General features: G+C 43.9%; 3 protein-coding genes across 4 annotated transcripts; all 3 read left to right on the forward strand.

Annotated features, from left to right (window-relative positions):
* The first annotated feature begins 12,445 nt into the window (after positions 1-12,445).
* Positions 12,446-48,610, forward strand: LOC144600043 (thioredoxin domain-containing protein 15-like). 2 transcript variants are annotated; one of them, XM_078411397.1, is made up of 7 exons: positions 12,446-12,806; positions 21,991-22,030; positions 25,829-26,254; positions 36,748-37,262; positions 42,220-42,383; positions 44,544-44,674; positions 48,245-48,610. In XM_078411397.1, the coding sequence occupies exons 2-7, from the start codon at positions 22,018-22,020 to the stop codon at positions 48,439-48,441; spliced, it is 1,446 nt and encodes a 481-aa protein (XP_078267523.1). In that variant the 5' UTR covers positions 12,446-12,806; positions 21,991-22,017; the 3' UTR covers positions 48,442-48,610. The 2 variants fall into 2 exon arrangements, with proteins under 2 accessions (XP_078267523.1, XP_078267522.1); XM_078411396.1 differs by lacking the exons at positions 12,446-12,806; positions 21,991-22,030; positions 25,829-26,254 and adding an exon at positions 34,611-34,760.
* Positions 48,611-51,995: 3,385 nt separating this feature from the next.
* Positions 51,996-99,300, forward strand: LOC144599819 (pterin-4-alpha-carbinolamine dehydratase 2-like). Its single transcript, XM_078411069.1, has 4 exons — positions 51,996-52,433; positions 62,199-62,330; positions 96,042-96,122; positions 97,742-99,300. Exons 1-4 carry the CDS (start codon positions 52,332-52,334, stop codon positions 97,838-97,840), a joined length of 414 nt encoding a protein of 137 aa, XP_078267195.1. The 5' UTR covers positions 51,996-52,331; the 3' UTR covers positions 97,841-99,300.
* Positions 99,301-102,623: 3,323 nt separating this feature from the next.
* LOC144599820 (cation channel sperm-associated protein 3-like) lies at positions 102,624-121,181 on the forward strand. Its single transcript, XM_078411070.1, is given in 8 exon segments — positions 102,624-102,712; positions 104,495-104,645; positions 107,614-107,844; positions 109,513-109,695; positions 117,697-117,843; positions 117,845-118,042; positions 119,097-119,254; positions 121,026-121,181. Coding segments are annotated over 8 exon segments (1,260 nt in total). The 3' UTR covers positions 121,129-121,181.
* The last annotated feature ends 22,998 nt before the right edge of the window (positions 121,182-144,179 follow it).

Consider the following 144,179-nt stretch of genomic DNA (forward strand, 5'->3'; position numbering starts at 1 on the left):
ATCTTCCCGGTGATTGAATCTGGTGATGAAGCAAGATCTTGGCCTTGAAAACCAGGAGGAGTGTTTTTCACAACACTTTTGGGGTATAATGGAGGCCTTGCTGAGAGAAAATAGTGCAATTGGTGCGCAATAGTGAGGATATACCAGAGTGCAATAAAAATTCCATCTTCACGTGAAGCTCATAGAGTAAAGAGTGTACATGGTAATAAATGCAACGATGAGTGCAAAGCAGCAGAATGGTGCAAATATTGGAGTGCAGTCTAATTACGCGCAATGGTGGAAAAATAGAACGAGATAGAGTTAAGAATAAGAGCAGACACAAAATGCTGGAGTAACTCAGCGGGTCAGGCAGCAACTCTGCTGAAAATGGAAGAGGTGACAGTTCGGGTTGGAACCCTTCTTCAGACTGAAACATCAAGTAGGCCCAATGAGTAAGAGTACCTCTGGGAATGGTGTGTGGAAGAGCTGATTTGGTTCAGAAGTCCGAGAGCAGTGGGGAAGAAGCTGCTCTTAAGTCCGGAAGATGGAAGAGAGAAACGAGAATGGCCATCCTTATCACAACCTCTAGCCTTCCTGATGCAACACACCATGAACGTGGGAGTATGTGGATGGAAGGAAGGAAGGAAGAAGCTTGTGATGGACTGTGTTATTACTTTTAATTATTGCTCAGTGCTTTAATGCTAACTAATTTCAATTATGTCCATTATTTATACAAATTAAAAGATGTAAAGTGCTTTTAAATAAACAAGTTATTTTGAAAAGAGTCATTGAAGCCAGCCAGTTTTAACAGGAATAGAGGCTCCAACTCCAGCTTGCTGTCTGTCCATTCCCGACAGGGCATTTTGAGAACAGAGACTTAATACAACACCTGAGGTCTGCTCATCATTGACATCTTGCTACCTGACTCCCAGGGGTGGAGAGATGGATTGCCAGGTAAGTGCAGACTGGGTATGAGCAGGCTGAATCCTGGCCAATATGTCTCCTTTTTTTAATGCAGCCTATTCTAAATGTAGCATCATCAATGATTGTAGACAGACAAAATGCTGGAGTAACTCAGCCTGCAGGCAGCATCTCTGGAGAAAAGGAACGGGTGACGTTTCGGGTCAGGACCCTTCAGACTTGAGAGTCGGGAAAGGGAAACGAGAAATTTAGAAGATACACAGAACAAATGAATGAAAGACATGCAAAAAGCAACAATGATCAAGGAAAGGTGGAGCCCACACTGGTCCATTGTTGGCTGTGGGGTAGGTGATAACGGATTATACAGATCGTGAAATTCGACTGAAAAATGGCCCAATGATTGAGATGGGTTTGATTTCTTGTTAAACCCTCTTAATACGAAAACTTAGAATCACATGTGCCTTCTGTTTTACAGCTTAATTACTTGGAACTTCTGCTTTCAAGAATTCCTGAATTATTGTCCTGCAGTTCATTCACAGCTAGTAGCACCAAATTACTGTATAGTGGAGGCAAGCAAGTTCATTTCATTGAGTTAGCACTACAGACTAAGATAAATTTATAGGCATTTTGTCTCTTATCATATCCTATATCCCAGGAGGAAGTCCTTGTGTAATATCAGGAGACGGCATAGTGGTGCAGTTGTAGAGTTGCAGCGCCTGGCACCCGGGTTCGATCCTGACTACAGGTGTAGTCTGCACTGAATTTGTACACTCGCCCTGTGATCGCGTGGGTTTTCTCTGGGTGCTCCCGTTTCCTCCCGTATTCCAAAGACGTACAGGTTTGTAGATTAATTGGCTTCGGTAAAAATTGTATATTGTCCCTTGTGTTTAGGATAGGGCTGGCGTACGGGGTGATCGCTGGTCGGTGCAGACTAGGTGGGTCGTAGGGCCTGGATCCACGCTGTATCTCGAGAGTCTAAAGTCTAAATTACTTTATCATCTGGCATATACAGGTTTAAACCAGAGCTAATTTTTAGAGAGATGTTTACATACAAATAATACAAGGGGCTAATGGGAAACTGAAACAACAGGAGTGCCAGCACTGTTTCTGCCACTTGGTTTGTCACACCCAATCAGTAATATGTCTTCCCATCAGCTAGACAGCCCTATTAATTTTCTGAGTCATGTAAATACACTCTAAACAAACTAGTTCTGTTCTATGATACTGAAAACCTGAAACAAAATGTTCTGGAACTTTAATTATTACTATACTTGTTTTGTTGCAGCAAGATGAGTTCTTGTATTTCTGAATGGTAACACTCCATAATTTCAAGAAGAGTGGTTTTCAACTAGACTGAATGCTCCCAACCTCTGTCACTAAGATGACAATAACACAGAATGGGAACATGGTGGGTCCATAACCCAGAGGTCGATAGAATTGGAGCAGATTGGACTTGTGTAAACATACAGTCTGGTCTGTCCTGATGAAGCAATGCCTAGGACAATGAAAATAGATTGGAACAATTGCAACTGAGACCTTTCAGTGTAAAAACGTTGGGATTATTATGAACATTTACAAAATACTGGTTAGAGTGTTGCATCCAGTTCTGGTAGCTACACTTTATGAAGAATAGATTTGATAGGAGTGGTTACTGACATGAAGGATTTCAGCTACAAAATTACATTGTGTTTATTTTGGAGATACAGCGTAGAAACAGACACTTCAGCCCACCGAGTCCACGCCGACCAATGATTGCCTATACGCTCTAGTCCCATGTTATCCACCGAGTCCACGCCGACCAATGATTGCCCATATGCAAGTCCCATGTTATCCCAGCTTTGCATCCTACACACTTGAGGCAATTTACAGAAGACAATTAACCTACAAACTTGCATGTCTTTGGAATGTGGGAGGAAACGAGAGCACCCAGAGAAAACCCATGTGGTCACGGGGAGAACGTACAAACTTCGTAGAGGCAGCACTCGTGGTCAGGATCAAACCCGGTTCTCTGGCACTGAAAGGCAGCAACACTACCGCTGTGCCACCTTGGGTATTGTTTTGGACCATGATATCAGACTGGACAAACCCCTATTAATGGTAAGTTCATGATTTAAGCAAGTTTCCTCTTTGAAGGGTATCAGGGGTTATTGGGAGAAGGCAGGAGAATGGTGTGGAGAGGGAAAGATAGATCAGCCATGATTGAATGGCGGAGCAGACTTGATGGGCCGAATGGCCTAATTCTGCTCCTATAGCTAATGATCTTGAAGCAATGGAGAATGTGTAATGTGTTCATTTAAAAGGTGTAGCATTTGTTTAGAATAGCAAAAACGATTTACTTGGTAGAATTAAAATAAGTAAGAATTGTGCCTATCCAGGTGCAATCAGATTGTAATGAGGCACACTGGATTCTAAGACGTCTGAAGGACATATTCAATGACCAGATACAATGAATGGAAGTTCTTGAATGTACCATTGGAAACATCAAAAAAACAAATGAAGCTCACGAGTAATTTTGCTGAATTGCTTTTTCAAATTAGCTATGTTTTGAGTTATTATTCCAGAGCAGATGGAATAAATGTACAGTAATTAAACAAATGAGTGCTGACTGGATTGTGTTTAAGGTTAGTTTATTTTCAACAGTGAGTGAATGTGTGTTTGTTGGATTCCAGGACATGCATAGAATAATGAAGCCATGAAAACATTAGTAGCATAACTGACCAGTTGAATAAATACATTCAATTTGCTTGGAATAATTTCCCTGAGAAATCAAATAAATATTGCACCCTGAATAATTAATTATTTTCCTTGCCAGACTGAATAAATTTCTGATCCAGGAAAAATATAAATCTGTGCCTGAGTTGGAAGGATAATTATACAACTTATTATTTTTAATGAATACAAAGATAAATGATAAATGAGTGATTGTACACAAAATATAACATTTCTGGGCACCACGGTGGCGCAGCGATAGAGTTGCTGCCTTACTCTATCCACAGACCCGGGTTCGATCCTGTCTTTGGGTGCTGTCAGTACGGAGTTTGTACATTCTCCCAGTGACTTCTTGGGTTTTCTCTGGGTTTTCTCCTTCCATAATCCAAAGACTTACAGGTTTGTAGGTTAGTTGGGTTCGGTAAAAGTTGTAAATTGTCCCCATTGTGTACGATCGTGCTAGTGTATGGGGTGATCACTGATCGGCGCGGGCCGAAGGGCCTGTTTCCGCACTGTATCTCGTATAAAAGTCTTCTGAGTTTACATGTTATATATTCTACTAATACATTTAAGTAACCCTGTCATCATCATTTGCGGAGAAATGCGGATCCTGCCTGTATATTTAGCCGTGACCTCTATCGTGTACTCTGGAACGTTGCCATGAAACCAGTCAATATGCTCTCTATCGCACACCTTCAGAAGTTTAAAAGAGTATTAATCGACATACTCAATATCCTCAATATTCTAAGGAAGTAGAGGCATTGATGGACTTTCATTATGATTGTATCAATATGGTGGGCCCAGAGATATTCACATCCAGGAACTTGAAGTTATTGACTCTTTCCACCACCATCAATGAATCTCTCCACCACGTATCAACGAAGACAGGTTTGTCGATCCTCTGCCTTCCTCTTCTCGAGTCAACAATCAACTCCTTGGTCTCACTGACTTTATACTTTAACAATACAGCTTAGAAATGGGCCTTTCGGCCTACTGAGTCCGCGCCGACCAGCGATCATCCTCCACACACTAGCACTTTCCTACACACTAGGGACAATTTAATTTTTTTTACTGAAACCAATTAATCTACAAACCTGTATGTCTTTGGAGCGCCTGGAGAAAACTAACGTGGTTGCAGGGAGAACATACAGCATCCGTAGTGAGGATTGAATGCAGGTGGCTGGTGCTGTAAGACAGCAACTCTATTGCTGTGCCACTGCAGCCCTAAATTAATTGAAAGCAAGGTTGTTGTTCTGGCACCATTCAATCAGACCATTGATCTCCCTCCTATACTCTTACACATCATTATCTGTAATTCATCCAATAACGGTGGTGTCATCAGCGAATTGAAGGATGGAGTTGGAACTGTGTCTGGCCACACAGTCATGGGTATAGAGTGAGTAGAGCAGGGGACTGAGATGCTCCATCTGTTACGTCCCTTTGTTGTTGGCACATTTTCCAATCTCATGTTCATCACATTCAGAGGTTTGTGCCTGTACTCGCTGGAGTTTAGGATGAGGGGGGACCTCATTGAAACTTACCAAATAGTGAAAGGCCTGGAGAGAGTGAATGTGGAGAGGATGTTTCCACAAGTGGTAGAGTCTAGGTCCAGAGGACATAGACTCAGAATAAAAGGACATACCGTTAGAAACGAGATGAGGACTTTCTTTAGTCAGAGGGTGGTGAATCTGTGGAATTCATTGCCCCAGACGGCTGTGGAGGCCAAGTCAATGGATATTTTTAAGGTGGAGATTGATAGATTTTTGATTAGTATGGGGTAAAGACAGGAGAATGGGGTTGAGAGTGAAAGATAGGTCAGCCATGATTGAATGGCGGATTGATGGGCCAAATGGCCTAATTCTACTCCTATTCCTTATGACCTTCTCCAGGAGCTCTGGTTTCCTTCCACACTCCAAATACGCACAGGCTTGTAGGCTAATTGGCTTGGTAAAATTGTAAATTGTCCCTGGTGTGTGTTGGACAGTGTTAGTGTGTGGGTGCAGTGGTAGAGATGCTGCCTTACAGCGCCAGAGACCCGGGTTCGATCCTGACTACAGGTTCTTGTCTGTACGGAGTTTGTACGTTCTCCCCGTGACTGCGTGGGTTTTCTCCGAGAACTTCACTTTCCTACCTCATTCCAAGGACGCACAGGTTTGTCAATTAATTGGCTTCGTATAAAATCTAAAAATTGTCCCAATGTAGAACAGTGTTAATGTGCAGGGTTCATGGGTCGGTGTGGACTCAGGGGACCGAAGAGCCTGTTTCCGTGCTGTATCGCTAAACTAAACTCAACTCAGATATTTTCATTGCATTGTGTAAGCAAGACTGATAATATCTCAGTTACTGTTGTGATGTTTCTTGGCTGTTTTACTTGTAGAAACTCACTGGCCAAGTGGAATTAACGTGATTTATGTCTGTTATTTAAGGATAACAAATTTATATTCCCAAAGTTTCATTGTAAAGCTAGCTCTCATTTTCGTGGACAGTTTCATCAGAATCAAGCAACTTGTCCTCACCCTACACGGTTAAGAAAAATGCTAGGAAAATATGTAATTTAAAATCTAGGTGGCACGGCGACACAGTGGTAGAGTTGCTGCCTTACAGCGTCAGAGACTCGGGTTCAATCTTGACTATGGGTGTTGTCTGTATGGAGTTTGTACGTTCTCCCTGTGACCACGTGGTTTTTCTCCGGGTGCTCCGGTTGCCTCCTACACTCCAAAGACGTACAAGTTTGTCTTTGGTTTAAAAAAATTGTGAATTGTCCCGTGTGTGTGTGTGTGTGGGATAGTGCTAGTGTACGGAGATTGCTGGTCGGCGCGGAGTCAGTGGGCCAAAGGGCCTGTTTCTGTGCTATATCTCTAAACTAAACTAACCTAAATCTGCATTAACTGTTCACATGCCGTTATACCATAATGTTGTTTAAAGCTCTTTTTTCATGTGAAGTTAATAACTACATTATTGCTTCATTGGCCTGCACTTACAAACAAAATAGCAGTAAATCTTGATATATGAGAGGTAATTGCCTTGAGCATTTTTTTGTAGAGAATTTGGGTATAAATCTGTGTCCTGTTGCTTCATGCTTCTGAATTTTCTACAGGAATTTGTTCATAAGTGATAGAAGCAGCTTTAGGCCATTCGGCCCATCAAGTCCACGCCGTCATTCTATCATGGCTGATGTATCTCTCCCTCTCAAACCCATTCTCCTGCCTTCTCACCATAACCATTGACACCCGCTAATCAAGAATCTATCTATCTCAGCTTTAAAAATATCCATTGAGAATATGCCGCAGGTTGACCATTCATGAAGGATTTCCAATCTCAGTGGAGTCTGAGCCCACTGTGTATATCTGTTCTTCATCTACCCAATCAATAATCTATAGTGCATTACTGATTTTTCTGTTTTAATTTTATAACTGCTGCATTAATTGCCTGGATTCCCCTACCTCTGTAATTAGTGTGACTCATTGCTTCACTATTCATGCACAGTTTTTTAAACTTATTCACCACGAGTCCTTTACAGCAGCTATTTTCTTATGCATTTTGCAGGTTATTCAATCAACTTACTGCCTGCACTCCAAAGACCTACTGTAGGTACATACGTACCAAGTCTGCGTCGACCAGCGATCGCCGCACAGTAACACTGTCCAACACACACCAGGGACAATTTACAATTTTACCAAGCCGATTAGCCTACAAACCTGTGTGTATTTGGAGTGGAAGGAAACCAGAGCTCCTGGAGAAGGTCACAAGGAATAGGAGTAGAATTAGGTAATTCAGCGCATCAAGTCTACGCCACCATTCAATCATGGCTGATCTATCTCTCCCTCCTCACCCCATCCTCCTGCCTTCTCCCCATAACCTCTGACTTCTGTACTAATCAAGAATCTATCTCTGCCTTAAATACAGGTATATCCACTGAGAGTCTGGGACCAGAAGCCACAGCCTCAGAATTAAAGAACGTACCTTTAGAAGGGAGATGAGGAAGAATTTCTTTAGTCAGAGGGTGGTGAATTTGTGGAATTCATTGCCACAGACGGCCGTGGAGGTCTTACTCCTGCTTTTTGTGTCTATCCAAGTCAAAGGATATTTTTAAGACGGAGATAGATAGATTCTTGATCAGTGCGGGTGTCAGGGGTTATGGGATGAAGGCAGGAGAATGGAGTTAGGAGGGAGAGATAAATCAGCCGTGATTGAATGGCAGAGTAGACTTGATGGGCCGAATAGCCTAATTCTGCTCCCTGAAATGTGATAATCATAAGGACAGTTGAAAAGATTCATGAGCAGAAAGTAAGTTAATTTTTAGGACAAAGAGGTTTAATAGAGTTTTGGATGCATGCTCAAAATTATTAAGTGCTTTAAGGAATCAAGTAAAAGAAGTTTGGCCGCATTGGTAAGTGAGTAAGTAATTCACAGACATACATCTAAATATTTTTAAAATACAAGCAGCAATTAGGAAAAGATTCATACACAGTGCCAGCAGGACACCTAAAAGGAGAGAAAGCAGAATCTATAAGAGCTTTTAGAAGGATAAATATTTGAAAAGAAATATAATAAACTGAAAAGAGAAAGGGAATTAGGACTAAGAAGAATATATATATATAAGAAAATAACTCCAGATGCTGGTACAAATCGAAGGTATTTATTTACAAAATCCTGGAGTAACTCAGCAGGTCAGGCAGCAACTCAGCAGGTCAGGCAGAGACCGACTGAAGAAGGGTCTCGACCCGAAACGTCACCCATTCCTTCTCTCCCGAGATGCTGCCTGACCTGCTGAGTTACTCCAGCATTTTGTGCATAAATACCTAGGACTAAGAAGACATCACTTTCAAAAATCAAAATGGAAGTTACATGGGCCAAATGCTAAAGTTCTAAGAAACTAGACGGTTATAACCTTTTTCCAAAGGTGGAAATGTCAAGAGTGTTTTATGGTTATATGTTCCAAAACGGAACAATAAAATTCTTAATTACAGCAGCACAACAGATATGTAAACAGAGTACTCTGTAAAACCCATAATAAACCACAAAAATGTTCAGAATATATAAAAGAAACAAACAGGCAAATAAATAGACAATAGTAATGCAAAGTAAAAAAAAATGTTCGCAAGTCTATAATAGTTCGGAGCCTATTTGGAGGTTGTAGTGTTTAATAGCCTGATGGTTGTAGGGAAGAAGCTGCTCCTGAAACTGGGCGTTACAGTTTTCATAGAAAATAGGTGCAGGAGGAGGCCATTTAGCCCTTCGAGCCAGCACCGCCATTCATTGTGATCATGGCTGATCAGCCACAATCAGTAACCTGTGCCTACCTTCGTCCCATATCACATGATTCCACTAGCCCCTAGAGCTCTATCTAACTCTTTTAAATTCATCCAGTGAATTGGCCTCCACTGCCCTCGATGGCAGAAAATTCCGCAAATTCACAACTCCTTCAGGCCCCTTCCTGTACCTCCTTCCCGATTAATCATCTTCCAATCATCAAGATGTTTTCCAAAGAGGACCAATGCAAAGCATTCAGGAGAACTTAACTCCCCTTCCCATACAGACCTTTCTGGCCTGGGTCTCCTCCACTCCCAGATTGAGGCCACACACAAACTTCAGGAACTGCACCTCATATTTCGCTTGGGTGTCTCACAACCCAGCGGCATGAATGTTGAATTCTCTAACTGTAGGTAACGTCTACATGCATCCCCTCTGCTGCCCCTCCCCCTCCCCCCCCCCCCCCCCCAACTCCTCTCCCCTTTCTGTTGTCCTGGTCTTTTCCTGTTTTCCATTCCCCAGAAAATAGTCTGAAGAACGGTCCCGACCCAAAACGTCACGTTCATTTTCTCCAAAGACCCTTCCATTCATGTTGAGTCACTCCAGCATTTTGTGTCTATCTTAAATGAAACTAATCATGTTCAACGCTGACGTCATGACCGTGTGGGTTTCCTCTGGGTTTCCTCCCACTTACCAAAGACGTGCGGGTTTGTTCTGTACTGTTCTGTTCTACAATCTACATAAGGATATTTTTCTGGCCTCTGCCTTGGGCAATTTTCAGCACAGTTATACAGTATTTCAGTTTCTGTATGTTAAATTAGCAAATAAAACGTTATTTTGTTGGTGTTCACGCCATGACTTGTTCTCAAATAAGGCTTGATTTTGAGTGAGTAACATCACAATAGAAGAGTAACTGCTACTTGGACAAAGCTCCTCAAACTCCTAATCTGAGGAAAGACATTCTTGCCATAGAGGGAGTACAGAGAAGGTTCACCAGATTGATTCCTGGGATGGCAGGACTTTAATATGAAGAAAGACTGGATAGACTCGGTTTGTACTCGCTGGAATTTAGAAGATTGAGGGGGGATCTTATAGAAACTTACAAAATTCTTAAGGGGTTGGACAGGCTAGATGCAGGAAGATTGTTCCCGATGTTGGGGAAGTCCAGAACAAGGGGTCACAGTTTAAGGATAAGGGGGAAGTCTTTTAGGACCGAGATGAGAAAGTTTTTTTTCACACAGAGTGGTGAATCTGTGGAATTCTCTGCCGCAGAAGGTAGTTGAGGCCAGTTCATTGGCTATATTTAAGAGGGAGTTAGATGTGGCCCTTGTGGCTAAAGGGATCAGGGGGTATGGAGAGAAGACAGGTACAGTATACTGAGTTGGATGATCAGCCATGATCATATTGAATGGCGGTGCAGGCTCGAAGGGCCGAATGGCCTACTCCTGCACCTACTTTATATGTTTCTTCACCAGGGTCTCCATGGTTTGATAGTTTTAGAGGTACAGCATGGAAACAGGCCCTTCGGCCCACCGAGTCCACGCCAACCATTGATCACCTATTCACACTAGCTCTCTGTTATCCCACTTTCTCATCCACTCCCTACACAGTAGGGGCAATTTGCAGAGGACCAATTAATCTACAAACCCGCATGTCTTTTGTACGTGGGAGGAAACCCACATGGTCACAGGTAGCATGTACAAGCTCTGCACAGATGGCACCCGAAGTCAGGATTGAACCCCGGTCTCTGGTGCTGTGAAGCAACAACTCTACCAGGTGCACCACTGTGCCCTCCTGTAGTTTTACTTGTGAGATTCAGGCCTGTCAGGAAGATGAACATTTTTACCAGGGCCACGGGGAAAAAAAATTGCACGTGTAACATCAAAATATACTCATCTCGAAGAGTACAGCACACGTTGTATCATGAATATGATTGTGCCTTTTATTATTGTGAACAAACATTGGAAAATGGCAGTGTTGAAATATCACATCAAGGTGACCAATGATGTCAAAACCCATGTTAAGTGGGATCCCACCAGTGCTCATATCTTCCCATCTCCGCCCCTTTTTGCTTTCTGCAGAGACCGTTTTCCCCGCTACCCCCTGGTTCACTCATCCTTTCCCACCCAAACAACCCCCTCCCCTGATACTTTCCCCTGCAACTGCAGGAGGTGCAACACCTGTCCCTAAACCTCCTCCTTCGACTCTGTCCAGGGACCCTGTTAGTCCTTTCAGGTGAAGCAGAGGTTCACTTGCATCTCCTCCAACCTCATCTACTTTATCCATTGTTTTCGGTGTGGACTCAAGAGCAGACTGGGCGATCATTTCGCTGAACACTTATGTTCAGTCCGCCTTGGTCTACACGATCTCCTAGTTTCCAAACACTTTAAATCCCCTTCCCATTCCCATACTGGCCCTTCTGCCCTGGGCCTCCTCCACTGTCAGAGTGAAGCCTAATGCAAATTGGAGGAACAGCACCTCACATTTCGCTTGGACAGCTTACGATCCGGAGGTATGTTTTCTCCAATTTTAAGTAACCCCTGCATTCCCTCTCTCCCTCACCCTAGTCACCCGACTAGTTCCATTGTTCACATCCTTGTATCCATTCATTCTCACCTCTTGCCCAGCGAACCATGGGCCATTATGGGCTCCACTGTTCCTTGGTTATCGGTTCCTGGCCCTGATTTGTTCTGGCCTTTTCCTACCTCCAGTTCCCTCCCCTCTACTTTCAACCTGGGGAAGGAACCCGACCCGAAACGTCACCCATCCTTTTTCTCCAGAGATGCTGTCTGACCCACTGAGTTACTCCAGCACTTTGTGTCCATCCAACGTTAAACATGACGATTTCATGATAAAGTAAGCATTCTCATTTTCTCTCTTGAAGATCAGTTTCATTAGCTTGAAAACCAGAAATATTTTTTACCAACCGCATTCGCTCAGTCCCCAAACCAAGAAGAAAGCTGCACTTTGTGTCTTTGTTTTGTTGCAAAGCTACATTTTTTCCCTCTCTAGTTCCTTGTGTCTATTTAAAGCTGGAATATTTTAAGAAGTAATTTGGACATTTTTGCTTCCCTGCCTTTATGCACACACTGTGTAGCATAAAAAAATAAAACGCAATAGAGTATTTTAAAAAAAAAATAGTGTGCATGGATTTCGCACATGTCAAGTAATGGATGAAATTCTTTGTATTTCTTCTGGTTTTTTTTGTTTATTTTGTTTTTTAATTGATGTCTTTTAACATGTACGAAATAAAATAAAATGAAATGGATACATAAATGTAACAATTTATCATTGTGTGGGTTTTTTTTTTTGTTGGGTTAATTTAAAAAAAAAAACCCCCAGTGAGAATAAAAGGGTAGTTGTTGGGATAATGAATGGGAGCAGCATTTGCTTGTGTCTGCATTGAATTGGCTTTTGGTGAAGGGAAGGAATAGGGGGGCATTAAATTTTAATTGTTTGTTTGTTCTGCTGGTCCTTTATTCCCGGGCGGAAGTGCGCTTGCGCTGCACGTATTTCCGTGTTGTGACTTTCGTTGCTTTGATAAAGGTTGCAAAGGGATCGCGGCAGAGAGAGAGAGAGAGAGGAGAAGGAGAAGGAGCAGCCGGAGTAGCAGCGTCCACAGCAGCAGCACAGCAGCACAGCAGCAAGCGCGTCCTACCCTACCCTGCCCTGCCCCGCACCGCACCGCCCTGCCTTTTGTTTCCAAGGCAGGGTTCTGTGCTCTGTTGTTTTTTTCCCCTTCTGTGTCGATGTGGGGAGGAATATTGAAGTGAAGGGGAAAGCCCAGAGCCGGAATGGCATGTTCTTCCTTCGCACTCGGCTGCTGCTGTTAGCTTTTTAACCCTTGAGGGTGCTCAGGACGTTGTCCCGGCCGGCCGGCCAGCCTGCCTGCACCAGCAACTGGATGCAGCAGCCAGCTCAGCCCAGCCCTGTCCTGGGGTAAGGTCAGTGTTTTGTACACAGACAGACACACACACACACACACACACACCTCTCACCTCTCACACACACAGACACACACACACACACAGAAACAGACACACACACACACAGAAACAGACACACACAGAAACACAAACATACACCTCTCACACACACACACACAGAAACAGACACACACACACACAGAAACAGACACACAGACACACACAGAAACACAAACATACACCTCTCACACACACACACAGAAACAGGCAGACACACGCACAGAAACAGGCACACACACACACAGACGCACACACACAGACACACACACACAGACACACACACACACACATACAGAGACACACACACACACACACACACACACAGACAAACACACACAGAAACAGACAAACACACACCTCTCACAGACACACTCACACAGACACACACACAGACACACACACACACAGAAACAGACACACACACACCTCACACACACACACCTCTCACACACACAGACACACACCGAGACACGTATATCCCACACAAATATGTATATACACACACGAACACACACACACATTTGTGTGTGTGTATATATATACATTTGTGTGTATATATATATATTTTTTTGTGTGGATATTTTGTGTGTGGATATATATATATATATATATATATAAACACATCTATATAAATATATATATATATATACACACACACACAAATAAAGGAATAGCTTTGCAAGCCCTGTGATTTTGTGGATTGCATAGTGTTTAATAAAGACCTTGTCTATTTTAGGAAGATTTAACACCAGTTGCGAAAATATTAGTAAATTCTCTTGTAAGTTGATGTTGAGAGTCTTGTTTTTGTTTAATATAACTGGCACGGGTAAGGTAGATAATTTTTTCAGGTGTTCGAATCAGATCACTTTAGTACTTCTGATTTTTGTGCCTTTCCCATCTGAACATTTTTGTTTTCGCAAGAATTGATTGATGATTGATACATCGTCTTCGTAAAACTGAACTCTTTTACTATTAATGTGTTCCGTATTTAAGTTAGACTGAGATTACTTATCTCTGTGGAACATTTACAGAATGAATAATCATGGTGTATTTTTTGTTTAGATGAGAGGCCCCTTCTCAATCCCAGTTAAGTTGCTTCATCTTCCTAACTGACCAAATGGCTAAAAATATATACTTCTTGAATCGCTGTGATGACATTTAAAAATAGAGTTCCCCTTCACTCCATTTTCCTTGTGAACAAAGGACATTTTACCAACAGTTATCTTATTTGCAATAATTATAAATATGGGGGGAAAAATCATTGCTTGCTTACTTGTTGTGGGAAGTATATGGAAGTATAGTCATACAAAAGGGAACAGATCCTTCGGCCCAACTTGTCCATGCCGACCAAGATGTTCCATCTAAGTTAATCCCATCTGCCCACATTTGGCCCATATCCTCCAAAACCTTTCCTCTCCATGTGCCCGTCCAAGTGTCTTTTAAATGTTGTTATAGTTTCTGCCTCAACTACCTCCTCTAGCAGCTCGTTCAATACACCCACCACTAACTCTCTGAGTGAAAAAGCTACCCCTCGGGTTCCTATTAAATCTTGCCTCTCTCACCTTAAACATATGCCCTCTGGTTCTTGAATTCCTCTACCCTAAGTAGAAGACAGTGCATTCATAAGAGACTGTTAAATAATCAACATTTCTTTTTGTCGATTAACTAAACGTAAAGGGATATTTTGTCGTGGCATAAGTTTGTGTTTGTATCATAGAATACCTATGAACCTGTAGATTTTTTTTCCACACGTATGTAAGATTGAAGTAATTCCATGGGAGTGTCACATTGTGGACTCTAAACAAACAGTATCCCTTGATTTACTGTGGCATTGGTCATGATTAGGTACCTACAAATATACTAGTATAATGTTTTTCTTTCAAAAATAAACTTTATTCAGAATGAAAAAATATATATAGAACAAAACATGTACTAATACAGCTTGCTCTCAACTACTGAATGGCTGTTTAAACTCCTGTTGCTGACACTAAAGCCATCTTCTCCAAGCCTATGAATGATTTTTTTTTAAACACAGTGTTGGAGTAAGTCAGCGGGTCAGGCAGCATCTCTGGAGGACTGGATAGGTGACGTTTTGGGTCAGGACCCTTCTTCATACTGTTTATGGAGAGAGGAGAACCTCTTCAAAGTAGGCGTACCTTGAGGAGATTTTGCAGTGGAGCAGTCACAGAGTGATACAGTGTGGAAACAGACCCTTCAGCCCAACTTGCCCACACTGCCCTATTGTCCCAGCGACTCTAGTCCCACCTGCCTGCGTTTGGTCCACATCACTTCAACCTTGTCTTATCCATGTACCTGTCTAACTGTTTCTTAAAATGTTTGGGGTAGTCCCAGCCTCAACTATCTCCTCCGGCAGCTTGTTCCATACACCCACCACCTTTTGGGTGAAAATGTTACCCCTCAGGTTCCCATTAAATCTTTTCTCCTTCACCTTGAACCTACGTCCTCTGGTCCTCGATTCCGCTTTTCTGGGCAAGAGATTATGTCCATCTACCCGATTTATTCCTCTCATGATTTTATATTTCGGCACGGTGGCGCAGCGGTAGAGTTGCTGCCTTACAGCGCTTGCAGTGCCGGAGATCCGGGTTCGATCCTGACTACGGGTGCTGTCTGTACGGAGTTTGTACGTTCTCCCTGTGCCCTGCGTGGGTTTCCTCTCACATTCTAAAGACATACTGGTTTGTAGGTTAATTGGCTTGGTAAATGTACAAATTGTCCCTAGTGAGTGTAGGATAATGTTGATGTGCGGGGATTGCTGGTCAGCACAGACCCGGTGGGTCGAAGGGCCTGTTTCCGCACTGTATCTCTAAACTAAACTAAACCTCTATAAGATCACCCCTCATCCTCCTGCGCTCCAAGGAATAGAGACCCAGCCTACTCAACCTCTCCCTATAGCTCAGACCCTCTAGTCCTGGCAACATCCTCGTAAAATGAAGTAACATCCTCGTAACAACCAGTCAAAATGTAGAGGATGTAGAGGAGTTCAGAGGGAAAGATAGATCAGCCACGATTGAATGGCAGAGTAGACTTGATGGGCCAAATGGCCTAGTTCTGCTACTCGAACGTATGCTGGAGTAACTCAACGGGTCAGGCAGCATCTCTGGAGGTCATGGATAGGTGATGTTTCGGGTCAGGACCCTTCTTTAGAATGAATGATGAACCCTGAGTATGCCGAATGCAAAGACAATGATCATACAGTGTACCATTTGCTGTACTAAGAATGTAATATAAGAGTCAGTAAATTTATGATAAATTTTAAATGGGCAGATTTATATCTATTTTTTATATTTGGGGTGCTATGCAGATGGAAGGAAATTATATCATCTCAAATTGATGTTGGATTGATGGGAACATGGAAGGTGTTTGGGAAATTATACATAGGATTAAGAAACAAATCCTAGCTTTGTTATCGTAAGTGCAAATTCCAACATCTCTACTTCTTCAGATACAGGCCTAGTGAGAGGAACCTTGTCCAGTGAAGTGATAACGTATACACATCAGAGAGATTTTGCCTTGGTTTTTGTTTAATGCTGACATTGGTACAGTTAGTCTTGAAACTCTTTGGGCATAAGAGGATAAAATGTAGTCCATTCGTTCTCCTGTGTAGGAAGGCACTGCAGATACTGTGTTACATCGAGGATAGACACCAAATGCTGGAGTAACTCAGCAGGTCGGGCAGCATCTCTCGAGAAAAGGAGTAGGTGACGTTTCAGGTCGAGGCCCTTCTGAAGACTGAGAGGGAAATTAGACGTAAGAATAAGTAAAAAAACAAATTAGAGCCGGCACCGATGACTCGGGAAAGGTGGAGCCCACAATGATCCATTGTTGGCTGTGGAAGAGGTGATTACAAGGGGATAGGAACAGTAAAACTAGCAGGATGAAAAGGGTGAGGAAGGGAGAGGGAAAACAAGGGTTACTTGAAATTAGAGAAATCAATATTCGTACTGTTGGATTGTAAGCTGCCGAAGCGAAATATGAGGTGCTGTTCCTCCAGTTTGTGTGTGGTCTCACTCTGACAGTTGTGGGGGCCCAGGACAGAAAGGTCAGTGTGGGAATGGGAAGGGGAGTTTAAGTTATCCCCAATGCTCTGCATCGGTCCCCTTTGGAAAGCATCTGACGATTGTGCTCAGCTGTGATGCCCGTCGGTTAATGTTTAAAGCAATCCCTGTTTAAGCCAGAAATGGAAAGCTTTCCACAGGGAAAATGAAGGAAGATGCACCTCGGGCAAGTATTCTTGCAGGCATCATACTCGAGCGTTTTTGGATGAAAGCAGAGTCTTAGTTTCCTGGTCTGACTGAAGCAGCATTTCTGTAAAAGGGAAATGTGTGGACATCCCACTTAAATGAAGACATGAGGAACTGCAGATGCTGGTTTACAACAAAAAAAAAACACAAAGTGCTGGAGTAACTCAGGAGATGAGGCAGCATCTCTGGAGTACGTAGATCGATGATGTTTCGGGTCGGGATCATTCTTCAGAACGTACATCTGTTCGACTCATCTGCCAATTAACCCCCCCCCCCCCCCCACCACCAGTATCCACATATCACTTGCTAAGGTTTGTTCTGCACCCATCCCTCTTCTCCAGCTATTTGCCCCCTGCTACTACCAGTAGTCTTCTTCTTTCGTGTCCGTCATCCATGTTTCAAATGTTGACATCGCTGTCATCGTCCTTCCTGAAAAGTACGCAAGCTTCCGGCGACAATCCGTGGGAGCCATCACTTGTTGCAATAGATGATGGTGATGGCAGAATTAGCTCAGGATACTTCCAGTTTCCAGCCCCGCGACATGGATGCTTGTGCTCTGGGGCCTGCTACTACCAGTGTGAGGATTGGTCTTGTTCTGAAACGTCGACTATCCACGTCCTCCATAGATGCTGGTTGGCTTACTAAGGATTTACTCCAGCACTTTATTTTATGCTCCACAGATGCTACCTGACCCGCCGAGTTACTCCAGCTCTTTGTGTTCTGCTCCACAGATGCTACCTGACTTGCCGAATTACTCCAGTACATTGTCACTTCACCCCACTTCAATGTTAGCTTCTGCAGTGCTGCTCCAGTCATAGTTACACAGTGCAGAAACAGGCCCTTTGGCCCAACGTGCCCATGCTGACCAACATGCCCCATCTACACTAGTCCCACCTGCCTGCGTTTGGCCCATATCCCTCTAAACCTCTCCTGCACCTGTCTAAATGGTTCTTAAATGTTGCAATAGTCCCAGCCTCAACTACCTCCTCTGGCAGCTCGATCCATGCACCCAGCACCCTTTGTGTAAGAAAAAAAGTTGCCCCTCAGGTCCTATCAAATCTTTCCCCCCACACCTTAAACTTGCATCCTCATGTTTTCGATTCCCCTACTCTGGGTAAAAGACTGTGCAGTTACCCAAACTATTCCTCCCATGATCTTATACTCGTCTGTAAGATGACCCCTCATCCTCCTGCGCTCCAAGGAATAATGTCCTAGCCTGCTCAACCTCTCCCTGTAGCTCAGGCCCTTGAGTCCTGGCAACATCCAGTTAAAAAAAACTCTTGTGCATTTACCCGATTTATTCCCCTCGCGATTTTGTACGCCTCGATAAGATCACACCTCATCCTCCTGCGCTCCAAGGAATAAAGTCCCAGCCTGCTCAACCTCTCACTAAGGCTCAGGCCCTCGAGTCCTGGCAACATCCAAATTTAAAAACTCTGCACTCAGCCGATCTATTCCTCTCTAGACCTTGTACATCTTTCGCTGCTTCGGTCTGCTCTGACAAAGTTGGCCATCGGCCACACAGTATCCCTGAGGCAGAGAGAGTGGTGTAGGTTGAGGTTGTTCCATCGGGGACTATAAACAGTGTCGCCAGCTGCAGAGATGAGAATCCGTGCACAGGCACTGAATGAACAAAGATGGCTTACTGCATGATCTCTCCATCTTTGGTGACTGTAAAATAAAATGTAGTCTTCCAACACTAGATGGTGCCAGGAGAAACAAAGAACACTACAAACAAGAATGATCTTCTCTATTTATGGTCCAAATGTACAGCCGAAGCCAGAATTGCTTGGAAACTTCCAGAATTTTAAAAAAAAATCAAAGGCTCATGACATGTAATAAATCAGAGGTTAGGATCTGTGTTCAATGTATACATTTACACCAGGGGTAAACAAGGCCAGACTGCAGAAAGAATGTCCATAATGTTACTGGAAACAAGGAACTGCAGAAGCTAGTTTTACAAAAGAAGGCACAGAGTGCTGGAGTAGCTCAGCGGGTCAGTCTGGCATCTGCAGAGAGAATGGACAGACGGCCTTTTGGAACGGGACCGTTCTCCAGACTGATTGTGTGGAGTACTGGGGAGGGAGATGGGGGCTGGACCAAGCCTGGCAAGTGAGAGGTGGAAGCAAGTGAGGGGGTGAAATGCGGTCTACATTGTTGGTCGCATTGACTAAACAGTAACACCATTTTGCGGGTTATTTGGCTCTCAAGTGTGAACCCATGAATTTAAGCGTATTGGAAATGGAATTTTCCACTCCTTTCATAATGCTGTTCACTGGAAATCTAAACCTTTTCTTAGGACACTGGATCCAGGTCTGACTGAAGGTTTCATTACTTCAGCATCCTATTTCACCCCCTTGTTAACTTTACACCCCATGTCATTGGTCTCCTTGACCATCTAGCACCTAGTGTTGAAGCCTTCACTTAATATTGTATAATCGATTTCAGAAGAATTATCACATATAGATAGATACTTTACAGTGTAAAACATAGAACAATACGGGCCCTTCAGCCCACAAAGCCTGTGCCGAACATGAGGTGCATGCACCCACCACCCTTTGTGTAAAAATAAAAGTTGCCGCTCGTGTTCCTATTAAATATTTTCCCCCCTCACTTATGCACTCTTGGTTCTTGATTCCCCTGCTCTGGATAAAAGATTGTGCATTTACCCTATCTATTCTTCTCATGATCTTGTACACCTCTATAAGATCACCTATGTTCATTGGTTTTCAATGAACTCGAATAATAAGAACTTCCACCTTTTCCAATTCAAAGTGTATCGTCACAGCGTCTGTTTTGTGTAAAAAGCCTCTCCTCAGGCTGGGGTCACTTCTGTCTGGGAAGAATTGATTCTTAGCCTCGTCATATATTCTGATTCATTTTATTTGTTTTTAAATACTTGTCCATTTTTGAAAACAAGCTACTTGCCAGCATTTCCATGGTAGTAATGGGGGTGTTGTTCACTGCGGTCACACCAAGGGCAATCTTAGCAACTTTGGGACTTCCAAGCATGTGTCGTTTAACATGGTGATTGACACAAAATGCCGGAGTAACTCAGCGGGACAGGCAGCATCTCTAGAGAGAAGGAATGGGTGACGTTTCGAATCAGGACCCTTCTTCACACTGAGAATCAGGGGAGAGGGAGACATAGGAATATAGAACGTCAAGGTATAAAAATTAGAGATCAAAGGGGACAGAGTCAAGGAACGTGTAGAATGGATCAATGGTAGACACAAAATGCTGGAGCAACTCAGCGGGTCAGGCGGCATCTCGGGAGAGAAGGAATGGGTGACGCTTCGGGTCGAGACCCTTCAGTCTGAAGAAGGGTCTCGACCTGAAGCATCACCCATTCCTTCTCTCCCGAGATGCTGCCTGACCTGCTGATTTGCTCCAGCATTTTGTGACTACCTTCGATTTTAACCAGCATCTGCAGTTTTTTTCGTACATAGAATGGATCAATGTTAGCTGAGGGGATGCCGACCATGAGGCACACAAAGTAAAATTTAATCAGGAAGGCAGTCAAACTAGTTGGAGAACTAGGGTGGGGGAGGGATGAAGAGAGAGGGAAAGCAAGGGTTACTTGAAGTTATAGAAGTCAATATTCATACCGAAGACGAATGGGTGACGTTTCGGGTCGAGTCCCTTACACAAACCACTGGGTTGTAAGTTGCCCAAGCGAAATATGAGGTGCTGTTCCTGCGTTTACATGGTGCTAGCTGTCAACAGTTCAGGCCTCCTCCGCACTGTCACACTCTCCTCCTGGGGAATCAAGAAATTACTTGAGTTGACTTGAAAGTAAGCTGTTTACAAACTAATCCCACTGAAAAATACACTGAAAATGTCACGCTTCCTTGCTTGAGCTCAAGTCAGGGTTTAAATGGCCTACTAAGCCACGATTAATGTTCTGTAGATTTTCTGCGTCTATCAGAACTTAAATGGATTTTAACTCCTAGATACTGTAGATATTTCAAAATATAATGGCAAAAATCTTAAACCTATGTATATTATAAGCTTTATTTCAGATTTTAGTTAAGTTTGGAGATATGGCCCTTCGGCCTACTGAGTCCGGACCGACTAGCGATCCCCGCACATTAACTATCCTACACACACCAGGGGCAAATTACAATTTTACCAAGCCAGTTAACCTAGAAACATGTACATCTTTGGAATGTGGGAGAAAACCCACGCAGGTCACAAGGAGAACATACAAACTCCATACAGACAGAACCCGTTGTCAGAATGGAACCCGGGTCTCTGGCGCTGTAGGCAGCAACTCTACTGCTGTGCCACCATGCCGTCCACATTTTCAGGCGATTTACAGAGATTCATAGAGTTGTACAGTAAGGAAAGAGGCCCTTTGGCTCAACTTGTTCTTGCCGACCAAGATCCCTACTTATAATCCCATATGCCTGTTTCAATAGTTCTCTATTGTCATGTATGCATAGCACAGTGAAATTCTTTTGCATTACCACAAATACAGTCTCCACAATTTATGTGCTGTTTTAATAAAAAGAAAAGGTAAAAAAATAGAAAACACAAATTGTCCAAAGTGTAAAGTCTAGTCCACTTGTTGGAACTCCTGTGTTTGTGCCCATATCCCTGTGAACTATTCCTGTCCATGTACCTGTCCAAATATCTTTTAAAAGTTGTACTTGTATCTACCTTGACTACCTCGTCTGGCAGCTTGTTCCATTTACCCATTTACTCATCGTCCTTTAGTGTGAAAAAACTAGCCCTTCATTAGCCCTGCGTATAATAAGTTAAATTTAAATGCGTACCATAAAGAGCTCTTCTTCATTGATAGGAAATGTATTCACATCATTGCTCTTTGTGCTTATTTGCAATTAATCATTTATAACAATTCTCTTTTTGTTCCCCAGGTAGTTTCTATTCGTGTGAGAGACGTTATGAATTACAGAGGTTTGTATACATTTATTATTCAGTAATTCTGGACTCTGGTCCCCTTAAGGAAAAAAGTTCAATTCAGCCTTCCAATCATTCAAAATGAGTGGTTTTTAAAAAAAAAGTGTTCTGATGCACATTTTAGTTTTTTTTAGTTTAAATTAGAGATAGTTTCGAGAGTGAGGGTGGAAACCGAAGATCTTGGAGAAAACCCACGGAGGTCACTGGGAGAACGTACAAACTCTATACAGACAGCACCCGTAGTCAGGATCGAACCCGGGACTCTGGCGCTGTAAGGCAGCAACTCTACCGCTGCGCCACCGTGCTGCTTAGAAGGAAAGCCGCTTAGCTTAGGAGGCAATCTGACCGTCTTAGTATGTCCTTCATCCAGATACCATCCTTGGGAATGTGCAAAACGACTATATTTTAGTTTAGAGATACAGTGCAGAAACAGGCCCTTTGGCCCACGATCCGTGCCGACCCGTGATCCCCATACACTAGCACTATCCTACACACTAAGGACAATTTATGTTTTTTACCTAAGCCAATTAACCTACAAACTTGTACATCTTTGGAGTATGGGAGGAAATTGGAGCACCCGGAGAAAAAACCCATGCGGTCACGGGAAGACCGTACAAACTCCGTACAGTGCTTACACAAGTCCTCCGCATTTTGCAAGCATGTGCCGTTCAATGAGGAGATCTGGCTGGTTCAGCCGATGGTGCTTTTGTAAGAAATTGAAACAAAAAAGTTCCTAGCTGCCTTTGAAGAAATTTGCGCTTAGTGACGCATCCTTGTTTAGGTTTATTATTGTCACATGTACCAAGGTACAGTGAAAAGCTTTATAAACAGATCAGATATACCACATAGATACAATGAGTTCAAATGCAAGTACAATAGATGGAGCAAAGGGGAAGATACAGAGTGCAGAATACAGTTCTTAGCATTTCGTAGTGCACTAGTTCCTTAGACAAAGTCCAATGTCCTCAATGGTGAATCGAACAGTGCTCTAGTTTATGGAAGGACTGTTGAGAAGGCTGATAATGGAAGGGAAGAAGCTGTCCCTGAGTCTGGTGAATCTGAGCAGGGGGAAGAAGGGGTGGGACAAGTCCTTGATCATGTTGGCTGCTTTTCCGAGGCAGCGTGAAGTGTAGGTGGAGTCAGTGGTGGGAAATCTGGCCTGTGTGATGGACTGGGCTACATCTACAACAGTGCAATTTCTTGCAGTGTCAAGCAGAGCTAATTCCCAAACCAATCTATGATGCAACTTGACAATATGCTATCTATGGTTAACTGCAGCGCCGGGGATTACTTCATTATACCATTTAAATACAAAATAAAGGAGGAGCATTCGGGATGGTTTTCAAAATCTTGGATCTAAATTTTGGGACAACACAGAGCCCAATGTTGTTGATTACCCTTCCAAAAGAAAACTACCCACCTGTTCATTAAGTACCCCCTACAAAACATTGTCTACTCACCATTCAATTTTATGGGTAAAGTATTTTCCAATGAACCTTTCCATATATTCTATCACTACTCCACTATCACTACTTTTAGAAGGATGAGAGGAGATCTTATCGAAACGTATAAGATTATTAAAGGGTTGGACACGTTAGAGGCAGGAAACATGTTCCCAATGTTGGGGGAGTCCAGAACAAGGGGCCACAGTTTAGGAATAAGGGGTAGGCCATTTAGAACTGAGATGAGGAAAACAAATTTCAGTCAGAGAGTTGTGAATCTGTGGAATTCTCTGCCTCAGAAGGCAGTGGAGGCCAATTCTCTGAATGCATTCAAGAGAGCTGGATAGAGCTCTTAAGGATAGCGGAGTCAGGGGGTATGGGGAGAAGGCAGGAACGGGGTACTGATTGAGAATGATCAGCCATGATCACATTGAATGGTGGTGCTGGCTCGAAGGGCCGAATGGCCTCCTGCACCTATTGTCTATTGTCTCCACTATTATTTAATAAAGCGATTAAACCTGCAATGTCATATTTTAAATTTTAGAGTCATTCGGCACGGAAACATGGGGAGAGAATCCAAAAATCAGAGGTGCAAAGGGACTTGGGAGTGCTGGTGCAGGATTCCCCAAAAAGTTAATTTGCAAGTTGAATGGGTCGTATGGAAGGCAAACGCAATGCTAGCATTTATTTCAAGAGGACTAGAATTGAAAAAACAGTGATGTAATGGTGAGGCTCTAAAAGGCACTGGTCAGGCCACATTTGGAGTATTGTGAGCAATTTTGGAGTATTGTGAGCAATTTTATCCTACATATCTGAGGGATGATGTGCTGGCTCTGGAGAGGGTCCAGAGGAGGTTTACAAGAATGATTCCAGGAATGAGTGAGTTAACATATGATGAGCTTTTGACAACACTGGGCCTGTCAATAGACAATAGGTGCAGGAGTAGGCCATTCGGCCCTTCGAGCCAGCACCACCATTCAATGTGATCATGGCTGATCATTCTCAATCAGTACCCCGTTCCTGCCTTCTCCCCATACCCCCTGACTCCGCTATCCTTAAGAGCTCCATCTAGCTCTCTCTTGAATGCATTCAGAGAATTGGCCTCCACTGCGTTCTGAGGCAGAGAATTCTGCAGAAACTTATCAAATAGTGAAAGGCCTGGATAGATTGGATGTGGGGAGGATGCCTGTGCCGGATCTCCAGAAGATTATTTTTTAATATCCTGACCTTTACCATTACATGCAGTATTTTCTTTCACGTGAATAACTTGTTATTGTCCCACAAACAATCGTATTAAATCTAGAAATGCTCCTAATGAACAAACATAAGGAGATTATTAGAGAATATAAACTCTTTTGTGTAAATATTATTAAATCAAGAAATCCGCCTGATTTTGGAAACTCCAAAACATTGAATTCTCCAAGCTCACCAAAACAAATCCCAATTTTCTCAAATGTAGATTTGAATTGATTTTGGAAGGTCAAAGCAAAATTATTTTCTGGAATTATACAAAATACTGGAGTAACTTAGCGGGTCAGGCAGCAAACCTGGAGAACATGGATAGGTGACATTTCGGGTCTGGGCCCATCTTCAGACTAAAGTCCTTCAGGCTGAAGAAGGGTCCCAACCCGAATCGTCACCTATCCATGTTCTCCAGAGATGCTGCCTGACCTGCTGAGTTACTCCAGCACTTTGTCCTTTTGTATAATCCAGCATCTACAGTTCCTGGTTTCTAAATTTCAAGGCCATGATCTATTGAGATATTTTTTCTTCTTTCTTACATCCATGGTTTGTGGATTTTCAAGCTCGTGCTTTAGTTGCAAGCAAATATTACCACCTGAAACTTTCTTTGGTAAACGAGTATGTGATAGAAGCAGAATGAGGTCATTCGGCCCATCAAGTCTACTCCACCATTCAATTACGGCTGATCTATCTCTCCTAACCGCATTCTCCTGCTTTCTCCCCATAACCCCTGACACCCGTACTAATCTATCTATCTGCCTTAAAAATATCCATTGAAGGCCTCCACAGCCTTCTGTGGCAATGAATTCTGCAGATTCACCACTGAAGAAATTCCTCCTCATCTCCTTTCTAAAGGCACTTCCTTTTATTCTGATGCTGTGCCCTCTGGTCCTAGACTCTCCCTCTAGTGGAAACATCCTCTCCACATCCACTCTATCCACGCCTTTCACGATTTGGTATTTTACACTTAGGTCCTCTCCACATCTGCAGATCCCTGTGTCTACCTCATTCCCTGGAATGATTATTTTTGGTAATTTGCATGTGCGTTTATTTGTTGGATTTCGCTATTGTTACAAATGACTTTAAAATACTTTTGTGGTCCTGCCTTCAGAAATTATGCATTCAGTGGGCTGCAGTAACACCAGCTGCTGTCAGTCTGAGAAGGAGGTTGCCCTGAGTGCTGACGATGTGAGCAGCGATGAACAGTTCAACTTGTGCTCTTCTCAACCGGACAAACTGTGCGGGAACAGCTTCAAGTCCATAAGCTGCGTGAAGCAGGAGTCGGTGGAGGAGCCGAATTCCCAAACGGGCGTCGGGAGAAACGCGGAGGCCCAGGACGACGTGAAACGGAGGAAAAACATTTTCCGAGCGGGGAAGAGGGGAAGGCCATCTGGGACGACAAAAGCTGCTGGCTACAGAACCAGTACGGGCCGACCTTTGGGAACAACAAAGGCAGCTGGGTTTAAGACCAGCCCGGGCAGGCCCTTGGGCACGACCAAGGCAGCAGGATATCGGGTCAGCCCTGGAAGGCCGCCAGGTACCATAAAAACTGTCTCCCACATCTCTGGTCTCGATTTCCCCTCGTGTAGCAGTATTGCTTTTAGCTATTCGATGGTCCGTAACAAAGCATTAAGTGGCCCTTCTGTAGCCACAAATAGAAACTTGGAGCTGAATCAGTAAAACACCAGCACTGTTTTTCTATAATCTGTTTGTTCCTTTAAAAAGTAGGGTAACTTTTTATACAAGATATTGATCTGCAAACCCGTACTATATGATCTTGTTAAACAGCATAGAGGTTGTGGAATCCTGGCCCAAAAATAAAAGGTCTTTGGAACATTACACCTGTTTGTTACAATATTTTGCATTTTGCTATTTGGCACTCTTGTTAGGGATCCTTTGACTGGACATGTGCCGTTTTCTATCATTTGAATTCTTTTAGCTACACTTTTTTTCCATTGGGAAATTTCAGAAAAGCATAGGGTGTTAATCTCCACAAACACTCGTCTTAAGGAAGTTAAGCCTGAAAGGAATAGTCAACCACTGCAGTCTTTGGCTACAAAGTGAAGCATCCGACTAAGGCCGTTGTGAAAATTGTCTACAGCAACACTTCATGGAAAAAGGACACAAAGTGCTGGAGTAACTCAGCGGGTCAAGCAGTGTCTCTGGAGAACATGGATAGGTGACGTTTCAGATCGAGACCCTTCAGAATTCTGGAGAGCATGGGTCAGTGACGTTTTGAATCGAGACCCTTCAGTCTGAAGCAGGGTCCCAACCCAAAATGTCACTTATCCATGGTCTCCAGAGATGTTGCCTGACCCGCTGATTACTCCAGCACGTTGTGTCTTTCTTGTACAGCCGCATCTGCAGTTCCTTGTGTCTACGCTTCATGGAAAATAACAATCTCCAGGTTTAGTTACTGTTCTTGAGGGTTGATTATCAAGATGGTCTAGAACTTTGTATGGCAATCTGTACTTTATAAAGCCTTCTGTTGGTAACCAAAATCTTTAATTTCCCATGAATACAAACTACCGCAAACGTCTCAACATTGTTCGCGAATTAAATCTTTTTAGGAGTCGCTCTCCCCTGCTCTCGAAGTTGGATATTACAAGATTTGATTCTCACATTTGTGAATAGAATATATTAAAATTAGTGTTAATAGTTGTTAATAGGATGTTAACAGAAGCCAGATGTATACTCTTAATTTCTGGAGATACAATGCAGTTGAATTTGGTAAATACCCAGTTAGTTAAATGGAGCAGCATGTGGTGATTGATTGAAGGAACAAAACCAGATTTTGCGATGGGTTAACACTGAGTGAGTGGTCTAAATCTGTATTCTGTTTCCTGGATGATTAGCAAGAAGGATGACCAGTTGAGAAGGGAGCACTGCAGTCCAATGCCTCGGCTGTGAAATGTTGTAAATGCCATAAAACAATTATAAAAGGGCAAACTAATATTTTTTAAAAGCATGGCCAGTGAAATAATTTCCATATTCTCCAGGGATGCTGCCTGACTCGCTGAGTAACTCCAGCATCTTTGGTACAAACCACCATCTGCAGCTCCTTGTCACTAGATTCTGAAAGCACCATATCTATTGAACAGACAGGGTGCCATTTTTCAAAATTGTGATATTATTTAATTGTTTATTGGTACTGCACCATAAATAATGTGTTTTGTAAAAATAAAAAAAATCTCACTTGCATGGCATTCTATGTCTGAAATGCATTTGCAAAATAAATGCAGTGTGATATAAAACTTTATTTTTGCAAAAACTATACAATATTTCTCTATTTCTCTCCATTAGTATTTAACAGGCAAAAGCAAGACCGAAGGAAAACTCAGCAGAAAGAGAGTTGAGCACTGTACTTTAACGCTTCTGCATTATCACAATTGGACATTCAAAAGAGTTGGTTGCCAACTACGAGAATCGTTCCTAGGAAGGCAGGTTTTCACATTTACTACACGTACTACTGTAATGGTAACACTGGTTTCATCATAAGTATTCCATGTATGCGTCTTTTAAAAGTTTTAATTGTAGCATCCATTGTAGCTGACCATTGTCACCAAACCAACATTTGAGATGTCATCTACTGTCAAGAATATACCTCGGAGTAGTTTTGCGTATCAGGCATTTGCGTTTCCCAAAATGGCCGCCTAGTTGTCCTTGTCATAATAAAAACTTTTTTTTTCCAGAAATCCGTGCAGACATCTTTTTTTCTAAAAAAAACATAGACTTAAAGGTAAACTGTATCCAAGGCTGACACAGCCTCAAAACTGTACACCTGTTGATGCATAGAGCTACATTGGCGTGTAAAAGAAAACCTTTGCTCAATATTTTTTGCAACTGGCAATCAGATGACTTTTCATAGATGCCACATTTTATGGACATTAATTAATGTCTGTTGCCAGATACTGTGAGAAGTCCTGGAGAACACTAACCTTGAAGAAACCTCAGCTGTAAGGTGCCTCTGTTTTAAATGCCTTTGTTACTTGTTGACAAAACTGCATGCTCCAGGTTTGTTATTACTTGTGATGCTCTATTGTGTACACAACTGCAGGAAAAATGCTTGTATGTAACGGACAAAGATTGTACTGTTGTATGATAAAACTGTTTTATGTTTTGCGCGTGTTTTTTTGTTAGGTGCGAAGCTGTACTTTGAAGGAGCTTTGTTTATAGTTGACTGGGTAAATGGATCCGCATGGTGTAGTTGTAAACTAGGAGTGTGGCTGGCTTAGTCCATATTCCTTGCTAAGTTTACCCTAATTTTTAATAGAGTTACACACAAGGCTGTATTCACTAAGATATTCTCAATCATTAACTCATCCGTTAGCAATTTATCTCAGCCAGGCTTTGAAAGTGGAATGAGTACAGTGGAGGTAATAAAAATGAGGGGCAGTCACTTAGGCTAATATAATTTTACACCAAAGAAAGTAGCATGTTACCTCCATGCTGGATCCCCAGAAGATTAAAAAAATATATCCAAACCTTTATATGCAGTATTCTATTTCCAGGAAGAATAGTGCCTGCATTCCACTTCTGTAGCTTCCAACCAAACAGTATGAATGTTGAGGGTAGACACAATTTTTATTTTGTTATTAAATATAATTTTAAAATATTAGTTTGCCCTTATTGAAGCAACTTGCTGACTTCCCAAAGTTACACTCACCCTCAATATTCTACTTTCTCTCCAGTGAGAAGAGTAGAGCTAGTTAGGGCAGCTGTTTGCTGTTTGTAGTACTTACACTTTTCATTGGTTGCAAGAGTTTAGTGAAAATGTATTTTCCATTCAGAAAGGGAACCTCGCTTCTTGCGTGCAGTGGGTTCCAGTAACAGTTGTTAATGCAGACCAACAGCTATGTCCAGTGGATATCTTGTGAAGTAAGTGTCGAAATGCATCAAGGCATTGCACCAAATTGGCCAGTGTTACTTGCCTCTGCAGACCTTTTCAATAAAAAGTTGGTGCAGCGGTAGAGTTGCTGCCTTGCAGCGCCAGAGAACCGGGTTTGATCCTGACTACGGTTGCTGTCTGTATGGAGTTTGTACGTTCTCCCCGTGACCTGTGTGGGTTTTCTCCGGGAAGCTCCGGTTTCCGCCCACACTTCAAAGACGTACAGGTTTGCCGGTTAATTGGCTTTGGTAAAATTGTACATTGTCCCTAGTGTATAGAATAGTGTCAGTGTACAGGGGGATCATTGGTTGGCGCAGACTTGGTGGTCCGAAGGACCTGTTTCTACACTGTATCTCTAAACTAAACAAAAAAAATCCACATTGCATCCTTATTTTCATGTGGATGACATTTAAATGTTATGGCATTAGAATTTTTTTGATTATAAGGTAGAAATTAATTTTCTATTAAACAGTTCTTGAGAAGAGAAATTGCATTTATAGTAGTCACGCTTTTGGTTAGTTCTAAAGTGACCTACTTGGGAAATCAGTCTTCTCTGTATTTTGCAAGGCAAAATATATATATTTTGGCTTTCTGATCCATAAATTAGTTCTGATTAAACGTTATTGGTCTTCAGTTCAAGAATTACTGGTCTCTGCGTAACAGAACTTTTTTATCCCTTCACTCTAACGTTAAATAAAGGGCTGTGTATTACATTTATAAGTGGTGCAATACAGTCTTTCATTTCAAATATAGGCTTTTTAAAGAATCTTAACTTGCATTCTTGTAGTACACGTTTGCATTCTACTCATTATTTTTGTTGGCAATTCATTGTTTTCTCCCCCTTCTGTGTCCAAATAAAATCCTAATACAAAAAAAATTGTAGTTCAGTTCTCATATTGCTTCAGGTTTACTTGTGATAGGAGCAGACTTAGGCCGTTCGGCCCATCAAGTCTACACTGCCATTGAATCGGGTGATCTATCTCTCCCTCCCTCCTAATCCCATTCTCCTGCCTTCTCCCCATACTAATCAAGAATCTATCTATCTCCCCCTTAAAGATATACATTGACTTGGCCTTCTGTGGCAATGAATTCCACAGATTCACCACACTCTGACTAAAGAAATTCCTCCTCATCTCTTTCCGAAAAGAATGTACTTTAATTCTGAGACTGTGACCTCTAGTCCTAGACTCTCCCACTAGTGAAAACATCCTCTCCACATCAACTCTATCCAGGCCTTTATCCTTCAGATGCATTCTGCCATTTTTTATGCCATGCGTTGATGTTTAAAAAAAAATCGCCTTTTTTTGAAATTGCCTGGTTCACTTATTAACAATGGAATGCATGATTTTTTAAATGATGTTGATTTTGTATCTATGGAGCTTTGCCAGCTGAAACCTGGAGTTTCTCTTGAGAGGCAAGAGGACACACCTGGAGGGGTAGCCCCTGCATGCCTCTATGGTTAGGATCATCAACAGACCTTTGTCATCGAATGTCTCAGACCAAATATCCAACTAAAGCTCTCCGTGATCTCACACTAGTGACCATAGAAACTTTTCACTCCAAATGAATATTTTCCTCCTTATTTCAGTAGCAACAGCAAAATTGAAGAAAAGTAGATCCTACGATCACCAACAATCTTAGACAGAAAGGTACATCACAATGTCCCAGTAATGAACAGGAAAGTTCTGAGGACCAAATACTTGCAGAGTACGGCAACAATAGTTCTATCCTGGGCCTCCTCCATTGCCAGTGAGGTCACATGCAAATTGACGGTAAAGCACCTCGCATATACTTGGCTGGGGTAGCTAACAACCTGATGTTTGATCGTTGAATTCTCCAATTTAAGGTAACCAACCTGCAAACACTGCCCTTTCGTTCCCCCTCTCTTCCGTGTACCCAACTTGGATGCATACTCCTTTCTTCCGAGCCCTTTCCATGGGCGGCACGGTGGCGCAGCGTAGAGTTGCTGCCTTACAGCGAATGCAGTGCCTGAGACTCAGGTTCGATCCTGACTACGGGCGCCGTCTGTACGGAGTTTGTACGTTCTTCCCGTGACCTGCGTGGGTTTCCTCCGAGATCTTCGGTTTCCTCCCACACTCCAAAGACGTGCAGGTATGTAGGTTAATTGACTGGGTAAAATGTAAAAATTGTCCCTAGTATGTATAGGATAGTGTTAATGTGCGGGGATCGCTGGGCGGCGCGGACTCGGTGGGCCGAAGGGCCTGTTTCCGCGCTGTATCTCTAAATCTAAATCTAAACAACAACCACTCCCTCAATGTCAGCAAGACAAAGGACATTGTGATTGACTTCAGGAAGTGAAGCTGGACACATACCCTGGTATACATTGATGGTGCCGAAGTAGGGTTGGTTGAAAGCTTCAAATTCTTAGGAGTAAATAACATCTGTCATTTGTCTTGGACCAGCCACATCAAAGCTATGGCCAAGAAAGCGCACCGACATCTCCTGTTCCTTAGAAGGCTTTGGAAGTTCGGCATGTTCCCAACAACCCTCATCAGCTTTCCTATAACACGGTGACCGAAAATGTACAAGCCCTCCCACAAACATAAGCAAGGCTTAACGCTACAACTTGCAAGTTCCTTTCCAAGTTCTTAGGAATAAATATCACCAGCAATCTGTCCTGGACCAGCCACATCGACGCTAAGACCAGGAAAGCACATGAACGCCTCTGCTTCCTTTGAAGGCTGAGGAGGTTCGACATGTCCCCAACAACCGTCACCAACTTCAAGAAAGCATTTTATCGGGATGCATCACAGTATGGTTTGGGATAAGCTCCATCCAATACTGCAATAAATTGCCAAGAGTCGTGGACGTAGCCCAGACCATAATGCTAACAAACCTCCCTTTCATTGGCTCCATCTTAACTTCATGCTGCCTCAGCAAGGCCACTGGCATAATCAAGGAGTGGTCTCACCCTGGTTACTCCCTCTTCTCCCCTCTCCCATCAGGCAGGAGGTACAAACTTTAGAAAACGCACGCTTCCAGATTCAGGGACAATTTCTTGCCGTCCAGAACCGCAACTGAACTGTGCGCTTGCCAGCTGAAGTACGGTCTGACCTCCCATCTACCTCATTGGAGACCCTTGAGATCATCTTTAATCAGACTTTATCTTGCACTAAGTGTTCCCTTTATCTGTGCACTGTGGGTGGCTTGATTCAAAACATGTATAGTCTTTGGATAGCAAAAAGCTTTTCATTGTATCTCGGTACAGTTGACAAGAATCAATATTCTTCCTCAGGCATCACAAATCACACGTCTATCCTTATCTCACAAGTCTAGCTAGTGATAGGCGGATGCAGATGAGGGTTTTTTTTGATAGGCAGATGGTTGGACAAAGGACTGAGATGGAAGGACAAAAGATGTAAGATACGGATAGAAGAGGCACTCCTTCACCTCACAAATCATCTTAAGTTGCACACTGGCACAGCGCTAGAGACCCAGGTTCGCTCCTGAGTGCTTTCTGTAAGGAGTTTGCACGTTCTCCATAACGTTCCCCATAACGCCTAACACCCGTACCAATCAACAATCTATCAATCTCCACCTTAAAAATATCCATTGACTTGGCCTCCACAGCCATCTGTGGCGATGAATTCCACAGAATCACCATCCTCTGACTAAAGAAATTCCTTCTCATCTCCTTTCTAAAGGTTATTCAGGCTTCGGTAAAATTGAAAATTGTCCCTAGTGTGATGGATTGTTGGTCGCCACGGAATTGGTGGGCCGAAGGGCCTGTTTCCGCGCCGTATCTCTAAAGTAGTCTAAAATCTCTTCCTCTCATGATTGTGTACACCTCTGTAAGATCACCCCTCATCCTCCTGCACTCCAAGGAATAAAATCCTCAACAAAAAAAAGAAATCTGTAGAGTTCTGTTATCTCAGCCGACAAGCTTGAAAGGGTTCAGAAAAGATTTACGAGCATGTTAGTGTGAGTGAGTGAGGGTGTGAGATATAGGGAGAGGTTGAGTCGGCTGGGTCTCTATTCCATGGAGCGCAGGAGGATGAGGGGAGATCTTCTAGAGGCAAACAAAATCATGAGAGGAATAGATTGGGTAGATGCACAGAGTCTCTTGCCATGGGTAGGGGAATCGTGGAGCAGAGGACATCGGTTCAAGGTGAAGGGGAAAAGATTTAATAGGAATCTGAGGGGTAACTTTTTCACACAAAGGGTGGTGGGTGTTTGGAACAAGCTGCCAGAGGAGGTAGTTGAGGCTGGGACTATCCCATCGTCTAAGAAGCAGACAGGTACATGGATAGGACAGGTTTGGAGGGACATGGGCCAAGTGCAGGCAGGTGTGACTAGTGTAGCTGGGACATGTTGGCCGGTGTGGGCAAGTTGGGCCGAAGGGCATGTTTCCACTCTGTATCACTCCTATGACTCTATGACACAATGACCAGCTGAGTTCTACAGCACTTTGTGTCTTTTCTTTTGTCAACCAGCACCTGCAGTTCCTTGACTCGCCTCCACCTTCGCGACCGACGTCCCTCCACAACCTGCTGCGCCTCGACCTAAACTGGTCAACCTGCGTGGCGATTGGCCGGAACCTAGAGGTCCCGCCCTCCACTGAGGAAACAGCGCGTCGCCGATTGGCTGAGGTCGCTGCCCGTCGAGGGCGGGACGCCAGCCTCTGTGCGGCTATTGGTCGGAACCGTGAGGTCCCGCCCACCACCGCGTCGCCGGTTGGCTGCCGCCGCCGTCAGTAGGAGGCGGGACGCCAGCCTCTGTGCGGCTATTGGCTGGAACCCTGAGGTCCCGCCCACCACCGCGTCGCCGGTTGGCTGTCGTCGCCGTCAGTAGGAGGCGGGACGACCAGAGGATCTCGGTGATTGGTCGGAACTGTGAGGTCCCGCCTGCTATCCTATCGCTGGTTGGGTGTGGCCGCCGTCAGTCGGAGGCGGGACGCCAGCCTCTGTGCGGCTATTGGTCGGAATCTAGAGGTCCCGCCCACCACACCGTCGCTGGTTGGCTGTCGCTTCAGTCGGAGGCGGGACGGCCGCAGGCAGCCGCGGTCAAGATGGCGGCCGCCGGCTTCAAGCCTTAGACGAGTCTCTGCGGGCGGGTGCAATGGGCGGCCTGGTCCGCGTGAGGCCCGCGGCCTTACTCGCCGCCGCGCTGATCTTCGCAGTGGTGACTGCACATGGTGAGTGGCCGGCCGGGGCCAATTAGAGCGGGGAGCACAGCCATTGCCTGTGCAGGCCGAGCGCTCCCGACCCATTGAATGAAGGACTGCAAAACATGGACAGGCTTACCCCCTTCTACCTCCCCCCATTCCCGACCCTCCCCCCCATTCCGACCCGACCCTCCCCCCCCCCCCCTTCCCTTCCCGACCCGACCCGACCCTCCCCCCTTCCCGACCCGACCCTCCCCCCCTTCCCTCCCCTCCCCTCCCCCCCTTCCCGACCCGACCCTCCCCCCCCTTCCCGACCCGACCCTCCCCCCCTTCCCGACCCGACCCTCCCCCCCCTTCCCGACCCGACCCTCCCCCCCCTTCCCGACCCGACCCTCCCCCCCCCCCTTCCCGACCCGACCCTCCCCCCCCCCCTTCCCGACCCGACCCTCCCCCCCCCCCTTCCCGACCCTCCCCCCCCCCCTTCCCGACCCTCCCCCCCCTTCCCGACCCTCCCCCCCCCTTCCCGACCCTCCCCCCCCTTCCCGACCCTCCCCCCCCTTCCCGACCCTCCCCCCCCCTTCCCGACCCTCCCCCCCCTTCCCGACCCTCCCCCCCCCTTCCCGACCCTCCCCCCCCCTTCCCGACCCTCCCCCCCCCTTCCCGACCCTCCCCCCCCCTTCCCGACCCTCCCCCCCCCTTCCCGACCCTCCCCCCCCCTTCCCGACCCTCCCCCCCCCTTCCCGACCCTCCCCCCCCCTTCCCGACCCTCCCCCCCCCTTCCCGACCCTCCCCCCCCCTTCCCGACCCTCCCCCCCCCTTCCCGACCCTCCCCCCCCCTTCCCGACCCTCCCCCCCTTCCCCGACCCGACCCTCCCCCCCTTCCCGACCCGACCCTCCCCCCCTTCCCGACCCGACCCTCCCCTCTCCCTCCCCCCTTCCCGACACTCCCCCCCTTCCTTCCCCCCTACCTCCCTCCCCCCCTACCTCCCTCCCCCCCTACCTCCCTCCCCCCCTACCTCCCTCCCCCCCTACCTCCCTCCCCCCCTACCTTCCTCCCCCCCTACCTTCCTCCCCCCCTACCTCCCCTCCCCCCCTACCTCCCTCCCCCCCTACCTCCCTCCCCCCCTACCTCCCTCCCCCCCTACCTCCCTCCCCCCCTACCTCCCTCCCCCCCTACCTCCCTCCCTCCCCCCCTACCTCCCTCCCCCCCCCTACCTCCCTCCCCCCCCCCTACCTCCCTCCCCCCCCCCTACCTCCCTCCCCCCCCCCTACCTCCCTCTCCCCTACCTCCCTCCCCCCTCTCCCCTTCCTCCCTCCCCCCTCTCCCCTTCCTATTACCCTCCCACTCTATCACCTATCGCTTTCTAGGCTCTGTATCCACCCATCACTTATATATACTGTGAGATTGCAGCTCTACGAGCTGTCCCACTCATATTTGTGCCACTTGGCCTATCGTTATTTTTTAAATGATTATCTGGTAGTTTAATGCTGCCTTTATTGAGACTAATTTCATTTAATTCCAAAATGTATTTAATTACTTGTCAAAAAAATCCCATGGCTGCTTTTGGTAGATTTGACATGTGTCTCTGAGTCAGTGATTTTCGAGAAACTCAAGCAATATATTATTTAGTTTTGGTTTAGAGATGCAGCATGGTAACAGGCCCTTCAGCCCACCGAGTCTGCGCCGATCAACAATAGTTCTATCCTACACTCTAGGGACAATCTACAGAAGCCAATTAACCTACCAACATGCATATCTTTGGAATGTGGAAGGAAACCAGAGCACCCTGAAAAAACCCACGCAGTCACGGAGAACGTACAAACTCCATACCGACAGCACCCATAGTCTGGATCGAACCCGGGTCTCTGGCATTGTAAGCCAGCAATTCTACTGCTGCTCCACCGTGCCATCATGGGGCTATATTGCTGTAGCCACTGTCTAATATTAACTATAATAAAATATTGATGTATGTGTGATTTAGAAGACAATTTTTAATCAAAGAATCTTTGTTTCCAGCTGACATCCATAGAGATGCTGATGCCTCAAAACAATTATCTGCTGAAAGGAATGAAATAATTTCCAGTGCAATCAGTGATGCTGAACTTGAGGAAACAGGTGAACAGACTAAAGGGGAAATCCAGTTTCCAACGGCAGAAATAGCTGATGCTGTTCTGGGAAGTGCAATTACCTCAAATCAAAAATCTTTACTGTCTCTTATTCAGAATATTAAAAGTGAACACTCCACGTTTGAAGTCAAAGATGGTCCCTGTACTGATGGAAGTGGAGAGAACGGAGAATGCAGTGTCCCAAAGGAAGTAGTGCCTTTCCTCGCACATGCTTCATCCAGTAGTCAGGAGGGAGAGCCACCTGAAAAGAAAGCCACAAATGCTGTGGAACCAACACAGACTGTAAGCGCAGCCGTGGAAGAATCGAATGCTACTGGAACGGCCAAATCACCAAAAGTAACCTGTGAAGAAAGAAATATCACTGGATTAGATCACTTTATCGTACATATCCTTAACAGCTCACAAGTAAGGCAGTTTGGATTTCATTGGATTTGCTGATGGGTCTCTCAGGGGAATGCTTTATGTTGGCCATTGTACATGTAATAGCACCCATGCTATAAGTTTTCTTTGGGGAAATTATTCTTGTAAATTTTAACTCTTACACTCTATCCAGATCCGGTGATTTGTCAAGCCTGGTGATTTGTCAGGTCCAGTGATTTGTCAGATCCGGTGATTTGTCAAGCCTGGTGATTTGTCAGGCCTTGTGATTTCAAGTCAAGTCAAGTCAAATTTATTTGTCACATACACATACTCGATGTGCAGTGAAATGAAAGTGGCAATGCCTGCGGGTTGTGCACAAAAAGAATTACAGTTACAGCATATAAATAAAGTTAATAAGTTACTAAACATAGCACAAAAAGTGTCGACAAAAATTTAGTCTCTGGGGTTATAAAAGTTGACAGTCCTGATGGCCTGTGGGAAGAAGCTCCGTCTCATCCTCTCTGTTTTCACAGCGTGACAGCGGAGGCGTTTGCCTGATCGTAGCATCTGGAACAGTCCGTTACTGGGGTGGCAGGGGTCCCTCATGATCTTGCTTGCTCTGGATCTGCACCTCCTGATGTATAGGTCCTGCAGGGGGACGAGTGTAGTTCCCATGGTGTGTTCTGCCGAACGCACTACTCTCTGCAGGGCCATCCTGTCCTGGGCAGAGCTGTTCCCAAACCAGACTGTAATGTTGCCGGACAGGATGCTCTCTGCAGCCCCAGAGTAGAAGCAATGAAGGATCCTCAGCGACACTGAATTTCCTCAGTTGTCTAAGGTGGTAAAGGCGCTGCTTAGCCTTACCCACCAGTGCGGCAATGTGCGTTGCCCACGTCAGATCCTCTGCGATGCGGACTCCCAAGTATTTGAAACTGCTCACCCTATCCACAATAGACCCATTTATCTCGAGTGGCGTGTACGTCCTTGGATGTTTAGCCCTTCTGAAGTCCACAATCAGCTCCTTTGTTTTAGTGACATTCAAGAGGAGGCGATTGTCCTGACACCGGTGATTTGTCAGGCCCGGTGATTTGTCAGATCCGGTGATTTGTCAGATCCGGTGAAGTCTCTGGCAGATTTTTCTAAACATACAGTATTTGCTGCCAAGCATAGTAATAGAAAGAAAGATCAGATTTTTTAACCGTTTGGCCCCTGCTTAGCCCCTACTAACTACAATATAAGTAAGATTGGAAATCACAGATTTCCTGTCACAATACTCTGGTATAGTTTGTTGAAATTTGATTTTTTTAACATTTTGTTTTATCCTTTGCATACAAAATTAATTTTTTTATTAAGCTTTGATGCCGTTACCCAATGACACACATGAGGTACTGAAGAAGGCTCCGGTCCCCAAACGTCGCCTATCCATTCTCTCCACCGATGCTACCCGGCCCTGCTGAGTTACTCCAGCACTCTGCTTTGCATAGGTCTTATACGTTGTTTCTCTCTCAATGAGGGTTGCTTTCTGGCCACGTCACTGAAGGCCGACACCAAAGCACCGCGCAGATGTTGATCAGTAGCTGGGGACTTGTAGATGAAAGTCATTCAGTGCATTTAAAAAACATTATTGGCAAATGCTTTGAAGAAAATTTCCTTTTAGCCTCTTTGGCTAAGGATGCGTGCCACAGTGCTGCCTAGGTAACGGATGGATTAGCAGTATATTTGTCTAATTTGACGCACAACTGCCCAAATTTCAAGAAACGAAGACTTTATGCTGCCTTGGGAAATTGTACACCAAAATGTTATTCTTTGTGATGGGCTGACTTGCTGGGAATTTAGAATAGTAATTTGTAGATGACCTGATTTGTAGTAAATTAGAATTTTAAAGATGTCTGGTTTATTGGCCCATTGACTTTGAACTTTTACTGCTGAAAGAAATAAAAGAGCAGATTCTACGCTTCAGATTCTGAAGGCCCCTCCAGGTTTGTGATTGCCCCAGATTCACAGCTTTCATGCAGTTTCTTGCTTGAATATTTGAGCTGCTCCCCGCTGTTTAATTAGTGGAAACTGGAGCTGCTGCATTAACAGTCTTCTACTGTTCATTAATCTTGATGAATTGAAATGCAATTTGTTTTTACTAATCTTTGTACTTTTTTGTGGAATCACTTCCTAAATTAAGTGAGGAATTTTATTAAACAGAGAAAATCTGTTGGTGGTGAATTGTATATTGCAGAAGATGTGTGTGTGTGTGTGTGTGTATTTTCTGTGTGTGTGTGTAATATATATACATATTCACATATATATAAATAAATAAATGCGCACACACACACACACACACACATATGTGAGTATATATACACACACAGAGACGCACACACTTATTTCGCTTTGACTTCATGCCCAATGACGTTTTAATCTTGCCTGTTTAGTCAGGGTAGATGACTTGATACCACATGTCTTTTTTTCCCCAGAGGGAGAAAAAGCAAATCTTCCAGTGTTTTATGCTTTGCAAATTCTTAGGAGTTTTATATTACACAGAAGGATCCTAAAAATGCTTCAAAAAAAGTTTATCAGCAAATGCTTAGAAGTCTTCTTAATAAAACTCCATGATGTTTCCTCCTTAATTATAAAGATTGAAATATATTAAGTACAGAGTGATGCTGAGATACACATACATGTGTGACAGGACCTCATAGTTTCTCTACTGTGGATGTGCTAACGTAGCATGTTGAAATTTATGACTGCGTCAATTTTCTCAGACTATTTGAAGTTTTACTGCCATGTCAGAATCTTAAAATCAGTTTTCACAAGCTAGCGATGTTTCACATTGTGTCAAAAACTAATTAAAGAGTAAGGCAATGACGAAACACAGCCTTTTTAACCCTGAGATTAATGGCATCAACCAGTGAGGTACTGAGTAACATGGAATAAAAATAATATTCAGACAATTTATCTTAGCACGGATAGCTGATTGATCACAGCCCACAAGAAGGGCACTCAGGATAGTAAGAGCGAACAATGACTTGTGCTGGAAAATTGAACATCCCTCTGCACTTGCAATGGCAGAACTTAAGCAGTTGTGGTATCCTCTGCAGCTCGATAGCCTTATTGCACTGCTATAATAACATGTCAGCTTTGTCTACCAGGGAACCCCCTCGTCTGAGGTCATCTGTTACCAGCCGTGATTTGTCCGACCCCTTCGTTTTTTCCTCCACTCCTCCCTGCAATCATTCTGAAGGAGGGTCCTGACCCAAAACATCACCTATCCATTTTCTCCAGAGATGCTGCCTGACACACTGAGTTACTCCAGCACTTTATGTCTGTCTTCATGGGATGTTACCAGGAGACGAGGGCTTGTGTTATTAGGAAGGACTGAATCAGCTGCGACTTTTTTTCCTGGCGTAAGGGGTGACCTTAGAGAGGTTTATAAAATTATGAGGGTTAGAAATGATAGCCTTTGCCCCTTGGCGGAAGAGTCCAGAGCAAGAGGGCTTAGTTTTCAAGTGAGAAGGGAAGATTTGAAGGAGGCTCAAGGGGCAATTTCTTCACGCAGAGGGTGGTGCATATATGAAATGAACGGTGGATGTGGGTACAATAAAGCCTTTTAAAGACATTTAGACAGGTATCTGTTGAGAACCTGGGGAACATGGACGGGACTAGCTCAGCTATAAACCCTGCTCAGTGTGCCCGTTTCCTTGCTGTGTGACTACATTGCAAATATTTTCAGTTTCGGTTGGATAACTTAATGACTATGGTTTTCATGACAGCACTTATAAATCATTTACATTTGCTTCAGGCACAACTGACATCAGTGCAGGTGTTAGATTCCAATGATGGTGTCCTTAACTGATGTGTAGAATCCTCTCGTACCTTTCTTTCAGTGGTCATACAGCGTGAAAACAGGCTCTTCGACCCAGCTTGCCCACGCCGACCAACATGCCCCATCTACACTAGTCCCACCTGCCTGCGCTTGGCCCATATCCTACCTATGTACCTACCCAAATGTTTTGTAAACGTGAAGATAGACACAAAATGCTGGAGGAATGGGTGACCTTTCGGGTCGAGACCACTCAGTCTGAAGAAGGGTCTTAACCCAAAACGTCACCCATTCTTTCTCTCCAGAGATGCAGCCCGTCCCACCGAATTACACCAGCATTTTGTGTCAATCTTCGATGTAAACCAGTATCTGTAGTTCCTTCCTATACATTTTTTAAACACTCTGTGTCTATGACTACAATCTCCTCCCCTTTCTCCCACGTACCATTTTGAGCAGAGAATATGGACATTAGGACAAGCTTCCATTCATGCTGGATTATTTATGGAATGCCCAGTAATGCTTTTTTGCCTGCGATTAGCTGGTTGGGCAGGGAACCGTGAAGGCAAGATGGGGGTTCTTCAATTGTCACATCACTCCCTATGGACAATGGCAACTTAAAACAACCTTAGAAATCAATTGTACAATTAAAATGTTGTATAAAATGCTGATTTATTTCCACCAGCTATAAAATTATCCCTTTAAGTGGATCCGATAGATACAATCTTTCCTTATAGAAAGACACAAAAAGCTGGAGTAACCCAGCAAGTCAGGCAGCATCTCTGGAGGAAAGAATAGATGACTTTTCAAGTCGAAACTCTTCTTCAGACTCTGAAATCCCAAAACGTCACCTACTCCTCCAGAGATGCTGCCTGACATGCTGAGTTACTCCAGCATTTTATATCTATCTTTGGTCTAAACCAACATCTGTAATTCCTTCCTACACAATCTTTCCTTGTGCTAGGGTATACATTATGAAGAGAGATATAGCTAGAGAACGGATTTGTTTGTAAATGAAATAGTGTGTAAATGTACCACTTATTTTTATAGCCCAGTAAATATTTATCTTCAAATGGCCCCTGAAGATATACATATGTTAAAACAGAATGTTATCTTTTAAAGCAGAATGTTTACTGTTTCTAATTGGTCTGATGATGCATTTTATCTGAGATTATGTGTATGTAATTCCAGGACCTCATGGAATATCTGAGTGCCAACGGCAGTGACTGCTCTGTGGTCCTATTCTACACACCATGGTGTCGATTCTCTGCAGACCTTGGTCCACATTTCAACGCATTACCGCGTGCTTTTCCGTCGCTACAGTTTCTGGCTCTGGATGCATCTCAACACAGCAGGTATCTACGACACACGTAACATTGGGGATGGGTACAATTTTGCACAACGATTTAAATAATCATATTTCTTTTGTTCGGCAATGTATTTCATACACTTTAGCATTCTAGAGGAAACAAGTCACTGATTTATTTTTTTTGTTGATTGAATGCAGAACCAGACTCGGGAACAGCTTTTAGACTTTAGAGATACAGCACAGAAACACGTCCTTCGGCCCACCAAAGTCCGCGCTGACCAGCGATCACCCCGTACACTAGCACTATCCTATATTGTTAATATGAAGAGTGGAATGGCTTCCATTATTGGAAAACTTCCAAGATGTCTCTCAAATGTTTTAGTCTGATATAGAACAAAATTCTCTTGAGCATGTTTTCCTGAAATGTTTTGAGTTTCTATTCTGCATTCTCAAAACCATTAAAGATGGCTTTCTGGAAGCAATGTGCAGATGTGCAGGCAGGGATAGATAGATTCTTGATTAGTACAGGTGTCAGAGTTTATGGAGAGAAGGCAGGAGAATGGGGTTAGGAGGGAGAGATAGATCAGCCATGATTGAATGGCAGAGTAGACAATGGGCCAAATGGCCTAATTCTACTATCACTTATGATCTTATTTTGTGGGAAAGAAATGCAGTTTAAATCGAAGGTAGACACAAAATGCTGTGGTAACTCAGCGGGACAGGCAGCAAGTGTTTCGACCCGAAACGTCACGCATTCCTTCTCTCCAGAGATGCTGCCTGTCCCGCTGAGTTACTCCAGCATTTTGTGTCCTCTTATGATGTACTAACACATTAGAGCTCAACTATTTTGTGGCAATATGTCAGAAACACCGGTAATACAACAACCGTGCCATGCGGCATGGTGGCGCAGCGGTAGAGTTGCTGCCTTACAGTGGTAGAGACCCAGGTTAGATTTTGAATATGGGTGCTGTCTGTACAGAGTTTGTACGTTCTCCTTGTTTCCGTGTACATTTTCTCAGAGTGCTCGGGTTTCCTCCTACAAGTTTGTAGATTAATTGGCTTCGGTAAAAAAAATTAAATTGTCCCTTGTGTGTGTAGGATAGTGTTAGTGTGCGGGGATCGCTGGTCGGCGTGGACTCATTAGACCAAAGGGCCTGTTTCCACGCTGTATCTCTAAACTAAACTCAACTTGTGATTTCAATCTGAAATGCTAGCACAATAAATCATGTAAAAATGCCACAATGTTTTTTAAATTACAAAATAGCCTAAGTTTGTTGCAACGAGACCTTGGTGTCCTTGTACATCAGTCACTGAAAGTAAGCGTGCAGGTACAGCAGGCAGTGAAGAAAGCTAATAGCATGTTGGTCTTCATAACGAGAGGATTTGAGTACAGGAGCAAATAAGTCCTTCTGCAGTTGTATAGAGCCCTGGTGAGACCACATCTGGAGTATTGTGTGCAGTTTTGGTCTCCTAATTTGAGGAAGGACGTCCTTGCTATTGAGGCAGTGCAGTGTAGGTTCACGAGGTTAATCCCTGGGATGGAGGGACTGTCATATGAGGAAAGATTGGAAAGACTAGGCTTGTATTCACTGGAGTTTAGAAGGATGAGAGGGGATCTTATAGAGACGTATAAAATTATAAAAGGACTAGATAAGCTAGATGCAGGAAAAATGTTCCAAATGTTGGGGGAGTCCAGAACCAGGAGACACAGTCTAAGAATAAAGGGGAGGGCTTTTTAAAACTGATGTGAGAAGAAACTTTTTCACCCAGAGAGTCGTGAATTTGTGGAATTCTCTGCCACAGAAGGCAGTGGAGGCCAATTCACTGGATGAATTTAAAAGGGAGTTAGATAGAGCTCCAGGGGCTAGCGGAATCAAGGGATATGGGGAGAAGGCAGGCACAGGTTACTGATTGTAGATGATCAGCCATGATCACAATGAATGGCGGTGCTGGCTCGAAGGGCCAAATGGCCTCCTCCTGCACCTATTTTCTATGTTTCTATGTTTTGTAACCAAATTATTTGGCTTGAGTTACTCGAGTACTAGATTATTAATGAAAATGATTGGTACATTTGACTTATTCCACAGAAGAAACAATTTTCAAAGTAGAAATTCAAATTGATGTATTTTATATAAATGAATTGCTAAGTATTTGATATTCATTAGCCATATACACATCTTTAATTATTGTGTCTGTCGCTCTTAAGTCTTTCTACCAGGTTTGGGACAGTTGCGGTTCCCAACATCCTCCTGTTTCAAGGTGTCAAGCCAATGGCAAGGTTTAACCATACGGACAGAACAATATCAACGTTGAGAGCATTTATCTTTAATCAAACGGGTTAGTAGTAATTCTGACTCATAGATTATGTGTATATGTTCACTTATAATTTCAATGGAAAATTCTGTACACATAGACAATAGACAATAGACAATAGGTGCAGGAGTAGGCCATTCAGCCCTTCGAGCCAGCACCGCCATTCAATGCGATCATGGCTGATCACTCTCAATCAGTACCCCGTTCCTGCCTTCTCCCCATACCCCCTCACTCCGCTATCCTTAAGAGCTCTATCCAGCTCTCTCTTGAAAGCATCCAACGAACTGGCCTCCACTGCCTTCTGAGGCAGAGAATTCCACACCTTCACCACCCTCTGACTGAAAAAGTTCTTCCTCATCTCCGTTCTAAATGGCCTACCCCTTATTCTCAAACTGTGGCCCCTTGTTCTGGACTCCCCCAACATTGGGAACATGTTATCTGCCTCTAATGTGTCCAATCCCCTAATTATCTTATATGTTTCAATAAGATCCCCCCTCATCCTTCTAAATTCCAGTGTATACAAGCCCAATCGCTCCAGCCTTTCAACATACGACAGTCCCGCCATTCCGGGAATTAACCTAGTGAACCTACGCTGCACGCCCTCCATAGCAAGAATATCCTTCCTCAAATTTGGAGACCAAAACTGCACACAGTACTCCAGGTGCGGTCTCACCAGGGCCCGGTACAACTGTAGAAGGACCTCTTTGCTCCTATACTCAACTCCTCTTGTTACGAAGGCCAACATTCCATTGGCTTTCTTCACTGCCTGCTGAACCTGCATGCTTCCTTTCATTGACTGATGCACTAGGACACCCAGATCTCGTTGAACTCCCCCTCCTCCTAACTTGACACCATTCAGATAATAATCTGCCTTTCTATTCTTACTTCCAAAGTGAATAACCTCACACTTACCTACATTAAACTGCATCTGCCATGTATCCGCCCACTCACACAACCTGTCCAAGTCACCCTGCAGCCTTATTGCATCTTCCTCACAATTCACACTACCCCCCAACTTAGTATCATCTGCAAATTTGCTAATGGTACTTTTAATCCCTTCGTCTAAGTCATTAATGTATATCGTAAATAGCTGGGGTCCCAGCACCGAACCTTGCGGTACCCCACTGGTCACTGCCTGCCATTCCGAAAGGGACCCATTTATCCCCACTCTTTGCTTTCTGTCTGTCAACCAATTTTCTATCCATGTCAGTACCCTACCCCCAATACCATGTGCCCTAATTTTGCCCACTAATCTCCTATGTGGGACCTTGTCGAAGGCTTTCTGAAAGTCGAGTTACACCACATCCACTGACTCTCCCTTGTCAATTTTCCTAGTTACATCCTCAAAAAATTCCAGTAGATTTGTCAAGCATGATTTCCCCTTCGTAAATCCATGCTGACTCGGAATGATCCCGTTACTGCTATCCAAATGCTCAGCAATTTCGTCTTTTATAATTGACTCCAGCATCTTCCCCACCACTGATGTCAGACTAACTGGTCTATAATTACCCGTTTTCTCTCTCCCTCCTTTCTTAAAAAGTGGGATAACATTTGCTATCCTCCAATCCACAGGAACTGATCCTGAATCTATAGAACATTGAAAAATGATCTCCAATGCTTCCACTATTTCTAGAGCCACCTCCTTAAGTACTCTGGGATGCAGACCATCAGGCCCTGGGGATTTATCAGCCTTCAGTCCCATCAGTCTACCCAAAACCATTTCCTAAGGTTTAAAAATTTGGGACATACTTATGTCAAATAATTTTAAGTATTACTTGTGTTGACTCTCACGTGATTTCTAGGCTTAGAAGTCTTTTGGTTTAAAGATCTTTTTGTACAATTGATATTTGTATTTTAAGGATTTTGTAAACTGATTAAAAAAAAAAAGTTTAATTGGAGACAAAATCCATTCCTCTCTCTGTTTCCATACTCCGCTTCGCCTCACCCCTTGTAGTGAGCTGATCTGGTGGGAAAATCTTCTACTCCAAGACCTTTCCCGGCATGTCCAGTGTCAGTCACTCCAACAAGATCATCATAATGTTCAGTGAATGGAAGCTCCTCTGTAGACAACTGATTTTCTAACCCGCCTTATCCCCCTTCCCTTTCTTCCCAGTCATAAAAGTGGTGCATATTTAACACCGTTCCTGTTGGAAAACAATTAAATGGCTTGTAAACTGATCCTTTGTACTTCCTTGGTATTGCCTGTTCGTTCATAGAGTAACACATTGTGGAAACAGGCCCTTCGGCCCAATTTGCCCACACCGACCAACGTGTCCTCATCTGCACTAATCCTACCTGCCTGCGTTTGCCCCATCTCCCATCCAAGCCTGTCCTCTCCATGCGCCTGTCTAATTGTTTCTTAAACGTTGGAACTGGCACTGCCTCAACTACCTCCTCTGGCAGCTTGTTCCATACACCCCTCAGATTCATATCAAATTCATATAATTACTTCTTCCTTAAATTAATTCATGTGTCAAATGTTTCATTCCATTCACCAGTTTCTATAGTAAACTGATAACAGAAAATAGCATAGTACGTCAGGGGAACAAAAAGGAACATTTGGAACATTTTTATCAATAGAGTCATGGAGCATAGAAGGTCATATTGTCATACAGGGTGATAACAGGCCCTGTGGCCCAACTTGCCTGCTCCAGCCAACATTTCCCATCTACACGTTTGGCCCATATCCCTCTAAATCTGTCCTATCCATGTACCTGTCCAAATATTTTTATACATTGTGATAGTACCTGCCTCAATTACCTCCTCTGGCGGGTAGTTCCATATACCTCCCATTCTTTGAGTAAAACAAAAAGTCACCCCTCGGGTACTTATGAAACCTTTCCCCCTCACCTTAAACCTATGTCCTCGCATTCTTGATTCCCCTACTCTGGTAAAAAAAAACTCATTTACACTATTCCTCATGATCTTGAACACCTCTGTAAGATCACCCCCATCCTCTTGCGCTCCAAGGAGTAAAGTCCTAGCCTGCTCAACCTCTCCCTTTTGCTCAGGCCCTTGAGTCCTGGCAACATCCTCGTGAATCTTCTCTGCACCCTTTCCAGCTTAACAACATCTTTTCTATAACAGAGTGACCAAAACTGAACACAATAATGTCTTGTACAACTGTAACATGATCTCCCAACTTCTATGTTCACTGCTCCAACTGATGAAGGCCAATATGCCGAAATCCTTCTTAATTTCTTTAGCCAGATGCTGGTGAATCTGTGGAATTCATTGCCACAGAAGGCTGTGGAGGCCTTGAATGGAGATTTTTAAGGCATAGATAGATTCTTGATTAGTACGGGTGTCAGGGGTTCGGGGGGCAAGGCAGGAGAATGAGGTTAGGAGGGAGAGATAGATCAGCCATGATTGAATGGCGGAGTAGACTTGATGGGCCGAATGGCCTAATTCTGCTCCTATCACTTGTGAGCTTGACCACGGTGTCTACTTATGATGCCACTTTCAGGGAACTATGTAGATACACTCCGACAACCCTCTGCTCTACAACTCAAATAGAAACGTCAATAAATGCTGGATGCTCTGCAAATTTGCTGGTGCACTCCACTTTTTAAAAAAATATGATCTCCTTTTCAGGTATTGAAGCAAATGGCACAGTTGAAGTGATGGAACAGGATCTAAGTGGGCCTCTTCCCAGCGTGGTGGTGAGAGGCATCGACTGGCTGCTTGTTTTCTCTGTGTTGTTTCTCTGTGTGTTTCTAATTTATGGTACAATTCAATCAGACAGTATCAAGTGGTTGATCCCAGGGCAAGAGCATGAGCACCAGGATTGAACTCTAACAGGGAAGTAGTCACAACTTGGAGCACAGAACAGCTACACTGGCGATCTACAGTATTTATCAAAATATTCATAGATGGGTTAGCCTTCTATCGTGATGTTGCTGTTTACGTGGGGATTTATGTAAACATGTGTAATTATGAATAAATGTCGTCTCAACCAGATATTCAGTAGTTTTGTGAATTGTATATTCTGATAGTTATTTCTTGTATTACATGTCGGCTAATTCACCCAAGTACCATTTCCAGAGTGAATAGCAAATGGTAGTTATAAAATCACATAATTCAGACATAAAGCAAAATTAGAACTGCACATTTATGAGCTTGTAGTAAGAAGTATGTTTGAAATGAACACACAAAAAGTGAAGGAAGTAATGAGGCGCTTCATCATAGATTACATTGTAGGGCATCATTTTAGAGCTCAAAGATTCTTAAACTTCCTCAGTGGAGACAATAATAGAAAAATGCAGTGATAGCTGAGAAGGGAAGGGTGACATTGTTGGTGGGGCTGGAGATGCAAGAGACATTGGTCAGTCCACGAGCACCAGAAACTGGGTGAAGAATTTGGAGAACAAAGTGAAAATCTGGAAGGGATGTTTTAATCCAATGTCATCAAAGACCCTTGAGAGCTACCAGTCAGGCACAGCCAGTCAAAAACCAGAGAGAGTGATTGCTGAATATGGGGTCACGCTCAAGCCACTGGTAAAGAGGTGCGGGATTGCCTAGTGTGTGGATTGGCTGATGAGGGAATTGACTTTAGACTTTCGGGATAGGGTGGAAACAGGCACTTTGGCCCACCGACTCCATGCCGACCAGCTATCACCCCATACCCTTGCACTATCCTGCACATTGGCGACAATTTACAAAAGCCAATAAATCTAAACGTCTTTGGAGTCTGGGAGGAAACTGGAGTACCTGGAAAAAACCCACGGCATCTGCAGTCGGGATCAAATCCTGGTCTCTGGCGCTGTAAGGCAGCAACTCTACTGCTGTGCCACCTGACCACCAGAGGGAATTGAGTGAAACTATTTAATACAAAGGACTTTACATTCAATGGAGTGCAAATATGTATAGAATATAAGAACTGAATATACATTGCATTATCATCTTGATGCAGTCATTTTGTTTTGTATTCCTGGCGATAAAGGCCATAAGGTCATAAGTAATAGGAGCAGAATTATTACTGGCCTATCAAGTCTATGCCATTCAATCATGGCTGATCTATCTCTCCTTCCTAACCCCATTCTCCTGCCATCTCCCCATAACCCCTGACACCTGTACTAATCAAGAATCTATCTCTACCTTAAAAATATCCATTGACAATAGATGCAGGAGTAGGCCATTCGGCCCTTCGAGCCAGCACTGCCATTCAATGTGATCATGGCTGATCATTCACCATCAGTACCCCATTCCTGCCTTCTCCCCATACCCCCTGACGGCCTCCACAGCCTTCTGTGGCAAAGAATTCCACAGATTCCCCACTCTCTGACTAAAGAATTTCCTTCTAATCTCCTTTCTAAAGCAAAATCCTTTAATTCTGAGACTAGGACCTCTAGTCCTAGACTCCCACCAGTGGAAACATCCTCTCCACTCTATCCAAGCCTTTCACTATTCAGTAAGTTTCAATGAGGTCCCCTCATTCTTCTAAACTCCAATGAGTTGAGGCCCAGTGTAATCAAACGCTCATCATGTTAATCCACTCATTCCTGGAATCATTCTTGCAAACCTCCTCTGGACCCTCTCCAGAGCCAGCACGTCCTTCCACAGATATGGTGCCCAAAATTGCTCACAATACTCCTGACCAGCGCATTATAGAGCCTCAGCATTACATCCCTGTTTTTGTACTCCAGCCTTCTTGAAATAAATGCTTGCATCGCGTTTGCCTTCTTTACTTCCGATTCGACTTGCAGATTAATTTTTGGGAATCCTGCTCCAGCACTCCCAATTCCGATCGCCCTGCGCGGGGGAGCTGAGATTGCCCCGACGCGGAGGGCCCGACCGCCAGCTACGGGAGCCAAGATCATCCCGTCAACGGAAGGCTTGAGGCGGGAGAACAAAGAAGGGAAGAGAAACAAAAATTTGCCTTCCGTCATCACAGTGAGGAATGCGGAGGAGTCACTGTAGTGGATGTTCATGTTAAAATGGTTTTTTTTATGTTGTTGCTTTTTATTAGTATGACTGTATGGCAAATCAAATTCCTCATATGTTGCAAAACATACTTGACGAATAAAGTATGATTATGATTTGCACCTCCAATTTCTGGATTCTCTCCCCATTTCGAAAATAGTCTACACTTTTATTCCTACTACCAAGATGCATGACAACACACTTCGCTGCACGAGATTCCATCTGCCACTTCTCTACCCACTCTCGCAACCTGCCCAAGTCCTTCTGCAGAGTCCCTGCTTTCTCTACACGACCTGCCCTTCCACCTATTTTCATATCATCTGCAAACTTGGCCGTAAAATACTTTGTGGCTCCATTTCTAATAGCCACATTTGCAGCAACAAGGAAAGTCACATATAAAGCAATAGGTGCATCCAGGTGAGAAGGGATGGATTAGTACAAGGAGGCGGGGGGGGGGGGGGGGGGGGGTGGTGTGGGGAGAAGGGAGATTGTGACAGACTGGGAGGAGATAGTGACAAAGATTGGGAGTGCTTGGTGCTTGCCAGCTTACGGAATAGTGAAAAGTCTGAATAGAGTGGACATGGAGAGGATGTTTCCACTAGTGGGAGAGTGGGACCAGACGTCATGGCCTCGGAATGAAAGGACGCACCTTTAAAAGGGAGACGAGGAATTTCTTTAGTCAGAGGGTAGTGAATCCTGAGCAGGATCGTGACCCGGAAGATCACCTACCCACGTTCCCTTGTGTTTGTAATCCAGCATCTGCAGTTCCTGGTGTCTCCATCTCTCTGTGTCCATTCCATGGCAACTCCAACAGCCTGACCGCGGGAGAAGACATTCTGTCCTTCCATCACAGTGAGGAGGTGACTGGAGGAGACTCACTGTGATGGATGTTTCTTTTGTTTGGTGTTGGTTTATGATTGCATGTGTTATTGCATTTTAATTGATTATTTTTATTGGTCTTATTGTTGAACTGCGGGTAATTTTTCATTTCACTGAACACTTATGTGTATGTGACAAATAAATTGACTATTGACTGTGGACCACTCGGGTGGAAATATGAGATGTTGTTCCTGCAGTTTGCATATAACCTCGCCCGGGTAGTGAAAGAGGTCAGAAAGGGCTTCCCCCTCTTGCCCAATAAATAATCAGTCTGAAGAAGGGTCTCGACCCGAAACGTCACCCATTCCTTCTCTCCTGAGATGCTGCCTGACCTGCTGAGTTACTCCAGCATTTTGTGAATAAATACCTTCGATTTGTACCAGCATCTGCAGTTATCTTCTTATCCAATAAATAATCCGACCCGATATCTCTCGATTCCCTTTTCTCCAGAGATGCTGCCTGACCCCACTGAGTTACTCCAGCATTTTGTGTCTATCTCCGATTACCCAGTTTACTCCTCCTCACTGTAAACTGGGGATACACTGCAAATGCTGATGGACGCTGGACTATTCAGAGGTGGGATTTATCGGGCAAGAGGAAGCACTCTGTTCTTGGCTAACCACCAGGCTTGGTAGAAGTGAGACACAGAGAAGGTGCTGGAGTAACTAACTAGTCCTTGAACAGGGATCATGATATGGCGCAGCGCACGTTTAAAATAAGGCTGGGATTTAACGTTAGCTCGCTGTTGTTACATGCACTGTAGCAGTAACTGGCTGGTTGTGTGTTTCTGCCGAGCGTTCCGTTGTAACACTGTCTGGGGGACTTTGCTCGGTACATACATACAGACAGACGGTGGAGGCCGTGGGTTATTTGGAGAGCTATGCGTTGGCTAACGTTCAGCCTGACGGCGGTGTCCAGGTCGCTACCTGCTCTCCTCTCCGTCCACCCCAGGACTCTGGTTCGCACGCCGCCTTCAAAAATGGTAGGTACCGCAATAAAGCCGCATGTACCGAGGCGAGGGGCTGAGACCGGGAAGTGGAGCCTAACGCTGCGGGACTAAAAACGAGCAAGGCAGGGCCTCAAATGCACACACCACTCACTGCAGGTGGACTTTTGGAAAGAAACGTCCATGCAGAAAGCTTCAAAGCACCAAAATAAAAACCCCACAACCTTTACAGCAGCGGCCTCTTCCGTGTAGCCTTGTTTTAACAAGCAGTTCGGGCTATTTAGAGCCACATTGCATCCAGCTGGCGTTAAAGGGACGCTGTCTTTATGGCTGACTAATATTTTGAGTTGCAGAATGAGAGAGAGTTCAGGGTATATGCCGAGTTTGATGGTCGTTCTGCACCTCGCCAGTTGATCGAGGCCACAGCAACTGCAATTCATTTCAGTGTTTTGATGTTTAAAAGAAAACACTCGACCGCTTTCCCCAGTTTAGGGTGATTGCGTGTTTGCAATGAAGGCATTGTCAACCGGGGTTGCTCTTTATAATGAACTGAAGAGCGGATATCTTATTTGTACCTTGAGCAAAATCAAGGACTAGTCCCACCTGTTCGCATTTGGCTCATATCCCTCTCAACCTTTCCTATCCATGTACCTGTCTAAATATTCTGAGGGCCAGCACAGACTCGCTGGACTGAATGGCCTCTTTCTTTGTCGTAAGCAAGCAATAGCGAGTTTGACTCGTCTGAAGAAGAGTCTTGAACTGAAACATCACCCATTCCTTCTCTCCAGAGATGCTGCCTGACCCGCTGAGTCACTCTAGCACTTTGTGACGATCTTCAGTTTAAATCAGTATCTGCAGTTCCTTCCTACACAATAGTAAGTTTATGGTTAACAGTGTTGCTTGGTACATCAAGTGCTTTGATTTATAAAACTAGTCTTTGCTCAAAGACAGAGAGCAGATAGCTGCCATATCAGTCACTATCTTTGCACTAACATACAGACATAGGAAGTAGCTAAACAATTTCACCAGAATTTTATGTAACCAGAGCCAATGACACAAAAATAAACTTTTTATTGCTATAAAATAAACTATTTTATATATCTCTCGTTTCTCTTTCCCTTGACTCAGTCTGAAGAAGGGTCTCAACCCGAAACATTACCTCCTTTTCTCCAGAGATGCTGCCTGAGTCCAGCTTTTTGTGCCTACCTTCGGTTTAATCCAGCATCTACAGTTCCTTCCTTCACATAAACTATTCTATCTTTGTGGTATCCGTAAGACCAAAACAGACCATTTTAGTTCTTGCATTAAGGACACTTGAAGACTCTTTCAATAACTCTGTTGGACAAAGTGATGCGCAATATTGCGTAGCACACTGACTTGCCTCCCACTAGTTGCTAGCCAGCATCCTCTGCTGGAAATGGGTGTGTATTGATGTTGGATAAAACATGGATAGACCTGCACCTGCCAAGCTAAGCAGTAACCCGCAATGTCACCCATCCCTTCTCTCCAGAGATGCTGCCTGCCCCGCTGAGCTACTCCAGCATTTTGTGTCTATCTTCGGTGTAAACCACCATCTGCAGTTCCTTCCTACACAGTAAAACAGTAGTGGTCATTAAGGCACGCTATCCTGAATTTCTTCAGTACAAGGATGATAGTGGTCATCTCAAATCAGTTGGGAATCTCAGATGGGTGTAGGGAGCGGTCAAAGATGTCCCTGAATATTCCTGTCAGCTGGCCCATGCAGGTCCTGAGGATATAACCGCCACTGCACCCATACCGGTCGTTTTCCGCGAGTTCGCTCTGACGAAGGTCGACCTGAATAGCAGTGTAGGTACATAGCTCCCTGAAAGTGACATCACAGGTAGATAGGGTGGTCAAGAAGGCTCTTGGTACACTGGCCGGTCAGGGTATTGAGTATAGAAGTTAGGCTGTTACATGTTACAGTTGTACAAGACTTTGGTGAAGCTACATTTGGAGTACTGTGTTCAGTTTTGGTCGCCCTGCTATAGGATAGACAATGTTAAGCTGGAAAGGGTGCAGAGAAGATTCATGACAATGTTGCCAGGACCCGTGGCCCTGAGCTATAGGGAAAGGTTGAGCAGGCTAAGACTTTATTCCTTAGTGTGCAGGAGGATGAGGGGGCCATCTTATAGAAGTGTATAAGATCATGAGGGAATAGATAGGGTAAATGCATTCAGTCTTCTACACAGAGTAGGGAAATCAAGAAGCAGAGGACAAGTTTAAGGTGGGAGGAGAAAGATTTAAAAGGAACCTGAGGGGCAACCTTTTCACACAAAGGGTGGTGGATATATGAAACAAACTGCCAGAGAAGGAAGTTGAGGCAGGTACGATCACAACATTTAAAAGACATTTGGACTGGCACACGGATAGGAAAGGCTTAGAAGGATATGGACCAAACTTGGGTATGGGGGGATGAGTGGTGATGAAGCATGTTAAAGTCATAGTGTCACAGTCATAGAGGGGGGGCTCGTGTTGTTGACCTCCCCGTGGTGAGCCCTGTCAACTGACCTCGTCAGGCGATCGACAACAAACAGAGACAGCAGAAGCAGAAGCAGCTTCATAACTTCTGCTGCCTCAAACACAAGAAGAAGTCATAGAGGGTGGGAACAGGCCCTTCGCCCCAACTTGCCCCCTCCGACCAACATGTCCCATCTACACTGGTCCCATCTGCCTGTGTTTGACCCACATCCCTCTAATCCATGTATCTGTTTAAATGTTTCTTAAACGTTGCGATAGTACCTGCCTGTTGGTCGGTATGGGCAAGATGGGCCAAAGGGCCTGTATCCATGCTGTGTGACTGCTCCTTGGTGTTTCCATACTGCCTAACTGCCCATGAAATCTTATGGCTGTTTCTGTTGATCATTCCCTTATAATTACTGAGAAAATATAATGAGGATGTCCGGGCTAGTAAAGTCTGCTAATTTGCCAATTTCTCAGCACAGTGTTTCCTACCTCAATTGCATTGTGGAATTCCGCTCGCTTGGAGCAAAGTGTAAACTTATAGGTCATCATCTGTGAGTCAGTCTGAAGAAGGGTCTCGACCCGAAATGTCACCCATTCCTTCTCTCCCGAGATGCTGCCTGACCTGCTGAGTTACTCCAGCATTTTGTGAATAAATACCTTCGATTTGTACCAGCATCTGCAGTTATTTTCTTATATCATCCTCTGTGTGTTTGGATCATTGACACTTGATAATGGCAGCTGTCCATGAATGCCCTTGGGGTGTTGTCAGTTGACAAAGGGGCTGCATTAGGGATTAGCAAGGATTAAATGAATGCTTTACATGAACATCAAAGAGAAACCTGTGGTTTTAAATTGTTACATAGGCAAGCATTTGCATAAAAAGCAACGTTTTCATTTGCTTTCACTTTAGAGTCATCAAGTGCCACTGTGGCGCAGCGGTAGAGTTGCTGCCTCAGAGAGCCCGAGACCCGGGTTTGATCTTGACAATGGGTGCTGTCTGTACGGAGTTTGTACGTTCTCCATGTGACCGCGTGGGTTTTCTCCAGATGCTCCTGTTTCCTCCCACATTCTACATATGTACAGGTTTGTAGGTTAATTAGCTTCGGTAAAATTGTAAATTATCCCTAGTGTGTAGGATAGTGCTAGTGTTCAGGACATTGCTGGTCGGCGGGGACTTGGTGGGCCGTAGGGCTTGTTTCTGCACTGGATCTCTAAAATAAAGTCTAAAGTTGTACAACATGGAAACAAGACCCTTCGATCCAACTTGTCTATGCTGACATAATCTAGTTCCATTTACTCTGAAGAAGGGTGCCGATCCACAACGTCACCCATCCATGTTCTCCAGAGATACTGCCTGACCTGTTGAATTACTCTAGCATTTTGTGTCTTCTTTTGTTCCATTTAACTGTGTAGGACCAATGCTTCTTTAAACCGTTCCAATACACGTACCTGGTCGAAATGTATTTTTAAACATTGTAATTGCCTATCCCACTTCCTTTGGCAGCTTGGTCCACATACCCACCATCTTCTATGGGACAGATTTGTTTACATAAGCATTCTGAATTCCCTCCCTTTTTAAATTATTTATTTAAAAACATTATTTATTAAATAATAATCCGAAATTCAATGATACACAAATACGGAGTCGTAACAAGATCAAGACTGCCATTGGCAGTTTACAATCAAACATTTATCGGATTAAAATATTGTCAATGTTATCTACAATACACTCGACCCCGCCCCCCCCCCATCCGCGGTGATCAGCGTTCACGGAAGGCCTCCAGAGTCCCCGTGGACACCGCCTGCTCCCTCTCCAGGGTCACGCGCGCACGGACATAGGCCTGGACATTGGGCAGACAGTCGACTCGGGCAGAACCCTCGACTGCCCGCTGCCCGGACCTGCGAATGCCCATCTCGGCTAGGCCCAGGAGCAAACCGACAGGGAGGCTCCCCCCACCTCCCTCCCGACCCTCCCCCCCGACCCTCCCCCCCCCCCCCTCCGTACCGGGTGACCGAAGATCAGGAGCGTGGGGCTAAAGTGCAGCCAAAACATGAGGAGCAGCCCCTTCAGATAGTCGCACAGCGGCTGCAACCTCTCACACTCCATGTACACATGGAACACGGTCTCTTCCTTGCTGCAGAAGTCTGTAGTCCATCCTGGGTGTTGTGATGGCCTATAACTACAGGCTCATGATTCCACTCATAAGTATGTCATGACATTTTAGTTCAAGGGCAGGCCATTTTAAAAAAAAGAGAGATTTTACCAGTGACTCTGCAGAAATCTTTTATTTCAAGTCTATTTGACGATTTCATAATCGTAAAGATGTCATCCAGGTTTTATAGATTTGAAGATTTTTTTTCCACCTCTAAACTTGAAGCGGTTGAATTCTGCTATGAAATCATCATTTGCCATCTTGTGGTGAATTTAAGAAATTGTAAGAAAGGCTTTTGCTGCTGAAACATTTTTAAATTAATCAAGCTGTCGATGACATATGGTGCAAACAAAATTTGTAACTTTGACTGTTAAAAGTAGTAATGCACAAATTACCTTGTTTTCCTGGTGGAATGTGGACTACCTGAAACATTTTATTAGATTGTACTTTGTTCTTTTTGGGCAATTTCTCTCTCCACCCTTGCAAACCACTTTCCCTTCTCCAGCCCCACACTCCAAAAGACTGGTGTACATCGTCTCCCAAGGGCAGCAAGGTGGTGCAGAGGTAGAGTTGCTACTTTACAGCGCCAGAGACCCGGGTTTGATCCTGACCACGGGTGCAGTCTGTACAGAGTTTGTGAATTCTCCCCTTGACCGCGTGGGTTTTCTCCAGGATCTCCGGTTTCCTCCCACACTCCAAAGACTTACAGGTTTGTAGGTCAATTGACTTGGTTAAATTGTCCCTCGTGTGTGTAGGATAGTGTTAGTGCAGGATCACTGGCCGGCGCGGACTTGGTGGGCCGAAGGGCCTGTTTCCGCGCTGTACCTCTAAACTCAATTAAAGTTTGTTCCTGTGGCGGTCCCTGGGTATCAGGCCACTCCTAGGGTCAGCCCCCTCGGCACTTGACGGACAGGCTATGGGGTTTATACCCAGGCCGTTTGGGGGAGTGGTTCATCCCTGCGGTGGACTTCGTTGTGAGTGGAGGCTCACAACCAAGTACAGTTGTACAAGACTTTGGTGAAGCTACATTTGGAGTACTGTGTTCAGTTTTGGTCGCCCTGCTATAGGATAGACAATGTTAAGCTGGAAAGGGTGCAGAGAAGATTCATGACAATGTTGCCAGGACCCGTGGCCCTGAGCTATAGGGAAAGGTTGAGCAGGCTAAGACTTTATTCCTTAGTGTGCAGGAGGATGAGGGGGCCATCTTATAGAAGTGTATAAGATCATGAGGGAATAGATAGGGTAAATGCATTCAGTCTTCTACACAGAGTAGGGAAATCAAGAAGCAGAGGACAAGTTTAAGGTGGGAGGAGAAAGATTTAAAAGGAACCTGAGGGGCAACCTTTTCACACAAAGGGTGGTGGATATATGAAACAAACTGCCAGAGAAGGAAGTTGAGGCAGGTACGATCACAACATTTAAAAGACATTTGGACTGGCACACGGATAGGAAAGGCTTAGAAGGATATGGACCAAACTTGGGTATGGGGGGATGAGTGGTGATGAAGCATGTTAAAGTCATAGTGTCACAGTCATAGAGGGGGGGGCTCGTGTTGTTGACCTCCCCGTGGTGAGCCCTGTCAACTGACCTCGTCAGGCGATCGACAACAAACAGAGACAGCAGAAGCAGAAGCAGCTTCATAACTTCTGCTGCCTCAAACACAAGAAGAAGTCATAGAGGGTGGGAACAGGCCCTTCGCCCCAACTTGCCCCCTCCGACCAACATGTCCCATCTACACTGGTCCCATCTGCCTGTGTTTGACCCACATCCCTCTAATCCATGTATCTGTTTAAATGTTTCTTAAACGTTGCGATAGTACCTGCCTGTTGGTCGGTATGGGCAAGATGGGCCAAAGGGCCTGTATCCATGCTGTGTGACTGCTCCTTGGTGTTTCCATACTGCCTAACTGCCCATGAAATCTTATGGCTGTTTCTGTTGATCATTCCCTTATAATTACTGAGAAAATATAATGAGGATGTCCGGGCTAGTAAAGTCTGCTAATTTGCCAATTTCTCAGCACAGTGTTTCCTACCTCAATTGCATTGTGGAATTCCGCTCGCTTGGAGCAAAGTGTAAACTTATAGGTCATCATCTGTGAGTCAGTCTGAAGAAGGGTCTCGACCCGAAATGTCACCCATTCCTTCTCTCCCGAGATGCTGCCTGACCTGCTGAGTTACTCCAGCATTTTGTGAATAAATACCTTCGATTTGTACCAGCATCTGCAGTTATTTTCTTATATCATCCTCTGTGTGTTTGGATCATTGACACTTGATAATGGCAGCTGTCCATGAATGCCCTTGGGGTGTTGTCAGTTGACAAAGGGGCTGCATTAGGGATTAGCAAGGATTAAATGAATGCTTTACATGAACATCAAAGAGAAACCTGTGGTTTTAAATTGTTACATAGGCAAGCATTTGCATAAAAAGCAACGTTTTCATTTGCTTTCACTTTAGAGTCATCAAGTGCCACTGTGGCGCAGCGGTAGAGTTGCTGCCTCAGAGAGCCCGAGACCCGGGTTTGATCTTGACAATGGGTGCTGTCTGTACGGAGTTTGTACGTTCTCCATGTGACCGCGTGGGTTTTCTCCAGATGCTCCTGTTTCCTCCCACATTCTACATATGTACAGGTTTGTAGGTTAATTAGCTTCGGTAAAATTGTAAATTATCCCTAGTGTGTAGGATAGTGCTAGTGTTCAGGACATTGCTGGTCGGCGGGGACTTGGTGGGCCGTAGGGCTTGTTTCTGCACTGGATCTCTAAAATAAAGTCTAAAGTTGTACAACATGGAAACAAGACCCTTCGATCCAACTTGTCTATGCTGACATAATCTAGTTCCATTTACTCTGAAGAAGGGTGCCGATCCACAACGTCACCCATCCATGTTCTCCAGAGATACTGCCTGACCTGTTGAATTACTCTAGCATTTTGTGTCTTCTTTTGTTCCATTTAACTGTGTAGGACCAATGCTTCTTTAAACCGTTCCAATACACGTACCTGGTCGAAATGTATTTTTAAACATTGTAATTGCCTATCCCACTTCCTTTGGCAGCTTGGTCCACATACCCACCATCTTCTATGGGACAGATTTGTTTACATAAGCATTCTGAATTCCCTCCCTTTTTAAATTATTTATTTAAAAACATTATTTATTAAATAATAATCCGAAATTCAATGATACACAAATACGGAGTCGTAACAAGATCAAGACTGCCATTGGCAGTTTACAATCAAACATTTATCAGCCGTGCAACCGAAACATTCTCGTCCACCGTCACGCCTCGCACCGCAAACTGTGCCTCTGCCTGCTGAAACCAGATATCAGGCTCTTCGGTCCACAAGGTCGGAAGTTTCAGCGCGACGGCATCGAGGTCGGCAGGACCAGGTTGTGCGTCGTTGCGGTTCATCACAACGCGTGATGAACGTTGGGGTCACCAATGTATTGGCCTGGCCGAGGCCAGAAAAAGCCTGGGCGGATACATGGCAGATGCAGTTTAATGTAGATAAGTGTGAGGTTATTCACTTTGGAAGTAAGAATAGAAAGGCAGATTATTATCTGAATGGTGTCAAGTTAGGAAGAGGGGATGTTCAATGAGATCTGGGTGTCCTAGTGCATCAGTCACTGAAAGGAAGCATACAGGTACAGCAGGAAGTGAAGAAAGCCAATGGAATGTTGGCCTTCATAACAAGAGGAGTTGAGTATAGGAGCAAAGAGGCCCTTCTACAGTTGTACCGGGCCCTGGAGTACTGTGTGCAGTTTTGGTCTCCAAATTTGAGGAAGGATATTCTTGCTATTGAGGGCGTGCAGCGTAGGTTCACTAGGTTGATTCCCGGAATGGCGGGACTGTCGTATGTTGAAAGGTTGGAGCAATTAGGCTTGTATACACTGGAATTTAGAAGGATGAGGTGGGATCTTATTGAAACATATAAGATAATTAGGGGATTGGACACATTAGAGGCAGGAAACATGTTCCCAATGTTGGGGGAGTCCAGAACAAGGGGCCACAGTTTAAGAATAAGGGGTAGGCCATTTAGAACGGAGATGAGGAAGAACTTTTTCAGTCAGAGAGTGGTGAAGGTGTGGAATTCTCTGCCTCAGAAGGCAGTGGAGGCCAGTTCATTGGATGCTTTCAAGAGAGAGCTGGATAGAGCTCTGAAGGATAGCAGAGTGAGGGGGTATGGGGAGAAGGCAGGAACGGGGTACTGATTGAGAGTGATCAGCCATGATCGCATTGAATGGCGGTGCTGGCTCGAAGGGCTGAATGGCCTACTCCTGCACCTATTGTCTATTGTCTATTGTCTATTGTCTAAGAAAGAAAACAGTTTAGTTTAGAGATACAGCGGGGAAACAGGCCCTTCGGCCCACCAAGTCCATGCTGACCAGTGTTCCCCATATACTAACACTATCCCACACACACACTAGGGACAATTTACAATTATACTGAATCCAATTAACCTACAAATCTGCATGTCTTTGGGATGTGGGAAGAAACCGGAGCACCCGGATAAGACCCACGCGGTCACAGGGAGAACGTACAAACAGGATCAAACCTGTGTCTCTAGAACGGCATGGTGGCGCAACGATAGAGTTGCTCAACAGTGCCAGAGACCCTGGTTCGATCCTAACCACGGGTGCTGTCTGTACAGAGTTTGTACGTTCTCCCCGTGACCTGCGTGGGTTTTCCCCGGGTGCTCCGGTTTCCTCCCACACTCCAAAGACGTACAGGTGTGTAGTTTAATTGGCTTCAGTTAAAATTGTCCCTAGTGTGTGTAAGATAGTGTTAGTGTGCGGGGATCGCTGGTCGGCACAGACTTGTAGGGCCGAAGGGCCTGCTTCCGTGCTGTATCTCTACACTAACCTAAATTAAACTAGAAGATAGACACAAGAAGCTGGAGTAACTCAGCGGGTCAGACAGCATCTCTGAAGGAAAGGAATAGGTGGCGTTTTGGATCGAGACCCTTCTTCATTAAACTATTCTGCACTGCTGGGTTGCTTGCTTGTCCTAGTTTACCTCTCAATTTTATTGCAGATAAATATTTGTGTTAGTTTTAGTTGAGCCTATTATTTTCACGTGTACAGAGGTACTGTTCATGTACAAATGACCTGTTGCTGAACTTGTCAATGCACTCTTCCTAACGCGGTCGCCATCTTGTGCTCTTGTGTTCTAGGCTTCACAGAGCCATTGGTTAACCCCAGAAGAAAGAGAGCAACTTCTACTGGAACTAAAAGTCGCCGGATGGGAAGATGTTAAGGACAGAGATGCACTTTTTAAAGAATTTTCATTCAAGAATTTTAACCAGGTAAAGGGTGCAGCGGTAGCGTTGCTGCCTCACAATACCAGAGACCCGGGTTCGATCCTGACTAGGGGTGCTGTCTGTATGGAGTTTGTAGATTCTCCCCGTGACCTGCGTGATGTTTAGAAACATAGAAACAGAAAAATAGGTGCAGGATTAGGCCATTCGGCCCGTCGAGCCGAATTCTCTGAGATCTCTGGTTTCCTCCCACACTCCAAAGACGTACAGATTTGTAGGTTAATTTGCTTGGCATAAATGTAAATTGTCCCTAGTGTGTTGATGTGCAGGGATTGCTGGTCGTTGCGGACTCGGTGGGCCGAAGGGCCTGTTTCCATGCTGTATCTCTAAACAAATCCAAACTAATCGCAGAATAATTACCATGGCTACACATGGATTGTTTCACCATCATTAAGTAGTCATTAAACTGGGCTTCTTTTAAAAAAGAAGCCAAACGCACAACTTGCGGAGTGGAGCGTTAAATAGTAGTTGGCATAAAACAAATATACTTTTGTGTTACATTGATGTGGGGCTGAAATTAATCCTGATAATTTCATTGAAAAAAAGAGTGGAAACAAATTGGAATTATCTTATTTTCTGGTCTCTTGGTCTGTGTAACTCTGCTGACCACAGGCTAAAGGATACTTTATCCTTTGACTAAAAATAGTCAAACAGCGCCTTTGCAAGGTACACCCTCTGAAAGCATTTCAGAAAGACATGTACAACTCTGTCTACGATGCTTACAAAGGTCTTTTTTAAAATTTGAGTATAGTTTAGTTTATTGTCACGTGTACCGAGGTACAGCGGAAAGCTTTTGTTTTCGTGCTAACCAGTCAGCGGAGAGACAATACATGATTACAATCATCCGTAGTCAGGATCGAACCCGGGTCTCTGGTGCTGTAAGGCAGTAGCTCTACCCCCTACGCCACCGTGCCGCACTTAATGGAAAAGCACTACAGAGTGTGGAGAGAGTCAAAGAGATCTGGACATTCTGAAGAGAGACACAAAATGCTGGAGTAACTCAGCGGGTCAGGCGGTATCTCTGGAGAAAAGGAATAGGTGACATTTTGGGTCGGAACCCTGCTTCTGAAGAAGTTTCAGTTTAGTTTGAGTTGAGTTTATTGTCACATGTACCGAGGTACAACAAAAAGCTTTTGTTGCTTGCTAGCCAGTCAGTGGAAAGACAATACACGATTGCAATTGGGCCATCCTCAGTGTATAGATAAATAATGAAGGGAATAACGTGAACAATGTGCAGTGCAAAGTAAAGTCCGATCAAAAATAGTCCAAGAGTCTCCAATGTGGTAGATAGTCTCCAATGAGGTCTTGCAGTTACTGCAAGGTTATTACAAGACAGGAATCTGCTCTTTGGATCCACTTCAGCTTTCTGTATCCCAAAGTCTAGTGGCAAAAGATAAATGTTTGCAGAGGGCGTGATTTGACCTGAGGGGTCGGGACAATGCTGGAGAAAGGAACTGCAGTTGCTGGTTTACACTGAAGATAGATACACGGTGCTGGAGTAACTCAACTGGTCAGGCAGCATCTCTGGAGAAAAGGAATAGGTGTTGTTTCGGATCGAGACCCTTCTTCGGACTGAGAGTCACAGGAAAGGGAAACTAGAGATAAGAAGAGGTACCTAGAACAAATGAATGAAAGGTATGCAAAAGGACAAATCAAAGCCAGCAACGGTGATCAAGGAAAGGTGGAGCCCACACTGGTCCATTGTTGGCTGTGGAGAAGGTGATAACGAGTGAAACGGTGAAACTAAGCAGGATGACAGTGAAACTAGTAGAACAATTAGGGTGGGGGAAGGATGGAGAGGGGTGCATTGCATTGCATTGCAGTATAGTTACTAAACAAGCGCAATAGCTGGCTAGCAGTCACATTCAGAGCATTTTATATTTTATATTCTGGGGATCACGAGAGTACACTGAAAGCAAAGAAATGAAACGATCAGATGTGATCTGTCAAAGATAAGATATTGTGTATTTTATGAAGTCAAATTCAATTCAATTTTTAACATTGATGCAAGAGATTAAATAGAATGGAAATTAAATCTAAATAAAAAGTATATATTTTTAACTTTCTGCACAAAATTTCTTTAGGAGGAGGAATTTCTTTAGTCAGAGGGTGGTGAATCTGTGGAATTCATTGCCACAGATGGCTGTGGAGGCCAAGTCAATGATATTTTTAAGGTAAAGATTGACAGATTCTTGATTAGCATGGGTGACAAGGGTTATGGGGAGAAGGTAGAAGAATGGGGTTGAGAGGGTGAGATAGATTAGCCAGAATTGAATGGCAGAGTAGACTCGATGGGTCGAATGGCCCAATTCTGCTCCTAGAACTCATGAACTTATTACTTTACTTTGCATTAAAGCAGTATACCAGCTAGTGATGAGACCATGTAAATAGACCACCTCTGGCCTGAAGTCTGAAGAAGGGTCTTGCCCTGAAACGTCACCTAATCCTTTTCTCCAGAGATGCTGTCTGAGTTACTCCAGCTTTTTGTGCCTACCTTCGGGTTAAACCAGCACCTGCAGCTCCTTTCTACACATGTAAATCTACCAGTTTATTTCCTTGTAAGCCCTTCAAATTATTTATTTAATTTGACAGCTTTACAAAGCACAATGAAGGCTGTAAATTGTGTGCACCTGAAGATTGAAACAAATGTCGTGTGTAAGTTCAGGATCACGGGCATGGGATAGCGGTGGATAAAAGGTGGTCTATACTAGACAACAAAGTCTGCAAGAGTTTACAGACATGAATGACCCATGAAAGTATGTTGGAATTGAATTGCTGGATCAGATGAATTGGGTTACACAGATGTACACATTCCAGTAAGTTAATTCCATTAACCTCTCCCTCCCTTTGCCTTCTCCTTGTCCTTCACATACGTTTTAGTTTTGGCTGGGATTTGTCCATTTGCCACCCTTTCTGTTCTTTGGAACGTGTGACATTTTTGTTTGCAGCCACCTGGGACTCCCAACTTTCCCAACAGGGTACTTGTCTTTGGGGGTGGAATATGATACCCTTTCATCCCCACACTGCTGTTCAGATCAAGATGTCTTAAACAAATGCTTTTTGAAGGCAAATAATGTACAAACCATAACAGCACTGTGGTCTGAAGTTGAGTTACTGTTGGGTTTAGTTTAGTTTTGGAGATACAGCGCGGAAACAGGCCCTTCGGCCCACCGAGTCCGCGCTGACCAGTGATCCCTGCATATAAACGCTATCCTATCCTACACACACTAGGGACAATTTACAATTTTACCAAGTCAACTAACCTATACTACACCCGTACATTAATTCGGTCCTACACCCTGGGAACAGTTTTTACTGAAGCCGATTAACCTACAATCCTGCACATTTTTTGGAGTGTGGGAGGAAATCGGAGCACCCGGAAAAAATCCGCGCAGGTCACAGGGAGAACGTACAAACTATGTCCAGACAGGATCCGTAGCCAGTAAAGCAGCAACTCTACCGCTGTGCCACCGTGCCGGCCCAGTGGGTGTGCACGGATAAGCCTGATTATATTTGCAATCTACAACTGAATGTTAATTAAAATATATTATTATTAGAGTCATAGAGTCATGGAGTGATACAGCGTGCACCCTTCGGCCCAACTCACCCACGCCGGCCAACAATGTCCCAGCTACACTAGTCCCACTTGCCTGCGCTTGGTCCATATCCCTCCAAACCTGTCCTATCCATGTACCTGTCTAATTGTTTCTTAAACAATGGGATAGTCCCAGCCTCAACTATCTCCTCTGGCAGCTTGTTTATTACACCCACCACCCTTTGTGTGAAAAAGTTACCCCTCGGATTCCTGCTAAATCTTTTCCCCTTCACCTTGAACCCATGTCCTCTGGTCCTTCATTCCCCTACTCTGGGCAAAAGACTCTGTGCATCTACCCGTTCTATTCCTCTCATGATTTTGTACACCTCTGTAAGATCTCCCCTCATCCTCCTGTGTTCCATGGAATAGAGACCCAGCATATTCAACCTCTCCCATGAGTTCACACCCTCTAGCTGGCAAACATCGTCGTAAATCTTTTCTGAACCCTTTCAAGCTTGACAATATCTTTCCTATAACATGGTGCCCAGAACTGAACACAATATTCTAAATGCGGTCACACCAACGTCTTATACAACTGCAACATGACCTCCCAACTCCCACGAGCTTCTTTATTGCCACATTTACTTCGGTACAGTGAAATGTTTTATTTTGCATACAACCCCTGTGAAATCATACAGCTGATCTCGCCTGGGCAGTACACAAGTGTCACCACATTTTGGCGCTGACAAAGTAACGACAATTCACTGAACGGTCCTATCCACCTCCTGCCGCCGCACCTGGCAGTGGGAACCTCCCGCCCCCCAGCCGTGTCCCCCCTTCATTCTCGGTGGTCCTCGATCTCCGACCGCCCCCCCCCCCCCTCTCCAACGGCCCTCCCCGCCCCAGACGGCCCCCTCCCCTCTCCAACAGCCCCCCTCCTTCACATCAGTGTTACAGTGATTATTGTACTCGGGTATAAGGACACTACACAACTGGGCAACAGGATAAACATTTACCTATTGCTCTCCATACTACACTGTTAAAGGAGGAGGGAGAGTGAGAGAGAGAGAGAGAGAGAGAGTGAGAGAGAGAGTGAGAGAGAGAGTGAGAGAGAGAGTGAGAGAGAGAGTGAGAGAGAGAGAGAGAGAGAGAGAGAGAGAGAGAGAGAGAGAGAGAGAGAGAGAGAGAGAGAGAGAGAGAGAGAGAGAGAGAGAGAGAGAGAGAGAGAGAGAGAGAGAGAGAGAGAGAGAGAGATAGATAGAGAGATTGAGAGAGATTGAGAGAGATTGAGAGAGATTGAGAGAGATTGAGAGAGATTGAGAGAGATTGAGATTGGGCTATTACTTTCAGAAGGATTAATGTCCTTGGATTTTTATTCCCCGTGACAAATTGTTTCAGGTTTTAGTGATGGGAACTAAATATCTTAAGCTTGCAGAATACCATGAATACACTTTCAGCCACCGTAGTAGAAATCGTGCAGTAAATTGTCAATGTTAGTGAATAACAGACAAAGCTGCACATCTGTGGAATTTATCGGTTTCTCGCATTGTGAAAATTTGAAGAGTTATTTTTTAAATCTCTGTCTGGACAATGGGGAGATATACATTCACCTATATGCTGCCTTGTTGGCAGAATGTACATGGAATTAGATGGGGGGAACTTCTTTGTGCCAACTCAAGAATCAAGTCGAGAAGAGTCACGAATGTTTCATTATCAACAGAAGAATTAAATTACTAATTGCAGCAGACGAATGGGCCCGTCATCACGATCACGTCTAAATAAAATAAATAAATCAGAATTCACAGATAGAAATAAAATTTAAAAGTTCAAAAATTTAATAACTGTAAACTAGTGCAAAAACAAAACACTAGTGCAATCGAAGTCATTATTCCCTTTAGCACCTATTTACACCGTGTAGAGTATTGAGTATTGACTATTGTGTACAGTTTTGGTCTCCTAATTTGAGGAAGGACATCCTTGTTATTGAGGCAGTGCAGCATAGGTTCACGAGATTGATCCCTGGGATGGCGGGACTGTCATACGAGGAAAGATTGAAAAGACTACGCTTGTATTCACTGGAGTTTAGAAGGATGAGAGGGGACCTTATAGAGACATATAAAATTATAAAAGGACTGGACAAGCTAGATATAGGAAAAATGTTCCCAATGTTGGGCGAGTCCAGAACCAGGGGCCACAGTCTTTGAATAAAGGGGAGGCCATTTAAAACTGAGATGAGAAGGAACTTTTTTACCCAGAGAATTGTGAATTTGTGGAATTCTCTGCCACAGAGGGCAGTGGAGGCCAAATCACTTGATGGATTTAAGAGAAAGTTAGATAGAGCTCGAGGGGCTAGTGGAATCAAGGGATATGGGGAGAAGGCAGGCACGGGTTATTGATTGTGCATGATCAGCCACGATCACACTGAATGCCGGTGCTGGCTCAAAGGGCCGAATGGCCTCCTCCTGCACCTATTTTCTATGTTTCTAGGTTTCTACACCCCATAAATGGCTCGATTGTATTCATGTATTGTCTTTCTGCTGACTGGTTAGCACGCAACAACAGCTTTTCACTGTACCTCGGTACACGTGACTATAAACTAACCTCAAACTCGGACGGTCCTGCCCATAGAAGTTCATAGTTGCTGAGTTTATAGTTGTGTTCAAGAATGAATGAATGAATGAATACTTTATTGTCACATGTGACAAGGCACAGTGAAATTCTTTGCTTGCATACTCAAGGTATGCAAATAGTCGCTCATAAAGGGCGCTGACAAAGTTACAGAGTACCCACACGGCAGGTCCCCTTTGTTCTGGATAATGTTAGCCTGTTTAGCTTAGTTTATTATTGTCACGTGTAGCGAGGTACAGTGAAAAGGTTTTTGTTGCGTGCTGTACATGATTTCAATCAAGCCTTCCACAGCATACGGAAACAGGATCAAGGGTATAACGTTTAGTGCAAGATAAAGTCTGATTAATGATAGTTTGGAGGTCTCCAATAAGGTAGATGGGAGGTCAGGACTGCTTGGTGATAGGATGGTTCGGTTGCCTGGTAACAGCTGGTAAGAAACGGTCCCTGATTCTGGAGATATGCATTGTCAAATCTCTGTACCTCTTGCTTTAATGGGAGAGGGGAGAAGAGGGAGTGACCAGGGTGAGACTGGTTCTTGGTTCTGCTGGTGGCCTTGGCGAGGCAGCGTGAAGTGTAGATGATCCAAGATGGCGCCCAACCCAGGCAATTCTGTGTGCTGGTCACAGAAGTGGACCTGCAATCACGCATTATAATTACTCCACTTTTTAACATTCACGTTATTCCCTTTATCATGTCTCTGTACACTGTGGGTGGCTGGATTGAAATTGTGATTGGCTTTACGCTGACCGGTTAGCACGCAACAAAAGCTTTTCTCTGCACGTCATTACACGTGGCAATAACTAAACTCAAAACTAAACTCAAATGATTGATCTGAATATCAAGTGGTGATTCGTATTCATTTTATATCCAACAAAGCCTCATAGAAAATAGGTGCAGGAGGAGGCCATTTGGCCCTTCGAGCCAGCACCGCCATTCATTGTGATCATGGCTGATCATCCACAATCAGTAACCTGTGCCTGCCTTCTCCCCATATCCCTTGATTCCGCTAGCCCCTGGAGCTCTATCTAACTCACTTTTAAATTCATCCAGTGAATTGGCCTCCACTGCCCTCTGTGGCAGAGAATTCCACAAATTCACAACTCTCTGGGTGAAAAAGTTTTTTTCTCACCTCAATTTTAAATGGCCTCCCCTTTATTCTTAGACTGTGTCCCCTGGTTCTGGACTCCCCCAACATTGGGAACATTTTTCCTGCATCTAGCTTGTCCAGTCCTTTTATAATTTTATACGTTTCTATAAGATCCCCTCTCATCCTTCTAAATTCCAGTGAATACAAGCCCAGTCTTTCCAATCTTTCCTCATATGACAGTCCCGCCATCCTGGGGATTAACCTCGTGAACCTACGCTGCACTGCCTCAATAGCAAGAATGTCCTTCCTCAAATTAGGAGACCAAAACTGCACATAATACTGCAGACGTGGTCTCACCAGGGCCCTATACAACTGCAAAAGGACCTCTTTACTCCTATACTCCAATCCTCTCATTATGAAGGTCTCCTCTGGTGTTTAGCTTAGAGATACAGCGCAGAAACAGGCCCTTCAGCCCACCGAGTCCGCACTGACCAGTGAGCCCCACTCATTAACACTTTCCTACACACACTAGGGACAACTTACACTTATACCAAACCAATTGACCTACAAACCTGTAGGTCTTTGGTGTGCGGGAGGAAACCGGAGATCTCGGAGAAAACCCACATGGTCATGGGGAGAATGTACAAACTCCATACAGACAGCACCCATAGTCGGGATTGAACCTGGGTCTCTGGCGCCGCAAGCGTTGATGTTTGGCGCTAAAGCACATAGAATTGGTCCTTGCCTTGTGTTGCATTACCTGTAAGAAGGATGCTGTATTATTGCCTCTGGCGACACTAATGAGCCTTCCTGTGACTGGCACCTAGTAATTTGTGCTTAAAATGAATCTACACAGTGATTTTCTGTGGTCCGTCATCCATTGAGCAGCTGCCTGTGTGAGATACCAGGGGCTATTTATGAATGCTGCATAACTAACGTCAGAATAGGAAGGGCGAAAGGGAAACATTATTGCCCGAGCTTGCTTGTTGAAAAAATTCACTCTGTATCTCTTCCCGAGCTCTAAAGGTTTGGCATGACTACAGTAGGAAACCAGACCATCAGGCTCTCATTTTAGACAAATTTGGTCCTGGCAAGTGAATCTTTTGCTAATTATCAAAGGCTGGGTGCTGAGTGGTTGCAGGTGTAACCCATGCAAATGGTATTTGACCTCTCACGGCAAACTAAATAAATTCAGAAATTTTAATTAGGTTTGGTTAAATTATGTAGACTAACAGAAGTCTGATAAACTATATATGTAGGGCATCATGCATGGAAAGTCTTTTATCTATGTTTCGTTCTGCTCACAAAGATTTTTAATGGAACAAAACCTTAAATATGTTTGTAAATGTCCTTGCTGGCTGTATACTACAAGATGTGTTCAGGGATGTAACATTTGCTTGTTTACAGTCAGCTGCCTTTTTTGAAGTTGTAATCCTCTTTTAAGCTTTTTATTTTGTCACTTTCTGTGCTGTCTTACTGGATTTTATCTTGCACTGAATGTTATTCGTGTTTTATACCCATTATCATGTATCTATACACTGTGGACGGCTTGATTGTATTCATGTACTGTCTTTCCGCTGACTGGTTAGCACGCAACAAAAGCTTTTCACTGTACCTCGGTGCATGTGCAACAGCGGCACGGTGACGCAGCGGTAGAGTCGCTGCCTTACCGCGCTTACAGCGCCAGAAACCCGGGTTCGTTCCTGGCTACAGGTTCCTGTCTGTACGGAGTTTGTACGTTCTCCAGTGACCACGTGGGTTTTCTCCGAGAACTTCAGTTTCCTCCCACATTCCAAGGACGTACAGGTTTGTAGGCTAATTGGATTGGTATAAAGTGTAAAAATTGTCCCTCGTGCAGGATAGGGTTAATGTGCGGCGATCGCTGGTCGGTGCGGACTCGGTGGGCCGAAGAGCCTTGTATCTCTAAACTAAAACGTGACAATAAACTAAACTCAACTCCGATATTTTCAGTGCATTGTGTAAGTAAGCAAGACTGTTGTGATGTTTCTTGACTGTTTTACTTGTAGAAGCTCACTGGCCAAGTGGAATTAACATGATTTATGTCTATGTTATTTAAGGATAACAAATTTATACTCCCAAAGTTTCGTTGTAAAGCTAACTCTCATTTTCGTGGACAGTTTCATCTGAATCAAGCAACTTGTCCTCACCCTACACGGTTAAGAAAAATGCTAGGAAAATATGTAATTTAAAATCTGGGTGGCACGGCGACACAGTGGTAGAGTTGCTGCCTTACAGCGTCAGAGGCTCGGGTTCAATCTTGACCATGGGTGTTGTCTGTACGGAGTTTGTACGTTCTCCCTGTGACCACGGGATTTTTTTCCGGGTGCTCTGGTTTCCTCCCACACTCCAAAGGCGTATAAGTTTGTAGGTCAATTGACTTCAGTTTAAAAAAAATTGTAAATTGTCCCGAGTGTGTGTGTCTGTGTGGGATAGTGCTAGTGTACGGAGATTGCTGGTCGGCGCGAAGTCAGTGGGCTAAAGGGCCTGTTTCTGTGCTATATCTCTAAATTAAACTAACATAAATCTGCATTAACTGTTCACATGCCGTTATACCATAATGTTGTTTAAAGTTCTTTTTTCATGTGAAGTTAATAACTATATTATTGCTTTATTGGCCTGCACTTACAAAGAAAATAGCAGTAAATTTTGATATATGGGAGGTAATTGCCTTGAGTTTTTTTTGTAGAGAATCTGTGGATAAATCAGTGTCCTGTTGCTTCATGCTTCTGAATTTTCTACAGGAATCTGTTCATAAGTGATAGGAGCAGGATTAGGCCATTTGGCCCATCAAATCTACGCCGTCATTCTATCAGGGGTGATCTATCTCTCCCTCTCAAACCCATTCTCCTGCCTTCTGCCCATAACCTCTGACACTCATACTAATCGAGAATCTATCTATCTCTGCCTCAAACATGTCCACTGACTTGGCCTCCACAGCCTTCTGCGGCAATGAATTCCACAGATTCACCAGCCTCTGACTAAAGAAATTTCTCCTCATCTCCTTCCCAAAAGAACGTTCTTTAATTCTGCAGCTACGACCTCTAGTTCTAGATGCTCCCACTGGTGGAAACATCCTCTCCACATGGGCTCTATCCAAGCCTTTCACTATTCTGTACACTTCAATGAGGTCCCCCCTCTTTCTTCCAAACTCCAGCGAGTACAGGCCCAGTGCCGGCAAATGCTCATCACAGGTTAAACTACTCATTCCTGGGATACCCACACAGAAAACCCACGCAAGTCACGGGGAGAAAGTAGAAACTCCGTACAGACAGCACCCATAGTCAGGATAAATCGCAGGTCTCTGGCACTGTAAGGCAGCAAACTCTATCGCTGTGCCAGTATCAGCTAATGTTCACAGAGCTTTACTGAGGGTCGTTCATTTTTATATTGCACTATTCATTTTGGGAGTAATCACCAATTGAGCTGAAATCAAAAACTTTATCCTTCAGTTTGTGTAGGAGAAGCCAAAACCATTGCTGTATCTTCATAGTGCTTGCAGTTTTCTAACATAGGCGCCAAGCGTATTGGCAAAACTGATTTGCAGTTTGTGAGTTCATGGGGCAGCCGCCAAGAAATGGAAAAGAACATAGAAATATTGAACTCCAGCCAGTGTAGTATCCTGTAATGCAGGGAATGGATTTGACCGCAGAGGCAGAATAAGGTTCTGTCCGAAGATAGACACAAAATGCTGGAGTAACTCAGCGGGTCAGGCAGCATCCCTGGAGAGAAGGAATAGGTGGTGTTTTGGGTTGAGACCTTTCATAAATCTATCACATTGATCATTTATGAAACAATACGTGTCAAGAGTGTTTTATTGTCGTATGTCCTGAAACGGAACAGTGAAACTCTTACTTGCAGCAGCACAGCAGATATGTAAACATAACACTCTGTAGACACTTTAATAATGAACAAAAATAAATCCAATATATAAGGTCATAATTAATAGGAGCAGAATTAGGCCATTTGGCCCTTCAAGTCTACTCTGCCATTCAATCATGGCTGATCTATCTCTCCCTCCCATTCTCCTGCCGTCTCCCCATAACCCCTGACACCCGTACTAATCAATTATATATCATATATATACAGCCGGAAACAGGCCCTTTCGGCCCACCAAGTCCGTGCCGCCCAGCGATCCCCGTACATTAACACTATCCTACACCCACTAGGGACAATTTTTTTTTTTTTTTTACATTTACCCAGCCAATTAACCTACATACCTGTACGTCTTTGGAGTAATATAACACTAAACAAAATCGTGCAAGGAGAAAAATAAAGCCACAAGTCGTCAGTGCAATGAAGGCAGTTTGTAGTTCAGAGTTGAGTTGGGATTCATAGTGTTTAATAACCTGATGGTTGTCGGGAAGAAGCTGCTCCTGAACCTGGACGATACAGTTTTCAGGCTCTTGCACCACCTTCCCGATGGCAGGAGTGAAATGAGAGCGTGGCCAGGGTGGTCAGTCACTGACAACAGTGAAACAGGGAGCTTTCTCAACTGCTTTAACAGGTAAAGCAACATTTGATAAGATTCCACTTGAAAACCAGGTGCAGGTTTTGAAGTTATTTTGTTAAGAGTTAGATTGAATTTAATTTTTCAAATATTTTTCTTTTTTTTTACTTTTAAATCGGCACTGTAGGTTACTTGTTAAATTTGAAGGCATATTCAGGGCAGAGATCAAAATCAGTTGCTCACCAACACACTAAGATATAAAACAGTGGGTTCCAGTAAAACAATCTCCAGTGACAGTATTAAGTTATTAAATGCATTCCAGGGGTAACATGAGATGCTACTTGTCCTTATGTGCCATTTGTATATTATAATGCATTTTCCACATGGAGTGCTGTATTAAATTAAGTTTCAGCTGGTCTTAAAGTGGAATCTTATCCAACATTGTTTTTATCTGTAAAAGTTTGGACACTACCTATCTCACTCTATCACCAGTGAATTGTCTCACAAATGGTAAGAATGATATTTTATTCTCCAAATTATATTGCAATGATCTTTTCCCTTGAAAGTAAATCTCCACTATTGTAACATCTTGGAGGAATAACTTTGTATTAAGGTTTGAGCGAGAATGATCCCAGAAATAACTGGGTTAACGTATGATGAGCATTTGAAGGCCCTGGGCCTGTACTCAGAGTTTAGAAGGATGAGGGAGGATCCCATTGAAACTTACGGAATAGTGAAAGGCCTGGATAGAGTGAATATGGAGAGGATGTTTCCAGTAGTGGTAGAGTCTAGGACCAGAGGGCACGGCCTCAAAAATAAAAGGACATACCTTTAGAAAGGAGATGAGGAAGAATTTCTTTAGTCAGAAGGTGGTGAGTTTGTGAATTCATTGCCACAGACGGATAAAGATCAATGGATATTTATAAAGTAGAGATTGATAGATTCTTGATTAGTACAGGTGTCGGGGGTTATGGGGAGAAGGCAGGAGAATAGGGTTGAGAGGGAAAGATAGGTCAGCCATGATTGAATCGTGGAGTAGACTTGAAGGGCCGAATGGCTAATTCTGCTTCTATGAACTTATGAACAAACTTTGCTCTGGTAATTTCCCAGTGCAAAATCATTCCAGATTTTATTGTTCTCTATACAATGGAAATGCTTGCAATTTTGATTGCTGACTCGTTACTTGTAATGAGTCTGAAAAAGAGTCCCGACCTGAAATGTCATCCATCCATGTTGTCCAAAGACACTCCCTAACCCGCTGGGACACTCCAGCACTTTGTATAGTTTTTTGTACCTTGTACCTGGAGTTCCTTGCGTCTCCTTGTAATGTTGACCGGAATGTTCTACGTTGGACCCAGTTGTGTCAACAATGGTCCAGGCAGCTACCACTTGCAAATGCACTGTGACCAAGTGTAAATGTGTGACCATGTTTTTACCCCTTGCGTAAGAACAAGCCTTCAAGTGAGGGTGTAGGTAATGACCCTGCATAAGGATTCTGATGGTCTCGACCCAAAGCATCGACTATCCCCTTGCCTCCGCAGATGCTGCCTGACCCACTAGGTTTTTCCACCAGTTTTCTCTTTGCTCATGGATCCTAGATTCCTTTGTTCAATCAGCCGTTGATTCCGAGGCAGCCGATTAGTTTAGAGATACAGCGCGGAAACAGGCCCTTAGGCCCATCGAGTCCACACCAGCCTACGATCCCATCACACTAACACTGTCCTACGCGAGGGACATTTTTTACAATTAAACCAAGGCAATTAACCTAAAAACCTGTACATCTTTGGAGTGTGGAAGGAAACCAAAGTTTTTGGAGAAGACCCCACCCAGGCAGGTCACAGGGAGAAGGTACAAACTCCGTACAGTACAGCACCCGGAGCCAGGATCGAACCGGGGTCTCTGGTGCTGTAAGGCACCAATTCTACCCGCTGCTCCACAGTGCCGTCCCACTGTTGCTGTCTATGGCATAGCTGGCAGCAGAATAACGAACGTCAGTGGAGTGGCACCTGCCATTGGTTTATTTCCTGGAAACTCTGACTAAAAATACACCTGCCCCAGATACAGCATAGGCCCTGCAGAGTCTGTGTCAGTTAGCTTACTGACACTTAATGCCAAGACATGTGCGAGGTGCTTAAGTTAGACAAAGAAAGCATTGTTTCCAGCCTTTGAAAATAATAATAAAAGAAAAATTTCTATATTTATTCCAACGTTATCATTTTAGGCAACATACCTAACTAGATAGAATGGAGATAAATATAAAGTCACAGCTGCCAAAAGGTATTCCATTTTGTGAATCTGTGGAATTCTCTGCCACAGAAGGTAGTTGAGGCCAGTTCATTGGCTATATTTAAGAGGGAGTTAGATGTGGCCCTTGTGGCTAAAGGGATCAGGGGGTATGGAGAGAAGGCAGGTACAGGATACTGAGTTGGATGATCAGCCATGATCATATTGAATGGGGGTGCAGGCTCGAAGGGCCGAATGGCCTACTCCTGCACCTATTTTCTATGTTTCTATGTTTCTATGCAATAACAATTTAGAATAAAAGAACGTACCTTTAGAAAGGAGATGATGTTTTTCACTGTACCTCGGTACACGTGACATTAAACTAAACTGAACTGACAATAAACTGAACTGAAGGGGAATTTCTCTAGTCAGAGGGTGGGGTATCTGTGGAACTTATTGCCACAGGCCGCTGACGGGGCCAAGTCATTGGGTATTTTTAAGGCGGAGATTGACAGATACTTGATTAAAAAGGGTGTCGAGAGTCATGGGGAGAAGGCAGGAGAATGTGGTTGAGAGGGAAGGATAGATCATCTATGATTGAAAGGCAGAGTAAACTCGATGGGCGGAATGGCCTAGTTCTGTTCCTGTAACTTATGAAGATTTTTGATTTTGAAGCACATTATGACCTGGATTGCAGTTAGGGATCCTTGCAAGTTATCCCATCCGCATTGCTGGGGCATCAATGGCAGGGGTAACTCGAGCTGATGCCTGATAAAACATGGCCCCCAGCTCTGGCATAGAGACCGTGTCTTTTTAATCTGGAAGTTTGACAGGAAGAGTGTTTTCAGTGGAACTCAGTGTACTTAAATTATTGCATCGTATGGGAGGCGCATTCCCAATCTCGTTGTACCCCTGGGTACAATGACAATAAAGATATATTGTATTGTATTGTATTGTTGTACATGTTGACACAAGCAATTGCAGATGCTGGATTACAACAACAAAAAAGGCACAAAGTGCTGGAGTAGCTTAGCGGGTCAGGCAGCATCTCTGGAGAACATGGATAGGTGACATTTCAAGTTGGAACCCTTCTTCAGATTGATGAGTCTGAAGAAGGGTCCTGACCCGAAACGTCACCAGTCCACGTTCTCCAGAGATGCTGCCTGTCCCACTGAGTTACTCCAGCACTTTATTTCTTTCTTTTTTCAGTGTGCACGTCCGGCATTTCTTCCATCTGCTTGTGTGCCGTCCAATAATGCCTGGAGATGTCTGATAGCAATTATTGGAATTGGTACTGATTTTTTAATTCCCACGTGTACCAATATACAGTGAGCAACTTTGTTCAAAGCACACCATAGACGAGTACTTCAGGGAGCACAAAAGAGGAAAGAAGCTAAGTGCAGAATATAGTGTTATACAGTAACTACGAAGAAAGTAGCTCTTACACACTCCCTTCCCAGATTTCAAACATCTGCAATTTTTTAATCTATTTAGGTTTAGATTCATTTTTGTCACGTGTAACAAAACACAGTGAACAGCTTTGTTTTGCGTGCTATCCAAACAGATCAGATATACAGGTCAGATCAGATCAGATATGCGGTGGTACACTAGTGCAGCAGTGGAGTTGCTGCCTTTCAGCCCCAGAGACCCGGGTTCGATCCTGACTGCGGGTGCTGTCAGTATGGAGTTTGTACGTTCTCCCTGTGACCGCGTGGGTTTTCTCCGGGTACTTCTGGTTACTCCCCCATTCCAAAAACGTACAGCTTTGGAGGTTAATTGGCTTAGGTAAGTTGTACAAATTGTCCCTATTGTGTGGGATAGTGTTAGTGTACGGGGTGATTCCTGGTTGGCACGGACATGGTGGGCCGAAGGGCCTGTTTCCGCGCTGTATCTCTCTAAAGACATACATCCATTCAATCAAGTCAAACTCAACCGCAATAGATAGAGCAAAGGGGAAGATGCAGGTGAGCTTAGAGATTAGTTTATTACTGTCACCTGTACAGAGGTACAGTGAAAAGCTTATGTTTGTGAGATATCCAGTCAAAGAAAAGACTCTTCATAAATACAGTGAAGCCGTCCACAGTGCACAGATAAAGGATAAAGGGAACAACATTTAGTGCAAAGATATAACATTGAAGTCCGAGTACATGTACAGAGAGGTACAGTAAAAAGCTTATGTTTGTGTGATATCCAGTCAAAGAAAAGACTCTTCATAAATACAGTGAAGCCATACACAGTGCACAGATAAAGGATAAAGGGAACAACATTTAGTACAAAGATATAACATTGAAGTCCGATAAAGTCTGGTTAAAGATGATAGACACAAACTGTTGGAGCATCTCAGCAGGTCAGGCAGCATTGCTGAAGAAAAGGAATAGGCGACGTTTCAGGTCGAACCCTTCTTCAGATCGATTAAAGATAGTCCAAATGTCTATTACATCCTTTTCTTCATATCCTTCTGTTTTTCTCTCTCTCCCCACTATCCCTGCCTCTGCCGCATTGTTTCTGTTGTAAAACACACAGCATAGCCTCCTTTCTACAACCAATCATGGATTTGAAATCGATATCCCAACACTTTGAGATATCCAATGTTAAAATTTCCCCCTGGGATGCCTGACTCTTGTTATAAAAAGTCCCAGTAAGTCATGGCAAAGCTGAACTAAAGTACACCGAAGATAGACACAAAATGATGGAGTAACTCAGCGGGACAGGCAGCATCTCTGGAGAGAGGGAATGGGTGACGTTTCGGGTCGAGACCCTGCTCCAGACTGAGAGTCAGGGGAGAGGGAGGCACAGAAATTCTGTACTGAACTAAAGTACATCTGGCTTGGACTGATTTCCCTTTTGCAATTTTTTTGTGATTATGGTTCAGTTTCTGTAAAATTGGGTTATTGTGACTGATTAAAATGCCCAAATTACTTCAATTATAGCCAGAAGATTCAATTATACGTGCAAGACTGCCTCCACATTTTCATTGCACGGCTGGCGTTTTGATCTTTAAAGCAATGGGTAGCCAAATGTTGCCTCTCCGTTAATCCCAACCTGATCCGGTGAATATGGCTCAGAGGAGTAAGGATGCATCGCGACAGAACGTATATTAGAAATTGTTGCGGCTTCTTAAATTTTCATTTAATCAAAGTTGAAGAAGTACAGATTCTGGCCAAATTAAGGAAGGTTTCGTTGCCGGAATTGTACAATTATTTTAATTGGGTCTCAAGACAGATACCACGCAAAGTAATTGCACTTAATGACAGATCACATGACGAGATGTGAAAAATGTCAAACATCATTAAGTATGAAGCCTAAATACAGGACTGTATCCCAACCTCTTTCCTTTTTATTGGCAGCTCGGCTCAATGAAGTTAGTATGTTCCTACACTGCAAATATTTAGAGGATAATAAGACACCACTTAAATAATAGAGTTCTAATTTGCCTGATTAGTGTTGGAATTTGTCTAGAGCACACTGGTGGGGGAAAAAAAGCCCCTTCTTGAGGCATATTAAACATGAATTAATTAAGATTGCCAGAAGAATTGATTTGGAAAATTAGTCTTGAAATTCCTTGCGCTCATTTACTCGGTGGGAGTTTTTTTTGGGGATAGATTTTCTTCCAGAAATAAAGTAAAGCCAAATTTGTGGAGCCTGAATGATGCCCAGTACAATTTCTCACTTCCTGGTGCTGATTTAAATTTAGTTTGGACTTTCAAAGTCAGCAGGGGGAGGAGGTGAAGGGGGGGCTGGATGGGGCACGTTTATCCGAGCTGCTTTTAGTTGAGTTTAGAGGCATGGCGTTGAAACAGGCCCCTCGGCCCACTATGTCCGTGTCGACCATTGGTCTCCCATTCACGCTAGTTCCACTAGTTCAGTCAGAGCGTTGTGAATCTGTGGAATTCTCTGCCTCAGAAAGCAGTGGAGGCCAATTCTCTGAATACATTCAAGAGAGAGCTAGATAGAGCTCTTAAGGATAGCGGAGTCAGGGGGTACGGGGAGAAGGCAGGAACGGGGTACTGATTGAGAATGATGAGCCATGATCACATTGAATGGCGGTGCTGGCTCGAAGGGCCAAATGGCCTCCTCCTGCACCTATTGTCCATTGTCTATCCCACTTTCTCGTCCACTCCTTGCACACCAGGGGCAATTTTACAGCAGCCAATTAACCTACAAACCCGCACGTCTTTGGGATGTAGGAGGAAACCCATGCGATCAGAGGGAGGACGTGCAAACTCCGCACAGTCAGCACCCGAGGTCGGGATTGAACCCGGGTCTCTGGCACTGTGAGGCAGCAGCTCTACCAGCTGCACCCTTATGCTGCCTTCAATAAAAAAATTGGAGTTTGAAGAATTCGCCGTAAAACAAAATCCAATGGTTTTAGATTTTGCGATTATAAAATTGATATTTTTAAAGATTGGCCTTTTCTAATTACAGCGGAGGCAATGTTTTGGGTCGGGACCCGTCTTTTGACTGGTTGTAGTGGGGGGGGGGGAGAGAGTTGCAGGACAAAACCAGGATGTTTCCACTAGTGAGACAGTCTAGGACTAGAGGTCACAGCCTCAGAATTAAAGGACGTTCTTTTAGGAAGGAGATGAGGAGGAATTTCTTTAGTCAGAGGGTGGTGAATCTGTGGAATCCTTTGCCACAGAAGGCTTTGAAGGCCATCAGTGGGTATTATTTAGGCAGAGATAGATAGATTCTTGATTAGTACGGGTGTCAGAGGTTATGGGTAGAAGGCAAGAGAAATTGATTTGCCATGATCGAATGGCGGAGTAGTCTTGATGGGCCAAATAGCCTCATTCTATTCCTATCCCTTATGACCGGGGATAAAAAGGAGACAAAAGGCTGTGAGATAAGGAGAGAAGAGGGGTGAACTGTGAGACTAGAGGACGGGATGTTGGTGGAAGATCAATTGTATTCTGATTTTCTTAACATCCTTTTTTCCCTTAGAAATGAATCTAGCAGATCCAATTAGGAGATATTAACATTTTACTTCAGACTTTTAGACCATAGGCTTTAGAGATATAGCGTGGAAATAGGAACTTCAGACCACCAAATCCATGCCAACCAGTCATCTCCCTGTACAATAGGACTATCCTACACACTAGGGACAATGTAACCGATGTCAATTAACCTACAAACCTGAATGTCTTTGGAGTGTGGGAGGAAACTGGAACACCTGGACAAAACCCACGCAGTCACAGGGAGAATGTACAAACTCCGTACAGACAGCACCCATGGTCAGGATCGAACCTGGGTCTCTGGTGCTGTAAGGCAGCAACTCTACCACTGCGCCACCATGTTGCACATAATATTCTTTGATTTCCAGCTTTCTCTTTCCACCCTTTCTTGAATATGGGTATTGCCTTTACAAAATATAACAATTACTGTCGCAATGAAAGCAAAAATCTGCTGCGGTTAAGTTTATGCTTTTAAAATTAAGTGAATATGAACTAGTTTAAACAGCAAGAGTGGCAACAGGCAATGAGGCATGTTGACAGTCAGATGTGCCAGTTTAAGACGGGTGTACTTTGCTGAATCAGAACGGAGGTAAAGTTTTTGTCTTACCCCAACCTGATACTTGAAGGTGACAGGATTTTGTGAAATTGTTTTAAAACTTTGATGCAGTGGAGTAGTATGTTAGCAGTGGTCATGCGGATATTTCATAAGTTTATGTTTATAAGTGATGAATGAATGAATACAATACAATACAATACAATATATCTTTATTGTCATTGTACAGGGGTACAACGAGATTGGGAATGCGCCTCCCATACGATGCAATAAATTAATTAGCTAGTCAGTGTAAATTTATACTGGATGAATAATTTATAATGAATGAATGAATGAATGAATGAATGAATGAATAGGTTTATTGGCCAAGCATGTGCATTAACAAGGAATGTGCCTTGGTGCTCCGCTCACAGTGATAGGAGCAGAATTAGATCATTTGGCCCATCACGCCTACTCTGCCATTCAATCATGGGTGATCTATTGTTCCCTCTCAACCTCATTCTCCTGCCTTTGCCCATCACCCCTGACACCCCTGACACCCCTGACACCCCTGACACCCCTGACACCCCTGACACCCCTGACACCCCTGACACCCCTGACACCCCTGACATTTCTATTAGGGCCAGAGAACTGTCTGGACTATATTCTGTGGGAGTTGATTGCTGGTACAGTGGGCAGGCGGGCCAGATATTCACTGCATTTTAAGTGATCGAGGTGCTTTTTCCAATTCATTTAGTTTAGCTTAGTATCGTTTAGCTTGGCTTAATAGTTTAATTTAGTAGCTTATTTTACCTTAGATTGGTACGGATGTCAGAGGTTGTGGGGAGAAGGCAGGAGAATGGGGTGAGGAGGGAGAGATAGATCAGCCATGATTGAATGGCGGAGTAGACTTGATGGGCCGAATGGCCTAATTCTACTTCCATCACGTATGATCTTAGTTTCGCTCATTGTCACGTGCACTGAGGTAGAGGGAAAAGCTTTTTGTTGCGTGCTATCCAGTCGGCGGAAATCTTTTCCATGATTACAATTGGGCCATCCACAGTGATTCAGGAGAGAGGGAATAGAAACATAGAAAATAGGTGCAGGAGTAGGCCATTTGGCCCTTTGAGCCAGCACCACCATTCAATGCTGCTATTGAGCGAGTGCAGCATAGGTTCACTAGGTTAGTTCCCGGAATGGCGGGACTGTCGAATGTTGAAAGACTGGAACGACTGGGCTTGTATATACTGGAATTTCGAAGGGTGAGAGGGGATCTTATTGAAACATTAAGATTATTAAGGGATTGGACACGCTAGAGGCAGGAAACATGTTCCCGATTTTGGGGGAGTCCAGAACCAGGGGCCACAGTTTAAGAATAAGGGGTAGGCCATTTATAATGGAGATGAGGAAAAACTTTTTCATTCATAGTTATAAATCTGTGGATTTCTCTACCTCAGAAGGCAGTGGAGGCCAATTCTCCGGATGCTTTCAAGAAAGAGTTAGATAGAGCTCTTAATGATAGAGGAGTCAGGGGGTATGGGGAGGGGGCAGGAATGGGGTACTGATTGTGAATGATCAGCTACGATCACATTGAATGGTGGTGCTGGCTCGAAGGGTCGAATGGCCTACTCCTGCACCTATTGTCTATTGTCTATTGTCAATATGATCATGGTTGATCATCCAAAATCAGTACAGCGTTCCTGCTTTTTCCCCATATCCCCTGATTCCGTTAGCCCTAAGAGCTAAATCTAACTCTCTCTTGAAAACATCCAGTGAATTGTTCTCCACTGCCTTCTTTTTTTATTTAAAAAAAAAAAATTAAAAAATTATTTTATTTTTGAAAAGCATATGTACAGATAGAAATAAAAGACAAATTTGTTGCAAAGTTCTTAAATAGCTTCAATTTTAAAATTTTTAAAGAGAGAAAATAAAAAATAAAGAAGAAAGAAAAAAAAAACTAAAAACTATTGGGAAGAGAGAATAATAAATTTTTTAAAAAAAGGTATAACTATAAAAATTAAAGGGGGTAGATCCGGGAGACAATAACCACAGTTGTACATCCAACCCTAAGCTCAAGTTTCAACTTTAAATTTTAAATTTTAATTTTAGTCCTGTGTCAAACCCATTTACTTTTCTAAAAATTCAATAAATGGAGACCATATTTTAAAAAATAAATCAGGTTTGTCAATTAAGGCAAATCTTATTTTTTCCAAATGCAGGGTCTCTGACATTTCCGTAGTTCACATTTTAATTGTGGGGGTTATTGGTTTTTTCCAAAATTTAAGTATTAATTTTTTCGCAGTTATTAAACTGTAATCAAGAAAATGTACCTGACTTGTTGTAAAGTTTGTAGTATGTTCTGATAATCCTAATATAATTCATTTTGGATCCATATCCAATTGCTTGTCGATAACTTTAGAAACTATTTAAAAAATATCCAACCAGAAATTTTGCATTTTTATGCAAGTTACGAAAATATGAGTTAAATTAGCTTCTTGAAATTGACATTTATCACAAATAGGAGAGATACTAGAAAAAATCCTATTTAATTTTGTCTTCGAATAATGTAATCTATGTATTATTTTAAATTGTATTAAAGAATGTCTAGTATTTAATGAACATTGGTGTATATGTTGTAAACTTTCACCCCATATATCTTGCATTATGAGTTGGTTCAATTCGTCCTCCCATGCTCGTCTATCTAAGTCAGTATCTAAGAGAGTATTATAAATAAAGGATATTAATTTATTTGAATTATAATGTCGATTCAGGCATAAATCAAGAGTTTCTGGACCTCTAAATTTATATTCTTGCATGTGTAATTTTACATAATCTCTAAGTTGTAAATATCAAAAATAATTATTAACATGTAATCCGTACTTCTGCTGTAAATCCTGAAAAGAAAGAAAAGTTCCCTTATGATAAAGGTCTCCCACCCTTTTAATTCCATAACTTTTCCATTGAGCAAAACCTCTATCTAAAACAGACGGTTTAAAAGAAGGGTTATTCGCAATAGGGAGGAAAGCAGATAATTTACTCAGTTTTAAAGTAAGTTTTAATTGTTTCCAGGTACGGATAACACTGTGTATAATCGGATTACCTCCATATGTTTTTTTATTTAAATTTATTGGAGCTAAGAGGATCGCACCAATATCAAATGGTAAACAATCCTCTTTCTCCATCTTTAACCAATCCGGTTGTTGATCAGTGTCATCCAACCAGCAGGTTATATTTTTTAATATTAACCACCCAATAATAAAATAAGAAGTTAGGTAAGGCAATTCCTCCATTAGTTTTAGACTTACATAGATGTCTTTTATTTATTCTATGAGTCTTGTAGTCCCAAATAAAATTAGTAATAATTGAATCGATTTAAAAAAAAAAACTTTTTTGGAAGATAGATCGGAATTGCTTGAAATAAGTATAGTAGCTGTGGAAGAAAGATCATCTTTATAGCATTACTACGGCCAACTAATGATATAGGTAGTGTTTTCCAAAATTGGATATTTCTGTGTAATTTAGTAAGTAAAGGAGGAAAATTTAATTTAAATAAAGAAGTATATTTCATAGTCACGTAAATTCCAAGATATTTAAACTTTTCATAGGCAATTTTAAAAGGAAATTGTTGAAGTATGGCCGGATTGTGCTCCATTATTGACATAATTTCACTTTTGTGCCAGTTAATTCTATAACCTGAAAATGAACCAAATTGAGTTATGAGATTTAATAAATTCGGAATGCTAATTTCTGGATTTGTAATGTATATTAATACATCATCCGCATATAAAGAAATTTTATTGGTTGTATGTTTAGTGTTATAACCGTGAATATCTGAATTTGATCTAATACTCTCAGCAAGTGGTTCTATAACGAGGGCAAATAGAAGCGGAGATAGTGGGCATCCTTGTCTACAACCCCTAAATAAATGAAATTTGGATGACAGCATTTGATTAGTTAATATTCTAGCTGTTGGGGATGTATATAAAAGTTTCACCCATGAACAAAAATTTTCACCTAATTGAAAATTTTCCATCACTGAGAAAAGATAGGGCCATTCTACTTGATCAAATGCTTTTTCAGCATCTAGCGAAATGATTGCTAAATCTTCGTTTAATAGTCTATTTGAATATATTATATTGAACAAGCGTCTCAAATTGAAAAATGAATATCGTTTAGCTATAAAGCCTGATTGATCGGGGTGTATCAATTTATCTATAACTAGACTTAATCTATGAGCTAAGATTTTCGCGAATATCTTCTGATCAGTATTTAAAAGAGCTATCGCTCTGTACGAACCAGGGCCTTCAGAATCCTTATCTTTTTTAGGAATAAGTATTATTGTTGATTCAGTCAGAGTTTGTGGTAATCTCTGTTGTTTAAAGGCGTAACTATATACAGTTTGCAAACGTGGAGCGATCAAATCACTAATTTTTTTATAAAATTCATTATTTAAGCCGTCTGGGCCAGGAGTCTTCCCATTTTTCATGGATTTAATGGTCTCTTCAACGTCTTTCATAGTTATTTCTGCGCCCAGTGAATTTCTGTCACTCCCATTCAAACCAGGGAGGTTACATTCCTGCAAAAAGTTTTGCATCTGCGCAGAGCTATCTGTTATTTTTGATGAATATAATGTCTGATAAAATTGCAAAAATCTCTGATTAATATCCTTGGGTAGTTTAAGCAAATCTCCGTTTTCTGATCTAATTTTATGAATTGTAGAATCATCTTCTAATTTACGGAGTTGACGTGCTAGCAATTTCTGTGGTTTATCTCCAAATTCAAAATGTTTTTATTTAGTATATTGAAAAAGCCTTAAAATGTGAGCTGAGAGTATATAATTTAACTTATATTTGAGAGCTGCGATTTTATTATGTATTTCAATAGAGGGAGCGATGGCATTTGTTATGTCTAACTGTTTTATCTGACTTTCTAGCTCATGTTGTTCAACCCGCTTCTTCTTGTTTTGAGACGCTTGAAAGGCAATAATACATCCTCTCACAAACGCTTTAAATGTTTCCCAAAGCAGGGACGCAGGTGTTTCAGGGAGGTCATTTGCGTAAAAAAAAGTTTCAATTTGCGATTTAAGATAGTCATAACATGCTGTTTCATTTAAAATTTGAGGATTAAATCTCCAATTAGTCTGTTTCCCCGTTACTCCTTGAAGTTTTACCTTAAATGTTAAAGGGGCATGATCGGATATAATAATATTATGATATTTTGAATTATACGTATAAGGAATAAGTTTGGAGTCCACCAAGAAATAGTCAATTCTTGAGTAAGTTTTATGCACTGGTGAATAAAATGAATACTCTCGGCCTGAAGGGTTTTCAATTCTCCAAACATCTTTTATATTTGCACTATTTATATAAGAGTTTAATAATTCACACGACTTGGATTTTGTTTTCCTTTGAGTTGACGATCTATCCAAGTAAGGATCTAATGTACAATTTAAATCTCCTCCAATTATCAAGTTATATTGTCCAAATTCTGGAATGGTATTAAATATATATTTTTTAAATAACGGATTATCAAAATTTGGTGCGTAGACATTCACCAATATTAATTTTGTGGAGTATAGTTCTCCCACTAATATAACATATCTACCTTCAATGTCAACTATAGAGGAGGTATGTATAAATGGTATACCCTTACGAATTAAAATGGCAACACCTCTTGATTTAAAGGGAAATGATGAGTGAAATAATTTATCAATCCATTTGCCTTTCAATCTATTATGCGCTACATTTTTGAGATGCGTTTCCTGAAGGAACATTATATCAGCATCAATAGATTTTAAATGTGAAAGTACTTGACCTCTTTTAATTGGTTCATTAATACCCTTGACATTCCAACTACAAAATGTAATACCTTTACCCCCTGTTTTCATAGTAGTATCTTGCATCTTAACCGATAAATAGTCTATAATAAAGCAAATGGCCTGGCACCCGAACTACAACATTTTTCTTGAATGAAGGGTGGATGATCTTTTGTACTACGTAGAATGTCTCCCGGCAATATCTCCCAAAAGTATATAAATTCAGAAAAATGACATAATAATAAAAATTAAATCTAAAAAAAAAATCAATATATAAAAGGCTAAAAGAGTGCAGGAAAAAAAAAGAAACAACTAAAACTACAACTACAATTAGTGCAGTTAGTGATAGCCACCCTAAGGTGGCAAAAAATCTAAGGACTTCCGTGGGATGTAAAAAAAAAATAATACTAGCTCCGTTTTTTAACGAAGTTGTTGTTTTTTTTTAAATAAAAGAGAGTTAAACGGGGCAGGCCCGAAACTAATTAGTCTATAATAAATCGATTTTTCTGTCTAAGATATATTAATTAAGTGTTCGAAGTAAAGTTTACATAAATCAAATATTACTTGTACTTCTTATTAGTAATGATTAATAATAATATATATGTTTTTTGATTAATAGTAATTAGTTACGCTTAATATTCGTATAGTATATACACTAAGCTTAAATCTTTAGATTTTAATATCTTAAAGTCCAATCAGTTGTCTGCCAATTAATAAAGCCGTGAAGTCATATTCAACCCTTCAGCGACCTTTCGATCTCCCGAGCGAATTTCAGTGCTTTATTGTGGTCAGTAAAAAAGGATTCTGTTTGATTGTAGGTAACTCGGAGTTTTGCTGGATACAACATACCAAATCTGAGCGATGGGATCTTCCTAAGAATAAATCTTGACTCATTGAACAGTGCTCTTTTCTTGACCACCTCAGCAGGGTAATCTCTGAAGATGCGAATCTCATCGCCTTGAAATGATAAAGTTCTGTTGCTAGCAATTCTCGACAGCATATCTTCTAAAACGTGAGGATAATGCACCTTCAGTATCAAATGCCTTGGAGGGGCGTTAACACCTGGACGTGCTCTCAGTGCTCTGTGGGCTTGATCCAGCAAGGGCTTTGAATCCACTTTCAAAACTTCTTGTAACAGCTCAGCAGTAAAGTCACGAAGGTTTTTAGCTTTCTCTTTACCTTCTTTAACTCCAAGAATTCTTAAATTTTGTCGTTTAGAATGACCCTCTAGGTCAGTACATTTTTCAGTTAATTTCAGTAATAAATCAGATAAACGCTGAGTCTCCGTCAATACTGCTTTTGTTGTTTCAGCACTCGTCTCGGCTAAGGCTTCCAACTCACATATAGCCTCGTCATGTTGTTGTATTGACGCAGTGATGTGGTTCACCCTACCGGAAAAATCGGAGTCCAACTTTTGTAGCTTGGAGGTTACTTCCTCCATGTGTTCATTCATGATTTCACATATTTCAACCTTTGATGAAGCCAACTGGTCCTTAACAATAGTTAGTATTTCCCCCTTCATTCCTTTAAGCGATACTAATTCTGTGGCAGAGAATAACATACAGTGCAAGATAAAGTCCGATTAAGAATATTCCACGGGTCTCCAATGAGGTAGTTGGGAGGTCAGGATGAACAGGTTAAAAGACTGATGATCAGATGGTGTGGGGGGAGGGGATTAGGATTTAGCATGGGAGTTTTAAAAGATATCTGATGCGCAAGAAACATAACCTTGAAAACTCAGCGTTGTAAATCTTGCACTTAGAAATTCTTTAGAGCAGCCTTGTCCATTAGACATTGCCGATTTTAACCACATGGATTAACTTTGGGAGAAAAACTCTTGAGTGCAATGAACGGGAATATATGTTTGTTTAACAGACGTGTATCATCAGTGAGAGAAGATATGAGAGTAAATTATGAAGTGATATGACATTTAATTCTGATTTAGTTTTAGCGTAGTTTGGTGAAACAGCATAGAAACACCTGGAGAAAAGACGAGATTGCGGAGCATTTGGATAGCAGGAACAGGATCGTTCCAAGTCAGCATTGATTTACGAAGGGGAAATCAAGCTTGACTAATCTTCTGGATTTGTTTGAGGATGTAACTAGGAAAATTAACAGGGGAGAGCCGGTGGATGTGGTGTACCTCGACTTTCAGAAAGCTAGGTCCCACATAGGAGATTAGTGGGCAAAATTAGAGCACATGGTATTGGGGGTAGGGTAGTGACATCGATAGAAAATTGCTTGGCAGACAGAAAGCAAAGAGTGGGATAAATGGGTCCCTTTCAGAATGGCAGGCAGTGACTAGTGGGGTACCGCAAGGCTTGGTGCTGGGACCGCAGTTATTTACAATATACATTAATGACTTGGATGAAGGGATTAAAAGTACCATTAGCAAATTTGCAGATGATACAAAGCTGGGTGGTAGTGTGAACTGTGAGGAAGTTGCTATGAGGTTGCAGGGTGACTTGGACAGGTTGTGTGAGTGGATGGATACATGGCAGATGCAGTTTAATGTGGATAAGTGTGAGGTTATCCACTTTGGTGGTAAGAATAGGAAGGCAGAATATTATCTGAATGGTGTCAAGTTAGGAAAAGGGGACGTACAATGAGATCTAGGTGTCCTAGTGCATCAGTCACTGAAAGGAAGCATGCAGGTACAGCAGGCAGTGAAGAAAGCCAATGGAATGTTGGCCTTCATAACAAGAGAGGTTGAGTATAGGAGCAAAGAGGTCCTTCTGCAGTTGTACAGGCCCTAGTGAGACCGCACCTGGAGTACTGTGTGCAGATTTGGTCTCCAAATTTGAGGAAGGATATTCTTGCTATTGAGGGTGTGCAATGTAGGTTTACTAGGTTAATTCCCAGAATGGCGGGACTGTCATATGTTGAAAGACTGGAGCAACTAGGCTTGTATACACTGGAATTTAGAAGGATGAGAGGGGATCTTATCGAAACATATAAGATTATTAAGGGGTTGGACACGTTAGAGGCAGGAAACATGTTCCCAATGTTGGGGGAGTCCAGAACCAGGGGCCACAGTTTAAGAATAAGGGGTAGGCCATTTAGAATGGAGATGAGGAAAAACTTTTTCAGTCAGAGAGTTGTGAATCTGTGGAATTCTCTGCCTCAGAGGGCAGTGGAGGCCAATTCTCTGAATGCATTCAAGAGAGAGCTAGATAGAGCTCTTAAGGATAGCGGAGTCAGAGGGTATGGGGAGAAGGCAGGAACGAGGTACTGATTGAGAATGATCAGCCATGATCACATTGAATGATGGTGCTGGCTCGAAGGGCCGAATGGCCTACTCCTGCACCTATTGTCTATTGTCTATTGTCTATAACCCACGTGGTCACAGGGAGAATGTAGAAACTCCATTTAGACAGCACCCATGCACTTCAGCCTCTGAATCCGTGCTGACCATCGATCACCCGTTCCATGCTATCCCATTTTCTCATCCACTCCCTACACACCAGGGGCAATTTACAGAGGGCCAATTAACCTACAAAGCCGCACGTCTTTGGGAAGGCCTAAGGAAACCGGAGCACCCTGGAGGGAACCCATGCGTTCAGTGGGAGAACATGCAAACTCCACATAGATAGCACCCGAAGTCAGGATCGAACCCGGGTCCCTTCTAATATCCTTATGCCAGGCTCCGAATGATGTAATTAATACAGGAAGGTCAAGGGAAGTTAGGTGCTTGTATTTCTCGTGGAAGTGACCACAAATACCAAGATGATTATATCTCAGGAAGACCTTAATTAAACGTGTGGTAATCCTGGAGTGGAAGATGTGGTTTCAAAAATGAAAATCGGGACAGTGAGTTTTGAGTAAACAGATTACTTTTGAAAGATCATATGAAGTAACTATTTCTGTCTAGTTCGTGTTTATGTTGGAGATGCAGCATGGAATCTGAGGTGCAGTGAATCTGCATCCTTCCTTTCAGCTTGCAAAATGTTGCCCAGAACATTTGATATTTCAAAGTAAAGTCGTTGTAACCGAGAAAATGGAGAGCATAAAGAAAGTATTGTAGATCCTGAAAGAAAACAAAATGGCCTAGAAATTCCGTGGCAAAGCCTGTCAGTGAATTGTTACTAAAATTCGATAGCACTACGCCACCCACAGACCATATTACAACTTGCTATTGCCCAACTTTTGGTCATTTGAGAGATGCAACACGGAAACAGGCCCTTCAGCCCACCGAGCCATGCTGTAGGGCAGCACAGTGTTGCAGTGGTAGACACCAGGGCTCAATCCAGACAACGGGTTCTGTTTGTACGGAGTTCTTACATTCTCCCCATGACTGCGTGGGTTATGGCCGGGTGCTTTGGTGTCCTCCCACACTCCAAAGACGTGCAGGCTTCAGTTGCATTTGTAAACTGTCCCTCGGGTGTAGTACAGTGCTTGCGTATGGAGTGATCTCTGCTTGGTGCGGACTTGGTGGGACGAAGGGCCTGTTTCTGCGCTGTATCTCTAAAGTCTAAAGAGTCCATGCTGACCACCGATCACCTGTTCACACTAGTTCTCTGTTGTCCCACCTTCTCCACCATTCCCTCTGACATTTAATTCTGCTTGTTTTGGTTTAGTTTAGGGGTGCAGCATAGGAACAGGCCTTTCGGCCAACTGAGTCCACGCCGACCATAGATTACCCATTGGCACGAGTTCTACGTTATTCCACCTTCCCACCTTCTCATCCACTCCCGACACACTAGGCGCCATTCTGCAGAGGCCAATTAACCCACAAAGCCGCACGTCTTTGGGATGTGGGAGGAAAGCAGAGCACTCAGAGTCCACCAGCTGCAGCACTGTGCTGCACAGAGGGTGATTTGCACAAATGGAGATAATTAATGGGCTGGATGAACTGCCCAATGGCTTGAAATTTGATCTAAATATTATAAAGAGAAACACTTCCTCGGGGAACAGAGAATAGTTTATGATGTAAAATGGAAATTAGTTCCATGAAACATTTGAAGGTTTCCTGAGGTATGCCGGCATATCGGTGCGTAATTGCTGGATGTTTCCTTACCCAGTAATTGCAGAGCAATCAGCAGCTCGAACGAGGGTTTCAAATAAAGACAGAAAAGCCTCTATTAAACTGTAGTACTGATTTTAACGAAGGAACTCGTTGAAGACTCTTTTTTCCTTGTCAGTACATTTCAAAGATTATTAGTCACATCAAGTGTAGCAAGGAACAGCAGATGCTGGTTTCAACCGAAGGTAGACACAAAAATAGCTGGAGTAACTCAGCGGGTCAGACAGCATCTCTGGAGAAAAGGAATAGATGACGTTTCGGGTCGAGACACTGCTGCAGACTAAAACATCACCCATTTCTTTTCTCCAGAGATGCTGTTTGACCCGCTGAGTTACTCCAACTTTTTGTGTCCATCTTCATCATCATCGTCTATAACCCTCGTTTCTCTTTTCTCTAACTAGTCTGAAGAAGGGTCTTAACCCGAAACGTCGCCCATTCCTTCTCTCCAGAGATGCTGCCTGACCCACTGAGTTACTCCAGCATTTTGTATCCATCTTAGTCACATCAAAGTGACTCCACTGTCACTTATTAGCAAGGTGTGTTGCTACCTACTTACATCGCAACCAGCATTTATGCAAAATATAAAGTAAGTTTTTTAGTTTAGAGATACGGCTGGAAACAGGCCACTCGGCCCACCGAGTCCCTGCCGACCAGTGATCCCCATACACTAGCATGATCCTACTCACTTGGGACAATTTACAATCTTTACTGAAGCCAATTAACCTACAAAACCTGTACATCTTTAGAGTGTGGGAGGAAACCGGTGCACCTGGAGAAAACCCACGCGGTCACAGGGAGAACGTACAAACTCCATACAGACAGCACCCAAAGGCAGCAACTCTACCGTATGCCACCGTGCCGCCCCTTTTGAAAATGATAAAATCTAATACCTCTACACTCGATGGTTCACACTAGTTCTACGTTATCCCACTTTCTCATCAACTCTGTACACACCAGGAGGAATTTCCGGAGGCCAATTAACCCACAAACCTGTGCATCTTTGGGATGTGGGAGGAAACTGGCAATAAATGACTTCATTGTCACATTAAATTTCCTTTTTTTTGGCATACAGTTCCATAAAAATGTTAATATACACAGGCACAATCTTACTTATGTACAAGAGTGTAAGAATAGTAGATTACACTGAGGCAGTACACAACAGTCTCCATCTTGTATTGCCTTGAATTTTTTTTTAGCAAATATATATGTAATCAATTATTGCAATAGTATATACAACACAAAACAATATCAAACAAACCCACCATCAAAATCCAAAATCACCCAATTATATAAACAAATATTCTTATATGGTACATTCTTAAACAACTATATTACAATCCTTGTCAAGGACCCCTGTGGTGCCCAGCGGTCCCGGAAATCCCCCAAGACGCCCGTGGACAGCGCTAAGTTCCTCTCTCGTAACCCCGGAAAATCTCGGGCTCGTCCGCCTAGCACCGTGACTCGCGGATGGCCAGCTTGGCCAGGCCCAGGAGCAACCCAACCAGGACATCTTCAGCTCCGCCCTCTCCCCTAGGGAGAGGGATGTCCAAAGATGAGGTTGGTGGGTGTGGTGCAGCCAGAAGGTAAGGAGCAGCCCATTGGGTTGAGTATTGGTGAACAGAGGGGTTAGACTGCACCAGGTTGTCCTCTAGTTCCTCGCTATTCTTCATGTGTGAGGCCAGACAAACCGTGAGCCGGAGATTCAGACCACTTGCAGACTGTTGATGAAGTGGCTGTGAGAGGGAGTGCCTGGCCTCGACGGGGGAGTGGGCCGCTGGAGGCCCTGCAGCAGCCTGGGGCTCGGCTGGACCGGGCACCGCACCGAGAGGCCGAGCACGTGGACCGGATGCGGCCTACAGCGGTGGAGCAGCGGCGGAGGACGCCAAGGCTACCCTTGGTCAGGCCCACCCTGCAACGCCGCCAGGACAATGGACCTTCATGATCTGGTCAATAAACCCCCTGCACTAACAACAACTGGGACTTGAAATTGCCGCCAAACTAGGGACTCTGTACACTGCCTCAGTATATTACTGCTATACTCTTGTACTGTATCTGATATGCTTATCTAAGATGTATGCAAGTGCTTTTGTATAGTGATATTTGCACTGAACTGCATACAAAGATAAATTTCACTGTACATGTGCCAATAAAGTGCCATTTAAACAAAAGTCCTGCATTGCTGAGGTCATATGGTCATAAGACATAGGAACAGAGCTAGGCCATTCTGCCCATTGAATGTCTGCAGTATGTTCACAGGCTTGAGTGGGTCAGTATCAGCCTGGCACTTGAGGGGATGCATTGGAGTGCCTGTGCTTCTCTTCAAAACTCATGTGATTCAAACTGGACTTCAGAAAGTGCTATTACAATGAATTATTTTTTGAAAATGATGCGTATTTTGTTTTGCGTGTTATAAATTGAATTTTAGCTGTTGCCAATTTTATCATTTAAAAAAAAAAAAAGTGAATAAGCCAAACCAAAATCACTTGTCAATTTTTATCAAACTTCTGTGGGTGATGTGAAGTAGATGCGTAAGTGGGGTGACATAGAACCAGTGTGGACAAGTGATCAATGGTCGGCATGGACACATGGACTCCCTCCCGGTTCCACCGACCGACAAGCCTTCAGGTCCTCCAAATTCACCGAATCAGTGATCCTTGATTCTCTGTCGTGAGAAAATAACTGCAGATGCTGGTACAAATCGACGGTATTTATTCACAAAATGCTGGAGTAACTCAGCAGGTCAGGCAGCATCTCAGGAGAGAAGGAATGGGCGACGTTTCGGGTCGAGACCCTTCGATTCTTGATTCGCTATCTATTGAGATCAAGCAAAATCTAGAGATTCTTAATTGAGAGTTTGATGCAAGAAGCATTAGGGGTGGCACGGTGGCCCAGCGGTAGAGTTTCTGCCTTACAGAGCCAGAGACCCGGGTTCAATCCTGACTATGGGTGCTGTCTGTACGGAGTTTGTACGTTCTCCCCGTGATCTACGTGGGTTTTCTCCAAGTCACCGGTTTCCTCCCACACTCCAAAGGCGTGCAGGTTTGCAGGTTAATTGGCTTGGTATAAATGTAAATTGTCCCTAGTGTGTGTAGGATAGTGTTAATGTGTGGGGATCGCTGGTCGGCGCGGACTTGGTTGGCTGAAGGGCCCGTTTCTGTGCTGAGTCACTAAACTATATTAAACTAGACTAAGCGAAACAAAGCACTCTGAAACATTAAAGATGAGCATGCTGTAAACTTGACTCAACGTTTGTTTTAAATGAGATAAAATTGGTTTCTTTTTAATTTAAGAGGGTAAAGTCAGGCACAGATTTTTATTGTACTATTACCCATTAAGGTTTATTAAAATGTGCTTTGCACTTAACCATTGATACTCTAGAATGGTGGTTTTTAATTTGAGGTTGTTAACTTTATGTCCAAACTGAATCTTGTTGCAGGCCTTTGGGTTCATGACGCGTGTGGCTTTACAAGCAGAGAAAATGAATCATCACCCGGAATGGTTCAACGTTTACCACAAGGTAACATGAGCGATGGTGGGTTTTATGGCCCGACGTTGTGTATTAATTCAGTCTGCAGCAGTCTGAAGATGGGTCTTGACCCGAAACGTCACCCATTCCTTCTCTGCCTGTCATAGAAACATAGATACATAGAAAATAGGCGCAGGCCCTTCGAGCCAGCACCGCCATTCACTATATGATTATGGCTGATCATCCAGAATCAGTACCCCGTTCCTGCTTTCTCCCCATATCCCTTGCTTCTGTTAACCCTAAGAGCTAAATCTAACTCAAAAATTTGACTTTATCTAACTGTCCCACTGAGTTACTCCAGCATTTTGTGTCTATCGTTGGTTTAAAGCAGCATCTGCAGTTCCTTCCTGCATTCAACATGTACCTCCCTCCTTTCAAAGCCCTTCGTGCAAAACCAGCGACGTCCGTACCAACACACCATGTTTCCACAGCACACCAGAGACCTGTAAACATTATCTCAAGAGAGTCAAGAGTGTTTTATTGCCATGTGTCCCAGATAGAACAATTAGATTCTTACTTGCAGCAGCACAACAGAATATGTAAACACAGTACATGATAAACAATATAATAAACGAGAGAAAAAGAAGTTCAGTGTGTGTGTGTATATATATATATATATATATACACATACTCACATATACATATACTGTACGTATTTGTATACGTTCTAGGAGTCCCAGGTTTCCTCCATTGTCAGAGTGAGGCTAAATGGAAATCGGAGGAACATCATCTCATGTTTCATCTCATATTTCATCTCACATCTCATCTCATATTTTGCTTGGGCAGCTGACAACCAGCAGTATGAGTATTGATTTCTGTAACTTCAAGTAACCCTTGCATTCCCTCTCTCCCCATCCCTCCCCCACCCAAGTGGCAAATGCTGTACCTCTTTTCATGAAGGGCTATAGGGAAAATGCTGGGAACTATAGGCCGGTGAGCTTAACATCAGTAGTTGGTAAGTTAATGGAGAGTATTCTGAGGGATAGGATATACGGGCATTTGGACGGGCAAGGGCTGATTAGGGATAGTCAGCATGGTTTTGTACGTGGGAGGTTGTGTCTCACAAATCTGATTGATTTTTTTGAAGACGTAACCAAAAAGGTTAATGAGGGCAGAGCTGTAGATGTCGTGTACAAGGACTTCAGTAAGGCGTTCGACAAGGTTCCGCATGGTAGGCTGCTCTGGAAGGTTAGATCGCATGGGATCCAAGGAGAGATAGCTGAATGGATAGCAAATTGGCTCCATGGAAGGAAGCAGAGGGTGATGGTGGAAGGTTGCATCTCAGACTGGACGTCTGTGACAAGTAGTGTGCCTCAGGGTTTGGTGCTGGGCCCTTTACTATTTGTCATCTACATCAATGATTTGGATGAGAAGATACAGGGCAAGATTAGCAAGTTTGCTGATGAATCAAACGTGACCACGGTTGGCCCGGCAAAACGGATAATCCGGCAAGGCTCTGAAACCAAGGGTCCGGAAAATCGATGTTGGATCTGTACCGAAATTAATTTGGCCCCACTTTAGTTTAGTTCCGAGATCACTTCTTTGACTAAAGTGGAATGGTGTCTCAATCATGCATTTAATATAAATTGACATTTATTTCTCTCCCCCAGGTCCAGATCACTCTCCTGACCCATGACTGCGGTGGTCTCTCTAAAAAAGATATTAAGCTGGCAAAGTTCATCGAACAAACTGCTGCTTCACCCAATTAGTTGTTTTTGTGCCTTTTTGTCTTTCAGGCGGGAAGAAGGGGGGTTTGCATAAAATATATCTTTTAAGCTCACGGTGAACACGTTAAACATTCAGATTGGGAAGAATAATGGAATGTGTAATCCCCTCTTTAAATTCCTTCACAAATTAAGGTCATGACTGCTGTGAATAGTAATGCAGTGAATAGCAAGTTATTTTGAAACTGTATTCTCAATGGTTCAACAATACTTTATTGCCATGTACCTTGATGCGGTGAAATTCTTGGTTACAGGTACATTTTAATAAAATTCTACCACACATGTACACAATCGTACTTAAGTACAAGAGTGTAAGAATAGAAGATTACATTGAGGCAGTACACAAGGGGACGGTGGCGCAGCGGTAGAGTTGCTGCCTAACAGCGCCAGAGACACGGGTTCGATCCCGACTATGGGTGCTGTCTGTACGGAGTTTTTACGTTCTCCCTGTGACCGCATGGGTTTTCTCCGGGATCTCCGGTTTCCTCTCGCACTCCAAAGATGTGCAGATTTGGAGTGCAGGTTAATTGGCTTGGTGTAATTGCAAATTGTCCCTCGTGTGTGTAGGATAGTGCTAATGTGCGGGGATCACTGGTCAGCACGGACTCAGTGGGCCGAAGGGCCTGTTTCCGTGCTGTGTCCCTAAACTAAAGGAAACTAAACTAAAGAGACGTCACATTTCCGGCGGCCATCTTGTATCTTCGAGTTTCAAAGTTCTTAAAAATATAGAGTCTTAACTTGCCCTTGTAGGCCCATTGTCATGGCAACGGCACTAGGCTGGAGTTGCTGATCACTGGAATTATTTTTTACTGAATATACACTTTGAAAGCAGCAAAGTAAATGCATTAGACTTGTATCTGAAATGCTGTTGAGGGAGTATTTGGGTATTATAAAAATATTAAATGTTGGAAAGACTCGGCAGTTCAGGCAGCATTTGTCGCACGAGAAACAGCTGACATTTCAGGGCAGAGACTCGTCATCCAAATTTGTGTTGCTCTTTCCACACATGCAACCTGACCTGCTGAACATTTCCAACTCTCTATGTTTTTTATTTCAGGTTTATAGACAATAGACAATAGACAATAGGTGCAGGAGGAGGCCATTCGGCCCTTCGAGCCAGCACTGCCATTCAATGTGATCATGGCTGATCATTCTCAATCGGTACCCCGTTCCTGCCTTCTCCCCATACCCCCTGACTCCGCTATCCTTAAGAGCTCTATCTAACTCTCTCTTGAATGCATTCAGTGAATTGGCCTCCAATGCCTTCTGAGGCAGAGAATTCCACAGATTCACAACTCTCTGACTGAAAAGGTTTTTCCTCATCTCAGTTCTAAATGGCCTACCCCTTATTCTTAAAGGGGTAGGCCATTTAGAACCAGCATCTGTAGTTTAAAAAAATATATCTCATTACCCGCGTGTTATATTGGATTTAGTTTGTACAAGACTTGAGAAATAATAAAGACGAATAGGAATATCCGCTTTGTTGGGTGCATTTCTTTCAGTATAAATAAAATGTTGAGAATTGCAAGTATGCATTTTTTCTTTCTTTTATCACAAAGTGTGCCCTACCTTGTTGCTTTGCTTGGTGGTGCAGCGGTAGAGTTGCTGCCTTACAGTGCCAGAGACCCGGGTTCGATCCTGACTACGGCTGCTGTCTGTATGGCATTTGTACGTTCTCCCCGTGACCGCATGGGTTTCCTCCGGGTGCTCCGGTTTCCTCCCACACTCCAAAGCCGTACAGGTTTGTAGGTGATTGGCTTCTGTAAATATTGCCTTCCTGTCTGGGGATGTGCCTGGAGCCTGCAGGTTCCTGACGCATAACGTTACCTATCCATGATCTCCAGAGATGCTGCCTGACGTTCTGAATTACTCCAGCATTTTGTCATTTTTTACCATCTTGCTTGCTTGCCGATTAATCTTGCAAATCGTGAACACTAAGATTAAAATGATAAACCTTGATATATCCAAATGTTGCTGCTCCTGAATCTTCAGACTGCTGAAGAGGAATTTTTATGGTTTATTTGTACTTTTCTGCTTCTCATATTGCTGTTTTAAAATATATATTATTTACAATTTATTATACAATTTATTTAAATACAATAATGCAATTTAAATAAAATAGATTTATTACAAATTATTATTTACAATCTGCATGACTAAAATTGGAATGGAATAGCAATGGAATGGAATAGTATGGGGATCGCTGGTAGGCATGGGCTCGATGGGCCGAAGGGTGTATTTCCATGCAGTATTTCTAAACTAAACTCAACTAAACTTAGCAGTGTTTAATTTGGTTTGTGTAGGAAGGAATTGCAGAATCACATGGGAATATATACACAAAATGCTGGAGTAACTTAGCAGGACAGGCAGTATCTCTGGATAGACGGAATGGGTGACGTTTCGGGCTCGAGACCCTTCCTCAGAATAACGTAAAGTTTAGTTTATTGTCACGTGTACTGAGGCACAGTGTAAAGCTATTGTTGCGTGCTACCCAGTCAGCGGAAAGATAATGCACAATTACAATCGAGCCATTTACAATGTATAGATACATGATAAGGGAATAATGTTTAGTGCAAGGTAAAGCCAGCAAAGTCCGATCAAGGATTGTCCGAGAGTCACCAATGAGGTGATAAACAAATGAGGTTGTACAATAGTTCAATTGTCTCCCACCACACCTGGTCTTGATGCCTTTAGTGCAGCACAGAAAGATGAATTAAAGTATTAACTCGATTTCCCCAGTAGATTAAGGGAGCTTTGAAGATGACACAGAATTGTGAATAGCGAACTAATTCTACCTTCATTTCAAAAGACTGCCAATTTTCTCTCTCCCATCAATTTGGAGATGTTGCAAAATATTTTAATTGAAATAAAAATTGGTGGATACCTGCTATTTTATAGCAATCAGATAAGATGGGGAGAAGGCAGAAGTTCTAAAGATGGGGAGAAGGCAGGAGAATGGGGTTAGGAGGGAGAGATATGTCAGCCATGATTGAATGGCAGAGTAGACTTGATGGGCCGAATGGCCTAATTCTTCTCCTATCACTTATGATCTAATGATCTTGTACGCTACCTGAGTCCGGGTACTCCGGTTAACTCCCACATTCCAAAGATGTACAGGTTTATAGGTTAACTGGCTTATGTAAATTGTAAATTGTCCCTAGTGTATGGGATAGTGGTAGTGGACGAGGTGATGGGTGGTCGGCGAGGACTTGGTGGGCCGTAGGGCCTGTTTCCCCGCTGTACCTCTATAGTCTAAAGACTGAGGAAAGAAAAGGAATGGCCAAAATTCACTTTATACTAAAAGAAAACACAATTGAAGACTTCCAGCACGTACCAGTTGTCGAGCAGCAGGAGGGCTTTCAACAAGTTTAATAGCCTGAGAGTCGCTGAAAGCATCTTGCTGCTGAGATGGAAGAAATCTATCTGGTGAAGGCCTGGAGAGTGTCAGGGCCTCTAGTGATGAGTGTGGCTACTCATGACTGGATTAAGTCCCACAAACAAAACAGTTGAAATAATATGTTATAGGAAGGAACTGCAGATACCGGTTTAAACCGAAGATAGAGACAAAAAGCTGGAGTAACTCGACGGATCACACAGCATCTTTGGAGAAAAGGAAAGGGTGATGTTTCGGGTCGAGACCGTTCTTCAGACTGCGGTCTTCTCTCTGAAGTAGGGTCTCGACCTGAAATGCCAACTATTCCTTTTCTCCAGAGATGCTGTCTGACCCGCTGAGCTACTCCAGTATATTGTGTCTGTCTTCAGTTGAAATAACACCTTTGTTTTACTGTCAAAGTTGTCAATTTGTTTTTGAAATTATTTGAAATAAAATGTCAGACCACGGAGAGAATTCAAAAATCGGAGGTGCAAAAGGACTTGCGAGTGTATGGTGCAGGATTCCCAAAAAGGTTAATTTGTAGTGTGTCAAAAGGAACAGCAAATGCTGGTACATCACAAAGATAGACACAAAGTGCTGGAATTCTGGTAATTGGCTAGGTGGTAATTGGCTGGGTTGGATTAAACAACAGTCAACAGTCAACAACAGAGCTTTATTTGTCATTCGGTACCAAGGTACCGAACGAAATTACATAGCAGTCACACAAAAAAAAAGAACACAAGACACAACACAAACGTCCATCACAGTGACTCCAAACACCCCCTCACTGTGATGGAGGCAACAAAACTTCCACTCTCTTCCCCACGCCCACGGACAGACAGCTCGTCCCCGACCGACCTAAACTAAACTAAAACTAAGTTTTTAGTTAAGACTAAACTAAACTAAAACTAAGCGAAAATGAAACTAAACTATCTTATCTTCACTCTCAGTGTGAAGAAGGGTCTCAACCCAAATTCCTTTTCTCCAGAGCTGCTGTCTGACCCGCTGAGTTAGTCCAGTAATTGTGTCTTTCTTCAATATAAATTGTTGGAGATACATATGTGACATTCACTGCAATGTTGCAAAATATTCTCTTTCCCTTCTGTCTATTTATTTTGGAATGCCTGTGCATCATAATCGATTGCATGGTTTCTTTATGTAATGTTCTGTGACATGTGGCTCATATTCTATAACAGTCTTAATAATTATTAACCCGCACATTATACACCGGTACTGGCTTGTCATATTGTTATGAATGAATTTTACTTTTGTAGCCAAATCGTAAACTTCGAAGAAAACATTAACATTTCCGATTGAAACCGATCAATGAGTAAAAGGAAGAGCCAGTTAAACATAATTACAAGTCTCTGAGCAGCAAAACGTACCATTATCAAAATGTCTTTCAAAGTTCCAATCCACCCTTTAGCCACAAATGCCTCTGGTGAGAAGAAGAGTTTTGAAACCAGTGTTTACAGAAACATGCGGTAAGTCAAGGCAAGATACGGACATTCACTTGCTTCACAGAAAGAAGCTGTTAGTTTAGGCAGATAGACACAAAACGCTGGAGTAACTCAGCGGGACAGGCAGCATCTCTGGAGAGAAGGTATGGGTGACGTTTCGGGTCGAGACCCTTCTTCAGATTGAGAGGCAGGGGGAAGGGTGGCTTGAGATAAGGAAGGGTGAGGTGAGAAAATGACAGGTCAAAGCAGATGTTGATCAAGGAAATGGTTCATTGTTAGCTGGGGGGAAGGTGACAACGAGGCATATTGTACATTCAGTAACATGAATCAGAGAACTAGGGTGGGGAGAGAAGGGGAAAGCAAGGGTTACTTGAAGTTAGAGAAGTCAATATTCAGACTGCTGGGTTGTAAGCCTGTTAGTTTAGACAATAGACAATAGACAATAGGTGCAGGAGTAGGCCATTCAGCCCCTCGAGCCAGCACCGCCATTCAATGCGATCATGGCTGATCACTCTCAATCAGTACCCCGTTCCTGCCTTCTCCCCATACCCCCTCACTCCGCTATCCTTAAGAGCTCTATCCAGCTCTCTCTTGAAAGCATCCAACGAACTGGCCTCCACTGCATTCTGAGGCAGAGAATTCCACACCTTCACCACTCTCTGACTGAAAAAGTTCTTCCTCATCTCCGTTCTAAATGGCCTATCCCTTATTCTTAAACTGTGGCCCCTTGTTCTGGACTCCCCCAACATTGGGAACATGTTTCCTGCCTCTAATGTGTCCAATCCCCTAATTATCTTATATGTTTCAATAACCAGCACCCATATATGTTTAGTTCAGTTTAGAGACACAGCGTAGAAACAGGCCCTTCGGCCCACTGAGTTTGCGCCATCTAGCGATCAACCGTGTACTAGTTATTACTGGAAACATCCTTTCTACATCCACGCTAACTAGGCCTTTCATTATGCTGTAGGTTTCTATGAGATCCCCCCCCCCCCCCACCTCATCCTACTAAAGTTTATCAAATACAGGTCCCAGGAGCCTTCAAACACTCATCATTCGTTAACCCAATCATCCTGGGGATCATTCTCATAAATCTCCTCTGGACCCTCTCCAAAGCTAGCACACCCGTCCTCGGATATAGGGCCCAAAACTGCACACAATACTCCAAATGTGAGTTTGGACTTTAGACATCAGAGATACAGCGTGGAAACAGGCCGTTTGGCTCACCAAGTCCGCAACGACCAGCGATCGGCCATACACTAATTCTATCCTGTACACTAGGGGCAATTTACAGAAGCTAATTGACCTACAAACCTTTTTAAGTTTAGTTTAGAGATACAGCAAGGAAACAAGCCCTTCGGCCCACCGAGCCCACGCCCACCGGCGATCACTAGCACTATCCTACACACTAAGGAAAAATTTACACTCTTTAAGGAAGCCAATTCAAACCTGTATGCCTTTGGAGAGTGGGAGGAAACCGGAGCACCCAGAGAAAACCCATGAGGTCACAAGGAGAACGTACAACCAGCACCCATAGTCAGGATTGAACCCGGTTCTTTGGCACTGTAAGGCAGCAACTCTACCGCTGTGCCACCGTGCCGCTCAACCAGCAAGTCTTTGAAGTCTGGGAGGAAACCGGAGCACCCGGAGAAAACCCACGAGGTCCCAGTCAGAACGTGCAAACTCTGTACAGACAGCAGTCAGGATGGAACCCAAATGCCTGACGCAGGAAGGCAGCAACCCTTCTGCTGCGCCACTGTGCCACCCTCTGTTCTTACATTTTGTCTGATTTTTTTTCTCCTCTAGGAAAGACTTTTTGTTCCATGGCTACATTAAAAGGCTTTTGAAGAGCTGGATTTTCAAATGGTTCATCTTCACCGCCATTATTGCAAATTCCCTTTTCCTGGCCATCGCGACCAATTACAAAATGGAGTACAAGTTTTTTATTTTCTTTAATGTAAGATAAAAGCGATATTTTGCAAATGTGTTTACATGGCTGAATATGCTATGGTTTTGATGGTTTCTCTCAAAGCGACCTAGTTTAGTTTATTATTGTAAACTGCGTGCACTGAGGTACAATGAAAAGATTTTCGTTGCCTGCTATCCAGTCAGAGAAAAGACTGTACATGATGACTATCACTCCTCCACTCCCCGCACGCCAGAGGTAATTTACGATGGCCAATTACGATGGCACGGTGGCGCAGCGGTAGAGTTGCTGCCTTACAGCAAATGCAGCGTCGGAGACTCAGGTTCGATCCTGACTACGGGCGCCGTCTGTACGGAGTTTGTACGTTCTCCCCGTGACCTGCGTGGGTTTTCTCCGAGATCTTCGGTTTCCTCCCACACTCCAAAGACGTATAGATTTGTAGGTTAATTGACTGGGTAAATGTAAAAATTGTCCCTAGTGAGCTAGATAGAGCTCTTAAGGATAGCGGAGTCAGGGGGTATGGGGAGAAAGCAGGAACGGGGTATTGATTGAGAATGATCAGCCATGATCACATTGAATGGCGGTGCTGGCTCGAAGGGCCGAATGGCCTACTCCTGCACCTATTGTCTATTGTGTATTGTCTATTGTCTATTGTGTGTAGGATAGTGTTAACGCGCGGGGATCGCTGGGCGGCGCGGAGTCGGTGGGCCGAAGAGCCTGTTTCCGTGTTGTATCTCTAAATCTAAAATCTAAAATTAACCGACACACCCGCACATCTTTGGGATGTGGGAGGGGGCCAGTGCACCTGGAGGAAACCCACGCGGTCACAGTGAGAACGTGCAAACTCCACGCAGACAGCCCCCGAAGTCAGGATCCAACTCAGGTCTCTGGCGCTATGAGGCAGCAGCTCTACCAGCTGTGTCACCATGACACCCTATAGGGACTAAGTGCCAGAGGTGGTAGTGGAGGCAGGTACTATAACAGCATTTAAAAGACACTTGGACAAGTACGTGGCTAGAACATTTTTAGATGGATGTGGGCCAAACGTGGGCAGGTGGTGTGGATGGGGCATCTTGATCTGCCTGGGTGAGTACATAACTTCATGTTATAGGAGCAGAATTAGACTATTCTGCCATTCAATCATGGCTTATCTATCTTTTTCTGTCAACCCCATTCTCCTGCCTTCTCACCATGACCCCTGACACTTGTACAATTCAAGAGAGAGTTAGATTTAGGTCTTAGGGATAAAGGAATCAAGGAATTTGGGGAAAAAGCAGGTACTGATTTTAGATGATCAGCCATGATCATATTGAATGTTGGCTTGAAGGACCGAATGGCCTACTCCTGCGCCGATTTTTCTATGTTTCTGTTTCCATGTTTAATCAATGATAATACACTTAAAAAAAAAAGAAAAGCAATAGCTTCATTGGCTATATTTAAGAGGGAGTTAGATGTGGCCCTTTTTGCTAAAGGGATCAGGGGGTATGGAGAGAAGGCAGGTGCGGGTTAATGAGCTGGATGATCAGCCATGATCATATTGAAAGGCGGTGCAGGCTCGAAGGGCCGAATGGCCTACTCCTGCACCTATTTTCTATGTTTCTATGTTTACATATTTAATTATGAAAGAGGATAGAGTACTCCAACAATTGAAAATATTTGTCTTGTGTAGCTCAAGTATTTAATGGATGTGTAAGTTTTTTGTTAGAACTCTGTCATAGAGTCATATATCGTGGAAATAGGCCCTTCGGCCCAACTTGCCCACGCCGACCAACATGCCCCAACTACACTAGTCCCATTTGTAGATCAATCGCTATTGCTGACTTGATCCATACCTGGTGTTTCCTATTGCCGACCTGATCCCTGATCCACGCCAGGTTTTCCACTGGGCCATGTAGTGCTATGCAACTAGCTGGTGGGAGTGTGATCCACGATGTGAAACCTTACGGAGACTAATGCCATGGTCTCAATAGACAATAGACAATAGGTGCAGGAGTAGGCCATTCAGCCCTTCGAGCCAGCACCGCCATTCAATGCGATCATGGCTGATCACTATCAATCAGTACCCCGTTCCTGCTTTCTCCCCATACCCCCTCACTCCGCTATCCTTAAGAGCTCTATCCAGCTCTCTCTTGAACGCATCCAACGAACTGGCCTCCACTGCCTTCTGAGGCAGAGAATTCCACACCTTCACCACCCTCTGACTGAAAAAGTTCTTCCTCATCTCCGTTCTAAATGGCCTACCCCTTATTCTCAAACTGTGGCCCCTTGTTCTGGACTCTCCCAACATTGGGAACATGTTATCTGCCTCTAATGTGTCCAATCCCCTAATTATCTTATATGTTTCAATAAGATCCCCCCTCATCCTTCTAAATTCCAGTGTATACAAGCCCAATCGCTCCAGCCTTTCAACATACGACAGTCCCGCCATTCCGGGAATTAATCTAGTGAACCTACGCTGCACGCCCTCCATAGCAAGAATATCCTTCTCTGTATGTAATCTTAATAAAGTACCTTTTGTGAAGTTTAACGGCTTATGGTTAACGCTGTTTCTTACACCATTGCCCTTGCTTGGCCCACCTCCCTCTAAATCTATCCTGTCCATGTACCTGTCCAGGTGTCTCATATGTAGGCAGGTAGTAGTACCTGCCTCAACTGCCTCCTCTGACAGCTCGTTCTATACAACCACCGCCCTTTATGTAAAAATGTTACCCCTCAGGTTCCTATTCAATCTTTTCCTCCTCACCTTAAACCCATGTCCTCTGGTTCTATGATTTCCCATACTCTGGGGGTAAAACACTTTACCCCCATCTACTCCTCTCATGATCTTGTACACCTCCACAAGATCACTCCTCATCCTCCTGCACTCCAAGGAATGAAGTCCCCACCCTCTCCCTGGAGCTCAGGCCCTCATGTCCTGACAACATCCTCGGCGATCGCCCTCTGCAACTTGACTGGATTTAATTTTTCAATCTCAATTAATTTGTTTTCTCTTGTCTAGGTGGCTGAACAGCTGTTCTTGGCAATTTATACTGTGGAGTTCTTAGCGAAGATTTACGTTGACCCAATTAAATACTGGAAAACTGGATTCAATGTATTTGACTTCATCGTGCTGTTGTTATCTTACATCCTGCGCTTCTTTCTCATAAGAAATTCACGCATTATGTCCTGGTTTCATATCGTGCGGCCGCTTAGGATTCTCAGGACCATCTCACTTGTCCGTGGCTTGCAGGTAAATCACATTAGCTTAGTTTCGTTTAGAGATGCAGCGTGGAAACAGGCCCTTTGGCCCACGGAATCCACACCGACCAACGATCCCCATGCATTCACACTATCCTACATACACATTGGGGACAATTTACAATTTACACTGATACCAGCCAATTAACCAAAAACCTGTACGTCTTTGGAGTGAGGGAGGAAACCGAAGATCTCGGAGAAAACACACACAGTCACGGGGAGAACGTACAAACACCGTACGAACAGCACCCATAGCTGGGATCGAACATGGGTCTCAGGCGCTGCAAGCGCTGTAAGGCAGCAACTCTACCACTGCGCCACCCTCATGTTGATCATTATTGAAGCATTATTGATCGATTGAAGGATGTAGCATGGTACAGGCCACAAAGTGCTGGAGCAACTCAGCAGGTCAAGTAGTATCTCTGGACAACATGCATCGGTGATGTTTCAGCTCGGGACCCCTCTTCTGATTCAGTGCAGTTTAGTTTATTGTCACATGGACCGAGGTTCAATGAAGAGCTTTTGTTGTGTGCTAACCAGTCAACAGAAAGACAATGCATGATTACAATCGAGCTATTTACAGTGAATGGACACATGATAAGTGAATAACGTTTAGTGCAAAGTAAAGCCAGTAAAGACTGATCACAGATAGTCTGAATAGTGTAAGAAAATAACTGCAGATGCTGGTACAAATCGAAGGTATTTATTCACAAAATGCTGGAGTAACTCAGCAGGTCAGGCAGCATCTCAGGAGAGAAGGAATGGGTGACGTTTCGGGCCGAGACCCTTCTTCAGATAGTCTGAGGGTCACCAACGAAGTAGATAGTAGTTCAGGACTGCTCTCTATTTGTGGTAGGATGGTTCAGTTGCCTGATAACAGCTGGGAACGGGGTACTGATTGAGAATGATCAGCCATGATCACATTGAATGGCGGTGCTGGCTCAAAGGGCCGAAAGGCCTACTCCTGCACCTATTGTCTATTGTCTATTGTCTATTGGAAGAGATGTTAGTCAAACTCTTGAGCCGAAATGTCACCTATCCATGTTCCCCAGAGATGCTGACTGTTCTGCTTAGTTACTCCAGCACTTTGTATCTTTTTGTGCATTAACCAGCATCTGCAATTCTTTGTCTGTACACGGAAACAGGCCCTTCGGCCTACCGAGTCCACATTGACTCAATTACCCGTTGTCACTAGTTTTGTATTGTTTCACTTTTGCATCCACTCCCTGCACATAAAGTCATAGCATCATAGTGTCTAAGGCACCGGAACAGGCCCTACGGCCCAACTTGTCCATGCCGACCAAGATGTCCCATCTGCTGGTCCCAGCTGCTCGTGTTTGGCCCTTACCCCTCTAAATTTTGCTATCCACGTACCTGGCCACGTACATGACCCTTGTGACTGCGCGGGTTTCCTGCATGTGCTCTGGTTTCCTCTCACATCGAGCTCAGGATCGAACCTGGGTCTCTGGAGCTGTGAGGCAGCATCTCTACCAGCTGAGCCACTGCGTTGCACGTATAAGGAAAATGCTATAGTTCCAGCAGATATAGAAGTTGAAGTCAATCCCAAGCACAAAATAAAATGGCACTCATTCTTTGAAATTGTGTACAGTCCTTGTATTTTGCTGGAATGAACGATTGATTTTATCTTCCTGTTCTCTAGGTCTTGTTTGGTGCCTTGGTGAGAACGCTTAAAAATGTCGTTTTCGTCCTGTTCCTCCTCTTCTTGTTGATGACAGTTTTTGCACTGATTGGATACAACTTCTATGGAAATGCAAAACATGGCGACTTTGAAAACTGGGGTAGCCTTAAATCCGCATACTTCACACTCTTCAGTTTAGTGACGGTAATGGAATATTGCAGCTTTAATTCATTGAAAAAGTACAGTCAAATTAACAATGCTTGAATTATAGATTCATCCAGCACGGAAACAGGCCCTTTGGCCCAACTCGCCCATGCCATCCAAGTTGCCCAATCTAAGCTGGTCCCATTTTCCTGCACTTAGCCCATACCCCCCCTCCAAGCATGTCCTATCTGTGAGCCTGTCCAGGTGTCTTTTTAATGCTGCTAACATTCCTGCCTCAACTACCTCTTCTGAAAGTTCCTTCCACATACCCACCACCCTCTGAGTGAAAAAGTTGCCCCTCAGTCAGCTATTAAATTTTGCCTCTCTCACCTTGAACCTCTGTCCATTGGTACTTGATTCCCCCACCCTGGGTAAAAGACTCTGTGCATTCACACTATCTATTCCCAGGTTGATTTTATACACCACTGTAAGATCACTCTCAGCCACCTGCGCTCCAAGGAATAAAGTCCGAGCCAGCCCCATCATTCCCTACAGCTCAGGACCTCGAGTCCCGGCAACATCCTCATAAATCTTCACTGCACTCTTTCCAGCTTAATGACATTCTCTCTACAGTGGTAGACACAAAATGCTGGAGTAACTCAGCGGGTCAGGCAGCTTCTCAGGAGAGAAGGAATGGGTGACGTTTCGGGTCGAGACCCTTCTTCAGACTGACGTTTCAGGTCGAGACCCTTCTTCTACAGTGAAGTAACCAAGACTGAACACAATACTCCAAACGCAGCCTCAAAGTGCATGAATCTAAATAATAGATTTTTAAAGAAAAAGACATTGTCTTAGATTTCGGTAACATCTATTATTTTTGATTGAAGTTACAGACTCGGTTTGGTTGGTAATAGATTTGTTTCTGCACCTGAACATTGTGGACTGTAAACTAAAGCAATAATTGGGCTGGCACTCTCCTAACACACGAAGGGAGAGCTGCATTTCCTCATGCAGGGAACGCAAAGTACTGGAGTAAGTTAGTGGGTCATGCAGCATCTCTGGAGGACATGGATAAATGACATTTTGGGTCAGGACCCTTCTTCAGACTGTTAGGTGACGTTTCAGGATGGAACCCTTCCTCAGACTCAGATGGGCGACGTTTCGGGTTGGGACCCTTCTGCACACTGCTCCTCATTTTCCCCAGAGGTGCTGCCTGACCTGCTGGGTTGCTCCAGTACTTTGTATTCTACGCAAGATTCCAGCATCTGCAGCTCCTTGTGTCTACATTCCCTGATGCAGAGTTGTCTGAGAAATACTTGAAGATTGGAATACCTTCTAGAAGGACGTAATAGATCCCATTTTTAGGTTCCTTTTATCTCTCCATTTAGAAAAAACCCCAACCTCTTTCTACTCTTCGTGGGCCCTTGTCGGATGACAATTAGACACTAATTTCATCTACATTAAAAACAGTGATTATATTTTACAAAGCATTTAATTGCCTGGAAGATTGACTAAGTTTATGAAAGGTGTTATGTTTTTCTTTTCTTGCTTCGTATTAGGTATCCATAATACCTTTGTATTTAAGAATATGGAATCTAGTGGAGATAACATTCTGATAGATACTAGCGACCAAATTTGAAATCTTTAGACTTTAGAGATACAGTGTGGAAATAGACCCTTTGGCCCACCGAGTCAGTGTCGACCAGGTGATCACCCCATGCAGTAGCACTAATCCTACACACTAGGGACAATTTGCTGAAGTCGATTAACCTACAAATTGGCACGTCTTTGGAATGTGGGAGGAATCTGGAGCACCTGGAGAAAACCCATGCGGTCAAAGAACGTACAAACAACGTACAGACAACCCCCCCTAGTCAGGATCAAACCCTACCACTGCGCCACCGTGTCGCCCTCATATTGATCATTATTGAAGCATTATTGATCGATTGAAGGATGTAGCATGGTACAGGCCACAAAGTGCTGGAGCAACTCAGCAGGTCAAGCAGTATCTCTGGACAACATGCATCGGTGATGTTTCAACTCGGGACCCCTCTTCTGATTCAGTGCAGTTTAGTTTATTGTCACATGGACCGAGGTTCAGTGAAGAGCTTTTGTTGCGTGCTAACCAGTCAACAGAAAGACAATGCATGATTACAATCGAGCTATTTACAGCGTATGGACACATGATAAGTGAATAACGTTTAGTCTCTGGTGCACAACCCAGGTCTCTGGTGCTGTGAGGCAGCAACTCTACCGCTGCACCACTGTGCCAGCTGCGATCCAAATATCACAATCAGAATGTCTTTAGCTATGACAGGAAGGGTGCAAAGTTCCATAGCAACTCAGCGAGTCAGGCAGCATCACTGGACAACGTGGATAGATATGAAGAAAGACTGGATAGACTCGGCTTGTACTCGCTGGAATTTAGAAGATTGAGGGGGGATCTTATAGAAACTTACAAAATTCTTAAGGGGTTGGACAGGCTAGATGCAGGAAGATTGTTCCTGATGTTGGGGAAGTCCAGAACAAGGGGTCACAGTTTAAGGATAAGGGGGAAGTCTTTTAGGACCGAGATGAGAAAGTTTTTTTTCACACAGAGAGTGGTGAATCTGTGGAATTCTCTGCCACAGAAGGTAGTTGAGGCCAGTTCATTGGCTATATTTAAGAGGGAGTTAGATGTGGCCCTTGTGGCTAAAGGGATCAGGGGGTATGGAGACAAGGCAGGTACGGGATACTGAGTTGGATGATCAGCCATGATCATATTGAATGGCGGTGCAGGCTCAAAGGGCCGAATGGCCTACTCCTGCACCTATTTTCTATGTTTCTATGACGTTTCGGGTCGAGACAACTCTTCAGACTTCTTCAGGAATGGTGCTTATTTGTTAGGCTTTACATTGCTCCTTCGAAGTATTTGCTCATACAGAATTACTGGGCAAAAATTGATCCTGACCATGGGTGCTGCCTGTACGGAGTTTGTACGGTCTCCCCGTGACCGCGTGGGTTTTCTCCGAGATCCACTCCAAAGACGTACAGGTTTGTAGGTTGATTGGCTTCGGTAAAGATTGTAAATTGCAAATTGTCCCGAATGGTTAGGAGAATGCTAGTGTACGGGGATCGGTCGACGTGGACTTAGCGGGCGAAAAGGCCTGTTTCCGTGCTGTATTTCTAAACTAAACTAAACTAAACTAAATTGCCTAGCTCCACGGAGGGAAATCTCTAGAGGTTAGCAAAGGGGGCAGGAACCACATGCTGGGCTTTGGCATCTGCCTGGCCTGCTTTGCAACATGAAGTAAGCATACAGGGCTGAGGAAATATGTCTTCTCAGTTTCAAGAGGTAATACCAGCAACCTCAGTACAGTTGAACCGGTGATTTTCCTGGCCTTTTTGGCTCAGATTCAACCACCCACAAAGCATCAATGAGAGCTGAAAGATTCTGTTTGCAAGTCGTGAGCGAACATATTAATTAAATAATATGACTGAGAGCCCTGAGATGGAATTGGTACACATAACTTTTATTTTGTTTGTTTTCAACAACTTCTGGCAAACAATTGAATTATCGAAATTGGCAAGGCTTCACCTCTTAACACCAAGGGTAATAATTATTCTAACCTGTAGGCTTTGTGTGACAAATTCTTCAGTTAATTTCTTTGCTAGGCTTTAGAGATACAGCGTGGAAACAGGCCATTCGGCCCGCCGAGTCTGCGCCGACCAGCGATCCCCACACACTTGGGACAATTTACCAAGCCAATTAACCTGCACTTCTCTGGAGTGTGGGAGGAAACTGGAGCTCTTGGAGAAAACCCACACAGGTCACGGGAAGAACGTACAAACTCTGTACAGACAAGCACCCGTAGTCAGGATCAAACCAGGGTCTCTGGCGCTGTAAGGCAGCAACTCTACCGCTGCGCCACCGCGCCACCACTGTGGGTGCTTCAGTTTCCTCCTACATCCCAAAGACATGGGTGTTTGTAGATTTACAATATTGGCCTCTGTTGGGGGTGCGAATTGTTGGGGGTGCGAATGAGAAAGTGGGATAGCATAAAACCAGTGGGAACGGGCGATGGATGGTTGGTGTGGACTCAGTTGGCCGAAGGGCCTGTTTCCACGCTGTATCTTTCACTCAAAACAAAAGCACCTGAGGTCAGGTTGGAACCCGGGTCTCTGACACTATGAGGTGGTGGCCCTTTCAGCTGAGCTACTTCTACTGCCTCTGATTTGAGTTATAGACAATAGACAATAGACAATAGGTGCAGGAGGAGGCCATTCGACCCTTTTAGCCAGCACCGCCATTCAATGTGATCATGGCTGATCATTCTCAATCAGTACCCCGTTCCTGCCTTCTCCCCGTACCCCCTGACTCCGCTATCTTTAAGAGCTCTATCTACCTCTCTCTTGAATGCATTCAGAGAATTGGCCTCCACTGCCTTCTGAGGCAGAGAATTCCACAGATTCATAACTCTCTGACTGAAAAAGTTTTTCCTCATCTCCGTTCTAAATGGCGTACCCCTTATTCTTAAATTGTGGCCCCTTGTTCTGGACTCCCCCAACATTGGGAACATGTAAGGGGTTTCTGCGCCGAGCTTTCGCCCGACCTAAGGTCCCCGTGCCTTGCTCTGATCCCTTGACCAGGCCGCGCACACTGGTTCCCCGTGAGTGGTTCGACCCACTCACCCCTTACGGTTCTAGACACTGGACTTAGATGCAGGAGCTCTTATAGTACAGAAAAATTCAACCAGACCAGATTTGAATACCAGAGTTTAAATGAAGAAGGCTTTTATTCAGCGCTTGGGACTATTGTCCATGAATATTTATACATTACTATATGACATACCTATTAAACACATATTTAATCACATGAATACCTTTGATTTATTAATCACAAAACGCACAGTTCACAAGACATATACCCGAATACCCTTTTCGCTGAATTCTTAAACACACACAGTTCCACAAGACATATACCCGAATACCTTCTTCGCTGAATTCTTAAACACACAGTTCCACAGGACATATACACGAATACCTTTTACTTATGAATTCTTAAAACACACAGTTCTACAAGACATATACACAACTGTAAGATGGGGAACATCGCAACATTGACCAACACATATTTTAATACACACCCAACGTTTATTCACAACCACCCTCCCCTCTACACTAAACTAAGTCCAGGATATGCAGGATTTGGAGTACATGCTCACCATGGGGTTATTACTGGGGTTACTGGCTGTTCGTTTTGCAGTATTTCTTCTCGAGTTGCGTGCCTGTTCCTCTCTCTTGCATCCGTTCTTCTTGCCTGTCGTTTCTTCCTCCTGCATTCGTTGACTTCCTTCTGACTCTCTTCTTGACTTCAGTTGACTTAACTTCCGACTTAACTTTTTCACCCAAAAGAAGTGGCCAGTTATACTATTTCTGACCCGTCCTATCTCCCGCCAGATCTTGGAATCTCTTTGTTCAAAAAGATATGTATGAGTTTTCTTCTGATCTGCGCTTATGTTCGGGGATACCGGGGATGGCCAGACGGTGTTAATTGGTATTTCGTTGTGAGGTGATGGGTGTTAACTGGTTTCCCATCACCTACCAGGTAGTTTTCTATGGGCTATTGTGCCCCCTTAGTGAGATGAACTGTTTAGGTCGGCTTGGGGCATTGTGAGTATGCTGATGTCAGCGCCCCAGTGTCTGGACTTCGACCTGGTTTCGTAGGTTTCTGCATGGCCAATACCCATCCTTTGTTCTGGCCGTGGCTTTGCAGAAACCTAGAGACTGGGTTGTAAGGTTTTTACTTTTTGTGGCTGGTCACGAGGTCCTGCGGCCATTTTAGGACCCACGGATTGTGACATCCTTTGTTAATCTGACCGCAGCCTTTCTCCGCTATCAGCCCCAGTCTCTCGTTTAAAATGTCCAAACTGCAGCTCTTTAGTTTGGTGTTGCTTTCCAAATGAGGGAAAACTTCTCAAATCTTACAAACATGTTTCCTGCCTCTAACGTGTCCAACCCCTTAATAATCTTATACGTTTCGATAAGATCCTTAATAATCTTATACGTTTCGATAAGATCCTTAATAATCTTATACGTTTCGATAAGGACTAATTAGGGGGGATTATGGACTAATGAGGGAGGAAGAAAAGTGGTTATTGTTGAAATTCCCACAGCAACTCTCCTAAACACTTCAATTGCAATTTTGAACTTTTTTTATGATGGTTACTCATGATATCTACAAAGGGTTTGTTAACATTATCCATAGGTTTGGAAGTTTCAATGGCGTGGTCCTTGATCACCTCCAGTATTCACATGGAAATGTGTCTGCTACAGTTTCCAGGTCTCCATGGGTGTATTATCACCGAATATAGTAAAATATTCCTTCTGTACCATCTAACGGGGAAGATAAAAGATTCCGTATAGGTTATTATTGTCGCGGGCACCGACAGACTGTGAAAAGCTATCCAATGTTATTTGGAAAATGATGCCAAAACGATTTTGGTTGCAAAAGTTAGAGTTGTGTTTGAAGGAACTGCAGAACTGTGGCACGGTAGCGTAGCGGTAGAGTTGCTGCTTTACAGCGAATGCAGCGCCGGAGACTCAGGTTCGATCCTGACTACGGGTGCTGCACTGTAAGGAGTTTGTACGTTCTCCCCGTGACCTGCGTGGGTTTTCTCCGAGATCTTCGGTTTCCTCCCACACTCCAAAGACGTACAGGTATGTAGGTTAATTGGCTGGGTAAATGTAAAAATTGTCCCTAGTGGGTGTAGGATAGTGTTAATGTACGGGGATCGCTGGGCGGCACGGACTTGGTGGGCCGAAAAGGCCTGTTTCCGGCTGTATATATATGATATGATATGATATGATATGATATGCTGGTTTATACTGAAAATGCTGGAGTATCTTATCGAAACGTATAAGATTATTAAGCGGTTGGACACGTTAGAGGCAGGAAACATGTTCCCAATGTTGGGGGTGTCCAGAACAAGGGGCCACAGTTTAAGAATAAGGGGTAGGCCATTTAGAACTGAGATGAGGAAAAACTTTTTCAGTCAGAGAGTTGTGAATCTGTGGAATCCTCTGCCTCAGAAGGCAGTGGAGGCCAATTCTCTGAATGCATTCAAGAGAGAGCTGGATAGAGCTCTTAAGGATAGTGGAGTCAGGGGGTATGGGGAGAAGGCAGGAACGGGGTACTGATTGAGAATGATCAGCCATGATCGCATTGAATGGCGGTGCTGGCTCGAAGGGCCGAATGGCCTCCTCCTGCACATATTGTCTATTGTCTATTGTCTAACTCAGCGGGACAGGCAGCATCTCTTGAGAAAAGGAATAGATGATGTTTCGGGTCGGAACCCTTCTTCATACTGAGCATGATGAAGTCTCAGTTCCACATTGATTGTGAAATGACTGTGGCTCAACCCGAGGAAAGGTTTTGACCCAAAACGTCACCTATTCCTTTTCTCCAGAGTTGCTGCCTGAAATGCTGAGTTACTCCAGCATTTTTGTGTCTATTGTGGGTGGCACAGTGGCGTAGCGGTAGAGTTACTGCATTACAGCATCAGAGACCCGGGTTCGATCCTGACCATGGGTGCTTGCTTGTACGGAGTTTGTACATTCTCCCCGTGATCTGCGTGGGTTTTCTCCGAGATCTTCGGTTTCCTCCCACACTCCAAAGACGTACAGGTTTGTAGGTTAATTGGCTTGGTATAAATGTAAAATGTAGACAGAATTGTCCCTGGTGTGTGTAGGGTATTGGTAATGTGCGGGGATCACTGTTCAGTGTGAACTCGGTGGGCCGAAGGGCCTGTTTCCATGCTGTATTTCGAAACTAAACTAAACTAAACATAAATAAAGTCCATTGGTCTGAAGAAGGGTCTCGACCCGAAACATCACCCATTCCTTCTCTCCAGAGATGCTGCCTGTCCCGCTGAGTTACTCCAGCATTTTGCGTCTATCTTCAATTTAAATCAGCATCTGCAGTTCTTTCCTAAACTAAAGATTTGTTGTGTGGAAAACCATAGCTATTTTTGAAAATCTTTAATGCGAAGAATTGTTGAGCTGTCTCCTGTTACTTCTCAGTTGGATGGCTGGACGGATCTGCGAGCTCAAACAGATGCCCGTGGTTTCAAGACAATCCAACTTTTCATCACTGGATTCATTTTGCTGGGGTGCTTCCTCTTCTTCAACCTCTTCGTTGGAGTGATCATCATCAATATCCGGGTAGGCGGTGTCTTCCACCTTCACCTTTCCTCAGCTAAAGCCTGCCCGATAAGGCCGTGACAATGAATTATATCTTCATTTGCAGGAAACAACTAGGGAGTTCAACAAAGGGCTCCAAGCTGAAAGAGAAACCACATTGATGGAAAAGAAACAAGCTGTAATCCAAAGGCAGCAAACTCATATCACAGAGATAATGGACAAACAGGTATTGAGCTCATTTTACTTTCACTGACTTCTACTACCTACCTCATTGGTGACCCTCAGACTATGATCAAACTTTACTGGCTTTACTTTGCACTAAACATTATTCCTTTATCGCGGAAACATAGAAACGTAGAAAATAGGTGCAGGAAGAGGCCATTTGGCCCTTCGAGCCAGCACCGCCATTCATTGTGATCATGGCTGATCATCCACAATCAGTAACCTGTGCCTGCCTTCTCCCCATATCCCTTGATTCCACTAACCCCTAGAGCTCTATCTAACTCTCTTTTAAATTCATCCAGTGAATTGGTCTCCACTGCCTTCTGTGGCGGAGAATTCCACAAATTCACAGCTCTCTGGGTGAAAAGGTTTTTTTCTCACCTCAGTTGTAACATGTATCTATATCTATACACCATGCTTCTTGTTTCTCTACACTGTAAATGGCTCGATTGTAATCATGTATTGTCTTCATTGGAGTCCTTGGGGGAGTCCAGAACCAGGGGTCACAGTTTAAGAATAAGGGGTAGGCTGTTGAGGACTGAGATGAGGAAAAACTTTTTCACCCAGAGAGTTGTGAACCTGTGGAATTCTCTCCCACAGAAGGCAGTGGAGGCCAATTCACTGGATGTTTTCAAGAGACAGTTAGATTTAGTTCTTAGGGCTAACGGAATCAAGAGATATGGAGGAAAAAGCAAGAAGGGGGTACTGATATTGGATGATCATCCATGATCATATTGAATGGTGTTGCTGGCTCAATGGACCCAATGGCCTACTCCTACATCTGTTTTCTATGTTTCTATGTCTTTCTGCTGACTTGATAGCACGCAACAAAAGCTTTTCACTGCACCTCAGTACACATGTCAGTAAACTAAACTGAACTGAATTGATCCTCAGATATAAATATATAGAGGGATAGCTGTTTAGATTTTGCTGATTAATAATACATGGTGACCAAGGAATTGGTGAGGACATTGGGCCAGGACAAAAAGAGAAAAAAATTACTCAAAATATTCAGCCGTTGGATGAAATTAATGTTCTCCCTGTGTCCTGCATTCCAGAAAACCAGCCAGTTTGAAAGCTTCTCTGAAATGATTGAAACATTCAAGCACACACTTCGTCACGATGATTTTGTGATGCTGGATGATCTGTGTTCCAGTCTGTCGTTCATAGATATTTACCTCTCGAGCCTCGACGAACAGGACAATACACTGTACAAGTGAGTAAGAAGGCACTTCATGTAGAATATACGTTTTATCTGTATCTCTAAGTCACCCTCCCCCTTGACCCTCAGTCTGAAGAAGGGCCTCGACCCGAACTATCACCCATTCTTTCTCTCTCCAGATGCTGCCTGTCCCTCTGAGTTCTCCAGTTTTTAGTGTCGCTGAGGTGCAGCGTGTGAGCATATAATTGCAGATACAGGTGCTTCATTTCACTATAGATATTCATGCGCACTAAAACAGAAGGGTGGCACAGTGACACACTGGTGGAGTTGCTGCCTCACAGTGCCAGAGACCCGGGTTCGATCCTGACTACGTTCTCCCTGAGACCACGCGGGTTTTCTCCGGGTACTCCAGTTTCCTCCCACACTCCAAAGACGTGCAGGTTTGTAGGTGAATTGGCTCTCAGTAAAAGTTGTAAATTGTTACCAGTGTGTAGGATAGTGCTAGCGTGCGGTATGACCGCAGTCTCGGTGGGCCGAAGGGCCTGTTTCTACGCTGTATCTCTAAAGTGTGAAATGTTAAACTGGATTGGACTAATGACCTCCAGTGTGTGAATGTGTGGATTCACTTGATGCTTATTTTAGGCCAAGCCATTCAGCGACTTGGTCTTTAGATCTTGCATTTAGCACAAGAGTATGTGCTCTGGTTTCCTCCCACATCCCAAAAGACGTGCAGGTTTGTAGGTTAATTGGCCTGTGGAAAATTGCCCCTAGTGTGTAGTGAATGGATGAGAATGTGGGATAACATAGAACTAGTGTGAATGGTAAATTGTGTAGGAAGGAATTGCAGATGCTGGCTTAAACCAAAGACAGACACAAAAAACTGGAGTAATTCAGCGGGACAGGCAGCATCTCTGGAGAGAAGGAATGGGTGATATTTCTGGTTGAGACTCTTCTTTAGACTAGTTTGGGATAAGGGAAATGAGAGGTATAGACAATGATGTCGAGAGATAAAGAACAATGAATGAAGGATATGTAAAAACGTAACGATGATAAAGGAAACAGGCCATTGTTAGCTGATTGTTGGGTGAAAATGAGAAGCTGGTGCGACTTTGGTGGGGGAGAGATAGAGAGAGAGGGAATGTTGGGGTTACTTGAAGTTAGAGAAATCAGTAGTCATACCACTGGGGTGTAAGCTGCCCAAGCAAAATATGAGGTGCTGTTCCTCCAATTTGCGCTGGGCCTCACTCTGACAATGGAGGAGACACACAACGGAAAGGTCAGTGTGGGAATGGGAAGGAGAATTAAAATGTTTAGCATCCAGAAGGGGTGATTGATGGTCAGCATGGACTCGGTGGGCAGAAGTGCCTGTTTCTGTGTTGTGTCTCTAAAATAACCAGAAGCTGTGCAATAGAATTATATTATGGTCTGGGGGTGCCGCAGTTCTATCAGAACACAGTGACAATAAAATGACAGGCTTCGCAATAGACAATAGACAATAGGTGCAGGAGGAGGCCATTCGGCCCTTCGTGCAACTGTAAACTTCTAGGCCTTTTCTTTAATGATTTAGTCAGAGGGAGGTGAATCTGTGGAATTCTTTGCCACAGATGGCTGTGGAGGCCAAGTCAATTAATATTTTTTAAGGCAGAGATAGATAGATTCTTGATTAGTACGGGTGTGGGGAGAAGGCAGGAGAATGGGGTTCGGAGGGAGAGATCGATCAGCCATGATTGAATGGCGGAATAGACTTGATGGGCCTAATTCCGCTCCTATCACTTATGAACATGAACTTATCTACAATATTTTCATAATGCTCCCTGTTCTCTAGATTACAACAACTTTACTTTGAAATATCGTATGTTCTGGGGAACATGTTGCTCGCAGAAAGGAAGGAAACGGATACAAGTGCAACTACGATGGAAATGACATGAAAAAGAAAACACTTATTGTTACACTATTTAATCTGAAGTTAAAAAGACTAATAAAAGCACAACAATATCAAGCTGTTGTGATTCTACCAAATTGATTCTCCCCAATGGCTATTAGTTTTAGTTTAGAAATACAGCGCGGAAACAGGCCCATCGAGTTCACACCGACCAACGATCCCCACATACTAACACTACCCTACACAAACTTGGGACAATTCACAATTTTACCAGAGCCAATTAACCTACAAACTTGTACGTCTTTGGAGTGTGGGAGGAAAACGAAGATCTCAGAGAAAACTCACGTAGGTCACGGGGAGAACGTACAAACTCCCGGTACTTTCTCCCCGTACAGACCGCGCCCGTAGTCAGGATCGAACTCAGGTCTCTGCTGCTGTAAGGCAGCAACTCCACCACTGCCCCACTGTGCCGCCCTGAATTAGTTCACTTGATTTGCGGCTTATGTTTCAGCACCCTCACCCGCGGGGGGTGGCAGAAACTCCCGACGAGCCATGGCCATACCTCGCTGGTCGGCTTGGACTCGGTGGGCCGAAGGGCCTGTTTTAACCCTGTATCTCTAAAGTCTAAAGTCTAGAGTGCTGCAGTTATAGCAGCCATGGGAGCTGCTACCATTTCATGATTTCCCCAAAGTGCAGGATTTTGCAGGCATATGGACTCATGGAACCATGAGCTCTTTTGCAACCAAGAAAACGTCACATACTTTGTCGCACATAATCACTGACATTTCCTTTTCTAATAACCCACAGTCGACATTGGAGGCACTATTTTTGAGGTGCAGATAGACAGGTTCTTGATTCGTAAATGTGTCAGGGGTGACGAGGAGAAGGCAGGAGAATGGGGTTGAGAGGGAAAGATAGATCGGCCATGATTGAATGGCGGAGCAGACTTGAACTTTCCCCTCAGCTAACAACTCTCCCCCCTGACTCTCAGTCTGAAGAAGGGTCTCGACCCGAAACGTCACCCATTCGTTCTCTCCAGAGATGCTGCCTGCCTGTCCCGCTGAGTTACTACAGCATTTTGTGTCTATCTTTGATGGGCTGAATGGACTAATTCTGCTCCGATAACTCATGGAACATATGAACCCAATGAATAGTCCATCAACCAATTTCACTTGATTGCAATCTAAATTCCTTCAAACAACTGAAGGAAACGATCCACAAATTTATTCCATGTAACTGTAAGTTGCATCCTTTTGTGGGAACCGTGTCTCACAACACCACAGATACAAACTTTAACACTTTTAATTGGGGGCCACCCAGGGATGCCAAAAAGCAAGGAATTCTCTTTAAACTTAATTAAATAATCCTGGTGGTTCTGGCTCAAGTACATTGTCCAGAATCAGATTTATTACTTGGACGCCAAAATAGGGACGGCAAACTGTTACACAACAAAACTCCGACACTGCTTTCATGCAGATCCAAGGTGGCGAGGCTTTGTTCTTGAACAGGTTGAGGCAATGCAGTTACAGAAGCCAAGTCTAATGTGCACAATCATTAACATTGCAGTTCTTACCCATTTCAGGTTTACTAGAATGCTGCCTGGATTAGTGGGCTTCAGCTGCACGAAGAGGTTGGATAGACCTAGATTGTTTTCTCTGGAACGTCAGAGGTTGAGGGGAGTCTTGATGGAAGTGTATAAAATTACAAGAGGCCCAGATAGGGTAGACAGTCAGAATATCCAAGTCTGGAGGGCATTGCTATCAGGTGAGAGAGGAAAAATTTAACGGCGATGTGCAGGGCATGTTATTTGCACAGAGAGTGGTGGGAGCCTGGAACAGGGGTGGTGGTGCAGGCAGGTACGATAGTGATGTTTGAAATAGGCGCATGGAAGTGCAGGGACTAGAAGGATGGGGATCAGATGGGGGTGCACATATTGTGGGCTGAAGGGCCTGTGACCATGTGGGTTTCCTTTGGGTGCTCCGGTTTCTTTCCACATCCAAAAGACGTGTGGATTTGTCGGTTATTCAGCCACTGTAAAATTGCCCCTCATGTGAAGGGAATGAATACAAATGTAAGAAAACAGAACTAGTGCGAATGAATGACTGATCGCTGCTGTGGTCTCAGTGGGCCGAAGGGCCTGTTTACATGCTGCATCTCTAAACTAAACTAAACCCTTCCCTTCATCTGTCCTGAAGATAGACACAAAGTGCTGGAGTAACTCAATGGGTCAGGCAACATCTCTGGAGAAAGAGGATGGGTGACGTTTCGGGTCGGAACCCTTCTTTAGACCGACCCAAACGTCACCCATTCTTTTTCTTCAGAGATGCTGCCTGACCCGTTGAGTTACTCCAGCATTTTGTGTCTATCTCCGGTATAAACCAGCATCTGCAGTTCCTTCCTACGCCCTTCAGTTGTCCGAATGGTTATCTGACAGCTTATGGCTGATACTGGATATTGGTGGGGCCCAAATGAGTCTGTCTCATGCATTGCATTTATGTTCAACTAATAATTAAATTAAAATTTCTGGAACTATAACAGCAAAAAAAACTAGCATTCCTTCCATGTCTTTCGCACAGCTTGTGTAACCATTGCCAGAAGGGCTTTCCCCCCCCCCCTGGAGTAATTATATCTTCTCATGCAAAAAAGGAGACTTAACTAAACACAATCCAGATCAGGCAATGGACCTTTATGACCAGCTGTAGCTGGGACTTTGAAAATGGCACCAGACCCCAGCGACTCTTGAATAAGGACTCAATGGGCTGTTTCCATGTATTCTCTACTTAATCCATGATTGGACTTCTGCGTGGCAATAATCTTACTGATCTGTATGCAAAAAAAAAAAAATTCACTGTACCTTGGTAATAAGTGATAATAAAGAACCATTGAACAGAAATATTAACTAATCATGTTCTCCAGAGAAGCTGCCTGATCCGCTGAGTTACTCCAGCACTTTGTGTTTTAAGTCGGCTGGCAGACTGGAGGCAAATATAATGTTATTGAAGAAGGGTCTTGATACGAAATGTCACCTATTCCTTTTCTCCAGAGATGCTGACTGCCCCGCTGAGTTACTCCAGCACTTTGTGCTTTAAATAGTCTGGCAGTCTAGAAGCAAATGTAATTTTAGTGAAGAAGGGTCTCGACCGGAAACGTCACCTATTCCTTTTCTCCAGAGATGCTGCCTGACCCGCTGAGTTACTCCAGTATTCTCTGTCTACTTTCGGTGTAAACCCGCACCTACACATCATTTTATTATTTTTGGGAGTGGGGGGGGGGGGGGGGGGGGGGGGGGGTTGTTGTATCAGGTACCTTGTTTTGAATTGGAGAGGCAGGCCTATGTTTAATAATAATTCTCTGGGTCAGGCAGCATGTTCAAAACAATACCAGAGACCTATTGACAAAATGCCAGGCCAGCACCTCAGGCGAATGCCTTGGAAGAGCTGCACTCTCACAAGTGTGAGTTTTGGCCGATTTATTAAACTGAAGCAATTATACTGAAACGCTTTCAAATGGATGGAATGGATCCCATGGCATTCAACCAAAGATGACTAAAGGCGTCATCCCTTCAGGCCAGTCTTTATCCCTCTAAACACTTGACAGAAGCGGATTATCTGGTCATTTTCATATTCTCTCAGCAACACAGAGGACTATTTACACTCTAGTTACTACTGACATACATTATCCACACACTGGTAGATTGGCAAGAGCACACACTATCTGCCTCACAGTCTCTCCCTTATTCAAACCTTCTCCTTCTCTTTCAGTCCCCATTTACTATGTAGACACAAGGAACTGCAAATGCTGGTTTATGAAAAAGGTCACAAAGTGCTGGAGTAACTCAACGGGTCTTGTTTAGGTTTAGTTTATTATTGTCAACAATAAACCTCTGCTGAGGTACAGTGAAAAGGTTTTGTTTGCGTGCTATCCAGTCAAAGAAAAGGTGATACATGAATACAATCAAACTGTCCACAGCTCACAGATAAAGGATAAAGAGTACAACATTTAGTGCAAGATATAACACTGAAGTCCGATAAAGTCCGATTAAAGATAGTTCGAAGGTCTCTAATGGAGTAGATGGGAGGTCAGGACCGTTCTCTAGCTGACGAGAAGTCCATTTAGTTGCTGATAACAGCTGGGAAGAAACTGCTCCTGAATCTGGAGATGTGCGTTTTCACATTTCTCCACCTCTTGCCTGATGAGAGAGGGTAGTAGAGGGGCGAGACTGATCCTCCATTATGCTGCTGGCCTTGCCGAGGCAGCATGAGGTGTAGATGGAGTCAATGGAAGGGAGGTTGGTTTGTGAGGTAGTTCGACTTCTGATTACTTTCCAATAACATCTCCTGAGAGTGGATGTGTCTGCCTTTTTAAACAAGACATGCTTGGGCTGAGCAAAGGCACTCTGGTGATGAAATGGCCCGCCCGCAATTGATGTTAGGGCTTGCACCTGAATCTTGGTAATTGCCTTCATGAAGGGAGAGGATAAATCTGGCAAGAACAAATAATGCACTCGTATTGAATTTCTGCCAGGTAGGAAGAAAACACGTCACAACAGTATTTCCCATCACGTTTCACCACACGAATCACAGAGTGAGGAACACATTGTGTCAAATGCTTCATTGCTACCCAATCACTTTAGAAACAGAAGGCAGACACAAAAAGCTGGAGTAACTCAGCGGGTCAGGCAGCATCTCTGGAGAAAAGGAATCGGTGACGTTTTGGGTCGAGCCCCTTCTTGTACTGAGAGTTAGGGGAGAGGGGGGGGACATAGAAATATGGAAGGGTAAGGTGTGAAAACCATTGAACCATGGATTATGAATAGCAAAATACTGCAGAAAAGCAAGTTGTGAAGAGGAGATACAGATCTGGCATAGACACAAAAAGCTGGAGTAGCTCAACGGGTCAGGCCAACATCTCTGGAGGAAGGGAATAGGTGATGTTTCGGGTCAAGACCCTTCTTTAGTGTCTGAAGAGTAGATGATGTTTCGGGTCTCAACCTGAAATGCCACCTATTCTTTTTCTCCAGAGATGCTGCCTGACCCACTGAGTTACTCCAGCTTTCTGTGTCTGTCTTTGGTTTAAACCATTATCTGCTGCTCCCCCCTCCACCCTTGAGAAACAGGACTGGGATTTTTTTGTTTATTACATTTTGCCAAGGTGCACTGGGTCTACAGGTCTGTTATGCTGTAATTTTGTTGTTCTGTTTGTCAGTACAGTCTTGACTCGCTTGAGCTCTTAGACATGACTCTATGGATGTCTTGGGCATCCTAGTTGACCCTTGTCTTGCCTTCTATGCTCTTTCACAAAATGGCACTAGGTTCCTAGTCAGTAAGCATTCAATTGTTACAAAATGAGGCAGGTTGGAAAAGGGGCCCTTTATCCTATATCTGTACACCATGGACGGCTTGATTGCAATCATGTATAGACTGTATATGGTTGTAATCATGTATAGACTGGAAAGCACGCAACAAAATCGCTTTTCACTGTAACTCGGTACGCATGACAATAAACTAAACTTAACTAAAGTAGAAAGGAGGTGCAGACACAAGGAATTGCAGATGCTAGAATCTTGAGCATAACGCAAAATGCTGGAGTAACTCAGCAGATCCAATAGCACCTGTGGAGGGAAAGAATATGTGATAGTTCAGGTCAGGAACTGATGACTGAAAGTCTGAAGAAGAGCCCTGATCAAAAAATGCATCAGACTGTGGAAGGGTCCCGACCCGAAACATTCAGTCTGAAGAAGGGTCCTGACCCGAAACATCACCTATCCATTTTCTTCCAGGAATGCTGCCTGACCTGCTGAGTTACTCCAGCACGTTGTGCCTTTTTCCCCCCATAAAACAGCTTCTGCAGTTCCTTGTTCCTTCATTGATAAGGAGCTTTGTTTATAGTAAAATTGTAATACTAAACTAAATCTTGTGGAAGATTTCATAAGATCATAAGTGATAGGACCAGAATTAGTCCATTCGGCCCATCAAGTCTATTCCGTCATTCAATTATGACTGATCTATCTCTCCCTCCTAACCCCATTCTCCGGCCTTCTCCACATCACTCCTGATACCCGTACCAATCAAGAATCTATCTATCTCTGCCTTAAATATATCCACTGACGGCCTCCACAGCCTTCTGTGGCAAAGAATTACACAGATTACTTGAGAAATTATAAATTTTACATTTGCTGATAGAAAGAAGATATTTCTCATTCTAAAGACAAAGTCAGAGATTATTTGGTGAAAGCATAATGCACTTTTGTACGTCTGTAAAATTGAAACTGTTCTGTGCAAGCTACAGTAACTTACTTTACGATACGATACTTCAGCCATGATCACATTGAATGGTGGTGCTGGCTCGAAGGGCCGAATGGCCTCCTCCTGCACCTATTGTCTATTGTCTATTGTCTAATACGATAGAACTTTGTTTATCCCAGGAGGGAAATTATTCCCAGCCAACAGTCATAAAACGCAACTAGATACGTGAAACATGAACAAGGGCGTTTAAACAAGGGACTGCAGATGCTGGTTTACAGAAGAAGACACAGAGTGCTACTGTAGCTCAGTGGGTCAGACAGCATCTCCGGAGAACATGGATAGGTGACGTTTTGCGTTGGGACCCGTCAGATTGAGCTGGAAGAGAGGAGAGGGGCAGGCCAAAGCCTCGCAGGTAATGGGCTGACAAAGATGAGGAGGGTTAGTTGATAGGCAGATGGTTAGATAAGGTTTCATATCATCATATCATATATATACAGCCGGAAACAGGCCTTTTCGGCCCTCCAAGTCCGTGCCGCCCAGCGATCCCCGCACATTAACACTATCCTACACCCACTAGGGACAATTTTTACATTTACCCAGCCAATTAACCTACATACCTGTACGTCTTTGGAGTGTGGGAGGAAACCGAAGATCTCGGAGAAAACCCACGCAGGTCACGGGGAGAACGTACAAACTCCTTACAGTGCAGCACCCGTAGTCAGGATCGAACCTGAGCCTCCGGCGCTGCATTCGCTGTAAAGCAGCAACTCTACCGCTGCGCTACCGTTTACTTTGGTTTAGTTTAGTTTAGAGATACAGCATGGAAACAGGCCCTTCGGCCCACCGAGTCCGTGCCGACCCAGCGATCCCCGTGCACTAACACTATCCTACACACTGAGGACAATTTACGATTTTCACCGAAGCCAATTAACCCACAAACTTCCAAAGGCCCAAAGGTCTTTGGAGTGTGGGTGGAAACTGGAGCACCTGGAGAAAACCCACACAGCCACGGGGAGAATGTACAAACTCCAAACAGACAGCACCCGTAGTCAGGATCGAACCCGTGCCTCTGCCGCTGTAAGGCAGCAGCTCTACCACTGCGCCACCTTGCCGCCCTTGCAGTGTTCCAATTGTTCCTGCATCTACCACTTCCTCTGCAAATCGCTCCATTTACCCATCAAAGCTTGCCCCTCAGGCTTCTTTAAAACTTTCCCCTCTCACCTTAAGCCTACGCCCTCCAGTTTTAGACTCTCCTATCTTGAGGAAAAGACTGCCACCATCCTCCTTATTATTACCCCTCATTATTTTATAAACGTCTACAAGTTCACCCCTCAGTCTCAATAGACAATAGACAATAGACAATAGGTGCAGGAGTAGGCCATTCAGCCCTTCGAGCCAGCACCGCCATTCAATGCGATCATGGCTGATCACTCTCAATCAGTACCCCGTTCCTGCCTTCTCCCCATACCCCCTCACTCCGCTATCCTTAAGAGCTCTATCCAGCTCTCTCTTGAAAGCATCCAACGAACTGGCCTCCACTGCCTTCTGAGGCAGAGAATTCCACACCTTCACCACTCTCTGACTGAAAAAGTTCTTCCTCATCTCCGTTCTAAATGGCCTACCCCTTATTCTTAAACTGTGGCCCCTTGTTCTGGACTCCCCCAATATTGGGAACATGTTTCCTGCCTCTAATGTGTCCAATCCCCTAATTATCTTATATGTTTCAATAAGATCCCCCCTCATCCTTCTATATTCCAGTGTATAGAAGCCTAATTGCTCCAGCCTTTCAACATACGACAGTCCCGCCATTCCGGGAATTAACCTAGTGAACCTACGCTGCACGTCCTTTTCTCAAGAAAAAACTGTTCCAGCATATCAAGTCTCTCCTCATAACAAATGCCAGTCAATTCAGACAACATCCTTGTGAATCATTTCTGCCCCCTTTTAGCTTAATCAAATCTTTCCTCTCAAATTCCCTCCCTGAAATGCTCCAGATCCATGCATTTCTTTCCTCATTTTTGATGTTCTTTGAAACCTCCCCATCCGACCAAATTTCTGTTCAGCGGCTCCAACATCTTCTCTCATGGGTTGGTGTCAAATTTTATTTGATAACGCTCGTGTGAAGTACTGTGTGATATTTTACATGTCAAGGCATTAAGTAGTTAATAAGTTCTTGGAGCAGTATTAGGCAATTCGGCCCATCACATCTACACCGCCATTAAATCATGGCTGATCTATCTTTCCCTCTCAAACCCATTCTCCTGCCTTCTCCCCATAACCCCTGACACCCGTACTAATCAAGAATCTGCAATCTCCGCCTTAAAAATATCCATTGACTTGGCCTCCACAGCCTTCTGCGGCAATGAATTCCACAGATTCACCACCCTCTGGCTAAAGAAATTCCTCCTCAACTCTTTTCTAAAGTACGTCCTTTTATTCTGAGACTGTGGCCTTTGGTCCTAGACTCTCCCACTAGTGGAAACATCCTCTCCACATCCATTCTATCCAGTCCTTTCACTATTCGGTAAGTCTCAATGAGGTCCCCCCCCTCATCCTTCTAAACTTCAGCGAGTACAGGCCCAGTGCCGTCAAACCCAATCTTTCCTGGGATCATTCTTGTAAACCTCATCCAGAACCTCTCCAAACCCAGCACATCCTTTTTCAGATATGGGGCCCGTAACTGCTCACAATAATGCGAGTTTGCTACATGAGAGGTGCTCTTTCTTAAAACCGGGACGGCATTCTGTGTGAACGAAAAAGCAAATTCAGTTCAAGCAAGCTTGCTTAATTATTTATTCCAAGCCATGTCCTGAAGTGAAATTTATGGGTTTTGTTTCACAAATTTTATCAGTTCATCTTGTGCAAATTTGAATCACAACCAGCTAATTGAGATGTTGGGTAATATATATCTGCACCTGGCTCGCTAACCTCTACATACATGATGGAAGGTAAGTCAATATAAAAATTGCAATCAATTTCTTAAGGCTTTTAGTTCTGCATTTTATGCAGCACAGTTTGCTCGAGATCGATTTACTTGTTCAAGGGGTGAGAATAGCTTTGGATACGCAGCAAGTGGTTCCCAGCTGAACTGTTGGAGCCCTCTGATCTACCCTATACTTGTTCATACAAGGATTAACAACTTGGGATCGTATTGACGAATAACAGCACTAATGGAACAGACAGATATCAAAGTAAGTTGTCAGTGTGGGAACGAGAGAGAATAAACTGGCAGAAAAGTACTAGAAGGAAAAACTAAATACTTGTGGAAGGTCGGCTGCATTCATTTAAACAAGTCGTCAGCAAGCGAAAGAGAGAATCTAAAGCAACAGAAAAGATACCAAAGGTAAAGAAGTTACTCGAGGAATGTGTGTGTTTATTTTATCTTGTGGGAATAAAGTGGCAGAAAGGTACTGAAGAAAAACAAAATACTTGTGGAAGATTTGTATTCATTTAAACAAATCATCGGTGAAATAGAGAGCGAATATAAAGCAACAGAAAGATACTAAAGGTAAAGAAATTACTTCATAAGTTCCTAAGTTAGAGGAGCAGAATTAGGCCATTCGGCCCATCAAGTCTACTCCGCCATTCAATCATGGCTGATCTATCTTTCCCTCTCAACCCCATTCTCCTGCCTTCTCCCCATCACCCCTGACACCTGTTCCAATCACGAATCCATCTATCTCTGCCTTAAAAATATCCATGGACTTGGCCGCCATGGTCTTCTGTGACAATGAATTCCACAGATTCACCACTCTTGCGGAATATATGTGTATTCATTTGAGTTGGACATTAAAGATAATTTGTTTGGACATTAAAGGTAGTTGGAAGACTTGGCAAGTTTATACAGTAATGTTTGTGTTATGATCTATTAATGAGATCATAAATTCTGGTTGACTTGGAATGGCCCACGATGTATTTTTTTTCTAATGAAAAGGCTTCTTGCTAAATTTCATTAAATACTTGTACATCAGTGAGCATCCATGATCAATAGGATCGCTTGAAGCTGTCCTTGGGGGCTTTAGCGAACTAGAAAATTTGCCCTCCCATGTATTTTATTGTACCAACTCCATTTTACTTTGTTAACGCCCTTGAGTAAATTGTGCTTTAAGGCATGGATTCGAGTTGGACCACACAGAATTCACAGGAAACGGCAGGAGCCGTCAGTCATTCGCAACAACCCAAGAAAACACACTTGCCTCACCAATATTCCCCATCTGCACCGCCTTGCTTGCCTTCTGGATTCAGCAGAAGATAGACACAAAATGCTGGAGTAACTCAGCGGGACAACTTCTTAACGATAGGCAAATCATTCAAATCACGGGTCTGACATTGTACTGATTAGTTGAGCCAACAGTCGTCCCTTGGCACACAATCAAAACATTGTGGGCAGTGATATTAGTTTAGTGTTTAGTTTCCGTTTTCGAGATGCAGTGCGGAAACAGGCCCTTCGGCCCACCTAGTCGGCGCCGAACAGCGACCCCCGCACATTGACACAGTCGTACACTGTCGTACACACACACACACACACACACACACACACACACACACACACACACACACACACTAGGGACAAGTTGGAATTATGCCAAGCCAATTAACCGACAAACCTGCCCGTCGTTGGAACGCTGATGGAGACTGAAGCAGAATCTTTGTAAACCCCCCAAAAAGTAAATGTAACCACAATAAGTGTAACCTTGTGTAATAAGGAAGGAACCGCGGGTGTTGGTTTATATGGAAGACTAGACCAAGTGGACCCGTTGGGCCCATTCCTCGTAGAGGAGGGGGGGGGGGGGGCAGGGAAGGGGAGAGCGTATGATTGAGTGAGGCCTGGACCGAAAGCCTCTCTTGTATTGTAGCACCCTCAACCCCCCCCTTATCCCTCCCTACTAACCCACTCCATCCCCCCTAGCCACCCCCACTTGCCCCATCCCCTGCCCCCACCCGGGAACGCGGGGGGGGGGGGGGGGGGGGTGGAGTGGCTGAATGTTAGACCAATGCAGTAGAGGTTTGGGGGAGTTTCAAAGGGGGTTCAGGGGGGATGAATTGGGTGAATGGAGGGTGGAAGAGAGGGGGGGATAATGGGGCTGGGGGATGGAGTGGGTGAGAAGAGGATAAGGGGGTGGGTTGTGGGGGGGATGATAAGGAGTTGAGGGGGTGTGGATGGAGTGGGTGAGTGGCGCTCTTAAAAAAAAAAACCTGAAATCAATTTAAGTTAATGCAGCACAGGTTTGGGGGAGTTTTAAGGGGGATTAAGGGGGGAATGGAGTGCGTGAGTGGGGCTCTGAAGAAAAATCTTAAACACAATTTCAGTTAATGCAGGAGAGGTTTGGGGGAGTTTTAATGGGGGGGTTGAGGTGGGAATGGAGTGCGCTCCCCCATCCTCCTCCGCCCCCCCCCTCCTCCTCCCCCCTCCTCCTCCTCCTCCTCCCCTCTCCTCCTCCTCCCCCCTCTCCTCCTCCTCCCTCTCCCCCCCTCTCCTCCTCCCTCCTCCTCCTCAGGCAGCATCTCTGGAGAGAAGGTCTGATGAAGGGTCACCAAACACTATCCGACACATTAGGGCCAGTTTACAATTTTACCAAAGTCAAATTAACCTACAAACCTCTACGTCTTTGGAGTGTGGGAGGAAACCGGAGCTCCCGGGGAGAACCCACGCGGTCGTGGGGAGAACGTACAAACTCCGCACAGACAGGACCCGTAGTCGGGATCGAACCCGGGTCTCTCCTGGCGCTGTCAGGCAGCAACTCTACCGCTGCGCCCTTTTCATCTTTCAAGCCTATCCACCTGGCATGGATTAATCCACCCTTTTCCCGGTTCTAAAGTCGAACCTCTTTGCTTGGAGCTTCAGAATGAGCACGGTGGCATTCTGATGCTTGTGCTGCAAATGTGAGGTGTGGTAGTGTGACTGTGGCCGCCAATAGACAATAGGTGCAGGAGGAGGCCATTCGGCCCTCCGAGCCAGCACCGCCATTCAATGTGATCATGGCTGATCATTCTCAATCAGTACCCCATTCCTGCCTTCTCCCCATACCCCCTGACTCCGCTATCCTTAAGAGCTCTATCTAGCTCTCTCTTGAATGCCGTGTTGAACATGACATAGAACAACCCATCCTGGTTCTCCGACTAGTTTGGCTGCCCCCCCTGATTACATGCCGTGAGGGGGGAGGGGGAAGAACAATGGAGGACCCGGCGCGGGGGGGGGTTGGGGGAAGAACAATGGAGGACCCGTCGTGGGGGTGGGGTGGGGGAAGAACAATGGAGGACCCGGCGTGGGGGTGGGGGAAGAACAATGGAGGACCCGGCGTGGGGGTGGGGGGGAGAACAATGGAGGACCCAGCTTGGGGGGGGGGAAGAACAATGGAGGACCCGGCATGGGGGTGGGGGAAGAACAATGGAGGACCCGCCGTGGGGGTGGGGGAAGAACAATGGAGGACCCGGCGTGGGGGGGGGGGAGAACAATGGAACACCCAGCGTGAGGGGTAAGAAGAACAAAGGTCAATGGGGAGGGGAAAGGACAATGGAGACCCATCATTGGTGAACCGCTGTGGATGGGAGATGGGGGTGGGGTGGGGGGGGGGGGACAAAGGGAGGAGCCGGCGTGCATTGTAACTTGTCAGCGCCGTGGGTGGCTGCTATTTGTATACATAGGTTATGCAAGCAAAGAATCTCACTGTCCCATGTGAGAATAAAGTATCCCATTCCATTCCATACATTTCACTTTGTATGCTCGTTGTCACCTTCACCCATCTAACAATGATCTATTCTACATTTCCCTTAATAATCATCCACTTTAATGTCTTGTTTTCACACCTTACCCTTTCCATACCTCTACGTCTCCCGTAGGGAGTATTGTTGCTATTAAACAATATGTGTCAGTGAACCCAATATGTATATTGAAAGCATTTCAATATGTACCAGTGAACCCAAAATAAACTAAACTAATTTGCATGAATTTTGCATAAATCATCCTTTTGCTCAACATATTTCAATTTAGTGCAGAGTAGTATTGGATACAAATCTAGACACTCCCACTCCCACACTAACCTCTCTGCCCTGGGCCTCCCCCATTGTCACAGTGAGGCCCAATACAAATTGGAGGAACAGCATCTCATATGTTGTTTGGGCAGCTTACACCCCAGCGGTATGAACATTGACCTCTAACTTCAAGTAACCCTTGCTTTCCCTCTCTCTCCATCCCTCCCCCTTCCTATTTCTCCGACTAGTTTCACTTTCCTCCTGATTTAATTATTAGCGATTGCATGCCTCGTTTTCACCTTCCCCTCAGGTATCCATGATCTATTCTACATTTCCTTGAGCATGGTCACCTTTGATCTCTTGTTTTCACACATTACCCTTCCATATCTCCAGCTCCTTTAAGTCCAGGCTCAAAACCTATTTCTACTCCCTAGCGTTTGAGGCCCTCTGAGGGGGCGCTGTGAACTGTTTATGTATGTGCTGTTATGTTTGTGTGCCATTGTATGTTCGTTTCTTAGTACCTGAACTGATGTACAGCACTTTGGTCAACGCGGGTTGTTTTTAAATGTGCTATACAAATAAAATTGACTTGACTTGACTTGACTTCTCTCTTCCCCGACTCTCGAAGGGTCTCGACTCGAAACGTCACCCATTCCCTCTCTCCAGAGATGCTGCCTGTCGCACAGGGTTACTCCAGCATTTTGTGTCGAGCTCCTTGCCTTGTGTAAGAGTTATGTCCCTTAGACCCTTGCATGGTCAGGTGTTACGTGAGTCGGAAACGTAAGTGTTACCACGCAGGCGTAAATTGACTATTTGACCTGGGAGCAACTGCGGGAACAATAAATTGGGCTGAAGAAGGGCCTGTTTCCACGCTGCATGACTCTTAATGGTTGACTGGCTCGCAATAACAGCCACATGCACAGTAGCGCACTGCTGCTGAGACTACCAAGATGCGCAACAGGGAAATAAAGCAGCGGGCTTAAAGAATTATGTTGGAAGGAACTGCTGATGCTGATGCTGATGATGTATGTGGGAGTTTACGTAAGTCATCTATTCTGTAAGTCGGGGAGTGCCGGTGTACCACATTCACAGAGCATCCTATATTTTTAGGTATTTATTTACAAAATGCTGGAGTAACTCAGCAGGTCAGGCGGCATCTCAGGAGAGAAGGAATGGGCGACGTTTCGGGTCGAGACCCTTCTTCAGTCATTCCTTCTCTCCTGAGATGCTGCCTGACCTGCTGAATTACTCCAGCATTTTGTGAATAAATACCTTTGATTTGTACCAGCATCTGCAGTTATTTTCCTATACTGCTGAGTTACTCTGGCATTTTGTGAATAAATACCTTCCATTTGTACCAACATCTGCAGTTATTTTCTTACACAGCCTATATTTTTAAGTCACTGCAGATATTGCTGACAGACTGACATTTTTGGGGGTCATTTTCAACCCTTAACCTGGAATTATACTGATGGCTGAACTTGACATTGAGATCAGGAGTTTCAAGTTTGGATGTTTGCACAATCCCTACTCGATTGGGTTTTAAACATCATGAGAAGACACTTTGCACTCGGGTGTGATGATTTTTTTTTCTCTCAGAGGATAGTTAATCTCAGCAGAGAGCATAGACACAAAATGCTGGAGCAACTGCAGGGCAGGCAGCATCTCTGGAGAGAAGGGAAGGGTAACTTTTCAGGTCGACCCTTCTTCAGACTCAAGCCAGTAGAGAGCGTATTGACTGGTTGCATCACAGCCTGCTTTGGCAACTTAATCGCCCAGGAGCGAAGAAGACTGCAAAAAGTGGTGAACACTGCCTAGTCCATCATAGGTTCAGACCTCCCCAGCATCAAAGTGATTTTCAGCAATTGCTGCCTCAAAAAGGCAGTCAGCATCATCAGAGACCCTCAACACCCTGGCCACTGCTCTCATTTCACACCTGCCATCGGGAGGAAGGTCTGAAAACTGTAACATCCCGGTTTCACCCATATCCCTCAAAATCTTTCCTATTTATTCTATGGCACTTTTTGGACTGATTGGATATAACTTCTATGGAAATGCGAAAGACGGCGACTTTGAAAACTGGGATAGCCTTAAATCAGCACACTTCACACTCCTCAGTTTAATGACGGTAATGGAATATTGCGGCTTTAATTAATTGAAAAGGTACAGTCAAATTAACAATGTTTGAATTAATGATTCATTCAGCATGGAAACTGGCCCTTCGGCCCAACTCACCCATGCCATCCAACTTGCCCAATCTCAGCTAGTCCCATTTTCGTGCATTTAACCCATATCCCTCTAAACATATCCTATCCATGTACCTGTTCAGATGTCTTTTAAATGTTGTTATGGTACCTGCCTCAACTACCTCCTCTGGCAACTCATTCCAAATACTCACCACCTCGGTATGAAAATGTGGCCCCTCGAGTTCCTATTAAATCTTTCCCCTCTCATCATAAACTTATGTCCTCTGGTTTTTGACTCCCCTACTCTGCATTTAAAACTTTGTGCATTCACCCTGCCAATTTGTCTCATTATTTTATACTCCTCTGTAAGATGCTTCTGTGCAGCTGTGGAGAGAATGAACAGATGATATTTTGGGTTCACTGGTACATATTGAAATACTTTCAATATACATATTGGGTTCACTGACACATATTGAAGGATCAGGAACAAGGGCACCTAGCTACAAGATAAGGGGCTGGTCATTTAAAACAGACATCATAGAGTCATACAGCATGAAAACAGGCCCTTTGGCCATTCAAGCCCTCACCGACATACATGTCCCATCTACACTAGTCCCACCTGTCTATGTTTGGCCAAAAATCACTCTAAACCTGTCCGACCCATGTACGTGTCTAAATGTTTTGTAAATATGCCGTATATCAAGACCTCTTGGGGCAAACTTGCCAGCACCCAGCACACATGTAACAAAACCTTTCTATCTTAGAGTCATGGAGCATGGAAACAGTGTAGGAAGAAACTGGTTTACACCAAAGATAAACACAAAATGGCTGGAGTAACTCAGTGGGTCAGGCAGCATCACCAGAGAAAAGGAATAGGTGATGTTTTGTGTCGAGACCTTTCTTCAGACTGAGTCAGGGAAGAGGGAAGCCAGAGGTGTGAAAAGGTACAAAACTAATTAGAGCCAGCACTGATGACCAAGGAAAGGTGGAGCCCACAGTAGTCTGTTGTTCGCTGTGGACGAGGTCATAACGAAGGGATATGAACAGTGAAACTAGCAGGACGGGTAGGATGGGGGAGGGACGAAGAGAGAAACAGGCCCTTTGGCCATTGCTAGTCCCACCTGCCTATGTTTGGCCCATATCCCCTTAAAACCTTTCTATCTATGTACCTGTCCAAATGTCTTTTCAATGCTGTCATAGTTCCTGCCTTAACTACCTCTTCTGGCAGCTCGTTCCATACACCCACCACCCTTTGTGTAAAAAGGTTACCCCTTGGGTTCCTACTAAATCTATTTCCCCTTACCTTAAACCTATGCCCTCTAGTTCTTGTTTCCCCCCACTCTGGGCAAGAGACTCTGTGCATTCGCCTGATCTATTCCTCTCATGGTCTTGTATACATACCTCTGTGGGATACTGAGGCTTTGCAATAGCATAGCAAATGCATATACAATAATCAGCAACTGAAGGCAACCTACCCCTTAGCCTCCTACACACTCCAAGAAAGTCCCAGCCTGCACAACCTCTCCCTATAGCTCAGGCCCACCAGTCTTGACCACATCCTCATACATCTTCTCTTAACCCTTTCCAGCTTGACTGGAGTGATTTAATTTTATAAATCTCAGCTTACCGGATCGATTCCTCCCAAAATTGGTGTGTCAAAATGCCTTCTCTGATAGGGTAGTGGTGGCGAAGGCCCGACCATTAGAAATAGTTAAGAGGGAATTAGATAGATATTTTAAAGGAAGGCATTGAGAGTAATACACAAGAGTAGACGAGTAGACATGCATCAGCCGTGATCATATTGTAAGGTCTTGGCAGCCTTCTCGTGATCCCATTTTCCTGTAGACACAAGGAACTGCAGATGCTGGAACCTTGAGCAAAACTCATAGCGCTGGAGTTACTCAGCGGGCAACATCTGTGGAGGAAGTGGACAGGCGACGTTTCGGGTCGGAACCCTTTCTTCAGACCTTTTTTCTTGAGTTCTTGTGTAATGGGGGGAAAAAGAAATCGGTGCTAAATTCAATAAGTGCCCAGGAGATCCGACCGGCGGCTTGAAAAGACGGGTGAAGTTGGTCCATATTTTAAACAAAGCCCGAGCGCTTGGGACTATCTACTGAACATGATCTCACGCCATCTGGCTTCGGTGCATTGAAGGGGTGCATTGGTCTCAGACTCGCAAATTGCCCCCCATTCTGCAGTTCTTGCATGCGAGGAATATTGGTTTGCATCACGAAAGGTCGTGTATCACGGGAGCCCTGAAGTGAATATCACCAAATTATTCGCTAGTTTCCCAAAATCAGTGCTGTTTGTACAGAACTTCAATGAGATGATTTTACACGCAAAATAACGGTTATTCTCTAACCATTGTTATTTTACATAGAAACATAGAAAAATAGGTGCAGGAGTAGGCCATTCGGCCCTTCGAGCCTGCACCGCCATTCAATATGATCATGGCTGATCATCCAACTCAGTATCCCGTACCTGCCTTCTCTCCATACCCCCTGATCCCTTTAGCCACAAGGGCCACATCTAACTCTCTCTTAAATATAGCCAATGAAGTGGCCTCAACTACCTTCTGTGGCAGAGAATTCCACAGATTCACCACTCTGTGTGAAAAAAAACGTTCTCATCTCGGTCCTAAAAGACTCCCCCCTTATCATATCATATACATACAGCCGGAAACAGGCCTTTTCGGCCCTCCAAGTCCGTGCCGCCCAGTGATCCCCGTACATTACCACTATCCTACACCCACTAGGGACAATTTTACATTTACCCAGCCAATTAACCTACATACCTGTACGTCTTTGGAGTGTGGGAGGAAACCGAAGATAAGTATAAGAAAATAACTGCAGATGCTGGTACAAATCGATTTATTCACAAAATGCTGGAGTAACTCAGCAGGTCAGGCAGCATCTCGGGAGAGAAGGAATGGGTGACGTTTCGGGTCGAGACCCTTCTTCAGTCTGAAATGGGTGACGTTTCGGGTCGAGACCCTTCTTCAGTCTGAAGAAGGGTCTCGACCCGAAACGTCACCCATTCCTTCTCTCCCGAGATGCTGCCTGACCTGCTGAGTTACTCCAGCATTTTGTGAATAAATCCCCTTATCCTTAAACTGTGACCCCTTGTTCTGGGCTTCCCCAACATCGGGAACAATCTTCCTGCATCTAGCCTGTCCAACCCCTTAAGAATTTTGTAAGTTTCTATAAGATCCCCCCTCAATCTTCTAAATTGCAGCGATTTTAGGTCAGAATTTTAACGAGAATGGAAATAAGTTGCGCAAGGAAGGAACTGCAGAAGCTGGTTTAAACCGAAGATAGGCACAAAAACTGGAGTAACTCAGCGACTGGGAAAAAAAGGGAATACGTGACATTTCGAGTCGAGACCCTTCTTCAGACGAATGTTATTTGGGGGATAATTTGAGTGCATTGAAAGCTTGAGGTTTACAGTCTGAGATGCATCGTTAATATTTGGCGCACATGAATTCTATGCATACTTAACGTATCAGTTAAAAACCTATTTAGCAATCCCTTCCGAGGTTCAAATGCTCGTATCAAACAAGATGTGCGCCAGTATTACAGGACTGAATAATTCTGCGCCCTGATGTGTTTACAACTTGGACTCCAGATACACCGGTAATTGATTTACTTCAATCAGTTGAAACATCAATTGCTTTCATCTTTATTGCAACGCCATCTTTCTTCCCGGTCCCAGTTAATTGTGTAGGTTTATCAGCCAGAGTAATTTTCCTTTCATGTTGCGAACGTTATTACTCCTTTCTTTTGAAATGCTGTGGCAGTTGTAGAAAGAACACAAAAAAAACATTAATTAATTAATTAATCACACTAGATCCAGTAATTACAAAAGAATAACATTCGAGTAGAAAAAAAATACATTATACTTCCACGAGTTTGGCTCTTCATTATTGCTAATAAGTACTTTCTGTCAGTAAATAAGGTAGAATGTTGAAAAACTGGAGCGACTATGTTGAAAGACTGGAGCGACTAGGCTTGTATACACTGGAATTTAGAAGGATGAGAGGAGATCTTATCGAAATGTATAAGATTATTAAGGGGTTGGACACGTTAGAGGCAGGAAACATGTTCCCAATGTTGGGGGAGTCCAGAACAAGGGGCCACAGTTTAAGAATAAGGGGTAGGCCATTTAGAACGGAGATGAGGACAAACTTTTTCAGTCAGAGTTGTGAATCTGTGGAATTCTCTGCCTCAGAAGGCAGTGGAGGCTAATTCTTTGAATGCATTCAAGAGAGAGCTAGATCGAGCTCTTAAGGATAGCGGAGTCAGGGGGTATGGGGAGAAGGCAGGAACGGGGTACTGATTGAGAATGATCAGCCATGATCACATTGAATGGCGGTACTGGCTCGAAGGGCCGAATGGCCTCCTCCTGCACCTATTGTCCATTGTCTATTGTCTATAATGTTAATCTGAAAACAGCGATTGGTTTGGTTTATTTTCAAAATGTCCTCCAGTTTTCAAATGATTACATTATAGATCCCACAACAACAAAAAACTTGTACTGCCACCGTTCTCGTGAAAGGAATGCTTGTTTTTTTTAAATAATCCGGTAACTTCAAGGAGAAATAGTGGGGGGAAATGTTATTTTTTCGAAACTCGCTTAGCAGTAGAAATAGACACCTGCAAACTACACGAATCCGAAAGCCATATTGTTTCATGGGAGAAAATGGCAATCGTGACCTCTATTTCACCGTTTGTTATTGGTTGCTGTTAATATTTGCCACATTCTATCTCTCTGAGATTCCTTGGGCTTGCTAAAAGTCGCTGTATAAATCATATAAATTCAAGTTGTTGGCATGCTTCGCTTTTGAAGGAGACGGGATTGCGTCGTTACATAGCAAATGCATTGTACAGAATATGTAACATTTCAGTGGTTCTGACTGGATTATTTGGATTCATACATCATGGTGTTGAAAATAGATAGTATTTTATACATTCGAAACACTAAAATCATGTCCTTGCTATTGAGAGCTGAGGACTGAACGAACTCACCAGATAATAAACTCCACCAGCCTCCATCACCACCACATTACCTGCCACTGAGAGATGTGTACACACAGACATACATATCGCGTGTAGGAAGGAACTGCAGATGCTGGTTTCAACCGAAGGTAGACATATAAAGCTGGAGTAACTCAGCGGGTCAGACAGCACCTCTGGAGAAAAGGAATAGGTGATGTTTCGGGTCGAGATCCTACTCCAGCTTTTTGTACCATACATATAAGGCGGCGTGCTCGGTAAATTCAAGATGCTGCAACAAAGTAATCAAGATATTTGTTGTGTGCATGAAGGAACTGCTGATGTTGGTTTACACCGAAGATAGACACAAAATGCCGGAGTAACTCAGCGGGAATAGGCAGCATCTCTGGATAGAAGGAATGGGTGACGGTTCGGGTCGAGACCCTTCTTCAGATTTTTGTTTTGTGTGTGTTTGAGGTACCACGCCGTTTTCTTACAACAAATACGATGGATCCGTTAGTTCCGACTCTTCCCAATCACACGGACTTTTAAGGCGATTCAAATGACATTTATTCAACTAAATCAAAGGGACATTTAATCAATGAAATGTGCAAAGATAAAATAGCTCCAGCTCTAATTGCACTATTAAAACTATTTTGGATTGTTTGATGACCGCAATTTATTACAGCTCCTGAATATTTTGCGGCAGATTAAATCGTGTACAGGAATTTAAAAAAATGATCTCTGCAGGTGCAGATGCAACTTTTGCATTCAATGCAAAGGTGCAACAAAATGCATGCAACACATTTGGCGAAATCAACATTAATGGTCCTTCCAATTTTTTTCCTTTCAGATCAAGACTTTTAAAACATTCGAACCTTAATAATATAAGTTTAACGATCTCTGATTAACAAAAGCGGGCACGACTGTAGCCCTCTCTCGGTCTAATTGCGACCCTTATATATTTCTGACGGTTTGCATGAGAAAAAAGTCAACTGTTTATATGCTACCAAATATTTTAGCTGACTTTTTTGGGGGGTGGGGGGGGGGGGGGGGGGAGGGGGAATGCGAACTAATGCCAAAGTCCGTTACAAGTGGTAGTCACTTCAATGTTTAGTATAATAGTGTGATTTCAGTACAATAATTGCACCGCCAAATAAAAAAAATCAGAGTACCGTTTTCTTATTCAATGGTTATATAAATTATGAAGAGATTACAAAATGCCCCTTTCTTTAATTCGCTCTATTTACGATTCTAAATAATTCCTCTTATTTCGGCAGCAATGTATTATCGTTGGGAACTCCATGATTATTAGCACTTCCTCCGACCGCCCTATAACGCGCCAGTTTTAGATCAGATTAGAAATCCGTCACACTTGGTGGTGATTCGGTTCTTTGCATTAAACTGAGTCAGTTAATAAAAAGATCTCTTGCGAATTAACAGATATTGCAACAAAAAATATGTATATATATATATATATATATCTTGACTAACCAGGAATAAATACGGTGTAGAAACACCAAGACCTGTTCGTGAACTCGACATTCATAAATCAATCTTTCACATACCAGCTAATAAATTAGACTATTTCAAAACAAAAATATTCTCACTATTTGGAAATCCGAGCACGGTTTAAGTTTGTACCTGGACACAATTGAAAGGATTTCAAAACAAGCAAAATAAATATCCTTAATTTGAAAACAAGCAGATAGTCCTCTGGGGCCACTTTGATTTAGATCGTTAACATTTACTTGCACCCTTTAACTTACCCTCCCCCTCGTGTTCAGGCGGAATTATTTATTTATTTTGTCTTTTGTGCAGGCGGAACTTGGGAGAGCGTCGCAAAATATCCCTAATAAGTTCTACATCTGACGTCGGTGACCCAGGTCCACGTTTAAACCGTGAACCTAGCGGAAGACACCATCACTCTGCAACTGTCTGTAATTATTTCCAGTAACTTCCAATAGCATGTTTTTTTTATTTAAACCAGTAATTGGTTTGCCGAAGTCTTCGGATTTAACCCAGTCTAAACGCAGAGTGTAGATGGGAATATGGTAATAATTAATGCAGGGATAGGGTGTTTTATTTTGTCAACACGGCTTCAATGCAGACCTGCTGGTCTATCTGTTTATAAACAATCCCCCTTTCCCGCGTTACTCTCTGGAACTGACATAAGAGAGTCCCAACGTATTGTGCATTATTTAATTTCGATAATTATTTCAGAAAACCTGTGATAATGGTAGAAATATTAAGAAGCAGCACCGCGCAATAGCAATAGCCATTATGATTCCAATTCTGCTACCTTCTCACCTGAAACGACAATGTATTCTGAACACTGCCCCATTACAGAAGGACATGTTTAATCAACAGCAGCCATTCGGAATAAACTATTTAGCAATCAGGACTTAATCACAATTACGAATATATTGTCAAACAACTTCCGAAATTCTGTCTCTTTAAAAAACTTCCGCCCCCGCGTTTGTTTCAAAGCTTTATAAAACGATTTGAAATAGCGGTGCCTCAAATCTATCTCCTTCAAGAGGCAGACGAAAACGAGGACACATTGATCTATGTATATTTATAAAATCAGCGGGTTCGGACTCAAGTTACGGCGCAGTTGTACCTCAAGCAGGTTTTACCGCCGAGTTTCACAGTTTTAATCTCAATCAATAGAAACAAACGCCGATGCGATTATAAAATCAC

The sequence above is a fragment of the Rhinoraja longicauda genome, chromosome 14 (assembly GCF_053455715.1).
Source record: "Rhinoraja longicauda isolate Sanriku21f chromosome 14, sRhiLon1.1, whole genome shotgun sequence".
In the NCBI taxonomy this organism is placed as follows: Eukaryota; Metazoa; Chordata; class Chondrichthyes; order Rajiformes; family Arhynchobatidae; genus Rhinoraja; species Rhinoraja longicauda.

What these genes read in the sequence shown, in the direction of transcription:
- LOC144600043 (XM_078411397.1), top strand. An exon ending in ATATCCTTAACAGCTCACAA is followed by an intron (nt 37,263 to 42,219) that starts GTAAGGCAGTTT and finishes ATGTAATTCCAG; the next exon opens with GACCTCATGGAATATCTGAG. An exon ending in GATGCATCTCAACACAGCAG is followed by an intron (nt 42,384 to 44,543) that starts GTATCTACGACA and finishes GTCGCTCTTAAG; the next exon opens with TCTTTCTACCAGGTTTGGGA.
- LOC144599819 (XM_078411069.1), top strand. Translation starts at nt 52,332, where the DNA reads ATGCGTTGGCTAACGTTCAGCCTGACGGCGGTGTCCAGGTCGCTACCT. An exon ending in GCACGCCGCCTTCAAAAATG is followed by an intron (nt 52,434 to 62,198) that starts GTAGGTACCGCA and finishes CTTGTGTTCTAG; the next exon opens with GCTTCACAGAGCCATTGGTT. An exon ending in GGTTCAACGTTTACCACAAG is followed by an intron (nt 96,123 to 97,741) that starts GTAACATGAGCG and finishes TCTCTCCCCCAG; the next exon opens with GTCCAGATCACTCTCCTGAC.